Here is a 144,179-nt window from a genome sequence, read left to right as displayed (position 1 = left end):
AGGTTTTGAGTTCAGTTTAGAAGAATCAGCAGTCACAAAGGAAAACCCATTCCTTCTGCAGAAAAAAGTCAAGCTTCTAATTCACGGGAACCAGTCACACTAGCCAAATTATTTAGTTTGTCGACTGTCTAAGCTGGGAGAACTTTAATAGGAATCCAATAGCCAGTTCTCGATTTCATGCTGATATACTATCGCTGACATCATGGGCTCTTATTAAGTGGCCTTATGTATTTGATGCGCAGGTAGCTGGCACACTCTGTAAATATTAGGTTGATGCAGTGTGCTGTACAAAAGGTGTTCACCCCTCCATATTCCCAAACAGATCCATACTGACAAGCATGACGTGTACTCTGTCTTAGTATCTGCATAATGCAGCGTGCCAATGTGGTTGTACTGAGAACCTTTACCGTCTGGGTAGTGAAGAAGCATTTGGCATGTTTGTCTTTAGTGGTTAGTGCATTGTGCATAAGAGTTGGGGTGTCATGTTGTGGCTGTACAGTACATTGGTGAGGTCACTTTTGGAATAGTGTGTTTAATTCTGGTCTCCCTCCTATAGGAAAGATGTTTTAGATTAGATTAGATTACTTACAGTGTGGAAACAGGCCTTTCGGCCCAACAAGTCCACACCCACCCTCCGAAGCACAACCCACCCAGACCCATTCCCCTACATTTACCCTTTTACTTAACACTACGGGCAATTTAGCATGGCCAATTCAGCTAACCTGCACATTTTTGGATTGTGGGAGGAAACCGGAGTACCTGGAGGAAACCCACGCAGACATGGGGCGAATGTACAAACTCCACACAGAGTCGCCTGAGGCGGGAATTGAACCCGGGTCTCTGGCGCTGTGAGGCAGCAGTGCTAACCACTGTGCCACCGTGCTGTTAAACTTTAAATGGTATAGAAAAGATTTACAAGAATCTTCCTGGGACTGGAGGGTAGGAGTTATAGGGAGCTGCTGGAGCTCTTTTCCCTGGAGCATCAGAGGCTGGGAGTTGACTGTATAGAGTTTTATAGCCATGAGGACTGTGGATAGGGTAAGTAGACAAGGTCTTTTTAACCTAGTACAGAGTAGTCCAAAACTAGAAGGCAAAGGTTTAAGGTGGGAGTGGAAAGATGTAAAAAGAACCTAAGGGGTAACCTTTTCAAGCAGAGGGTGGTATGTGTATAGAATGAGCTGCTAAAAGTGGTGTTAGAGGCTGGGACAATTACAATATCTAAAAGGCTTTGGATGGGAAGAAGAATAAAAAGGGGTTGGAGGGATGCTGGCAAATGGGACTAGATTTACTCAGGATATCTTGTTGACATGGACGAGTGGGACAGAAGGATCTGTTCCTGTGCTATACAGCTCTGACTCTCAGGCTGAAATACTAATGCGTCAACAGACAAGGCATGGCAAGGTATTGGTGCTGTAAGCATGAGGGCAGGCACTAAGCATGCAAACGCTAAGAAAGCAAGTGAGCAGCCCTGAGATCTTACCTGGTCAAATGGGCTGGGTGCTTTTACCTGTGCACGAAGTGTCCTTGCACAGCTTTTCAAAGCTATTCACTGGTTTGTCCTACAATGCAGCTCTGTACTTCCCAGTGTCCTGCAGGTAGATCAGAGAAGTGCCAGAAAAATTGTGAGTGGCCAGCCTGTGCATACGGACAAGGGGTGCTGTGTCCCTCTCAATGGTATGAAAGGAAATCCAAGCAAAATACTGCAGATGTTGGAAACCTGAAAAGCAAACAGAAAATGCTGGAAATGTTTGGCATCAAATTGTATCTTTGAGGTCAAAACATAAACTTAAGTTTTTCATACTGATGATATTTCTTCAGAACTGAGTGAAGTTAGAAATTGAATAGATTTTGAATTGGAAGATGGGATAGTAGATAAACTGAAGTGAAACTCTGTGCTGGCCTTGAGAAGTTTTTTGTTATTCAAAGCTAAAAGAGTATGAGGCGACAAACCATCTGAATGAAAATTAAAGTAATGAAGAAAGGAAAAAAGAGATAAACCAAAGAAGCAAAATATAACACAAGGAAGGAGATGAGAGTACAAGTTGTTGTTATGAACCTGAAAACCTGAAGTCAATATTTTGTCTCCATTGATGCAATGTAGACTATTTTCTGTTTATTTTTCAGGTTTCCTGCATCTGTAGCATTTAGCATAGGACTTTTATATACACCTGAGAGTTTAGTTTTCCAGAAGATCATTTCTGGCAACTTATGATACCGACCCACCTCTACTGTGTCTGTGACTGAAGTGACTGGGAGCCTCTGACAGACAGCACCTTACCAATCTTCACTGGTTTGAGGACTTGTCTCCATTTGGTTTCCAACATGGCTGTGTGGTTGAATAAATGTGCACTGTGTTTGTATGTGGTACTGGGGAGGGTTTCTTTGAGGTGCGACCAATCCTCCTATATCTTTGCTTTGTCTTGGGTAGTGATTAGTGGAAGAGGATACACCACTGTAAAGTACAAAAGACCTACTGTTCTTTGATAACAAAAAGGTTTAGCGCATGATCGCCATAAATGCAACAACATTTGCTCAGCCATAATTAGAAGGCCTGTAGTGACCTGGTACAAATATATCTACTCCCTCCAAAAGTAGAATACCTTGTCTCCACTCTCAACATTTATGTGACATGTGTAGAATAAATGGAGCCAGTATGAAGTGAACATTAACCCCTTCAGAACCATTACCTTATACCACAGTTATGATCGAAAATTGTTAAACACAATGCTGAGTTCAGATGTTGAGTTGAAAAGTGAGGTGCCTTTCTGAGAAATGGGGTTGTCTGTTCTCCAGCCAATATTTATCCCACAAATGGTACCTCCAAAAATCAATTATTTGATAATGTGTCAATGCTAGGGTCCTGCTGTGTGTAAATAACTACCACATTTCCCAACATGGTGGTGATATCAGAGCTATGAAGCTTTTTGCAAGGTGCTCAAATAAAGAAAGCTGCTAAACAAATGTATGTTATGTGCCATTTTCATCCTCCCACATACTGCTACTTCCAATCAACACTGGTCTCCCAGTGCTTCATCTCCATCCCTTTATATCTTTCATTTTTTTTCTGATCATGATCTATTCTAGATTTTTCTTTTCTCATAGCTCAACCCAAAAGTTCTTTTTATTACTCGTTAGAATTAATTTTGCTGGTTACAGTTCAGTCTGCAGCGTATGACCGGTACAAAATTTATTCAGATGAGAATCAATAATTTTACAAAATATTTCCTGCACTGTCAGGGTTCATGCGGATATAATGAAATCCAGTGAAATCTAATTATTATCAACTTCAGTTTTACAGAGATAATAAATCGACCAGATGTACAATTTGGTCCCAAGAGCTTTCTTAATATCAATAATGAAAATAAATCTAATGTGACTATTATTTTGTGATCAGACATATGCAATATATAGTACATTCAGCACAGAGCAGCAATTTCCAGTGGTATTAAATGATAGCTGATGTAAATTCTTAAATTTTACAGCATGGAAGCAGACCAAATGGCCAATTGTGTCTGTGTCAGCCAACAAGTCGCCATCCAATCTTATCCCATTTTCCATCTCTTGATCTGTACCTTTGTAGATGAAAGCATTTAAAGAGCACATCCTAGTACATTTAAATGTTAAACAGATTGCTGCCTCTACTGGTATTTCAGGCAGTAAGTTCCATATCCTCACAACCCTCTGAGCGAAAATATTCCTCTTACCTGGAATTGATGCCACTCGTCATGAGCTTCTCAGCTGAGGGTTTTTCTATCCACTTTGTCTAGATCCCCAATAATGTTATACACTTCAATTAGGTTTTCCCTCAGCCTTCTCTGTTCCAAAGAAAATAGCCCAAGCCTATCCAATCTTTCCTCATAACTACAAATTTTCAATAGGACAACATGCTTATGATTCGCTTTGTACTTGTCAAGCACAAACATATCTTTCCTAGACAGCAATGATCAGAAACAGTAATCAGAACTGCACACAGTAGTGCAACTATGGTCTAACCAGTCTTTTAAGCAGTTCCAATATAAGCTTCCTAGCATCTCAGTATCCTACTATTCATTGTGACACAAAAAAAAGCAAATGTTTGAAGACCAGTTCATGTTTCCTCAGGTATTAGCCTCAGTGTCTGCTCTAACAGCAAAATGTAAGAGGTTTAATCAAAGAGAGCTTGTCCAGCTCCTTGGGCCTGGTCTCAGGCTGCTTTCACCGTCATGTAGCTTTCCCCAAATGCATCAGTTCTCAGACTGAGCTCCTTTTGCCAATGTTCAACCCACCTGACTAATCCATTGACATCTTCCTGTAGGCTACAGCTTACTTTTTCATTAACAATCATACAGCTACATTTTGTACCTTCTGTAAACTGTTTCTGTAAATCCTACTACCTCATTCAAGTCCAAATCATTCATGTATGCAAGTAACTTGAAAAGCAAGGGCCTTAGTACTGGGCCCTGTGAATTCCCAGTGGAACCAGTCACAAAAAAACACATGTCGACCATTACCCTCCACTTCCTGCCAATGACCAATTTTGGATTCAACTTGTCACTTTACCTTGGACCTAATGGACATGTACTTTTGTGACATGTACATTTGCTGTGATCATGTGACCTCACCAAAAGCTATGCTGTGATCTCTTTAGATTGCATCAAAGTTAGTATGTTCATCAATCCTTTTTGTTACCTCCTCGAAGAAAATCAGTCATTTTCATTAATCATGGCCTTCCCTTAATAGCCCTATGCTGATCACTTTTGATTAATGTGTTTTCCTAAATGAAGATTGATCCATTCCATTGGAATGTTTTTCAAATAATTCCCACCACCAGGTTAGGTTCGTTGGCCTGTAGTTACGATATTACTATGTTAGTTGTCCTTCAGTCCTCTGCCACTACACCTAGATCCAGAGAGGATCGGAAATAATGATCAGAATCTTCATTCTTTCTTCTCTTGTATCCTAGTCTGTTAAGACAATCAATTCATTACTAGGTTACATTTCATCAGGCTGTGGGATTTCACTGATTTTCAATAACGTTAAACCCCTTAACTTCCTATTTCACCATTTTAATTTTGTAATAACATTTTAGACTCGTCCTCCCTGTTAAAATGTCTGTATTTTCCCAGTCTCATAGAAACAGGTGGAAAAGTATTAATTGAGAATCATAGCAATGTCATGCATCTCCATTTATGGATTGCCACTTAATCTCTAACATGTTCCATATTATTTCGGTAGTTACCACCAGAATTCTTAACGTGGATTTAGAAGAAATGGTGGTAACTAAACTTTCTTCTAAATCCACATTAAGAATTCTGCTCCCTCTGTGTCTTTCTTACTGATTCTATGTCAGCTGATATTCAATGATTTGAAATCATTTGTTATGAGTGCTCTGATGGTTTTGCATTTCTCTGAGATCTACCAACATATTCGTTCTTCTATCTTCCTTTGATTATTTGGTGTCTGTGGTACACTCTCAGTGGGAGACAGTCCCTTCTTTGCAATTCAGTTCAAACCTATATGCCCTTATTTGATGACCCATCTACTCTATCAACATTCCACACAGTTCAAATGGCTTCTTCAATCAACATTGCAATTGTTTCTGAACCCTAGCCCCTTTTGTTTAACTACCTCTACCTCATCTGAAAACCCTAGAGTCAGGAATGTTGCACTGCTCTTCATATATTTCTTTCAGTCATTGGGAAAATACAAGATTGTGTCCACATTGATAGGAACAACTGAAAAGGAGAATATTATTTGAATGGAGACAGTCTGCTGAATGCTGCAGTACATATGTGTCTGGATATTTTTGCACATGAATCATAAAGTGTTGGTATGCAGATACAGCATGTAATTAGAAAGCTAAATGTCGTGTTCCATATCAGCACCAATGAAATAGAGAGAAGGATGGATGAGGTCCAGAAGGCAGGATTAAATTAGGAAGGCCTTAACAGCAAGAGGTTGAAATATAGACATGGGGAAGTCCTACTACAGTTAAGCGCAACATTGGTGAGCCACACCTAGAATATTTCTTACAGTACTAATCTACTTTTTCAAAAAGGGATATAACTGTATTGGAAGCAGTTCAAAGAAAGTTAATTAGATTGATTCCCGTGATGAAGGGTTGTCTTTCAGGAAAAGCTTGAGCAGATTTGGCCTGCACTCGTTAGCCTTTCAAAGAATGAGATGATTTTGTTGAAGGATATAAGGTTCTGAGGGAGTTTGACAGGGTAGATGCTGAGATGATGTTCCCCTTTTGTGAGGAATTGAAAGTAAAGGTGTGCAGTTTCAGAATGAAGGGTCTCCCATTTATGAAGGACTGCACTAGCAGCAAGGGCACTAGTGAAATGGGCCTGAAGCAGACTCATGACTGTTGTGGAGTCAAGTTTGGGTCAGTGGCATCTGCATTGGTGAAGTCCAGAAAGGTTAGGGCATTGGTGGAGGCGAGATGGCACTGAAGAGCAGTGTGCTGAAGAGACTGATGCCTGGACACTAGGCCCAATGGCCTGTAGTGGAATGATTAACAAGAAGGACTGTAAAGTTGAACATCTTGTCTTTATTTCTTAGTTCTTCTGTCGTTATGTTCTGTGCTTTGGCTTATTTTTCTGTCTTTTAAGATGGCACTGAAGAATGGTGACACTATGCAACACTCTTCACTGTATTTTGTAACAAAATACACGTGACTATAAATAAATCAAATATTCTATGGTCCTATACTCAGCCAAGCTAATTTAAAGCTCCCTCCCATCATTTGCGAGGCATCATGATGATGGTCCCAGCCATACTCAATGAAACCAAGTAGTTTGTACAGGGCAGATTTATCTCAAAAGCAGAACCAGTGCCATAAAAATCTAAAGCCCTCCCTCCTGTGCGTTTCCCCTTGTCATATATTCATCAGCTTTAATCTTCCTATTTCTAAACTCACTGGTACAGAGATTACTATCTTTGAGATTCTGCTTCGCGTTGTCACCCAACTCCCTCAATTCTGTCCTTTGGACCTCATCCATCTTTCTCCCTATGTCACTTGTGCTGGTATGAACCACAACTTCTGTTTTTGTTTTTGTTTTCCTGCCTCAAAATGTCCTAAAGAAATTCAATGGCATCCTTATCCTAGCATCAAGTAGCAATATACTGTTGTACACTTCTTACAGGAACCATCATTCTTACCAATGCTCAGAACTGAATATCAATTGCAAAGCAAGAAGCATTTGTGGGATTCCAGCCTTGTCTAGTCCTCCACTGTACTTTATCTTTGCTCATTCAGAAATACACTGCTATAGAATTCTCAACCCCAAATAACTCCAATAACTTATTACAAGTGAGGCCTGCCCTTCTGATCTGATTAATAATGCTCTATTACAGAGAGTCAGAACAGTTTCATGTAAATTACAAAGTGAACCTTTGGAATTTGATGTTTTCCTCTTGTGTGTCTTTGCTAACACTTTACACATATTCCATGTTGTGTTTTAATCATTTATAATTGAAAAACTATTCCAAAATCTCTGTGTCCGCTAGTTAGTCATAAGCTTGCGACGAGAATGTACACTAATCTCCAATTGAGGCATTAATGTTGCTGCTTTCATCTGATTTAGCTATGAAATTCTGAAAATGTTCAATATTAATAATCTTTGTAAAGATTTAAATCAGTAATGAAAGACATGGTTACCAGGGAAATGTTAAATTAATGCAAAATGCAAAGAAGTCAATTCAGACTGAATGGCATACACTTCATCGAAGGATGTAGCAGAATAAGTAGTAATTCTGGTAGTGGACTGCAAGTCTGGTAGCCATAAACTCAAACCCAGTTATGCTCATTTGAGAATATGAATTTCAACTACTGTTGGACGATCTGGAACAAGCAGTAGAAAAATAATTTCAAACAAAGAATTGCAGATACTTGAAATCTGCAACCAAGACAAAAATTGCTGGAGAAACTCAGCAGATCTAGCAGCAATTATGAAGAGGAAACTTTTTGAGTCCAGTGACCTTTCTTCAATTATTATGTTTGTCTAGGGTGATCGTGCGGAGATAATAAACATTGTACTCATTGATGTTGCCCACTGTCTAACAATAGTTTGGTCAAAATGTGGAAACTATGAAGAATATTTAACTGAAGCATAAATATTATCCTGCTATCCAAAATCTATTATAAAAGAATCCTAATGGAACATACTGTATCTTAAGCAAAGTTGATTTATTCATTGGTTCTAACCTGTCTCATTAGTACCATATTGGCTTATAAATCCTTTACACTGCTAACTCCTTCATATGATTATCTCTTTCAATACAGAGCTGTAATGTGATAGAGTTGTGGTTTATAGTATACAAGAAAAATGTCAAGAGACTACACTATTAATCACAAGGAAGATCTCCAGAGAGGCAGGTTTTTATTATCCTTTATATTGACCTTAACTTAAAACCTTAAAGCTGCACTTACTGCTAATGTCATCTCTTTCTTTTTCCCTCCCAGATTAACCTGTCACTTTAATTGAAATACTACCGTGCTTCCCTTTGCTCAGACTTACCACTGGTGCTTATAGTGCTGACATTCCTCAATTGAGAAGGTTAACAGAAGTATAACTGATATTGCAGTTTTATCACCAACAGAATTCCAATTCCCATTGCATTTTTTAATTCTTACACTGTTGTAAAGCACTGTGAAATTGCAAATACTCAAGATTTCTGTTCAGTCACTGAACACTTCAGTAACAATGCTACTATGATTTCACCCATCAGCAAGTCTTCCCTTGTTTATTCTATAGGGATGAGCAAACGTGTAGGTTTTTTTGGTCACCCAAATGATGCGAGCTTTGCTGGCTGGGCTAGTATTTCTTGTCCATCCTTGAGAAGGTGGTGGTGATGTGCCTTCTTGAATCACTGCAGTCCACAATCTCTAACATTGCGAAACAAAATGGTAAGGTTTATACTTCTCATTTTTGTCAGGGCCTTCAGGGATAACCACTCCCTCCTTCACCATCTACTAATTCCCAATCCCAATCCACAATCTCACCAAATCCCGTACAATTAAAAGCTGGCAAGTGATTTGGGCTGGGGAATGGGGTTGGTGGTGAAGGGGAGGTGGGTGGGGAGGTGAATGTCCAGCGATTGAGTGTGGGTATTGAGGCATCAGCTGACACAGTCAGATATGTTGATGACACGTCCCCTCCAGACTACCTGGAGTTCCACTTACCCAGCATCACCTGGATTGAAATCACAGAGGAGACCAGCAGTGGTGCGCCATCCACAGGACATGAATGCAGTGCTACAAGCCTGTCAGTGACCTTATGCATTAAGCCAGAATCCCTTGGGATGATGGGTGGAGTGCGGGTTAAGAAATGGATATGTGTGAGGTTGTGGCTTCAGGAGAGTTCACAATGTCGCTGGAGGTGGGGGTGAGGCTGCACCAACACTGGTGAAAGGATTGATTCTGCTCAGACAAAGAGCATAGGTTTGGCAGTTGCAAAACTTGAAAGGTGTCTCCAGATTGCAGCCAATGCCAGAGCTGAATTAATGGCCCCAAAATGAACAGCTGAAACTGACTCCACTTAGGCAATATGCCTGTTATCATGGTGGACTGACATCATCCTCCCTTGGCCCTGCTAAAGGATTCCCTAGCTATTGATCCTGATGATCTAGCAAAGCATTACAGTTGACACTCCATTGGTGAGGTCTGAGTGAAGGCATAAGAGGCTGAGCATAAGGAAGCCTTATACGAGTACGAGGTATGATGAACCAATGTCCAACACTGTCCATGCCTCAGGCTCATGTTTGGAAGGACAATATCTTTGTGACTTTTTCTGTTCTCTCATGTAAACCATCCACAGAACAGGGAGCTACCACGTCCAGGGACAGCTGATTACCACCAAAGGGAGAACATTTTCTCAGAGGCTGCAGCATCATATTTTTTTTACCCCAAGCCTCCACCAACGAAGATGCTTTGAGGCTAGTGGGTATGCACACACACACACCAAGATTCAAGGCCACACATTGCTGACAGCACCACAGCTGAACCTGACCAGCAGTCGGAGACTGTGAGAACAGAGGCTAGAGACAGCCAGTGGAATATGGGATAAAACTGCAGGCTAGGGAAATGTCGCTGGATTGGTCCCTCAAGCAGATATTCAGCACGACGGGAGTTCAGAGGGTATACACACTCTGCCTCAGTGACGGAGTCCATCAAATCCATAAATGCTGCCATTTTCATCTCAACTGCACAGATCATCTCTTCCATTAATAACTTAGCAACACTCACAGAGACCAGGGACTGCAGACCAGTCAGTGTCTGCCCAGTGATGTACTGTACTCTGATCTACAATCAATCTCCTTGTTCCTCAGCTCAATGAGACAAGTTGAGAGGGAGAGCAGGGTATCTGATGTTATCACCAACTCCCGCTCCATCTCAGGTTAACACAAAGCTACAAGTTTAACTGGCAAGGGAGGAGGAGCAGTTGCCTTCTGCAACTGTAGGTTCCTTTAAGGCTGCTCATGCTGTGGTGCTGCTTTCCCTCTCTGTCAGTACCTCATGATGCTCCAATGACAAGTGAGGTCTTGCACCCATACAGGAGACCCCCTGTGTCGCAGACTCTCTAGACCTCATGCAGCCAGAGAATAGTTGTCAAGGTCATCCCAGGCCATGGGGAAGCAAGGTCAGCAACCTGCCACTAGTATAGCTGCCAATGAAGTGGGAGGAAACATGTCGAAGGACATGAACAAAGATTAAGAAAATACATCAATTGCACTTGGTTTTATGGATGTATGCCTGTTAAAGAGTTACTATTGAGTCTGTTTACATTTGTCATAAAGTTGTTATTCATTTTGTCAACATTTCTACCTTTTATTGGAGATTCTTTAGAATTTCAAAAGTAACTTTGAACGGTGGAGTAGATTCAAGGGCCTGCTCCATAGTGTTGGTGATCATAATGTTAATTGGATGCAGGAGCCTGGGCTTGCTACTAAGGTAAATCCCGACAGTGGAGGTTGATGGTAATCCCTTTGCTGAGTGGAACGATGTTGTTGGAAAGGTCATTACATATACATGATCACCAACTGAAGCTTTCTCATCACAGAGTCATACAGCACAGAAACAAACCCTTCAGCCCAACCAGCCCATGCCAACCATAATCCCAAACTAAACTAGTTCCATCTGCCTGCACTTGGCCTATATCCTTCCAAAGAATTCTTATTCATGTACTTATCTAAATGTTGTAACTACCCACATCCAACACTTCTCCTGGAAGTTCATTCCACATACGAACCACTCTGTGTGGAAAAAAAAAGCCCGTCATGTCTTCTCTAACTTTTTCTCCTATCACCTTAAAAATATGGCCCGTAGACATGACATACCTCAGCCTAGGGAAAGTACACTTGTCATTCACCTTATCTATACCCATCATGATTTTATAAACCTCTGTAAGGTCATCCCTCAAGCTCTTACGAAACAAGTCCCAATCTCTCCTAACTCTCCACTTTATCCTTGTTTGAGGATACCTCATGGGTCATTAGATTATGATTTCTAGGGTGTCTTCCCCTGAGTCAACAATTTATGCAAAGTGCAGCAGATCACCAAGATGTAAGAGACTCTTTGCTGGGGGAAATGCTCCAACAACCAATTGAGGCACTTGAATCTCAGTTTTAGAGGACCTACAGTCTCGTTCATGGTAGCTTGGGTCAATGCATGGCTTCAGTCATACTCCTCTCTGTCCCCATAACAACTGAAGCCTGTTGATGGTAGGCTTTTTCACCAAGAATCCAACCTTGAAGATGCTCTGTGGGTGTTAGAAGATCATCACATGAATGTGCCTGAGTACACAGACAATGCAACAGTTCCTAGGGTCACAGCAGGAGGTGTTGGCAGTGGTCACAGACCACCAGAATGGAGCCCTTTCTGTTAATGAAGCCTATTGCTTTGATGGCTCATGTATGTAGTCAATCACAGCTTCCACCTGGGGGAACTTAGCAATAGTCCCCAATCCTTTAGCTGTCTCTGACTCATTTGCTGCATCAGGTCAACGACTGAATGCAAAGCTAGTCCTTTTCAACTGGGCCTCAATCACCATCAGGATGCAGTGATATGTTGCTGATTGGAAGATGCCGTCCATATCTCCAGTGTAATCCTAGAATGATCCTTCTATTGCAATCTTCACAGGCATTGACATTGGGTGACCATCAATACAAATGGGCTCAGCTCATTTATCCTCATAGCATAAGGATCTGGAGCAGCCTCTTGGAAGAGGCAGGTTTGGCTCATTTGCTGTTGTGCACCCTGACTGCAGGGCACCCCGTTCTCACAGGGGCACCTGTTCGTGGTTCTGTTTACTGTCTTCTGCCACTTTCCCACCCTCACGCTGTCTCTGAAAGTGTCCACAAACTGCTGCTGCTGGTATCCCTGCTCTTCCTCAATGGGCACCTCTTTCTGAGTGGACAATGCCCATGGTGGGTGGGCAATTTTATTCTGAATCCACTCTCCCAAATGTTTTACCAGCCATCTCCTCCCAGTCACTTTTCAATGTCAGGTAGCACCATAAAAACTTTGTTCCAACATCACTACATGCAATGTTAGGATTCCTGCCTCTAAAGCTGTCTGTAAACAAAGTGGGAAATCCTGGCATGTTTATAGACACACTGTAACAGGGAATTAGTCCACCTGCTGAGCAGTAGCTAAGGGAGATATTGTCAGTTTCTTTTCACTATGAAAGATACTTGTGTGCATAAAATCCTCTGTTGCATATTCTAGCATGGCTTTCGAACCTGACTATAGACTTGTGTGACTTTCCAGAGTGCTGGCAAGGATAAATTGTTTGATTTTGTTGGGACTCTCCAGGCTTTCAAGGTTGCCTTTTGTCCTTAGTTGCTGTATTGTTCACATGTTGACCGAAGCAATGTGACTATTAAAGGTGATTAAAAGGGCATGGATGGAATGAGTTATTCAAATTGAGTTGAGCATTTTTGATCCATTATATTTTATATCCATTTATGAAGCTATGTTTTGTCCTCAATTCCGAGAGTGAAACACACATATATCTCCAACAAAGTTGTCAGTTATTTCATTCAAACTGAAGATTGGAAAGAATTATTAAATAGGATGTGGTTAAAAGCTATGAAGAAAGTGGTGATTGTTGTATAGAAATTCCGAAACCATTCATGTCAGCATGCAAAACTGAAAGTATCCCAGCAATTGGTTGTATGTTTTGCAGTATTTTGCTATTATCCTGTGAAACAATAGCTTACTGTTGTATACCGATATCAACAGTCTATCTGTCAACTGCTTTGCAGATTACTTCAACATTTAAACTTTAAGGCACAATGATAAGGGACCTTCCAAATGAATGTACGCTATCAATGCTGCTCATAGGCCGTGATTCAAGCTGAAATGCAAGACAACAGTGGACTATGCAATCGCTTTAAACTATAGTTACAAATTATATATTGGTAATTGTGCAATCAATCAATTAAACAATTGACCTAAATTAAAACAGAAGGTGCTTGAAAAACTCAGCAGATCTGGCAGCATTTCTGGAGAGAGAAACTGAGTTCACATTTCGAACCAAATGTGACTTCTTCAGAATTGACCTTTAGCTTCGTTTAACAGCTAACTTGCTTGTATTCGCTTCAAAGGCTGAGCTAATTCTGTATATTATCTAATCCATGTTCTTTTGGTACTAAGTCATAACCTTGATTTAGAGAGTCAGTGCAGACATAATGGGTGAATGGCCTCTTTCTGCACCTTAACTATGCTGGGATTTTTATCCATCTTAAAAACAGGTATATAAGACAGAAATGTTGATAACACAAGGGTTAAAATAGGGCCAGAGTACTTAATCCTCCCTTTTCAATGTGTCCTGCTTGCCACCATTTTAATTTAGTGTTTTTACAATAGGAGATACCTAACAGAGGTGGATGTGGGTGTGGGTTATGTTAATATATATTGGAGTGCTATGATGTAATTAGTACACTAATGCAATTTTAACTGCTGCTGGATATACCATTATAACCCATCAGAAAACACAAACTGGGCTAGAAGAAGGTAGATAAGTGCTGGGTCATTTAAAATATACTTCTTTGGATGTAAGTGCTGTGAGATAACCTGAGGTAATGAAAGGTACCATGTAAATACAAGATATTTATTTTCTTAAAATGTAGGTATTATTGTTTTCTTTATTTTGTTATATCATAAGTTGATTATTGTGCTGCAGTTCAAACAAACGAAAATTTAATTAAAAAATAAACTGGCTTATGGAAGCTTGGCACTTTAACTATTACAGTAAAGAGGTATTTCATATTTATCACTCTATATACACTTAAGTAAGTAATTTGATGCTGAGTAAAGCAGACTGAAAAGGTCAGACAAATATAGTAGCTTTGGATATCATGCCAAAAAAACCATAATGTAATTCGCAATCAGATTTTCTCCAGTCTCATAATGTCGGCTGCATGCAATGTTGTAAGTACCTCATCTGAACGACTCCATTTCATTTACCTTATTGGGCTCCAATTTCTGAACAAATTTTGTAATTCATCTCAAATGGAGTCTTAATTTGCTGAGCAAACTGTAACACCAGATGTTTAATTATAGACAAGCTGTAATGTTCAATACATGATAAATAAGAATGGCCTTCATCTGTCCATTTGTTGACATATTGGTTTAGTTTGTTTGTATTGATTTTCGTCAAGCTGTCAGATTGACCATTTTAAACACTGAAGGAGACCTTTCATCATACAAATCTAATAGTTTGTTTTGCAAACCAATTCAGTAGTTTCATTGATAACCAAGAGAAATTTCCATAGATGCTAGACACAATTGAGAACTCTCTGTTATCTCGAAGACATTTTTGTTATAAAAATACATTGCATCAGCAAAACTCACAACTAAACTGAATCCAGGAAATTTCTATGATCATTTTATTTTCTTGCAAAATCACGAGGAAGTATCAAGACACTTTTTAATGTATCATTTGCATAAGGTGATCAAAGAAGTGATACATCAGGAACTAGTTATTGCATGATGGCAAGTTTGTATTGTAAAAGGGAAGATTGAAGTGGGTAAGAAATCTCAGTTTTTCAATTTTGGGCATTTGTGTTCGTATGGGAGACTATGTAATGGGTCTTAACATAAAAATAGTGGTTTGTAAGGAAGGAAGATGTCTGTACATATACACTTTAAATTGAACTATATGTGTAAATAGAAAAAAAGTACCTAAAATAAAACAAAGAACTGCAGAATTAATATCTGATTAATTTGTTAATATAGTTATAAGTCCTATCTTTCTGCTGATTTGTTTATTTGGCAGGTTCCAGTTCTCCTGTTTGATTTTAATGAACAGTAATCTTATCCACCAACCAGCTGAAGTGATTTTGACAGTGTCTGATCCCACCTTCTGACTGAACTGATTAGTTGGTATGAGTTAGGAAGGAATGGATTTCCCTTGTGAAATATCAGCATGTGATAACATGAGAGATTTAGAAGTTAGAGTCAACAAGAGTCTATATTTGCAGCTGGCTGATGTTTTTAGAGTGGGAACATCACTAAAAGACTGTATAGCCAATGAGTAATGAAACTAAATTGCCATTTACAGTTCTGAGAAAAGTCGAATCAGAATCTGTTTTTCTCTCTCCACAAATACTGCAAAACTGGTTGAGTTTCTCCAGCATTTCCTGTTTGTCTTTCATATTTCCAGTACCTGCAGCATTTTGCTCTTATTTGATGGTCTGTAAGTTTGTTTAACATTATATGGTGTTAATTACATATTCACAGACTACTGTGCATATGTTTTTGGTGTCACTCAGTCAGCACTCCTTCAGTTCAATATGATTTTATAGTAAGTGTACAATATTTGTTAAATAATAAGATAATTATAATAATAGACCCTTGTTATATATTATGATCTGATATGTTAGTGAATGCATTCTCCTGTCATTTCATAAAATAGACTCAAATAGTGAGATGAAGACAATCTTAATCTACTAATTTGTTTGTTTCACATTGAATGCATGAATAAAATCCAATTTTCTATGAGGTTCAAACCCATTGACTCTCATATCACAAAACAATAAGCCATGAAACTCTACCACTAAAATGAACAGCCTTGAGCTTTATTCCTTACTTTTTCTGTTATAGGTCACATTTCAATCATTGGTCTAATTTTTTCCCTAGTTCAACTTGGGGCATTTTGAATTGAGTTTTGCAGCTTTACCCAAAACTCTTTCTCTCTTACATTTTTCCCTGCAGCTAAATGAATGTGTTCAATATCCTTGTCTGTCATCTTATGTTTCATCTTTTGATTGATTATTAAATATTGAATGTATCCATTAATATTTTATTTTTGAACCAAGTCACCTTGTTCTGCTGGGCAAAACTTTCAACTTTGACAGAGAAGCTAAGAGAGACAGTGACCAGGGTCGAAAGCTTTCTTTATTTGTTTATGGAATGTGAGTACTGATGGCAAAGCCACCATTCATTGCCACTCATGCTGTCTATAACACATCTACCCCATTGGACAATTATTTTTAACTCTTAGCTATAGTTATATTTCTGATAGTTAAAAAAAATCTTTAAATAAATATTACATATGTATTAAAATAATCATTTTATTCACTCATTGGGTGTGTGTGTCACTAGCTGGGCCAGCATTTATTTCCCTTTGATAGGGTGCCAATGAGCTCCTCTCTCGAACTGCTGCAGTCCATGCAATGGTGGGGAGGGGGGGATGGAATTCCAGGATTTTGTCCCAGCAACAGTGAAGGAACAGAGATATATTTCCAAGTCAGGATGGTGAGTGACTTGGAGGGGAACTTGTAGGTGGTGGTGTTCCCATGTATCTTCTGACCTTGTGATCAATCACAAGGAACATATGAGCATCTGAGAGCACAGTATCAACATTTACACAAATGTAACATATAATGCAGATGTATAACTCAAATCTAGGAAAGAAAGAGTTTTAGAACATAGAACATTACAGCACAGAACAGAACCTTTGGCATTCAATGTTGCGCCAACCTGTGAAACCAATCTGAAGCCCATCTAACCTATACTATTTCAGTTATGTTGAGAGTAATGTACAAAATGAATAAGGCAACATGAGGCAGGGTGAACTCTGTATCAAGCTCGCTCATTTGTGATACTTGATTGTAATTTTATTCTGAGGGTGCAAGAAGGATTTGTTGACTGTTAAAAGTAAACATTTATATAGATATTAAAGATCACATTTAGGAGTTGTAATAAATTACCAGTCCTTCCAATCCCAATGGTGGCAGAAGCTATTGAGTTTGACTGTACTGAGCATGACAGTGGCACCTCAACACCTGGGGTGGTCAACACTTGAGTCTGGAAGTTGCAGTGAGTCTGAAAAAGTTCTGGGCAAGTCCCCCATCAACACAAATACTTCCCCTGTCCTGATACTTACAATGAGTAGCTCTTAGCTTCCCTCTCGGTATCTCTAGCTTTGTTTCTCTCCTGATTCCTATTATTTTGCTCCTGCCATCACCTTCTTTCACCCTAGGTTCAGCCGCATCTTGCTTTCCCAGCACCACAGCCTTTTCTACCCCTGCTAGCTCCTCTAGTTCAACTTTCCCCCATGTCCAGTCAACCCAACAATCCCTCACCATACCCACTGTTCCTCCCCACCATGTCACTGCAGTCCCAGTGATGTTAGAGTAGAAACGGGAGGGAATAGAGTGAGGTGAATAGTCGGAGTGCTGAGCTGGCAGTGGTAGCATTGTGACATGGTAGAGCTACAAGGCTAGGCACAGAGCCAGGAGAATCTGGTTGGGTTCTGGCTGCAATAAACAAATCAAAGATTGAAAATGTTCAAGAATCACTCACCATATGCTTGCAGACAGGCCATTAATTCAGAGTCCATCAATGAGTTTAAGACAGGCCTCAGCTTGAGACATCATTGGGAGTTTGGCTTCACCGAAATAGCATCTCATCAGCACAACACCCCAGTCATCTCTTTGATTGGTCCATGCTGAAGCTCAAAGTACAAGCTCCCACGTTAGCCTACCACATAGTTAATGCTGCCAACTTTGCTTCATTGCTGACCGCAATATCTGGGGTCTTATATTCATTTGAGGATGCATTGTAACATTGCCATTTTCGATAAAATAAGCATAGTTTAGTGGACGACTTAGTCTTATAGCCACAAAGTGGATGAGGAGAGACGAAGTTGGCTTCATCAAGGTTGTCTTCTCCATATGTAGTGGGGTTGTTGACTGGCACCAGGAAGAAAGGTAAGAATATAAAGTTTATAATTGGAAAGGGTGAAACGTCAAGAGAGTTCAATTTCCATAACAGTAGGAAGGTCACAAATTTCTTATATCTGACGTTTTGTGAACTAGCTCCAAAAGTTATGGTCAGTGCTTCTCTTGGATGTTCTCAGCAAGGATCAAGATCCAAGAGAAAAGTTTAAAAGCAGAGGATGAGTGTTGGCTATTTTGCCACTAACACTGTGTGCTATTGAATGTTGGAGTACTATAGAATGCTGAGGCGCAGCCAGACAGATCCTGAGAAATATATGAAAAAATATTTTCTAAAATGAAATAACATCACCCACCCTAGTGAATTTCATTTTCAGATGTCAGGTTACCCTCTCTCAATATTAGTTGGTGAAAAATATCAAAATTTTCCAAAATGTACTTGACACATAATTAAAATCCTCACATTTCCAGTGTTGCCTTTTCAGACATCCAATTTAAAACATTTGAAGATAATTATCTTTTCTGATCTTAAATGTTCTATAAAGGCCTCTTGGTAATGCCTCTACTACTGGATCAGCAGGGCTGGGTTCAAGTCCCACCTATTCCCGAGGTGTGTAATAACATCACTGAACAGGTTGATTAGAAAAGTAAGTTAAATAAAACAAACAGTCTATAACTAGCTAAGCAAACATTACAAATTTTACAAGTCAAGCAAAACATTCGAGTGTTGAAAATGACAAAGAAATTAGCATTCTGTCATAAACTGTCACCCGACAAAATTCTTTGGCATTTGCCATCCAACGAGTCAGAGTCTTTTCTGAGAACAACAGTTTCACTTATTTATTTAGTTTACATTGTGGCAAGCAGGAAGAATGACCTAACTATGGAACAAAATATTCATGTCACTTTTTGTTTTCATTTCGTACTTAAAATTATGACTGCTGGAGACATTGAGACATTTCCTAATTTAATTTCTTTTTTTTACTGGCTTTTCTACATAAATTGAATTTTAGTTTATTTTTTGAACATTGCCCGCATCATTCTTCAGTAAAACTTGTCATTGTGAAGCACACAAATTGAGAAACATAAAAGACATTACCCTGACTTATTATAGTTAGTCAACAAAGCTGAATGGGAACACAAAGGTGTTTCGTATCAGCTGTAGAGTCATAGAGATGTACAGTATGGAAACAGACCCTTCAGTCCAACCCGTCCATGCCGACCAGATATCTCAACCCAATGTAGTCCCACCTGCCAGTACCCGGCCCATATCCCTCCAAACCCATCCTATTCATATACGCATCCAAATGCCTCTTGAATGCTACAATTGTACCAGCTTCCACCACTTCCTCTGGCAGCTCATTCCATACACGTACCACCCTGTGTGTGAAAACGTTGCCCCTTAGGTCTCTTTTTATATCTTTCCCCTCTCACCCTTAACTTATGCCCTCTAGTTCTGGACTCCCCCACCCCAGGGAAAAGACTTTCTCTATTTATCCTATCCATGCCCCTCATAATTTTGTAAACCTCTATAAGGTCACCCCTCAGCCTCTGACACTCCAGGGAAAACAGCCCCAGCCTGTTCAGCCTCTCCTTATAGCTCTAATCCTCCAACCCTGGCAACATCCTTTCAAGTTTCACAACATTGTTCCGATAGGAAGGAGACTAGAATTGCACACAATATTCCAACAGTGGCCTAACCAATGTCCTGTACAGCTGCATCATGACCTCCCAACTCCTGTACTCAATACTCTGACCAATAAAGGAAAGCATACCAAACGCCTTCTTCACTATCCTATCTACCTACGACTCCACTTTCAAGGAGCTATGAACCTGCACTCCAAGGTCTCTTTGTTCAGAAACACTCCCTTGGACCTTACCATTAAGTGTATAAGTCCTGCCAAGAGTTGCTTTCCCAAAATGTAGCACCTCACATTTATCTGAATTAAACTCCATCTGCCACTTCTCAGCCCATTGGCCTATCTCCTGTTGTAATCTGAGGTATCCCTCTTCACTATCCACTACACCTCCAATTTTGGTGTCATCTGCAAATTTACTAATTGTACCTCTTATGCTCGCATCAAATCATTTATGTAAATGACAAAATGTAGAGGACTCAGCACCGATCCTTGTGGCACTCCACTGGTCACAGGCCTCCAGTCTGAAAAACAACCTTCCACCACCACCCTCTGTCTTCTACCTTTGAGCCAGTTCTGTATCCAAATGGCTAGTTCTCCCTGTATTCCGTGCGATCTAACTTTGCTAACCAGTCTCCCATGGGGAACCTTGTCGAATGCCTTACTGAAGTCCATATAGATCACATCTACAGCTCTGCCGTCATCAATCCTCTTTGTTACTTCCTCAAAAAACTCAATTAACTGTAGTTAGAAACATAAACTGCTAAAGTTATAGTGACATCATTTATTAAGGGCATATGTAGTTCTACTTCTGAGTTGTTATTGATAAATAACAAATAGCAGATAGAATTGTAAATGGGAATAGGAATACCAGGAGACCAGTTTCCTTACTCAAAAGCAGTTTTTAAGTATAATAGCACTACATAATACTGTGATATCTCACAGGGTGACAGAGCACAACTTTCACAACCATGTTTTAAACAGGCAAAATGAACCCGCTACCTTATGCCATTGCATCAGTGTCATCACTGAAAGGAGTTTATTAATTCAGGGAGAGCTCCCCCATAATCAGAGCAAGTGGGGATAAGACATGAATGCAGCCTTCTTAGATTGAAAAAAAACAAAGTTAATAAAGCATTCCACACTGAGGCTCATACAACTATAATGCAAGAAAAATCCACTGGATATGGGACAGTTCCAGTTCTAATTAAAAAAAAGAATAGGCCAAATCTTCCACTATCCTGACCATCAGAAATTGGACATATAACTGAAGCTGCACACCAGCCCTAGTGCACTGACGCCCATGGGAATTATCCAGAATGTTTTGGTTACAGATGGACAATTTCCCTTGCTCTCGGAGTTAGAGTCAGAAACTCTGCATAATTTTGACATGTTATTCAAATAGTTACCCAGCAATTTTTTTTTGTTATTTTGCTAAGTTTGCCTCAAAATGCAAATCAAATGCTGGCATCATTACCAATGATTATTTTGCAATCTACAATGCTCTTCTGCACGAAGCTGTTATCAACTGGAACCTGGTGTCAGGCAGCTCTTCTCTACCTTGTAGCACCCGATGCTGCTGAGCTCTGTCATAGACAAGAGCTTCCTCAGTCCCCAGTGTTGTCCTCCTCCTCCTCCTTGGAGGTCAGCCCCTGTTCCCTCAGTTCCTCAACCTCAAGTACATCACCTGCACAGAGTGGTATGGGACATTCTTTCTGGAATAAGTTGCAGGGCTCCCCCACCAGTCCAAGCAGCGATACCACATCTTCAGCAGCCCTACTGGCTGTTACAGCATGGTCAGGGATGCTGCAATGATGCCATGAGCCATGGTTGCACAGGGTTATTCTCCTCACCCAGTAAACAGCTTTGTAAGGCACATGACCCCTCAATCGCAACAGATGCACCAGAGTTCTCCAGGATGTCAGAGTCTTGGCAGCTGCCGATCGCCTGAAAATTAATCGAATGGACCCCTTCCTGCAGTGTTGTGAAACAGCCCTCCCAGTGCCACGTGTGTGCAGTCAATGGCACCCTTCACCTGAAGGGGGATGCCAGTTACATTTCCAGATGCTACTGCCCAGGCTGCAGCATTAACCTTGCCACTGAGAAACCAAATGAACTGATGTGACAATGTAAAGATAACATCGGCCTCTTTCCTGAGGCATGTGTGGGTGCATTGAGAGATCCTACACAAGTCACCCATCGCCCCCTGGAGGGAGCCAATCACATTGAAGTTCATAGCAGCTGTCACCATCAGAGCTGCTGGGAGAGCATGACCTTCCACTCTTGTGGGACTCAAGTCTGGCTCTAGCATTCCACATAACTGCATCATTGGTTGACAATCAGTGGAGTCTGTACCAGGTTTTGTTTCTCACCTCCACCTGCAGAATGCTTTTTGAGTTACTGACAAGGGGACATGTGATCTGGAAGTCACCATTTCAAAGGGAGAAGTTGACAGCAGGCAATGGCAGTGCTCTCAAATAATGTCAGTGAGGCCTAAGGCCTAGTTTCAGGCCAGCCTAGAATTTCCAATTATGGATATGTACTACTTATATTATGTACGCTGGAGCTAGTTAAGCTCTGTTGGCATAGTAATCTTTATTAGAACTCGCTTATATACTCCACAGAACTTTTGAATGAGAAACACACAATATCATTGAGTCCACTTTATTTATACTGATTATAAATTCTAATGTTATGGACATGCAACGTTACATGTATTATAGCGACAATTCTTGTGAAAGCTAGTGGATAAAACAATCACATTTTAACCACAATGACCATATACATATACTATATACTATATACATTTCTAGTGGCAGACTGATATCCACTTATTGGATTAGTGGTGCTGGAAGAGCACAGCAGTTCAGGCAGCATCCAAGGAGCAGCGAAACCGACGTTTCGGGCAAAAGCCCTTCATCATATCCACTTATGCCAGCTTATTGCTTGTGATATCTATAGTTCATGCACGTTATCTATTCATCCATTTATGTACTGCCACTGTGTGTGTGTGTGTGTGTGTGTATGAGAGAGAGAGAGATGTTTGAGTATGAGGAAGGACTTGGGGAAGGTGTCAGATTCAGCTCCGAATGCAAGGCAATGTACCATGTCAAACATAATTTTTTTTTAAACTTAGTTTAACTGTAGGAAGAATGAAAATGCCAGTAAAGGGAGGAAGAGGCTGTTTGTGCATCATTCTTCTTGCACTTACAGCCAACACTCTGTGCACTAGAGTACTGTGTCAGCACTGTGGGATGTGATGGTCCTTAAGATGGTCCAGAGATTTACCAGAATACAGGCTACTGGTCGTCCTGGAGAGGCTTGGAGCAAATGAGATTGAGGAGGAGGAACATGATTAGAAGCGTACAAGATAACAACAGGTTTAGATAAAGTAGACAAAGAAAAGCTATTCACCTTAGTGGATGGGATAAGGACTAAGTGGCACAAGTATAAAGTCTTGGGCAAGTGATACAGCTTATTGTGAGGAAGAACCATTTTACACACCTCTGTAACTCACTGCCCATTAGATAACAGGATGGATAAATGCACAGGAATATAGCAAGGAAATGAGATTGACTGGACCCAACGGATTCCTTTTGTGTCTGTCTGACTCCAACACACACTCACAAACAATGTGAGGAAATATAAAATAAGTGATAGGTGAATACTACACTCTGGCATGGAGCATTTTAAGAATGAAATTACACATTCTGCTGAACATTATTTGTATTCAAAATGAAAAATTCTCTGAGAAGCAAAAGAAAGCCAACTATCCTTTGCTACATCTGTCACCACTCACATTTACCCAAGCATCAAATCTTTTCTGTGCAGTATATGTTACAGCCCAGCTTCAGCTGGCAACCATTTGGCTTAGTTGGTAGATTTGTAGCATTATTCGTTGTTTTGAAGGAAAGTTATGAATACTGAGGCACGAATAAGTAGAATGGATGGCTTTGAGATATGTCGAGAAGAGGTGTTGGAAATTCTGGCAAGGGTGAAAATAGATAAGTCCCCTGGGCCTGATGGCATTTATCCTAGGATTCTCTGGGAAGCAAGGGAGGAGATTGCAGAGCCATTGGCCTTGATTTTTGTGTCCTCTTTGTCGACAGGAGTAGTGCCAGAGGACTGGAGGCTAGCAAACGTGGTTCCCTTGTTCAAGAAGGGGAGTAGGGATAATCCTAGTAACTATAGGCCAGTGAGTCTCACTTCTGTTGTGGGCAAAGTCTTAGAGAGAATTGTAAGGGATAGGATTTATGCACATCTGGATAAGAATGATGTGATCAAGGATAGTCAGCATGGTTTTGTGAAGGGCAGGTCGTGCCTCACAAACCTTATTGAATTCTTTGAGAAGGTGACGAAGGAGGTAGATGAGGGGAAAGCGGTAGATGTGGTATATATGGATTTTAGTAAGGCGTTTGATAAGGTCCCCCATGGTAGGCTACTGCAGAAAATACAGAGATATGGCATTGAGGGTGAGTTGGAGGTTTGGATTAGGAATTGGCTCTCTGGAAGAAGACAGAGGGTAGTAGTTGATGGCAAAGGTTCATCTTGGAGTGCCGTCACTAGCGGTGTTCCGCAAGGATCTGTTTTGGGACCATTGCTGTTTGTCATTTTTATAAATGACCTGGAGGAAGGGTTAGAAGGTTGGGTGAGCAAGTTTGCGGATGATACGAAAGTCGGAGGAGTTGTAGACAGTGAGGAAGGATATGGCAGGTTACAGCGGGATATAGAGAAGCTGCAGAGCTGGGCAGAAAGGTGGCAAATGGAGTTCAATGTAGCTAAGTGTGAAGTGATTCACTTTGGTAAGAGTAATAAAAAGATGGATTACTGGGCTAATGGTAGACTACTTGGTAGTGTGGAAGAGCAGAGGGATCTTGGTGTCCATGTACACAGATCTCTGAAAGTTGCCACCCAGGTAAATAGTGCAGTGAAGAAGGCATATGGCGTACTGGCTTTTATTGGTAGAGGAATTGAGTTCCGGAGTCCTGAGGTCATGCTGCAGTTGTATAAGACTCTGGTGCGGCCTCATCTGGAATATTGTGTGCAGTTTTGGTCGCCATACTATAGGAAGGATGTGGAGGCACTGGAACGGGTGCAGAGGAAGTTTACCAGGATGTTGCCTGGTATGGTAGGAAAATCCTATGAGGAAAGGCTGAGGCACTTGGGGTTGTTTTCATTGGAGAAAAGAAGGTTTAGGGGTGATTTGATAGAGGTGTACAAGATGATTTGGGGGTTAGATAGGGTTGACAGTGAGAACCTTTTTCCACGTATGGAGTCAGCTATTACAAGGGGGCATAGCTTTAAATTAAGGGGGGGTAGATATAGGACTGATGTTAGGGGTAGGTTCTTCACTCAGCGAGTCGTAAGTTCATGGAATGCCCTGCCAGTAGCAGTAGTGGACTCTCCCTCTTTATGGGTATTTAAGCGGGCATTGGATAGGTATATGGAGGATAGTGGGTTAGTGTAGGTTAGGTGGGCTTTGATCGGCGCAACATCGAGGGCTGAAGGGCCTGTACTGCGCTGTATTCTTCTATGTTCTATTATCCAAATATCAGACATGAGTAGGATGGTGTGCGTGTGTGTGTGTGTGCGTGTGTGTGTGTGTGTGTGTGTGTGTGTGTCCTAAGAACATGACACCCTATAATATAATAGCTGATTGAGCCAAGAGCAATCAAGACACGGAAGAGTGATTTTTGCAGTTTGCTTCTTTGTGCATAATATCCATGCAAATACAATAAATAGTAGTTCACATTTCAGCGACTGAATTCTTGTCATTTTCCTGTTTTCACTGTATCAACACAGCACCAAGAATTCGGCCAGTCAGTTCCTTGAGTAAGTCCAGGTACAAAACTACGGTAGTCACTAACAGTGTACAGTCGAGGTATGGCAGTTTTGACTCCAGTCTCTTGCGGAACAATATCACATCTTTGATATTTCTGCCTGAGAATTGTCAAACGCAGATGAGCAGTCTTTAGACACGGCTATGTAATATATTATATATTATATATACACACATATGTGTAATATGTATGTATATGTACATATGTACACTTTAAAGGTCTCAGTGGAAATCAAATAGCATCCTTTTCGTATCTTTGTAGTTGACGTTGCTTTAATTTTAAGACAAAATGCAATGGTCCAAATTGCCATCCAGATAATCACTTGAAATGAATCCTGACTATCTAAAAGTCTTCCAGCTGCTGGTTATGGTTATATTGAACAGAGGAAGTGTATGTGCAGCCCAAACCTGTTGGTTCTGTGATAGCACCAGATGAATTTGTTTCAACGAGACATGTCCCAGCAGCCATTTTTCATAGTCTCATGTGAAATACCGACAGCTCGTGGAGTCAATGTAACAATATGATGTACATTTCAGATCCCCAAAAGATCTAAAGCAAACAAATACAACACAAAGAGGGAACAAGAGAGTTTATATCTTCTTACATAAAGGACTGCATACACAAAAAATCTGGACTAGATAATAGCAAACAGCTGTTATCCACAATCAAAATGCAAACAAAAATGGAAAGGATAAACAGAAAATCCATAAATCCAAAATAAATGGGAATTACTTAGTATTGGAAATGCACAATTAATCAATCAGTACACAGAAGGTGACGATGGCTATTCTTTGTCTGCACCCTTCATTAGATGAGTGGCTAACTGATAGGCATTTCATTCACCTGGGCAGAAGTGAGGACTACAGATGCTGGAGATGACAGTCAAAATTAGAGTGGTGCTGGAAAAGCACAGCAGGTCAGACAGTATCTGAGGAGCAGGAAAATCGATGTTTCAGGCAAAATCCCTTCATCAGGAATGAGGCTAGGAACCTCGGGAGTGGAGAGATCAATGGGAGGGGAATGAGATCATTCACCTGGACCACTCTTGTGGCCTTTCTACTTGATGTTTACAAATTGCTGTTGACAGAAGTCTTGTTGCAGCTCTCTGTGCACAAAAAGGAAGTGTAGCAAGTAATGAGGGTTCCTGCGGTGTACTGATAATGTGGCTACTTATATTGTGAATGTAGCTGTATCTATGTGGATACAGATCTTTAGTAAATAGGCAACAGGTTTAGACAGAGGATCTGAATTAGCACAGGCTTGGAGGGCCAAAGGGCCTGTTCCTGCACTGTAATTTTCTTTGTTCATTGTTATTTGTACCTATGGGACAGAAAGCCCCATTGAACCTAAACATGTGTCATAACATAGCACCACACTCTTCAAATGTCTCATAACATGCCAGAACAGGTTGGTTAAGAATATCTTGAAAGATATTTATTTAGTTTCTTTTGAAGTCTTTTCAAAACAAAAATTCTAGACAGATGTACTCCTTATCAGAGATTGCTTCAAGAAGCGACTCTATATAGGGCATCAACACACAATCTTTAAATGAACTTACCCGGGAAGATAGGTTTTACAGGTTTGGTAACCAAAATCTTTACCATCACATTCTTCAAATCCCTTCCACACATATCCATCTCCACAGTAGGCTTGCTTACAATCTGTAACAATGCAGCAAAACAACAATTGTATTTTTAGATGTCCATGACACAGATCAGCAATCCTGTTTTATAGAAATATAGAAAATGGGTGCAGGAATTGGCCATTTGACCCTTCGAAGCAAAAGTGAGTACTGCAGATGCTGGAGATTAGAGTCAAGAGTATGGTACTGGAAAAGCACAGGAGGTCAGGCAGCATCTGAGGAGCAGGGAAATCAATGTTTCAGGCAAAAGCCCTTCCTGATGAAGGGCTTTTGTCCGAAACGTTGATTTTCCTGCTCCTCAGATGCTGCCTGACCTGCTGTGCTTTTTCAGCACCACACCCTTGACATTTGACCTTTTGAGCATGCTCCATCATTCAATATGATCATGGCTGATCCCAAGCTTAATATTCTAATCTCACCCTCCTACCAGATCCCTTGATCCCTTTAGCTATGTTTACTCCCTTCTTGAAAACACAACGTTTTGGATTGAACTACTTTCTGTGGTACTGAGTCCTTCACTCTCTGGTGAAGACACCTCTTCTCACCTCAATCCGAACAGGTTTACCTATTATCCTTAAACTATGCTCCTAGCTCCATTGGAAACATCCTCCCTGCATCTAAACTGTCTTGTCCTGTTAGAATTTTATAGGTATCTATGTGATCCTCCTCTTCCATACTCTGGTGTACATAATCCGAACTGACTCGACCTCCCCTCATATATCAGTCCTACCATGTCAGGAATCAATTCAGTAAACCTTCGCTGCACATCCTATATAGACAAGCAGGAGGCTGGATGAACACAGCAAGCCAGGCAGCATCTGGAGGTGGAGAAGTCAATGTTTCTGGTGTAACTCTTCCTCAGGACCGTGGTGGGGATCCCATATAGCAAGAGCATCCATCCTCAGCTTAGGCGACCAAAACTGCACACAATATTCCAGTGCGTATTCACTAATGTCCTGTTTAATGCAGCAAGACATCCTTGTTCCTGTACTCAAATCCTCTCACTGTGAATAGGAGAAAGTGAGGACTGCAGCTGCTGGAGATTATGGGCGGCATGGTGGCACAGTGGTTAGCACTGATGCCTCACAGCGCCAGAGACCCGGGTTCATTTCCTGCCTCAGGCGACTGACTGTGTGGAGTTTGCACGTCCTCCCCGTGTCTGCGTGGGTTTCCTCCGGGTGCTCCGGTTTCCTCCCACAGTCCAAAGATGTGCAGGTCAGGTGAATTGGCTATGCTAAATTGTCCGTAGTGTTAGGTAAGGGGTAAATTTAGGGGTATGGGTGGGTTGCGCTTCGGCGGGGCGGTGTGGACTTGTTGGGCCGAAGGGCCTGTTTCCACACTGTAAGTAATCTAATCTAATCTAATTAGAGTCGAAAAGTGTGGCACTGGAAAAGCACAGCAGGTCAGGCAACATCCGAGGAGCAGGAGAATCAATGTTTTGGGCATAAGCCATTCATCAGGAATGTGGGGAGGTGGGGGTGGAGGGGGGAAGGGGGATGAGAGATAAATGTGGGGGTGGGGGTGAGGCTGGGGGAAGATATCTTGGAAGGCGATAGGGCGATGCAGTTTGGGGTGTGTTGGTGATAGTTCGGAATGGACGGTGGAGCTATCCTCTGCCATTTCCACTGCCTTAAGTCAGATCCCACCACCAGAGATATATTTCCCTCCTGACCCCTTTCAGCATTCCGCAGAGACCACTCCTTCTGTGACTTCCTCATTAGGTCCACGCTCCCCCCAACCAAACCACCCTCCTCTCCCGGCACTTTGTCTTGTTGCCACAAGGAGTGTAAAGCCTGCGCCCACACCTCCCCCTTCACCTCCATCCAAGGCCCCAAAGTATCCTTCCACATCCGGCAGACATTTTCCTGCACATCCACCAACCTCATCTACTGTGTCTGTTGCTCTCGATGTGGTCTCCTCTACATTGGAGAGACAGGATGCCAACTTGCGGAATGTTTCAGGGAACATCTCTGGGACATACGCATCAAACAACCCTACCACTCTGTGGCTGACCACTTCAACTCCCCCTCCCACTCCGTCAAGGACATGCAAGTCCTGGGCCTCCTCCACCACCAAATCCAAGCCACCCGATGCCTGGAGGAAGAACGCCTCATCTTCCGCCTTGGGACCCTGTGACCACACTGGATCAATGTGGATTTCACCAGTTTCCTCATCTCCCCTCATCCCACCTTATCCCAGAACCAACCCTCCAACTCGGCACCACCCTCTTGAACTGTCCTACCTGTCTATCTTCCTTCCCACCTATCCAGTCCACCCTCCACTCTGATCTATCACCATCACCCCCACCTGCCTTCCATGCTACCTTTCCAACCAGCCCCACCCCCACCCTCTTATTTATCTCTCAACCCCCTTCCCCCCTACTCCCCACATTCCTGATGAAGAGTTTATGCTTGAAACATTGATTCTCCTGTTCCTCAGATGCTGCCTGATTGGCTGTGCTTTTCCAGCGCCACACTTTTCGCCTCTTACTGTGAAGGGCAACATACAATTTTTCTGAGGAGGAAATTACTGCAGATGCTGGAATCTGTACTGACAACAAAAAATGATGGAGGTCACAATGGCTCAGAGAGCATCCATGGAAAGAAAGCAAGCTAACATTTCAAGTCTGGATGACTCTTCATCAGAGCTGAAGTGTGAAGGGGGAAGTATTTATGTAATGAGGGGGCAGGGTAGGAATGTTGAGGGAGAAAGGGTGTTGATAGTGCAGATTAAATGATCAAAATGAGAGAATGGCAGAACAATGCAGTGTCTAACTGCATTAGAGAACAGACTGTCCCACTGGTTTGAGGGGAGGGGAGAGAGAACATGGTGACAGAGAATGCAACAAGCAAAGCTAAAAGGAAGGGAAGGAATGGGTTCACAATTTGTCAGAGTTGTACTCAAAACTGAGCCCAGAAGGTTGTAACTGCCTAGTTTGAAGATGAGGTGCTGCTCCTCCAGTTTGCGCTGTGATTCGCTGGAGCATTGCAGCATGTCAAGGACAAATAAGTGAGAATGTGAGTAGGACACTGTGTTAACATGACCGGCTACGGGAAGGTCAGGGTCATGCTTGTGCACTGACTGGAGGCGTTCTGCAAAGCGGTCGTACAGTCTGCGTTGGGTGACCATTTTGCAGAATACCTCTTGCCCATTCCCCGATTTCTGACTGTAAGGAACCTATATTAGTTTTCATCAATCTTTTTCTCTTTACATACCTATAGAAACTTTTACAGTCAATTGTTATGTTCCACGCAAGCTCACTTTTGTATTTTTCCCATTCTTAATCAATCCCTTGGTCCTCCTTTGCTGACTTCTCAACTGTTGCCAATCCTCAGGTCTATTGCTTTTATTTTTGTCAATTTGGATGCCTCTTTTTTGTATCTAATACTATCTCTAACTTTCCTCATAACCCATGGTTTGGCCACTGTTCTCTGTGTAGTCTTGTGCCTGATGGGAATAAACAATTTTTGTCATTAACCTATTCGCCTTTGAGTTTTTGCCATCGTCACTCTTTTCAGTAACATTTCCCCATCCATCATTGCCGATTCATACATCATATCAATGTAGTTTCTCTTATTAAGTTTTAGGACCCTATACTCTGAAGTAACTAACTTAGTCTCCGTGTTGAATAAGACTTTTATCATATTATAGTTGCTCGTCCCCAAAGGATCTTTCACAGCTACATCGCTAATTATTCCTTTCTCATAATACCCAAACTAACATGGCCTGTGCTTTAGTTGGTTCTCAATGTGTTAGTCCAGAAAACCATCCCATGTACACTCGAGGAATTTCTCCTCTACGATATTTGACTAATTTGATTTGCCAGAGCTATACGTACACTAAAATCATCCATAACGACAAATGCTCCTTTAGTGCCTGCTCCCTTGATTTCCTGTTTAACGCCATTCCCGATATCAACACTACACTTTGGTAGTCTATATGCCACCCCACTAATGTTTTTACCTCTTGGTATTTGAGAAATATAGAACCCACAAAGATTCTATATTGTCTGAGCTAATATTTTTACTCAATATTGTGTTTATATCCTTTTTAACCACTGCCTTTTCCTTTTTTTCTGTCCTTCTTAAATACTGAATACCCCCAGATGTTCAGTTCCCATTCCTGATCACCCCACAACTATGTTTCCATAGTCCCAACTATATCATACCCATTTACATTTATTTGTGTGAATAATTCATCCACTTTATTTTGAATGCTCTGTGTTTTTAGGCATAAAGCCTTAAGGCATATCTTTTTAACAGGCTTTGTTCCATTTCCATTATTTTTGACTTATTTGATTTTGGCCATTGATTCCTCCGCATATCATTTCTCTTATTCCTCTTTGTCTTTTGTTCTTGTTTTTGATTCCCCCTGCCAATTTAGTTTAAACCCTCCAGAACTACTCTAGCAGATATTCCCCACTAGGGCATCAGTCCTGGCCCTACCCAGGTGTAACCCGCCTAGTTTGCCTTGGTCACAGAACCAGTCTAATTGCCCCAGGAATCTGAAACCTTCCCCCCTCACACCATCTTTTTAGCCATGTCTTCAACCAACATAGCCTACTATTTTTACTCTGACTGGCAAGTGGCATTGTTAGTAATGCTGGTAGTTTCCATTATATTGCATTTAAAAGTCTACTTTTCAATTTATAATATCAATACACATATAAACTAGAAAGTATAATCTGCACAGTTTTTTCAACATTAATTAACAGAATTGACATATTTTATTTTCCAAAGAAAAAAATATGTAATGCACTATACTTCTTGTGTGTTCACTGGTTGCAAGCAAAGATAGGAAACAATTATTGAAGTCATACGAGAGAATTAATGATTAATTATTAAATATTACTTTTCACTCCCAATTTTTCAGAAATTATATAATTGGACATCAAGATTTTGGAGCTGTCTGTATCTATGGCACTAATTACAAGATTTTCTTGGACATGACTGTTAATAGAACTCCACGTATATGTCTGTAAAATTAATTTGATATTGTTTTGCTGACTGCAGCAGCTTTCTGGCAAGAACATTACCACAGACTGGCAATAAAATGTAGTTTCTCAATCCAGTATCATTCCTCAACTGTTAATATCTCCTTGCCCATTTGGCTGGCTATTTTGAAGTCACTAAGCCAAGGACAATATTAAACTTGGTTTGATTCAGATCCTTAGTTTGCAAGAGACAGGGATTATTTTCCTCACTTTTCCTCATAAAATACACAATTCTCTGGGCGCAATGGTCAGAAAGAGGGTGTAGATCCTACCACGTTCTCCTGCACTGTTTTCTTCAGATATTTGGCGCTTTGTAGATATTAGGGTGAGCCTTGTCTGCACCAGGAAAAAATATAGCCCAGATAGAGAATTACAATGGGGCAAGGTACAGTCAAATCTTTTATGTTTAGAACATCCCACCACCACCCCTTTCTCAATTCAGTATCAAATCTGGACCTTCTGGCTACTGATGGTCCTTTCTGTTGTATAAGATGTTTGGCTCCGAAAAGGGTTGATGTTGAGGAATGCATTAAACTCCTCCAACATGATGCCATAATGACTTTGGTTGTGGTACAGCTCTGCATCTTGAAGGAGATAGACCTCCCATTTAGGTCTCTTCATAGCCTTAGTACAATGTCTATCAATGTTGCTTATAACTTGTTGATATCTTAGAGTTAACTACATCTTGTTTAAGACAAAAGTCTCTTCTACCTCAACAACTTTGTGTTTTCTCACTAGATGAAGTAGGCCTGTAGATCCCCAACTTAAAGAAGAATGGTGGCAGCAAATCGACATTGTGGTGACCAAGGGTCTGGTTCACTCATATTGCATAATAAGTGGCAGTGAGAATACTTCATGGAGCATGTTGTCAGTGGTGGGTATTGTTGCATCTTCCAACGTAGTCCCTGTGTACAACTTTCCAGCTGCAACTGGCTATCCTACCACCACCTCTAAAGTTAACCTTTGACTGAGGGAAATGGCCCTTTTCCAGGTCTTTTGCACACATTTGAAGAGAAAATCCAGGCAATCTCAGGATTTCAAGTTTGTTATCAGTGTCCAGGCAGTATGCAAGATAGTTACAAGAAAATCAGCTTTAACAGGTTTGTTTTTCCTAATACGTTGAGTTCAGCTGACCAAAAATAAAATTGATGGCACACAGATGTACATTTCCAATGAAAACCTGAAGGAAATTTTTTGAAAATATAAAGCTAACCAACTTACTTATACAGCTATCGGTGACAATCTTATTTCCATCATCACACTCTTCCCCATTTTCCTCCTGAACTACTCCATCTCCGCAGAACCCTGCTGAATGTGACGAAGAAGCTGCAAGCTGTGTAGGGGAGAACTATATGAAAATAAAGTAGATGAGGAAGAATAATTATTTCCCTCAACAGTCACACTATTGGTAATTTTCAAATGGTTTGCCTGGCTCCAAGATTTGAAGTTCAGGTCCTTCTGCTATAGCGCATCGTTCCTCAACACGAATTCACTGTAACATGATTGATGATTTGCGTATGCTATTTGTAAAGCGCAAATTTTTAAAATATGTGTTGGCTATAACGCGAATACTTCGCCAACACTTTTAAGCGCTGTTTCTGAAGCAACCATCATATTATAGAAGGACTGACTGTTGGGTCAAAGTAGCACATTTTACTTATTTTCATCTATTCATGGGATGTTGGCATCTCTGGGAAGGCCATCATATTTGTCCATCCTCATTACTAACTGCAAGTCCATAAAGATGATCATGGCATCTCCTTCTAGACACAAACCAAAACATAAACTAACAGTCAGCATATAAAAGAGACATTAGGACATGTGACCAAATGCTTGATCACAAAAAGGAATGTTAAGTAGCACTTTAGAGGATGGCAGAGATTTGGAGACGTGTACATATTTAGGGAGGGAATTCTCAAGCTTAGAATCTAGATGGTTTAGCAACAGCTTGCAATTTTGGGTGAAAGAAAGTGGGATGCACCTTGCAAAGGCTCATAGAGCTGAGGCAAAGTACCGAATTAGGGAGAGAAGGGGATAAGTGCTAAATCATGACAACTGTATAATGACCAGATCCGGCTATGTCATACATTCACCAAAACATTATATGACTGTATAGACACAATATATGTATATATATCCTTGTACATGTTATGCTAAAAGGTTTCCCATTCTTTAAAGGACGGATGATTGTTTTATGGCATAAATTGCAGACCATGCAGGAAGTGTATCTTTAAGACAGTCGCATGAGATCACAACATGTGATGTTTTGGTATAGAAGTGCCAAGCTCACATCAGTCACTGTCTCTATATAATCGATTAAATGTAGAGCCTTTGATCAATCAGCTTTACATATATGCATTAACACCTGTAGCACAAAACCTAGACTATGTATGCGGGTAATAATTTGTTCATGCAAAAATCTTGGACTTGTAGGTTTTGTCTTGGTACAAGTTGTGATAACTGTCTACATGTTTCCTGGTCATACTTTTGTACTATTTTAAAACTGAAGCATTGGTGAACCTGAGGCCTATCTAGATTAGTGAATGAATAGTACTCACAAATTAGAATATGAACAGCAAGAGTGGAAGGGTGGAAGTAAGAAGGGACCAGTGAAAGAGAAAACTTCAGGGGCATTAAAATAGAATCTTTTCAGTTAAAAAATCTCTTAATGATTTATTTATCTTGTTCAGGAAATCTTGACAAATGTCAGAGAGATTCCTTTGATCTCGCTCAGAAGGTAAAATGTCCCTTGTTGATGCAGCCTTTAGTTGAAGTAAATATTAGAAACTAACAATTAATACCATGATAGCCAGTTCTCAACATCTTGATGTCAGCTTTCATAGACTTACACTAATGCCATTCCTATTTCTCCCAAGAGTAAGATTGCTTGTTTGCAGATGGGCAGGCTCAGAGTGAACTCTTTCGTTTTACTCCTGACAACAGCTTGAGACAGAAGGTACTTTTTTTCTCCTGTATGGACACAAACTACGCTCTCTATCCAATCACTTCACTTGCATGCCTTAATAAAGGAATGACTGATTTATTTGGGGAAAGATGATTTCATCCACTTGGCTTGATGCCTGAAGTCTGGAAGGTCAGTGCATGACATGTCTCTGGGCTGTCAACAATTTCTTAGTTACTGAGAGCAAGGAAACAGCTCTAATTATTGAAGTATGACTCATGCATTTTCTTTCCCCTTTTCACTATAGAAAGATGCTCCAACCTCAATTTAGCACTTCCCCAGTGGAGGTGGATATCGTTCAGTTCAACAAATGATTTAGGAAAGGATTTGAACACCAATTCTTCGCTTAGCCAGGGCATCCCAAATACATGCTTCAAGACAAGGTTTTCAGTGCAGCATTTAAAGAAAGCACATTTAAAAGGTCATGATTTGGAGATGCCGTGTTGGACTGGGGTGTACAAAATTAAAAATCACAAAACACCTGGTTAGAGTCCAACAGGTTTAATTGGAAGCACTAGCTTTCGGAGCGTCGCTCCTTCATCAGGTGGTTGTGGAGGACACAATTGTAAGGCACAGAATTTATAGCAAAAGTTTATAGTGTGATGTAACTGAAATTATACATTGAATAATACCTTGATTGTCTGTTGAGGTTTTAATCTGTTCAAATACCATGATAGTTTCACTTCTTTCACGTGTAAATCACAAAACCTTTTTTTAAGAGTTGCATTCTCAGGTTAACTGTAACAATTGGTATTAGCTAGACAATATGTTGTTGGTGTTGGCCCCCTGTGTTCTCTGTCTATGCCATGATGTTTAGATTGATTTTAATCTAAAAAGTGAGATAACAGAGTTTTACATGAATTCATGCAGATTTTGAGCAAAGTACAATGTAACTCTGCAAGTACAAATTCACCCTACAAAATATATGCGTGCATGTGGGTCTTTGTATCTGTCTGTGTGTGTGTGTGTCTGTCTGGGTTGGGGGTTGTGAGTGTGAGAGAGAGTGTATATGCATGTGTAGTGAGTGTAGAGTGTCTTACGTCTGTGAGGGGGTGCATGTGTGAGTGTGGAAGTGTGTGTGTGTGTGTGTGTGCATGTCTGGGGTGGGGGATTGTCAGTGTCTGTGAAAGAGAGTGTATATGTGTGTGTGCATGAGTGTAGAGTGGTCTAAGTCTCTGAGAGGATGCCTATGTGAGTGTGGGAGTGTGTGTGTCTGTAAGGGTGTGTGTGAGTGTCTATGTATATGTGTGTCCATGTGTATAGGAGTGTGTGTGTGGGTGTGTGTGTATGTGTTTAGTGCAATGGTGGTCACCTGTAGTGTGACATGAACCCAAGGTCCCAGTTGAGGCCCTCCCGATGGATATGAAACTTAGCTATCAGTGTCTGCTCGGCCACTTTTCGCTGATGCCTGTCCTGAAGTCCGCCTTGGAGGATGGGCACCCGAAGGTCCAAGGTCAAATGTCCTGGACCGCTGAAGTGTTCCCCAATTGGGAGGTAACACTCCTGTCTGTTGATTGTTGTGTGGTGCCCATTCATCCGTTGCTGTAGCCTCTGCTCGGTTTCCCCAATGTACCATGTCTCAGGGCATCCTTACCTGCAACGTATGAGATAGACAACAGTGGCTGAGTCGTATGAGTACCTTCCACGTACATGGTGGGAGGTGTCCCTATGTGTAATGGTGGTGTCCATGTCCACACTCTGACACGTCTTGCAGGGCCCTACTGTGGCAGGATATACCTCCGAGGATAGGGTATTGCTGAAACTGACGTCTTGAATTCTATTAATATATCTAATATCACAGACTTGTATATATAGTTTAGGTTTTGGGATATATATGTTAATGTATGTCTGACTGGCCGAAAGCTCTATATTGAATTGACTATTTTCTCTAATGTTCCAAGATTGTTTTCTTTGGTTGAAGCTATTCTTTCAACATTTAAGTTCCTTTGATTTTAAAAATAAATTCATTAGCAACCCCAGGTGTTTAATCTTTCTAAAAGAGAGTGGGTAGAGTATTCATTGTGCTTTAGCATTTTGTTTTTAGCCTTCAGTTTAAAATGGAGCACTTTAGTCTTGATTATAATTGTAGTTGTCCTGAGAGCCGGGCAGCTTGCTACAAACAACGATCTGTTTGAGGTTTGGTGGTTGTTTAAAGGCAAAAAGTGGAGGTGTGGGGAAGGTCTTGGTGAGGTGCTCATCCTCATTGATAATGTGTTGCAGGTCACAAAGAACATGGTGTAGTTTTTCAGCTCCTGGGAAGTATGGAACAACGAAGGGTACACTGTCGATTGCAGCACGTGTCTGTCTCCTGAGGAGGTCATTACAGTTCCTCACTGTGACACGTCGGAACATGTGGTCGATGAGTTGAGCATTGTACCCCGTTCTTATGAGGGCATCCCTGAGTACTTCCAGGTGCACTCACATGACTCAGCCAACGTTGTCTATCTCATATGCTGCAGGCAAGGATGCCCGGAGGCATGGTACATTGGGGAAACCGAGCAAAGGCTACGGCAACAGATGAGTGGGCACCGCACAACAATCAACAGACAGGAGTGTTCCCTACCAGTATGTTAAATATGTTAGTCTGCATAAAATATACCTCCGAGGATAGGGTATTGCTGAAACTGACATCTTGAATTCCATTAATATATCTAATATCACAGACTTGTATATATAGTTTAGGTTTTGTGATATATATGTTAATGTATGTCTGACTGGCCGAAAGCTCTACATTGAATTGACTATTTTCTCTACTTTGTTCCAAGATTGTTTTCTTCAGTTGAAGCTATTCTTTCAACATTTAAGTTCCTTTGATTTTAAAAATAAATTCATTAGCAACCTCAGGTGTTTAATCTTTCTAAAAGAGAGTGGGTAGAGTGTTCATTGTGCTTCAGCATTTTTTTTTAGCCTTCAGTTTAAAATGGAGCACTTTAGTCTTGATTATAATTGTAGTTGTTCATCTCTGAACCTGCACAAGTTGATAGACGAATATTAGGAAAAAAAGACTTCTCAACTACCATATTCATCACCTCTTCAGCATATAGCACCCAATAGAGCTTTCAGTAGCTTTTAGTGTCTGTTCACTGCTGTCATGATGTGGTTTCTGCTTTACTATACGCTAGTCTGCATAGAATATACCAGTGAGTTGGGTTTTTTGTTAAAACAGATGTCCTGAAGCTGTTTTACATTACTAGAAATTAACGAGGACACTATCGCAATTTAGACATTTGGTGAAAATGCTCCTGTTTCCAGCTAAAGTGCTTTGTCAAATGAGATTCAAGGTGCTCAATGCACCATGGCTTAGAGCTGTGCTTTTAGGCACTTTTCCTTTAGTGGGATTTGTGCAACCAGAGAGACAGATGAACTCATCACTGCTGACATATTCTGGCTTTCACACCACTGGTGCCATCTTTAAAGCCCAGCTGCTTATTATTCCAGAAGTTTAAATCCCCTCACTGTGGTGTTTGATCCTTATCACCGAGGACATGTCACACAGCTAATGTAACGTTGCTTTGTACTTCACCTTCAGGGAACAGTAGGATGTTGGTATAATGTGATGAAGAGAAGGGTAATCCATTCTCCCTTAGATTGCCAAAGGAGGCCATGCCAATACCGTAAGCTGACCTAGAGCTAAATTGCACTCCCAGTGTAGTGCTGTGTCTTAGATGAACTTGGATGTTCAGCAATGCAGGAAGAAGGTCAATGATTTGTACCATGCAAGGATTGGTGCAGCCATCTTCTCTCTTCTACTTCACACTCACAGGCCACAACTCATTCAATCTCTGCCACTGCACATGCACCTCACCAAGTCTCACGGATAACAGCTCGCACTACCTCATGTAACATGTCCATGCCCATAGTCACCTACCTCACTCTTCTAAACCACTAACTCTTCCTGCCCTCTATACTTCCTATTCAGTCTCATGAGGCACCTCACCTCATTGATACCCCTATATCACCATTAAATGCCCTTTCATCTACTTCTATTGTGCGCAGTCCGTCCTTCCCACAGCCTGGACTAATGTGTCCACAGTACCCTGACTGACCTACCTACAATTCCTGGACTTGCTGTATTTGGCCTGTAGGACTGACCATGGCTTATCCCTGGACTGCAAGAAGCTTGGAATCTCAAGCTCTGATAGGACCAAATGCCTGACTGATCAGGAAAACTCCCTGAAGTGGAATTGGAAGAGCCACTTGACTGATTGTGACAGTATCCCCTGACTGACCAGAGTGCCCCTTGGTCCCACTATACTCCTTTTTGACTTTCACATTTGAATATTTGCTTGCTGTGTAAAATGCTGGCGATGTTGCACATGGAGAGTTGACTTTGAAGTATGGTATTACGCAACAACATGCAAATCTCATTGACTGTTCAGTGCACCCAACTGCAACAAGCTGTCCATCTCTTGCTCTGCACTAAAAAGCAATGTGTGCCACATAGAGGCTAGGAGCTGAATCAGTGAGTGCACTACTTAAATAGTAAGGGATGGACAGAGTTTGGCAACTTTGAATAACCTCAAAATAAGTGAGGGCTGAAAAGGCAAGATAAGAGCCAAAAATGTATCCGATGTCCATGCAGGCGATGGAGGTGCATCCCTATGTACAAGGTTACTGACAGAAGCATGTAAGTCATATGTGCCCCTCAGCTATAAGTAAAGAGTTAAAGGACTGACGTGGTATAAGAGTACAGGTATAATGATGTAGTGAGGCTGGTGGTTTACCGATGCCAACTTGTGTGGACCAAGTGTCAAGGTGAATTGTAGGCATGGACCACGCAGTGAGGTTGTTGTGAAGAAGCAGTTGAATGTCAGATGGGAGAAGTACTTGTTGAGTTATAGCCAATGTTACCCACTTTGATTTATATTTTGTGAATTTACCCTGTCTGGTTTCTTGTGAAAGAAGAGGAGAATTGCAAGTGGTGTACAAACAAAGCAAGTTTAGTTATTTATGAGCTACTAATGCTTCGAAGTAGGTTAACTGCTGCTGAATAGCGAGTTCTAGAAGTGCCATTTAAAGCTTAAGGGGGAAATCCCCAAACATTTTCTCGATGTCAAGACTGACTTTTGAATTCTCTTTGTATTTTCCCAACTTCCTTGCCATTGTTCAAGCCACACCAGGGAGGGGAAATAATCTACTTTTAGTTTGTGTTCTGTGCTTACTGATGTTACATTTAGCTGTCTAAAGGTACTGCACCAACTCCATTACACTGGGATGTTACATATTATGATTTTATGTAATGGTCTTAAAGGGACAGTGCCTGTGAAGTCTGCAATCTATGCCATAATATAACATTCACTAATCTCCTTATCCAAAAATTCTAATGTGCACTCCCAAGGTGTGCTGTGCCAGTGCAAATTTGTAAGATTGTCCTGACAATTTTTAGGAGGCTTCTTTCATCAGTTTTACAGCAATTAAAAAAATGTAGTTTAAATTTATATATTCAATAGTGAATATTTACTGATTAGAAAAGTCAACATGAAATTTAAAATTTTACTAGAATACTTGGGTAGTGGATGATTCAGAGATGAGGAGAAACTTCTTCACCCAGAGAGTGGTGGGTGTGTGGAATGCTCTGCCCCAGGGGGCAGTGGAGGCCCAGTCTCTGGATTTGTTTAAGAAAGAGTTGGATAGAGCTCTCAAGGATAGTGGAATCAAGAGTTGTGGAAATAAGGCAGGAACAGGACACTGATTAAGGATGATCAGCCATGAACATAATGAATGGTGGTGCAGGCTCGAAGGGCAGAATGACCTCCTCCTGCACCTATTGTCTATTGTCTATTGTCAGAAGGCTGTAACAAAAGGAATCGTTTTAATTCTCTCCTATTTCTTTTTTAATACTTGGGATTAGTTCAGCATGTTCAGCAGGGACATATTTTGATGTCCCTGTGGAAACATTAAAGAACAATCCTAACTGAATTTGAAGGAAAGTCAGCCCAGGGACACTCTGGCTGAGAGCCAAGCATTTACTTACTAATGCTGTCAGGCCTCACACTGACAGTTCAAAAAGATTAATTCTCCACAATAACTGTTAGGGCTCACAAGACATTAAGCCATGGTATTGTCAGAGTGAAATTCTCTTTGAGTCAAATGAACAAAAAAGAACTTTAAGACAATAAGATCTAGTTCCTCTCCTACCACACTCATCTTCGAATTTATTCAGTTAGAGATGAGAGAACTCTGTGGGAAGCTAGAGAAGTGATTGCTAGGCCTCTTGCTGACATATTTGTATCATCGATAGTCACAGGTGAGGTGCTGGAAGACTGGAGGTTGGCAAACATGGTGCCACTGTTTAAGAAGGGTGGTAAGGACAAGCCAGGGAACTATAGACCAGTGAGCCTGACCTCAGTGGTGGGCAAATTGTTGGAGAGAATCCTGAGAGACAGGATGTACATGTATTTGGAAAGGCAAGGACTGATTAGGGATAGTCAACATGGCTTTATGCTTGGGAAATCATGTCTCACAAACTTGATTGAGTTTTTTGAGGAAATAACAAAGAGGATTGATGAGGGCAGAGTGGTAGATTAGATCTATATGGACTTCAGTAAGGCATTCAACAAGGTTCCCCATGGGAGACTGGTTAGCAAGGTTAGATCTCATGCAATAGAGGGAGAACTAGCCATTTGGATACAGAACTGGCTCAAAGGTAGAAGACAGAGGGTGGTGGTGGAGGGTTGTTTTTCAGACTGGAGGCCTGTGACCAGTGGAGTGCCACAAGGTTCGGTGCTGAGTCCTCCACTTTTTGTCATTTACACAAATGATTTGATGCGAGCATAAGAGGTACAGTTAGTAAGTTTGCAGATGACACCAAAATTGGAGGTGTAGTGGACAGCGAAGAGGGTTACCTCAGATTACAACAGGATCTGGACCAGATGGGCCAATGGGCTGACAAGTGGCAGGTGGAGTTTAATTCAGATAAATGCGAGGTGCTGCATTTTGGGAAAGCAAATCTTAGCAGGACTTATACACTTAATGGTAAGGTCTTAGGGAGTGTTTCTGAACAAAGAGACTTTGGAGTGCAGGTTCATAGCTCCTTGAAAGTGGAGTTGCAGGTAGATAGGATAGTGAAGAAGGCGTTTGGTATGCTTTCCTTTATTGGTCAGAGTATTGAGTACAGGAGTTGGGAGGTAATATTGCAGCTGTACAGGACATTGGTTAGGCCACTGTTAGAATATTGCATGCAATTCTGGTCTCCTTCCTATCGAAATGGTGTTGCAAAACTTGAAAGGATTCAGAAAAGATTTACAAGGATGTTGCCAGGGTTGGAGGATTAGAGCTATAGGGAGAGGCAGAACAGACTGGGGCTGTTTTCCCTGGAATGTCGGAGGCTGAGGGGTGACCTTCTGGACGTTTACAAAATTATGAGGGGCATGGATAGGGTAAATAGGCAATGTCTTTTCCCTGGGGTGGGGGAGTCCAGAACTAGAGGGCATAGGTTTAGGGTGAGAGGGGAAAGATATAAAAGAGACCTAAGGGGCAACTTTTTCACACACAGGGTGGTACGGGTATGGAATGAGCTGCCAGAGAAAGTGGTGGAAGCTGGTACAATTGCAACATTTAAGAGGCATTTGGATGGGTATATGAATAGGAAGGGTTTGGAGGGATAAGGGCTGGGTGCTGGCAGGTGGGACTAGATTGGGTTGGGATATCTGGTTGGCATGGACGGGTTGGACCGAAGGATCTGTTTCCATGCTGTACATCTCTATGACTCTATGAGTGAGCAAAACTACACTCCTCTATTAAGGTTGCTCAGAAGGTTTTGATGTATAAAGAAAGATTGAATAAGCTGGAACTTACTTCACTGAAGCATTAGAGGTTGAAAGGTGACCTTATAGAAGATATAAAATCATGAGGGGTATAGATAGGCTTAATAGTAGGTGTCTTTTCCCTACGCTGGGGGATTTCAAGGTGAGGGGACACATTTTTAAGGTAAGAGGAGAGAGATATAAAAAAGACATGGGGGCAAATCTTTTACACAGAAGGTGGTTTGTGTGTGGAATGAACTTCCTAAGGAAGTGGTGGATGTGAACAGAGTTACAACATTGAAAAGACATTTAGGTAAGTACATGAATAGGAAAAGTTTGGAGGTATATGGTTCAACAGCAGGCAATAGAAACTAGTTTAGTTTAGGATTATGTTCGGCATGGACTGGTTGGACCGAAGGCTCTGTTTCCATGATGTATGACTCGATGACTCTATGACTACACCCTTCTGCTTCTCGACATGAGCTCCCTGGTAATTGGCATATGGCTAGGGTTGGTTGTATTAATAGCATACTGATGAAGAAAACCTGAGTTCTGATATATTATTTGCTATTTACATTGTGTCAAACTGAGTCTAGGGGATGTTGGGACATAAAAAGAACTGCGATTGCCATTCACCGAGTGCAGTCTTGCATACACCAAAGAAGATATGGAAAGACCTTTCTTAAGAAAAAGAAAATCTGGAGGTTACTTGCTGTCTGATACAGCTATGTCCACTTTGGAGCGATTCATTTGTCAGTAGCTCAACACCAATATTCCTGAGGCATGAATAGGGACTGTAAGTTGTGGTTTATTTGTATGGTTGCTCGAAATCACCATTTTGTTTCTTTCTGGTTGATTCAATATGAGGAATTAAGCAACATTCACAAATGCATGCAAGCTTCATAGCCCATGCCTGTAGAAACTGTCAAAAGAGATTCCAAGTTTCTTACACATAGTTGAGATTAAACATTAGGTGTTAGAATTTTAATTGCTCTGCTTTTTTGGTGTGATATTTTCAGAGTGTCAGATTAAATGCTTTGTCATTGCATTTACAATCTGATTAGTGTGTGAAGCCAAAGCCAGCCTAGCATTGATCTGGCTGAAGCATTTCTTGATCACATGACTTCTAACAGGGAATAAATAACACAATGTGTCTGCCTCCATCCTACTTATTTCATCTTGGTTGGAATTAAGAAGATACAGCTTCAAATGGGCGAACGAAGGGGCAGCTAAGAAAATCTAAATTTACCTATAATTTTAAAATGCACTTTTATTACTGACAGTTGGATTTCCACTGCAATGTTCACGTGGTACAGCAGATGGCACTCTGCTACGACAAGAAAAGCAGTTTGCATTTCCAAGAATGCTGAACTGTGGAGGCCCGTCTTTAACAGCTGTTGTTCACATTACATTGCTCCAACACAAGAATAAAAACTATAATAGGCAAGGGTGGGAGAAGAAACTCTTTCTGTTTCCTGTTACATTTAATTTGAAGGGTGAGTTTAATAAAGATTAAACTTCTGGAAAGGATGCAGCAATCAAACTCCCACTACCTGAATCGGCAGCCATCCAACAGTGTCTTTGAAGTACAATGACCTCTGATCTTTCCGGAAAGCTAGTGCATTTTCGGTGTTAAGCTTTTTCAGCTCTTCTTCATTGTCCACAACAAATATCTAAAAAGAAAAAAGAATATTAAATATTATTTAGATATCACAGGAAAGTCAGGCTGATGCAGTTAGAAAAATCTAAGCAACATAAGAATGTAAGAAATACACTGTTACTCTGGCCTTTCTGACTGCAGTGTTATTAGGAGAATATTCTAATTTTATACACTGAATACATTTTATTGTTTTTGTGCTCTAGCATTGTTTGTTCTGTCTGTACAGATAATTTAGTACAGTTTTTAATATAAATCTTTATCTCCATAATGAATAACACTAGCCACTTTTCCAACTTTGATTTCAGTAATGGAGAGAGAGAGACCAACTTCACAGCTTTGCTCACACCCAATCACAACAACATTCTAAGGAAGATGCAGGAAAACTCATGAATGACATATAATGGTCCAACATGTCTTTTATACTTCAAAATGGAGCTCTGATATGATCAGTACCATATGTGCAGGTCAGGTGAATTGGCCATGCTAAATTGTCCATACTGTTAGGTGCATTAGTCAGAGTAGGTCTGGGTGGGTTACTTTTCGGAGGGTCAGTGTGGACTTGTTGGGCCAAAGGGTCTGTTCGCTCACTGTAGGAAATCTAAAAATGTACATGCACAAATACACAAAACTATCAAAACTATGTACAGAGCTGGAACTGAATTGCAACATGGGATTTTAGGAACAAGTGAAGACCATTCAGCCCATCATGTCTGCTCCACCATTCAATAAGATCATGGCCAATCTTGTCATGGCTTCAACTTCACTTTATTGTCTATTTTGCCAATAATCTCATCTCCACTGTCTATAAAAAGAACATCTATTTAAATTGAATCCATTGAATAAATTTCAAGACTCGGCCTCCAGTGATTTTAGAGGGAAGAGAATTCTATGTACTAATGATCCTCTGAGAGAGAGAAAGTAATCTTCCTCATCTCAGCGTTAAAAGGAAAGTATCTAATTCTAAACCTGTGTCTCCAGTACATACTCCCAGTATCCATCCTCACCATCTTACATGTTTCAATAAGGTTCTAGTGAGCTCCAGTGAGTACACGCTCAACCTTTCTTTACAAAATAAGCCCATCATTCCCAGGAATTCCCCATAATTGGCCACTCATCACTGCCCAATTAAAAAAAAACTCACTGCGCCACTTGGCAAAAGAACAATAGCTATGGAGAGATGCTCCCAACATCAAGACAATTCTTGTCCAATTCTGCCACACATCTCACCATAGTCCATGTTGCTCAGACCCCTTAATGATTTTACCCTGTTTACTACAGTGTGGCAGGCACAAACTATCATTTTAATGCCTCCATTATATTTTTTATTAATTCATTCATGGAATGTGGGCACCACCAGATCGGCCAGTATTTATACTTGTACCCAATTACCCTGAACAAGATGATTGGGAGCAGCCATCTTGAATTGCTGTAGTCCTTCAGATATAGAGATACCCGCATTGCCGGTAGGAAGGGATTTCGAGGAATATTTTTCCCAGTGACCAGGAAGAAACGATGGCATAGTTCCAGGTTAGGAAGCTGTGTGATTTGGAAGGGAACTATCAAATTGTGGTGGTTCCATGCATCCAGTGCAACTCTCCTTCTGGGTTCCAGAGGCTGCAGGCTGGTGAAGTTGAAGGAGCATTCCTGAGTAACTGAAGTGCATCTTGAAAATGGCACACATTGCACATTTGTGCTAAAGGGGCAGGAGGGAACAATTGAAGGTTGTGGACGGGATACCACACTCATCCAGGCCATTTCTTGTTTTCAATTATCAAATCCCCAGTCCCACTCTTTCGAGAACCGACACTACCTTAGGTCATTTTTCTATTTGAATATTTATAAAAACTCTTACAATCAGTTTTATTTTGTGAGCTAGTTTTCTCTCAAACTTCAGTTTCTCTATTTTGTCATCAATCTTTGCTGATTTTTTAAAACCCTGACCAATCTATGATCTACCATTAATATTTGCCAAATGTAAAATATTTCTTTCATTTTGTTCCTATTTATAACTTCCTTATTCAGTCATGGAAGATGTTCCTTTCTCACTAGAATTGGAAAGAAGGTAATAAGACAAACATTTTTGGATATAAATTATGATTCCCCCACTAAAATTTGTACTTACGACTGGTACTTGTGGAGAATTGACCAAAGGTGGGAGCTCACTATATGAAGGATTGCTTACAGTCTGAGGGAGATTGCAGTAACATCTTCCTACTGGCCCTGGGAGTCCTCTTTCACCCTTTGGTCCGACAATTAAGCGACCTTTTAAATGAAAATAATGGCCAGTCAAGAACAATGTACTTATAATTTTCTTTTTGACCTGTACAGTTGATTCATTTCAGTGTACCTTTCACCTTTCTTGTTACACATTACCATAATAAGATTCTGCAATCAGACAGTAAAGTAAGCTCCTTCCAATGGAAATGTATTAATGAGGGAGTGGGAGTGGAGCTGAGCATGGTACATCAGAAAGCATTTGAAGTAGAACATTCTGACAGTTCTGTATAACATTGTGTAGCCACTAGTCACATTTCTGATCATGATTAGTGTAAACTAGTGTACAACACATTATAAATATCCTGCTGTCTAGAGGATACTGCAATTCAAGCAACTTTCTTCAACCAGACAAATGCGTACTGCAGTTTTATACACTGTGAGTGATAGACAAGGGCATCTCTTATTCCAAGATCCTCAGTATTTGATTAACAGACTAGTTATTGGGAAAGAGAAGGATTGTAGGCCTCTTCGCTTGCTCTTTCTTTTGACTCCATTCTTGCTGCCTGGACAACATCTTGGCACCCTTGGCAATCCTAGGCCTCTGTCTGATTGTTTTACCAGAAGTACCCAATACTCCCATTGGCCTCTGATTGACTAACAGCTCTCAGTGGGGAGGAATTCCATCCTTGTGTCCTGAATTCTGGGGAAGACTTCATGCTGGCCAGTCAGGTGCTTGTTAAAGTACTTCATTTTGTCAGGCCTTTCTCAATGAAGATGCCATGGGATTATAGGAAGGGTTTGGAGGGATATGGGCCGGGTGCTGGCAGGTGGGGCTAGATTGGGTTGGGATATCTGGTCGGCATGGATGGGTTGGACCGAAGGGTCTGTTTCCGTGCTGTACATCTCTATGACTCTATGGCTCCTCCTCATTAATGCTCTATCTCAGCTGCACATGATGTTCCGCACAAGGTGATTGGTATCAGCATGCTGATCACGGCATTGACCTCTCATCCTGGAGGTCGTTGCTGTGCATTAGCTTCAGAGACATGTCTAGTCAGTAAGAAAATTTGAGGGAATGCGGCTGATTATTGTTAAACTTCACTCTAAGATACAAGATATGCTTCAGTTATCCATTCTTGCTTACACCAAAGCTGAAACGCTGTGTTATATGTGTATTCCAAATTAAGACTTGGATATCACTTACCTTCCTTATTGCTTGCTGTACCTTGTTGTTAAGCTCCTATACATAACGCACAAGAATAACACTCCAACTTATAATTATCAGGTACTTTCAGCATAGTATATTTCACATAGTGTCTCACTGGAACGTTATGAAAAATGTTAGACACCTCCAAGGAGGAAAGTACGTAAAGAAGTGAAGAGTATGAGGCATGGTCATCAATAAGAACAGCTGAACTAGGGGATACCCAGCAGGACAGAACTGGATGAGCACAATTGTGAGGTTGGAAGAGATTATAAGGTTAAGGAGGAGCGAGACACCTCAAATTCCTCTGAAAACCAATACTTAATAATTTCTCAGCATTTAAAGAAAAACGTTCTTTTTCTACCAATGAGTAAAGAGACTGGGAATTACTTCAGTGTCCTAAACTCTCACTCTGCCCTTATCATACCCACCCACCCTGGGGTAGGGATATCAGTCACTCATTGGGTTTTCATGGAAGTGCCCCTTTAAATGATATGGGGACAGGTTCCTTTTCCAATGAAGGGTGCAGGCAGGCCCTTAAAGCCTAACAAAGGGCAGCTGGCTGTGATGGTTGGTAAGTGAGTGCTTAACAAAGAGACGCCCTCTTAGTAACATTTATAAATGTTTAAATTAAACATCGTTTTTTTTAGTTAAATCACTTTGGTTGGGAATGGGGAGGGGCTCACTCAAAAGGCCAGTATGTAATTGCTCTTGTACGCAGGCAAGGTGTAAGACATGTAAAATTTATGTTCTCTCAAATTACATTTCAAACCCAGCTTTGTATATTTTTTTCCATCCAGACATGTTATCGCACACAACGGAGCGAACTTCCCACCACCAAAATCACAGTGACTATTCTTTTACTTTTAAAAAAAACTAACCACCATAAGCCAAACCCCATGTAGCCAATTCATATTAAATAGCAAAGCCCATTATGCACAATGCAAACCATCAAAAGTGATGGGGATGTGGGGCAAAAGGGAAGGGGTTAAATCAAATTATGGTTGGAGGGGGAGATAAAGCACTACCCAGCTTTGCATTGTTAGCAAATCTGAATATGTAAGGCCTGGCCTCTTCATCAAAGACATTAATTTAGATTGCAAATAGCTGAGGCTACACTACAGATCCCTTTTGTACCTTACTTGTAACAGTATACCAACCTGAAAATATCCTCTTTATTCCTTTTCTGTTTCCTGTTCTTTAACCAATCCTCCGACCATGCATAGACATTATCTCCATTGCCATCTTGTGTACAAATCCTTTACACAATCACTTGCTGAATGTCTTTTGAAAATACATCTATTATGTTCGCTGACTCCACTTTCTCTGCTCATACCATCCTCAAAAATACATTTTTTTTCTCACTAAACCATGTTGGCTCTGTTTAATTATGTCAGGATTTTTTGAAGTGCCCAAACGTTAGGCTAACTGGCCTATAGTTTCATAAATTCTCTGTTCCCATTTTCTCGTATTGCAGTGTTATGTTTGCTGCCTTCCAATACACAGGGACATTTCTAAATTATAGAGACTTTTGCAAGAGCATATTTATGCATCTACTAACTTTGTAACCATCTCTTTAAGAACATTAGGCCAGGAATCCAGGAAACCTGTCAGCTTGATCTCTCTAGTAGCTTAACTTTACTAACATTAATTACTTCAAGTTCTTCACTCTAATGAAACCATTGTGTTAAAAATCAGAACAGACCCTCTCAAAATATATTAAGAAGGTAGATTAGACCCTACTTTTTTTCTTATGCTAAAGGTAAATGTGAGGTGCTGTCTTCCAGATGCAATTCCATTGGTCAAACTACTCGACATTAAACAAAACACAATTTATTGAAACACTGTAGTTAAAATATAACTGAAGAAAGAAGAACTGTGAATACCTTAACTCTATCGGAAAAACTTAATAGAATAATAGATACAGTAACTATCACTAGTTAGCTATTCCAATATAGTAACATCCCATAAACACATCCTTGGACAAAGGCAATTTCTGAAAACAGATTTGTCTCACATGCAATCCAACAGCCCAAGAGGAAAGGCCCTAGCTTTTGGCTGTAACTGAGAGGGAAAAATAGCTTCCCCTTCTTCAAGACCCCAACAGCAACTGCTGCTGAAAACTAAGAATCCCTGGTTCTGTGAGAGCTTGACCACATCCACTCAGGTTGCTTCTATTGTTCCAAACTAAAATAAACCCAGGCCTCACAAGTTGTTTATCTTCTCATAGACTACTCTTCACCTGTCCACCAACCTCTCTTTAAAAGGAACCAGGACAAAACGCATCTCTTAAGTCACAGAATTGTCACACTTGGATACCCATTAATTTTTGTATGCGAACATGCCTTTCACTATAGACAAATATTTGTTTAGCATCTCTGCCATTTCTTTTGTTCCCAATATAATTTATCTTCCATCAGCTTCAAGGGTTTTACCTTGGCTTTTGATGTTTTTATGTTTAATAGACTTGTTCTTCCCAAATACTGCAACTTTAACTTGCCATTGCTTCCTGACTTGAGTTTACTCAATGATGAAGTTTAACCATTAACCTATGTTCCTTTTGTCACAAGCCACTTACCAATCATGACTGTGCACTATTGCCTTGATATTCTCTTAAGATTCCTTCCTTTCTGCTAACCAAAACCCCTCCCAACATCACCATTTCAGTTCAAAGTCTCATCCACAGGCCTAGTATATGATTTCCTAGAATTCTGATCCTAGTATTGTTTAAGCAGAGACAGTCCACATGGAACTGTATCAGTGCACATACCACACGAATCAAAACGCTTGTCCCTCACAACAATTATTCAGACACACCTTCAACTTTCTGATCTATTCATCTCCATATTTTATTTTAACATTGCTCGGATAGACATTCATTAGTTAAAGGCTGAATGTTGCAGACCTCCTTGACTTTACAATCCTTTTTACAAACCCTCACTTTACACACCCACCACAAATTGAGGCTGTTAAATGACTAATGAAGGGCTACTTAAGAGCCTCTTGCCACTTGGTCATGGTGTGCAATAAGTGGGAGGAGGTTGGCAGTGGTTGGGAAGCCTGGTAGGTAAAGGGGAAGACTCCTTCAATAGTCCCTTTTTCCAAACAAAGTCCTCTGTCAGTATCTGCTCCCCACCCACATGTCCTCTTCTCACTCCACTTGGATTGGCTTCTCCCTTCACACTCATACCCCTGCCCACCAATGTCTTTCAATCCTGGCCCACCAAAAATCATCCCCACCCCCGTGTCCCAGATTACCTGGATTCATATGCAGTATTGCCCCCCAGTGCTCGTATTGTGGCTCAGACCAGACAGCTGCCTGCTCTTTTAGGTGGGCCTTCCTCCCAGCTGGCAGCAGGAGGTGGGGGTCTCAACCCATTTAATGCTCCTTAGAGTTCATCAACTGCATGGCAGGAAATCCTGCCACCATAATATACTGCTTTGTTACAATTGAGGCTCCACTCATTAATTTAGACACCAAATGCTCATACCCCCTCAGTAGAACTTCTTTGTACTTATGCAGCTGCTTTCCACAGGGATCTTTGTCTTTTTATACAAGTTTCATCTCCTGCCACAAGCATTTGATAGACAGCAGAACCTTCTGAACTCTTGGTTGTGCTACAGACAACATTCATCCTTCTGTTTATCCATTTCTGTTCTGCTCTCATTCCTTTTCACTGTCACCACTTGAGCAAGATCCTTATACCTGTTGGCAATGAGGAAAAGCCCTGAGTTCTCCTTACTTGCTTTATTTGTGGCCAAAGCCTCCTGCCCATGACCGCTAACATGACCTATGCCACTGAGACATTGAAGAGGCCATTGAATGATTATTTGGATCGAAATGGTGTGCAGGGAGATGGTGAAAAGGCAGGAGATTGGCAATTGGTAATAGAATCACTGCAGGCATGATGGGTCAAACAGCCTCTTTCTGCATTGTCGCAATTCTGTGATTCGACAACTTCCTGACCGAAGGAGTTGATATGCCCCTGCATCAAAGTGTCCAGGGAATATTCCCTTCCCTGATACCTTGCAATATCTGCATCTCATTCTTCAGCTCAACAACTGAGCGGACACTCTTGCAATGTATGTATGAACGACAGCCATTGTTTTGTGGGAGCCTACTTTTCTGTGCAAACTCTTACATGTTGCATTTGCAGCACAAAACTGCATTGACATCCCTAAATAATGTTACTTTATTTGTTAAATCATTTAAGATTTATACAGTTAGCCGATAATTTGTATTATCCTTAACTAATCACCTAATTTTGTTTAAACTACAGATACAAATAGCAACACCTCTGCCCCTCCCCTGCACTGCAATCTCGCTCAGTAAATTTTCTGTTTATGACCATTCTATGTAATCACTCTCTATTTTACTTTTTCTAATATGATTTTTTTAGAAGGGTCGATACTTCCATTAAAATAGTGCATGGAGGTCATCTAATCAAAACTGTTCACTGAGAGATGACAGCAGAGAGCCAGAATTTGCAGTCAGAGGTAATCTAGCCTTTCAGTCAGGAACACAAGAAATCTGCAAGCAGGAGGGAACAAGGCAAGCAAGTGTGTAATGTCATAATCCATCAGATTATGACACAAGAACTGAGAAGAAAATAAAACAAACTGGAGTAGCAGGTACAGAAAGAGAATGGAACAGATGCAAAACTTTTCTGATCGGGGAGAGATAAAATAAAGATAGAAAGGAAAGATAAAGGATGCAGTTGAAAGTTACCATTTTAAAAATTTCCAACAACAATTATTTTTTAGAGTCAGCGAGTTTGTTTGTAAGTAATTACTGCTCATACCATTATTAACTGGTACTAAGACTGAAATGAACAGGATTTTCTATGGTGGTATTTGGTAATTATCATACAGAATTCACAGTTAATTAATGTACAAGCTTACAGCATTCCATATTTTCAATATAGAGATATACAGGCCGTTGCTGTTTCCCTGAAGCTAACAGTTGTTATTTAGTAGAATCCCTACAGTATGGAAACAGGCCCTTCAGCCCAACAAGTCCACACTGACCCTCCGAAGAGTAACACACCCAGACCCATTTCCCTCTGACTAACACACCTAACCTATGGGCAACTTAGCATGGCCAATTCACCTAACCTGCACATCTTTGAACTATGGAAGGAAGCCAGAGCACCCAGAGGAAACCCACATAGACACGGGGAGAATGTGCAAACTCCACACAGTCGCCTGAGGCTGGAATCGAACCTGGAACCCTGGTGCTGTGAGACAGCAGTGCTAACCACTGAGCTACCATGCTGTTATGGACCAAACCAGAACCCCTCAAAGAAGATAGGTCAGACCTAACTTTTCTGGTTGTTTTAAGCAGGTGTAAGTGGATATTCCAGGAGCAATTCCAGTGACCCAACCACTCAGTTTTAAACAAAACTATTTATTTACACATGAACAAAAGAAAACTGAATATGACTTTTAAAAAACCGAATCGACTCTATCACAATTTAATGATGCTGGTCCAAATGCTTGGAACATCGTCATAAACACCCCCTTGGCAAAAGAGGTAAATCAAACACATGAGAGATGTCAGAGAGAGAGAGGATCAGCATAGAGTTGTTTCTTTGACCAGCAATCTTGAAAACTGACTGTTTGCTAAACCCAAATCAAACCAGAGAAAAGCTGAGCTGGGAGAACTGGCCACTCTTTCTTCATTGTACAAGTGCTTTTTAACATTCAACTCGAAAGCCTGTTTACTGAGGCAGTATCTGTTAGCTATAATCAAATTGACCCTAAAACCCATACAAACCAGACACATGGAATCTATGCATTTATGACCCCTCTGAAAAACACCAAGGACAACCTGACCTTGTTAAAGAAGCAACATCATCAGAAAGTAGAGCATCATAAGCCACACAGCAAGTTTTGGGTATTTGAGTTTAATCTTGTGTCAATTGAAATGGTTGTACTTTATAAATACTGATGAGCCTCAGTAACCTCACTATTATTTTGAAAGGAAATTCTCGGTCAATATTTTTTCATATCTTAAAACAATTATGTTTTGCCCCATACATTAATGACCAGAGCTTCTTACCTGATGTAGATATCCCAGGTGAACCAGGGCGACCAGATGGTCCTGGTGGGCCTGAAGGTCCTATCATTCCTCTTGGACCCATTTCCCCTTTTAGTCCCTTCCAGATAAAGAGAAATAAATTAACGCATCACAACTTATTTTCATTTGGAAATCAAGCACCTGATAAAATAAGTATTTTTCATTGTTATATCAAAATTCATCTTGAAATAAAAGTCAACATTACATTTCAATTAAATTAATAAGGTCATTCTTTTCTCTCCATTAATTGTTGTTAAGGGGGCAGTTGTTTATAGGTGCTTTGGCAAAATGTCATTGTTGCTGTTGAAATTCACTAGATGCGAATGTGGGGTCACAAGTGTACAGTTCCAATTCTCCAAACATGCTTGTAATAAGTAGAAAGTTCATGAAGTTCCTATGTGGGTTTTTGAGTCCAAATATGGTTATGGCTGATTTCATTCCAAACAGGAGCCAAAGGAAATATGAAAGAATGTCCAGTGTTCTCATAGATCATTAAGCAGTGGGAGGATGTCCTACTTTGACATATGTGAAATAATAAAGTCGGCCCTCTTATCATCTGTATTTCAATGCCATCTCATTGTACTATATTAGAGATGAACTATCATAGATTTACAAGTGATTTTAACAAAGGAATCTCAGTCTTATGCAAGTTTATTATGGCAGTTCCAAATATAGGGAGTCAGGCTGTGGGTCACCAATGGGCTAAAAGGTAATTTACAACTGTCACAAAGGAATTCACTGGATACAATTACACCTAATCAAGTTTTCAACACATAGGAGTTATCCAGCAGTTGAAAAAGCATGCAACATGAGGACTGAAATAAGTGAAGAGGGCTGTCAGTCGCATATATCTCTGCCACACCGTGTTAGTTCAACATTATCATAATTACACAGATTCTCTATAAGGATTTACACTGTCTGGCTGATGCTCTGCAACTACAATGTTGTAAAAAGAACTACTGTTATTAAGAGCTTCCATCTCATTGAGAATGCTTTCAGCCAAACCACATCTAATAGACTGCTCCGAAAGCTGTGCTCATATTTTGACAGTTGTGATGAATTTCACCATAAATAGAATGCAACATATCTCCATATTTTTGGAAGACATTGGGAGCACACAATTTGGATCTTTAGTACAAATGTTTAAAAAGCCAATGGTCCCCTGAGTGGGACACAATCAAGCCTGTACTAAAGTAGAATTTCCATGGGGGCCCATTCTCGGAAGAATGCTCATGATAGAGTTTGCTACATGCACCAGAAGCCTGCCATCTGATGCTGCCTTGACATCAAAAAGCCAGAGTGACTAATTTGATGCTCTATTTATAACTTAGACCATGAAAGGCCATTTAAATTTGCTCATCAAAGAACATCCATTCAACTGTTCAAGGGACCAAGCACTGATAAAGTTTTAAGACCAAACACTCAATTTGCATGTCAAATGTTGCAGAATAGCTTTTGTTATTGAAAGTACTGGCTGTTTTCATAAGTGTTGTGCTGATTTGTCCAGCATGTATTGCTGCGTTCTATCACAGGAGACAAAGGATGTCATAACCTGTCCATACAAAAGCTGCAATCGCTTGCATTGCCTCTGAGTCTGCAACACATCAGGTTAGATGGAACAGAACCTACAGAAAGGATATGCTCTGCACAAAGCCGTCTGCCAACCCGGAGCCAGGTTCCTCTATGATTCCTGGCAATGACCGCAATCTGTTTGACCAATCAGCCAACTCAATCAGCATGTCAGTGTTCTTCTATATATCACTCCATCTCGGCTCTGCCAGCAGAAAGTATCTGCTACTTCAACTGTGAACAAGTTACAGGCTCTTATTTGACACATGGCCTGACTGCAACCACTCAGGCCCAGAACTCATTGGGATGAATCTTTATTACACCAACCTTTCACGTTCCCTCAATGGGGACTGTTGATGGGGTCAGGGGCCCTGGACCCCTCTCCAAAGACTCCACTGATAGAAAACTGACCTATTCCCATTGCCTCTCCTCCAGAGGCACTGCTGAGAGTGGAGAGCTCTTGCAGAGCAGCTCCTGTCTTTAAAGTGATGGGACCCCTGAGGGCTTAGTTATTGGACAAATGCAAAATGTGGCAGGGCTCTCACAAATACCAAAGGACCTGAGTTGAGAAAGTGCATGAAGTAGGAAACTTCCATCATCCTCAATATTGTCAGCACACCCAGATATTATGGTCTCCATTGCTATGCTGTGGGAGACCATCTCTGCCACAGAGAGATGAAGCCCCATCCTCAGCCGCTTGGACTCTGCTCTTCTGTATAGCCCACATGGATGGGGGGGCAATTCCAATTATTATGTTGCAAAGTATCTGGCTAATGTTCCTGCCATAACTGAACAGCTGGAGATATGGGGAGAAATGGCTGGAATTGGGTGTGAAGTCAGCAGCATTGTATAAGGCTGAGGTGGAGGATCAGACTGTTTGACACGAGTCCTGAGTGTGGCAGGGTTATGCTGGGTGAATGCTGGTGATATGGTACATTCAGCAGCATGAGAGGTTATTGTTGCAATGGTTGGGAGATGTCATTGAAGAGACATTCACTGACCTTGATAGCCCATGTGAGGTCATTAGACCTTCATGGCAGGTGCTTAGGACCAAATACTGGGAATTGATGTCCCTGGTCACCAGCTCCCAATCCCTTTCTTGAGCTTGACTTGAAGAACTATGGCTCCCTACAGAGACATGACCTTTGTCTTGTTGACCATCTACAGCAAAGCCTACAATACAATCTTGGTGAACCCAGGAACACATTCTCCTCCCTGATGTCTCATTTGTTCAGCTCATCCATGGAATCTGTATCAGGACAGGTGGCTGGTACTAGCTGCCTTTCCTGTGTGCAGCTTAGCATACATGATTACAATATCAGGGAGCGCTGGATACTGGTGCAATCCAGGGTATCTGCAATAAATGGAAACAGGAAATTCAGCTCAGAGTTATTGAGCTGGAGGATGAGTGACAGGTAAGGTGGCACGTTAGGGAGTGGGAAGAGTTAACTGACACTCTATTCCAGGAGGAGGTCACTCCACCTCAGCTAACTGCCCAAAGTGAGAGGTCAGCACCTCAAGGTGGGACACCAGTTGACATCTTGAGTTCCCAAACTCTGAAGAATTCTGACCAAGTTATAACTGTGGTAAGGTTGCACCCCCACTCTAACAGATGTCACGGAGGGGGCACAATTGTTTTCCAGTCTCAAAGTGGTTTACAAAGTGTTTCAGAAAAACTGGGCTTGGGTCTTCTGAGCTGGTCAAGGGCTGCCAGTGAAGCAGGTCAGGGGATCCAGAGCAAGAGCATCATCTTTTCAGCCCGTCCCAAAGATCTGAGGTATTATACAAATATGTTCACCTCATAGAGGGTGTTGGTGAGACCACACCTTGTATAGGGTGAGAAGTTTTACCTTCCTTAATCAAGGAAGGATATACACACAACAGAGGTCATTCAGAAGAGGCTGAGTATGTATTGTCTGGAATGAGTGGGTTGTTTTATGAGGAAGGATTGGACAGGCTGTGCTTGCTTTCACTAGAGTTTGGAACTACAAGGCGTGATTTGATGGAAGTTTGATAAGATCCTCAATGGTCTTGAAAAGGTGGACATGAAAAGGATCTTTACTCTTGTGGGTGAATCCAGAACCAGGGGACCTTTGTTTACAAATTAGGGGCTGTCCTTTCAGGACAGAGCAAAGAAGATTTTCTTTTCTCTCAAAGGGTTGTATGACCTTGGAATTCTTTGCCTCAGAAGACAATTCGAAGTGGAATCATTGAATATTTTTAAGGCAGAGGTATATTGATTCCTCTGCTTAAAGTTATCAGTGGGAGATAGAAATGTAGAATTCAGAACGCAAGCTGATCAAATATGATGTTAATGAATGGTCTACTTGTTCTCCTATTTCAGATGTTTATATGTACTGCCTTTAAGAAGAGGAGACTGTCTCCCCTGCTATCAGCTTCCAGTTCACCTCCTGCCTTACACTCAGATAGGATACTGTGTACAGCCCACTATCTCATAAATAAACAGCCAACACTAAATTTACATAGGTGCACCAATTTTTAGCTCAATATTTGCAAATGACTAGTCAGTGACTCCAGAGAGCTTATCTTCAGGTTCACCAAAAGTCCCTGTGACATAAAGATTAATCACATGGTGACTGGTAGTGCATTGCTGAGTATCTCGATCAGTTTTCACATATCATTGTGATGTGCCCCTAATTAGTCACAACCTTCTGTTGATTAAAACTATGGACAGATTGCATTACTAAAGTGCTAAACTAGCAATTATGACAATTCTATAGCTTGGGATATTACCTGTTGCAAACTGTGTGCTCCAAATTTATCCTCTTTATTTTCTGTTCTACAGATGTGCATCTGGCACCTCTTGCCACAACACTTTCCCCAGAGAGTAAGCCTGTTTATAAAATTTTGTTTTAGCACCAATATGCAACTTTATTAAAATCATGGATATCAGATCTGACCTTAAATGAAATATTCGCTTTTCAATTTAATGCAGAATGAAGCATAATTTCTTTTTGTCAATTTTATCAATCATGGATTTTTTTACTTCAGACTTCATATGAACTTTGCTAATCTATTTCTGGATGGGATGAAAATTCTCAGCCTGTGCCAAGTAACGAGGAATAATCTTTTAATACTTTCTACTGATGTAATGCCACTTCATACTTTATTGCTAAAATTAGTTACAAAAGAAAAAAGTTTATCCATTTGTAAGGCATTTTCTGTTCAAAACATTCAAAAGTGACAAGGTCTTCAAAAAGCCTTTCTCATCCTCAAGGTTGGTCTGTTTTTGTGTCACAATTCTGTTTTAAATACATTGAAGACACATCACAATACCTCTAATATATATGGTAATTATAATGTCTTTTTCCTGAAGCCTCATTGTCTTTAGTTTATAAATTTATGTTATGCCTGGAGGAGAGAAAACACAAAATTTATATTCCAAGGAGTCGGTCAGGGTATGACGCCACAAACCTCATCAGATTTCCACTGTCCCTCTGGACAGTAAATCAAACCAACAAGGTATTTAATGTCTGCAAATCTACCAAATCTGCTTGGATTATAAGTAAGGAATTGAACTAAAAATTCAGTAACATTTTTCAAGAGGAATTACAAAGGTAAACTGAAGTATCAAAGAGGACATGTTGCTGAGGAATCCCAAGTTCAGAAGGTCTTTCTGTTGGAAGGTTATTAACTTGTGTTTTAAAATAGAAATGGGAAGTTTTTTTTTATTCCTGAATTAGCTAAAGCTTTTTGTGGAGCATCCAATCACAGTGTTCCTATATTAAGAAGTCAACAAAAATACAAAGACTCTTACAGGAAATAGAATGGCCTTTGACATCACTAACATGATATGTCCTTATTATATCAAGGATTTTTTTTTTCCATGACTTCTTTTTAGCTCGTTCGATTGAAATAAAAGTGGTGTTGACTGAAGGCCACATTTCTAAAATTGATGTTGAAACAGGCAACTCCTCTGACGAAAAAATATACTGAGTGAGAGCCAGGGACTGATATTAAAAGGTACATGAAGTTTGAATGAGTTAAAAGTTTAACCCCTGGCTTTGAATCACTTTACAATCAGCAAAGAATAACAGTCAAATATGCCATTATTCACAGACTCTGTGCTGCCTAAAAATTCAAATGTAGCCACCATATTATTTTTGAAGGCAATGAAAAGTTATATTTAAAAGTAAGGGAAAAACTGAATGTTCCCAAACATAGACAAAACAAACAGTAGGGATTAAAGGTAAACTTATCACATGATTTGTTTTCAAAAGAAAATCCACCATGGTGTCTCAAATGAAGGAACTGTGCAACAAAACACTATAAGATCTGTACAAAGCGAAGTTGTATATAGAACTGATAATTATATAGCACAATATTACTCAGATTTTTATTAAAAACAGTTCAAAACTGCCATCGCTCTGTTCCTTAAACCTAATCCTCTGTCTTCCTCTGCTTCAAATGTTTATCTAATCACTTTCTTCACTCTCTTACAGATTATTTAAGATTTGTGTTGTCTTGTCATTGTCTCCCCAGTTGGAAGAAATAACTTTTCCCTATTCACCCCTTACAAGATCATTGACAATGTATAAACACTGAAGAAATTTCATCTTAGTTGTCCATACTGCATTGTAAATAATCTCTGTCTCAAGTCTCTTCTTGTTACCATAGGTTTCCACTCATATCACTGTGGTGACCTTTTGCTGTATGTAATCCATGGCTTTAATGCCCTTTCTGTAATGACATACCTGACTGTTATCAAGCAAAATTGTTATTGTTATCCTTGTTGCCCATTAATATAAAATCCAAGGTGTCTCATTTTATGGCTTTGCTAATGAGCACCCATACTTTAAAAATGAATTTCTCAAAAGTAGTCCATCAAAGTCTAGCCACACTCTACAGCTATTTTTAACACCATATATTTTTACTGACAGTTGAACTGTTTTTCACCGATATTGGAGTGAAAAAAATTCACTGGAGTTTGACATAGAACAATGTGCACTGAGATTTGAGACATTACTCTTCACTGGAGAGTTAAAAGGGATTGAAGATTTGAGAGATGATTCATGTGAGATGTTAGAATAGATGCCTCCTTATTGAGAATTGACAGACAGTTTTTCACTGAGATATTACTCTGAGGTGACTATTATAAAAAAATGGGGATTTAGTATGCTTGAATATTAAGACAAAGTCTAAATGAGCATTAGACCATAGCAGGTTAGAATAATTCATTGCATGTGCTAAACCAGGTCACAGGGTGGGAAGGAGATTGTGGTTGTATGTTGTCTGGGAAATTCCTCTCACTCTGATCCCCAAGATCAACACTTGTTATTCATTGTGAATTTAACAGAGTGGCTATGCTATTTCCAATGACAGTTCAGAGTCAACCACTTGACAAGGCATCTAATAACTTGTAGGCCTGACTCTACAAAGACAGCAAATGAAATGAATGAATTAGATGGGTCTTATGGGAATCTAATAATTTTGTGATCATCATTATTGAGACTAATACTTTATTTCAGCCGAGGGATGGACACGCTGACCAAGACCCCACCACCATCCCACAAATTCACACCTCACTTTGGCCAATCACGTGGACTGACATCTGAGGGTGCTGGACTGTCTGAATGAACAATTCCAGCATGGACTCTAGTGAGGACTATCCATTAAGTTTTGGAGATATAGCTGTCTACTTGCTGCATGTGCATTGTGTATTTGCTGCTAAGCTGTTGGTACATACAGCTGACATAGCACACTGCATGCAGCAAGATGTCCGCCCCATTTACTGAGTTCTGCTGACCAGCAAGACAAATTGCTTCCTTCTGCGACTGCACTAATTGGCATAGCATGATGTATATGATACAGGCATGCAGGGAGGCACTAATTGAGCAAACAGTAAGTCAGAAAGTGAGCAACTGTGAGATGCACCTTGTGTCCTTGCAGCATCCTTTCAATGCCAGTTGCCAGAGCACCCTACAGTGCAAGTCTGTGCTTCCAGAGCACACTGCCAGTGCATTAGTGAGGTGCAATGAGAGGTTGCTGAATGCTGTATGCCAATTTCCTTTGAAGCAAGAGTGCGTGTAGCTGGTGTCTATGGATAATATCCTGAGCTGCAGTTTGCAAACAACACTGACATCCTTGGGAGCAAACTCCAAGGTGAACCTACTAATGGCTTCCATGTTGGGTTTTCCCGATGTCTAGTTTGTTCGGGGAAGTTTGTAAGATAGAAGCTGAATATTAATATGGGAAGTTGGTTGGCGAACAAGGTGATTAACGTTCAATCACTTCCCCCCACTTAACTGCATCACACTACTACCTAGCAAGAAATTTCCCACAATGCTCGAGAACAGCATCAAAGATAGAGCGAGATGATCTTAATGTTAAGGTGGGCCTCACTGCACTTAGTGTCTGATTCTGCCAAATATCTGGCAATGGCCCACGTCATTCAGGCCCCCATTGAAAAAAGCAGCTTGCCCATCGTTGTTGAGATTATGGGGGAAATCTCAATGTTAGGTCTGACTCTGAATCCCATGTTCTCCCACGCAAGTTCATGTGATATCGATACATTGGATGAACCATTCAGTTCCTTACACCTTCATACAACATTAACCATGCGCACAGCCACAAAACTTGAAATGTCATCCAAAATATAAACCTAAAATAGGAAACAAAGTAATAGATAGATGGGAAAAATACTCTTACAGATTTTCCTCTCTTTCCAGGTCTGCCAACAGGTCCTCTGTGTCCAGGGGCTCCAGATTCTCCCTTTGGACCCATTTCACCCTTTATGAAAGATATTATGTTAAAACGTTAGGTTCTTGATATGTCATTATTATTCCACAGTTTTGTTAACATTTGTAAAACCTGAATTCTTATGTGTTCTTTTAACTAGAACACTGAAGGAAAGTATTTGACAGTCATATTTTGAGCACCACATGAAATCTAGGATTTTGAAGTTACATCCATTTGTCTTCTTATTGGTAATTTGAAAATGCGTATTTAATAATTTCCACCATTTGTAAAATCAAATCGTCAGTTCTTGCTGGCGCAAAATTTTCCCAAATGGTAATCGATAACACTTTTTCCACAAGAATTGGGGTTCAGTTGGCTGCTGTGACACAGAATGATGCCAATAGCATGGGTTCAGTTCCAACACTGGCTGAAGGTCCATGAAGGACTCTCCTTCTCAACCTCTTCCCTCGTCTGAGGCATGGTGGCCCTCAGAATAAACCGCTACCATTGTCACTCTCTAATGAGAGAGTAGCCTATGGTCTGATAATGCTATGGCGACTTTAACTTATACACAAGAATTCCTATCACTTTTCCCTGTCCCGCCTCACCCCCCACACCCACACTCTTAAGTCACAGATAAGAAAGACTATTACAAACCTCTGGTGTCTGAATATCTCAGAGAATACTGCCAGAGGATACTTGGTACAAGACTCAAACCAATGACCCTTTAAGGAGCCTCAACATCTTCCAAAGGTTCCTGGGCAGCTGTATGTGCAGTTTTAAATAGGTTTGGGTGAATTATTTAAGTTTGGAATGTTCCTTATATCATACAACTGTATACTTTCAGTGTCGGCTGGCTAGGAGAAACATGACAGTCAAATAAATTAGACAAGTTGTTTCTCTGATTTGATTAACTTCCTTTATAGCTGGTTGAATGATCCTTACTCATGCCACGATAAACAAATTGATGTTGTTGCTGGTTCCTGATTGATTTAACCTTAACTGTCTACAGTTTGAGGATTAGAAACTTTTCCTACCTGTCTATGTTTGAACCAATATACACAGCTATAGTAGCACACTGGTAGTGATCCTTCCTCTGAGATAAGAGACCTGGGTTCAAATCCCACCTGTTCCTGAGGTCCCCAACTCGAAAGGAATTAACTCCCTAATATGCATTGGAAACTTTCCTGGCAAAACTTAATTCCCTGGGTTACATTGAAATGTTGTACATTGAGTCCCCACAGTGCGGAAGCTGGCCATTTGGCCCATTGAGTCCACACTGCCCCTCCGAAGAGCATCCCATCCAGACCCACCTCTCTACATTTCACTATGGCTAATCCACCTAGCCTGCATATCCTTGGACCTCATGGGCAATTTAACACAGCCAAGCCACCTAACCTGGACTGTGGGAGGAAACCAGAGCACCTGGAGGAAACCCACACAGACCAAGGGAGAATGTGCAAACTCCACACAGACAGTCACCCGAGGGTGGAATCAAACCCAGGTCCCTGGAGCTGTGAGGCACCAGTGCTAGCCACTGAATCATTGTGCTGCCCCTGCTTATACCTAAGCAGAATGAAAATCCCACCTGGAGAGCATTCAACCTCTGACCTCTGTTACTAGCAGGTTTGGAAGGAGTGGGGACTTTGCCAGGAAGACCCTTAGGCCTCCACCAGGATTCATCATAGATTCTTGGAGCTAAACAAACAGGGGAGTTTCTGTGGAGGGGTTTGCCGGCGAGGAACGATGGGGTGGTGAGGGTGTGGGGTGTGGTCAGAGGATGGGGCAATGAGAGGCACACAGTGGACAATCCTTTCCTGATACTGGGTTCCTCAGTCACGGAAAGTGTCTAACTGGGGGGGGGAGTCACCATCCTGCCTCCCATAGAAGTCTAGATTAGAGTGGTACTGGAAAAGCACAACAGGTCAGGCAACATCTGAGGAGAGGAAAATCCATGCTTCAGGCAAAAGCCCTTCATCAGGAATGAAGGGCTTTTGCCTGAAATGTCGATTTTCCTGCTCCTCGGATGCTACCTGACCTGCTGTGCTTTTCCAGCACCACACTAATCTAGACTCTTATCTCCAGCATCTGCAGTCCTCACTTTTGCCTTGCCTCCCATAGAAGGCCACAGACATATACAACAGAGTTATTTTGTTAGTCTCCCAGCCTGCCACTAGTTAAATATCAGGAGCAGCAGAAGGAGCTTATTAAGTAGGCACAAAGCTAAAGAGAGGAAAGATTTAAAAGGTACCTGAGAGGCAACATTTTCACGCAGAGGGTGATGTATCTATAGAATGAGCTGCCAGAGGAAGTGGTGGAGGCTGGTACAATTACAACATTTAAAAGGCATCTGGATGGGTATATGAATAGGAAGGGTTTAGAGGGATATGGGCCAAATGCTGGCAAATGGGACTAGATTGGATTAGGATATCTGGTCGGCATGGACGTGTTGGACCGAAGGGTCTGTCTCCATGCTGCACAGCTCTATGACTCTGTGAGTGACCACTTAATTGTCTCAACTTGTATCAGAACAGGAAGGCTGCCCATAAGCAACCCTGAACTTAAATGGGAATTAGAGTGGTCTCCCTGTAACCAAACAGAAGCATTAAACTCTGTATTTTATTTGCTTGCTGGTTCTTTAAAATTGTTTCACATGTGACATTTTTGAGAAATGATGTGGGCACATTTATTTTATTGTTATGCATGAGGTGCATTGTGAATTTTGGAACTTTTCTAAGTTTTATATTGAATGTCATTACATAAACAATACAATAGTGCAGTGAGCAGCTCTCATAGAGTTTTGCCACCAAGTACATAACAGTGAAAGTCAGACTGAGATAATTGACATGTGGATTTGTTACAACTGAATTTGGTGTCCTGGGTTTGGGAGTTGTACACTGCTAGACACCTTATTTTTCTACACTGGCGCCAGGTCTGCCTTTCACTCAAGGGCATCAGGCCAGTTATAAGCCGTAATTTCCCTTCTTATAACTCCCTCATATTTAACTCTGTATCTAGGTTCTAGATCCAGATGACTATGAACAGCTTATGGTTGTCAAGCACATCCTACTGTTTCAAAACATATACACGTCAGACTTTGCATTGCAATATCAAACTCCAAACAGTATAGTTCCACATTTTAGATATTTTAGAATTAGATTTAGACTTTTATTGTCATGTATACTCAAGTACGGGAGTACAGTGAAAAGTGTCTAATGTGGCCAGACATGGTGCCACCTCATGGTGATGCTCTCCTGCATGCTGAGGTATGAGGAAACATGAGGTGAATTGACATTTAGATGAAGGAAGGGTGGACATATGAAAGCATTTGAGGGGCCATGGGGATGGATAGAGGAGATTTGGTTATGAAGGCTGTTTGAGATAGGTCATGGGGCATAAGATATTAAGGGGTGGGCACTATGGGGATGTGCAGAGGGGCATAAGGTTTGGAGGAACATGAAGGATTGGTAGAGGTCACTCCATGGCATGGGAAATGAGTGGGGCTGAGGTGCAAGGGCCAAAAGAATGTCTGGTACTTTATTCTTTTGGTTTTATTTGTGGATATTGCAGTGAAGCCCAGAGGCAGCATTTCTACCCAGCCAGCTTCAGAAACCCAGACTCCTCAGGTTTTCCCAACTTCTCCCCCTCTTCCCTGGCTCACCCTGGACCAACCAAAGGGAGTGTGGGGAGACGAAGTTTGAAGACAGGATGATAGCCATACAAAAGCAAAGGAAAATGAACTAAGAAATAATTAGAAGCAAAAAGCTAAAAAGGGAAACAAAATGGAGACAGAGGTAGGGTTTTTTTTCCCAAACTGTTGAACTCACTGCCAAGCCCAGAAGGCTGTAAAGTGCTAAGGTGAAAGGTGACAAACAGGAGGCTGGAAGAACACAGCGAGCCAGGCAGCATCAGGAGGTGGAGAAGTCAACGTGTCAGATAGTACCCTTCTTCAGGACTGTCCAAACATCCCCCACCCCTTTCTCCATCAACCGTTCCATGGTTGATCTGAAAATTCTCAACTCTGCTTTCCTGCCTTTTTCCTGTATCCCTTGATTCCCTTACTGACTAAAGATCTGACTATCTCAGGCTTGAATATACTTAATGACCCAGACTCGACAGCCCTCTGCAGTACAGAATACCACCACCCTCAGAGACAAAATTCCTTCTCATCTGCTTCTTAAATGTATTAATATTTAGTCTGAGACTATGCCCTTTGGTACAAAGGAAAGGGCACAAAGGAAACGAGTTATCTGCAACTATTCTGCCAAGACCCCAAAGAATCTTTTATGTTTCAATAAAGTCACCTCTCCTTCTTCAAATTTCAAGTAAGGTCCATCCTGATCAATGTCCCCTTATAAGATCGTCTCTCTATACCTTGTATCAGGCTAGTGAACCTTCTCTGCACTGCCTCCAACACTAGTATTTTATTTCTCCAATCATGGCATGTGGGCATTTCTGGTTGGGCCAGAATTTATTATCCATCTCTAATGGCTACTGAGAAGGTGGTGGTGAGCTACCTTCTTGAACAACTGCAGTCCATGTGCTGTGGGTAGACCCACAATTTTGTTAGGGACAGAATTCCAGGATGTTAACCTAGCAACACTGATGGAATGGCAATGTGTTTCCAAGTCAGGATGGGAGTGGCTTGAGGGGAACTTGCAGGTGGTGAGGTTCTCTTATATCTGTTGCCTTGTACTTCTAAATGGAATTGGTCCTGGGTTTGGAAGGAGCCCAAACTGTTCACAGTATTGCTATTTATTCCCTCTTGGAGCTCTAGGATTCCTTGTATATGATTAGATTAGATTAGATTAGATTAGATTACTTACAGTGTGGAAACAGGCCCTTCGGCCCAACAAGTCCACACCGCCCCGCCGAAGCGTAACCCACCCATACCCCTACATCTACATCTACCCTTTCCCTAACACTATGGGCAATTTAGCATGGCCAATTCACCTGACCTGCACATCTTTGGCCCGGGTCTCCGGCGCTGTGAGGCAGCAGTGCTAACCACTGTGCCACTGTGCCACCGTGCCACCCACTTGTTTGCGATGGTTTGCTAGATTTCTTTATGATCCATCTGGTGATTTTCAAATCCATCTCAGCCTTTCCATTTGACTGAGGACAGTGCGGAGATGATATACAGCGTTGAATTTGCCAATCCTTTATGAAATGCTTGAATTTATGACTGCCATTGTCACTCATCACCATGAATATCTTAGTGACTGGTGTTAGGCATTCTACAGTTTCACTGGTAATCATTAACATTCGCTGACCTAACTCCCAGTGATCAGAACAGTGATGGACATTGAGAAGATAATCAGCTTCTGTGTGAGAGTGAAGATGTTTACTCCAAGGTCCATCTGTGGTCCAGCTGGGAAGTGATGAGTGATAATTAGATCTTTCATTTGCTTAGCTTAGTATTTATTACAAGCACTGCACGAGCTGATGTAGTCCTTAATATCATGACCCATAGTTTGCTCAGTAGAATACTTCTCATACCAGTACAACCTTCCTCATACCAAACTCAAATCCTTGATAGCTTGCAATTCAATATCTCACTGCAGGGATAATTACTCCAGTTCCTTTGCTCAAAATGCTATTGAAAGCAACAACATAATCTTCAAACCTTCTATTAGAGTAACAGTTATGACCTTGATATTTGCAACATGACATACACCACATGGAGAATTGTGAATTGTTGTATGAATTGCTTGATTTGAACAAGACACTTTCCTTTCAGATTCACTGAAGACTTCCAAAGCATATCCAGCTATTGCTTCTCATAGAATCTGAAAATGTTGGCATTCTGTTTTAGCATCTCGACTTTCTTCATCGGGAGTGCTGCTATTGATAGCATGTTGGCAAGGTTAATCTTGTTTTTATGTCATGTCCAGGTAATATCTCTTCAAAGAATGAACCATTCTTTGCAGGGACTTTGCAGGGGCTTTGGAACAGGTAGAAGTGATTTAACAAAGATTCTGTGAAGTGGCTTTTTGGTCTCCACTTTCACTTTGTCTCTTGCAAACAGGTATTCATCAAAATACTCACAAGCAAAGATAATAATCAGGCACACTTTCTCAAACATTGCTTGGTTTGCATTAACACACTGAATGTAAATGTACAGTACTTGGTTGTCTTTACTGCGTAAAGGTTGCTCCAAGACCTGTCTCATTGGCATTGCACAGCATGGCAACTTCATCATTGACATTATAGTACTTCAACCCTGGCTTTGTTGTCATTAGTTGGTTAATTCTAGTAAAAGCACTTTTTGTTCCTGGTCCCAATACCACTACGTGGTTTTATCAGTGAACTTACACAAAGGCTCATACTCCAAATTAGGCAATGACAAAATAGGCAAAAACCTGCTAGAAATTCAACAAGTCATTGCGCTGTCTTCACATCTGTTGGTTATTGCATTACTATGAGAGCTCCACCTTGCTTGGATCCAGGAGAAGTCCTTTTGCTATCAGTACATGATCTATGTACTTGATTTCAGGCATCTTCAATTGCACCATCTTTCTTTTCAGCTCCAGGCGCATTTGGTGAGTTCTCTCTAGCAGCTGCACTACATTCTGATTATGGTGTGCAATAGATCCTTCTACTATTTCTTGACATACACAGACTAACAGATCACCCACAATGGCTTCAACCTTGGGAAAATCGCTGTCTACTTTGTGTTGACTGCATCAATACTTTTTTCGAGTAGTGGAAATGTCTAACATCACCTATATCTTCCAAATGGCTTCCAGGATGTCATTTAGAAAGGACAATTCATCTTGCTTCAATTGTCAGTAGCCATTCTTTATATCAAGGGTAATAAAGACCATTGCCTTGGTTATTAATGGCAATGTTTATTCAGTGGTTGGCAGGGAGTAGTGAGCTGTCTTCAAAGCTTCATTGAGGTCCTTTGGATCCTCAATTTTTCAAGCTTTTGCACTGCTAACAATCTGTTAATCCATTCCTTAGGAGGTGTCACTTCCTTGATTATTCCCTACTTTTGCAGCTCCTCTATCTTATCTCCCAGGCCAACGTTGAGGGTAACTGGAACTCTCCTCAACAGACACTGAGTGGACCTCACATTCTGATTTACTCAAAGTTAAAATTTATGAGGAAAACATCCATAACATGGAAAAACATTTTGTGGTCTTCAAGGATCTGTTCAGTAATCAATGGCTTAGTCATCTATGAAATGCTGCAAATTTAGGATTAAGGTTTAGCATTATTAATCCAAGCTGTGGCCTTGCTTCAGCTGAGGTGAATGGATTTTACTTAATGTCTATAATCGGAACCCCAGGTCTCTGTGCTTCCCATTTGTTTTGGGTTCTCAGTTTCATTTGTTCTCTAGGCATCAGGATCATTACATCATAGTGCCTCAACCTTACTTTCAACAGATGCATTTCTGGTTACCATCGTGAGCCATTTCACGCAGGAGGTCTATGAATTTCCTGATGCACTAAGCACCAGTGTCTATGTGACACATCATATCAACTCAATGCTCTCCTTCTGCAGTCATCATTCTAACAGTCACAAGCCTTTCATCTCTTTCAGAATTGACAATGCCACCCTGTTGCATGGTGCAGAATGGTCTGTCAATCTAATCAGGTGGCATCTCTCCAGCAGCAATCTTTATAGGGTTGCCTCGCATTTTTCAAATTAAACACTTGTATGCAGTGATTCAGCTCCTTGTAATTAGAGCAGTGTCCCTCTCCTAACCAGACCCTCCCCCCACCCTGAGAATAATTTGCTCCTATCTCATTAGACATGCTCACATGACAGCATTTCTTATGCCTAACACAATCCTATCTCCAAGTAGAGATCATTTTTTCACACGTAGGATCCAGCTGGATATCCCAGTATAGCACATACTGATCAATACTCATGCTCTTCACTTCAACTCTCATGTTAGACACATAGCATTCATAATTAACACTAATATGGGGCTCAAAGTAAATCTTCAAAGCCTTTTAAAACCCTGCTGTCTGGCTTTTTTTCTTCCTTTGTGAGGTCTACAATCCAGCCTAGAGTCCTGTCTCTTCAGTATTATTAGCAGGGCTACCACTTTTACTTACTGAAGTTTTGTAATTAATTAGGTAGCTATTCCATTGTTTTGCCACGGAGTGTGGAAACATTTCTAACCCTGCCTCATATCTGCTGTCATTTCCACAGCAGCAGGGAATGTGGAATGGACTGCTAGTTTGACACATCTGTAATTTGAAGTCGCTGAGTGTTTTGCTGTTTCTGCCACATGGAAAGGCCCAAATGGGGGTGGTGGGGGGAGGGGGGAGGAGGGGAGTGTGTGGGATTGAGAAAAGAGAGCCACTGAACCAGTACCTATATACATATGGTTAGTGGGAGGTAAAGAGTTTGGGGATCTTGGGAAATTGCTAATATTTTGATCATGTAGAATCAGCCTGTATTAACAAATACTTTCCATAGCTGAAGATGAAAAATACAGGCATAATAGTGTCCTAAGATACAAGCTTAGAAATGGTTATTTTAGCATTACTGAGGAGCTAACTGCATATTGCTTAATTCTCTGAGTTACCAAGCATGACAATTAATTTCTCATTTTACTATTGTGCTGGAGCTGCAGTACATCACTCACACAGCGGGCCATTCAATAAAGCAGCAGAATCAATAATCTCAACTAGCAGTACAAATGTCAATAATGAGACATTCAAACAGCTGGAATTGAGCTGAAAGCTGAGGTAATTAAAACTCAGCCATATTCATGAAGGATGGAATATTGTGGCCCAAGGGAAACCAGATATGATGACAAAATAGGAAAAGCTCTAGAGGGAAGAGCTACAGAGAAGCACATACCTTATAGGATTGGTAGAAATCCTACTTAAGAGAAACAGAGTACCTGGTGCAGGAGGCAGGAGAGTCAGAATAAAGATTTTAGGCCTGAAGAAATCTGCTAAGGTGTTAATACATCACAAGCATCTGTCACAAGCTGATATATAAGAAGATTATCTCTGCAGGCATTTCAGTCTGTTCATCCTGGAAGACATGTTGCACTAAGGAGAGAGTGCCCACACACAGAGCTGCCATGCAGCAACACCTCGGCACTGTTTACTTTACATAAATGGAGAAATCTCAAATGGTTATAATTATGAATGATATATGGCAACCCGTGTGCACAGCAAAAATGATTACACTCTTCTCTGAGTATTATATGTCTTAAATTTATAGTAAGCAATTTTGCCTGAAGCTGTGCATAGCTATAAATCACTCTCCTCTTACTGCAGTATCTGCACACATTTTCTTTGTTTGTAAGGTGGCTCTTGATGCTGTCCGTATATGGGAAGTAAGTCCAGCCGGTGTTGGACTGGGGTAGACAAAGTTAAAAATCACAGTCCAACAGGTTTATTTGGAAGCACTAGCTTTCGGAGCGCTGCTCCTTCATCAGGGTGGTTGTGGAGGATAAGATTGTAGGACACAGAATTTATAGCATAAGATTACAGTGTCATTCAGTGATATATTCAACAATCCAGGTTTGTTCAATATATCACAGTATGACACTATAATCTTGTACTCCACAACTACCCGATGAAGGAGCAGCGCTCTGAAAGCTAGTGCTTCCAAATAAACCTGTTGGACAATAACCTGGCGCTGTGTGATTTTTAACTTTCTCTACCCTTCACATCATTTGAGGATCACAGTATGGAGCATGGTGACAATAGTACGACACAAATTCAATTTATTAACATTGCAAAATGTTCATATTCCACACAAATTATTCTGGCAACAATAACAGGTTTTAATTACCTGAATAAAAACAACCTAGACACATTTAAATGAATGAGAACCATGCACAATGCAGCTCTATTAAAATTACTGCTTTTTTAAAACCAGGCACAACAATAAGATGTTGATAACTATTCCAGACTATCAAGTAGACTACTTGTTGGTGATACTTATTCCTATTGTTTTTGATACTAAGTGGTATAAATTTAAAATTAGAAAAAAATGTAGTCTCCTTTTGCTTTATTTATTTTCTACTTCCAATTGCTATTTTCCTAACCAGCTTTTAGTTTTTGATATACTAAGGTCACTTGATTTGCTAAAAATGATGAATTCAGTTAAGTTTAGCCTAGCTTTTCCTGTGAGGAAGCAGGCCATATGGCCCATTGAATCCACATTGACTGTCCGAGGAGCATCCCGTCCAGAAACAACCCACTACCCTATCTCTGTAGTGCTGAAATTCCCATGGCTAATCCACTTAGCCTGCGCATCTTTGGACAATGGGAAGAAACCAAAACACGCAAAGGAAACCCACGCATTTAGCTGCCCAATAGTAGAATCGAACCTGGGTCACTGGCACTGTGAGGCAGCTGTGCTAACTGCTAAGGCCCCATGCCATATTTTACTAATGGTCCCAAAACTGGCACAATGTGCCAAATGGTTTCCTACTTGTGCTGGATCATCTTATCAATCATTGTACAGTGGGTACTTACTTTCTGTCCAAGCATTCCAGGAAGACCCATAACACCCTGAAATTTAAAGAGGTTCAGAAGGTCAATAACTTTCTACATTTGTCTTCCATTTTTGAAGTTAAGGCTAATCTCCTACTTTATAATCTTAGTATAACAAAATACAGCAAATAATATATGTAAGCTATGACATCATCTACCCTATAGATTAGAAGGAAATTGTTCTTACCATTTCTCCTTTGATTCCTTGTTGACCTCGTTCACCTCTTATCCCCTGTAAAAAGCATACTTTGTAAGAATACATTATTTTTCACATTTTAACCTATCCTTTTCAGAACATAATGACTGATAGAATGATAAACAATGTTCACTGTGTTTAAAATGCTATCTAGGTTTATCCTTCCCCTGTCTTGACAGTTCTAACAGGTTGCTGGGGTTCAGTTAGTCCAAGGAAGAGGCATTTGGATGGGTATATGAATAGGAAGGGTTTGGAGGGATATGGGCCGGGTGCTGGCAGGTGGGACTAGATTGGGTTGGGATATGTGGTCAGCATGGACAGGTTGGACCGAAGGGTCTGTTTCCATGCTGTACATCTCTATGACTCTATGACTGTACTGGGCATGCTCCACAGCAGCTGTCATCAGTACTTGCCTCATTCCTGGGAGGAGAGCAATAATCTTAGAAGGAAATTTAGAATGCTAGAGTACACTGGGCCTGTACTCACTGGAATGTTGAAGAATGAAAAATGATCTTATCGAAACATCTAAGATCCTGAGGAACTTGATAAGATAGATACAAGGTGTGGTGGGTGGGGGGGGGGATGGTTCCCTTTTTTGAAGGGCAGACACAGTTTAAGAAAGGTTTGAGATGGCTACCTTTTAAGACAGAGATGAAGAGAATTTCTTTATTTCAGTAGGATGTTAGCATTTGGAATTCACTTCCCAATAAAGTACTGTCACTGTATTTATTCGAGGTAGTGTTAGATTGAGTTTTGAAAGGCAAGGAATCAAGAGCTGGGGCTGTGGGGGCTGGAGGGTGAAGACAGGGAACTCAACTTGAGGCACAGCCACTTCAGGTATTACCTTACCAAATGGTGATACAGGCCCGAAGAACAGAGTATCCTACATTCCGATGTTGCTCTTACTTGGACAGCAAATTCAGTCCTCACTCGCCAGTCACTTACAGCACAGGTAGCTGCGTAGTAAGGAGAATTAATTACCCTGTCACTATTGCAGGGAAATTGAAATCAACATCAGCAGCATATTCCAACCAAGGCAGAGAGGAACTGAACCATCACTGACTAGGGATGAATTTCTTGGTCTGTAAATCTAAGCTACAATGTTTTAACTATGGAGAACCTAAATATTGAGTGTTATAGGATTAGTTCATACATGTTTAATGGTTTACTGACCTTTTCACCTTTATGTCCCATCATACCCTAGAAAATGGAATACAAATGCAATGAATTATTCATGTTCAGTCAAGAAATTTCATTGTAAATAGGGACAAAAAATCTGCATACTTTATTGTTATTTCATATGCACTGATGTACTGTTCGATCTTACGAATACAATTATTTAACACAAACCTTTCAAACCAAACAGAGAATTGCGATGCTGGAAATCTGAAACAAGAACAGAAATTGCTGGAGAAACTCAGCAGGTCTGGCAGCAATTGAGGAGAGAGAGCAGAACTATTGTCTCTGGTGCAATGTCCCTTCTTCACCCAGAATTATCTCAGCAAATCCTGTGAAATGGGAACCACTGAAGTGCTTTCTCAGTTTTTACCATTGGCCATAATGCCCATATACTTTTCCTATCTGTGTGCCCATGTAGAGGGGAAGTTTATAAGGAGGTTAGAGTTTTAACTTGTAAATTTACATGTTGAAGTTCATAATTGTTTATTTGTAGCTACATCCTATTTATTTGCAATAAATAGTCAATTTTGTTAAGTCAGAAACTTGATCCATACTTTGTTAACATGGCCCTGAAAGATATGTAAATTGGAAAATTCTGTATACTTTTAAAAGTCGTTACCTTTTGTGATGACTCAGTGAATGATGGAACTTGATTTTTAGTATGCTTTCCTAGTGAGGTGTAACACTAACAATTTAATGCCACCTGCAAACATGGATATACAACTCTATTCCTTTATTAAAGTTATTAATATAAATTGAGAAAGGCTGAGGCTCTGGTGAGCACCACAATCAGAGTTTCTTCCCTTTAAACCAACTTGCTATTGTTATATTTAAACCAATGCAAAAAGATTATCTCCTGTGCGCATTTGTTTTACTAAAAATGGCTCCTGCAGAACCCTACATAGTGTTCTGTTAAGAGATTAAAGGGCTTTGTGACTAATGCTGAAATACTTGCACAATCCCTGATTGAAGTATGCTCTTTTAAAAAAAACATTCATCTCATAATTGAAATAAAAACAGAAAATGCTGGAAAAACTCAGCAAGTCTCCAGCGTCCTGTGTTTTTATTTCAAATTTCCAGCATATACAGTTTACTACCATCATTTCATACATGGATGAGAATAGTTTCACTTCAGGCGATTTTTAGAAACCATGGAGATAGCCTGCTAATACAGTAATGCAAATCGATAGTTTTTAACTCAGCTATTATGCTGTTACAGGACAGAATTTTATTCCCAGTCAGTAAAATTCCAGCCAAATTCAAATTCTCTTATATGAGCTGCATTATGGTTCAAGGTCACTGAATACACTCGCAGTTAGAATCTGCTGTGACAGCCACTGGTAGCACAAAAAGGTACTAAAACTAATACACAAACCCTTCCCCCATGTTAAATTGAAATGTTAGGTTATTAATAGTAAGATACCAGGGAGTTATTTGAAAAGTGTAAGCTAATCTCAGGGTTCAGGTGTCAGTCATAAATGTCTTGAATTGCATTTTCACAATTCATTACATCATCTGAACTCCATAATTGGATTTCAGCATTGTGCTCTCTAACTAATTTAAAATATATATTATTTTTATCAATTACACAACTCGATTAGCATTATGATACTGAGATAAAATGTTGTCCCAGGTTTTGTGGGTTGTTACTTGTAGCAATTTATTTTTAAAAAAGGTGATATTGACAGATTACAAAGCTGCACTTCGATTTTACTAATGACACATTCTATATACTGGCTATGCTTGAGTCCGTTATATCAATAATTCCTGTGTCAGGCTTTTGTGATACCATATTTCAATTAGCTTTCCACTTGTGCGTATATTTAAAAAAAATTCATTTCCATTTGACTTTAGGAACAAGTTGTCTTTTTTCCATTAAGCGCACTATAGATAGATTTCCGCACCATGTGGATGCCACTCAGCTGCATGACAAGTTTAGAGAGAGCTGCTATACCTGTCTCAAAAGAGCAGCTGATTGTTGCTGTACATTAGCTTCTCGGGTTTTGACTAAGTGAAAGATTAGTTTCTTCCTAATTCACTTTCCTCAATAAGTTATCTCGAAATCTCAAAAGACCATAATATGTTGCTGGAAGTTCCAGCAAAGATTCAACAGAATAACAGATGACTCAGGAAATGCACTGAAGTATTTTGATGATTCAAGCATGCTCAAGCCCAATTCTAAGACATATTCCCATGCCACATCTCTTTTTCATGATAATCACTGAGAGAGGAGATTTTCCGCAGTCACTAATACTGATTTTCACAAGTCTCCTGTCTAGACTAAAAAACTGAGCAGCTAGCTTGAACTTAAATGAACCAAGTTAGAGTCAAAGTAAGGTTTGTTCTCATTCCTATTGAAATGTCAGATCGTTCTCTGATTCTGAGTACCTAAAGTACACAGTCATGAACGCAGCACTGAGAAGAGCTGTGTTTTTAAAGATGCTGTCCTTTGAATTAGACGCTAAACTTGATCCAGTGGGCTAATGTAATGGTGTTTGAAATCCCATGATACTCTTGAAAGAACAGGGAGATTCTAACGTTCCTCCCTTGAGCAACACCCAGTCACAAATTAATTGATTGTCCTATTAGTTGGATCTTACTTTTCACAAATGTGTGTTCCATTTATCTAAGGACCTGTAATTCAAAGTAGATTAGATTTTCTACAGGGTGGAAACAGATCATTTGGCCCAACCAGTCCACACCAACCTTCTGAAGAGAAACCCATCCAGACCCATTCCCCTATGTTTACCCCTGACTAACACTATGGGCAATTTAGCATGGCAAATTCACCTGACTTGCACATGTTTGGATTGTGGGAGAAAACCCATGCATACGCAGGGAGAATGTGCAAACTTCACACAGACATTCATCCAATGCTGGATTCGAACCCAAGTTCCTGGCACTGTTCAGCACCACTGAGCCACTGGGCCACCCACTAAATACTCCCTTCTATGTGAACAGCTATGACGTGGTATGGTAATATATAACTGTAGCTATTTCTTTTGTTCATTTGTGTAAAGTGTAAATTTATTTCCCATTGGAAACTATTGATTGAGTTAATTTTGCTGCTTTTGTAAGTTTTCTCGATCTGTCTCTGGAGTGTGAGTGGTCACGTTAAATTTGTGTTTGTGTAAGTACCATGTTCTGGGTGAGGAAGAATTTTCCTGCAAGTGCAGTTATAAGTTACTCAATGAGGAAACCCAAATTCACAGCTGAGGTGGCTGCATTTAGCTGTTGTGATACATTAATACACAAAGTTGCTGCCATGAGTAGCAATGCTTAATATAGACAGCGATCTGCATTGTTGCATTATTGAATTCAGCTATTGTCAGCTTAGAACCTTGACTGGAGACAATATTTTCTGGGTTAGGATTGGGACGATCATTCTTATCCTTACAAGGTCATTTAACAAACACTAGCTAATTCTGAAGATTACCTGGGACAGCCTTTCCCATATCATCAGTTCAGCTTGTACTGCCTTAGTGTTGCCTTGAGTAGAGGTGACAAGATTTTGATTTGATTTATTATCGTCACATGTACCTTGGCACAAGGAAAAGCTCTGTTTTGCATACCCAGGTATGTTACACCATACAATGTGCATAGAATAATAGAACAGAGCAAAGAATGCAACATTATAGTTGCAGAGAAGGTGCACAGAGAGCATAATCAACATCAAATTTAAAATTTGAGAAGTCCATTGACAAGTCTAAAAACAGTAGAGAAGAAGCTGTTCTTGAATCGATTCATATGCGTGCACAAACGTTTGTACCTCCTGCCTGACAGAAGAGGATGGAAGAGAGTATGAACAAGGTGGGAAGGGTGTTTGATTATGTTGGTTGCTTTCCTGAGGCATCGGGAACTATAGATGGAGTCAATGGATGGAGTCAGTGGATGGGAAGGCTGGTTTGAGAGATGGATTGGATTGTGTTCATGACTCTCTGTAGCTTCTTGTAGACTTGGGAAGAGCATTTGCCAAACCATGTGATGCATCTAGAGAGAATTCATCAGAGTCCTTGTGGGCATGGCAAATTTCCTTAGCCTCCTGACGAAGTAGACATTGCTGCGCTTTCATCAACATAGGAGAACAAGGACAGATTTAAGAGGGGACTTGGGCTAAATTTGGTTAGTGTTAGGGGCCCTGTTGATAGCCGGGTAAGTGGGAGAGTGGTGGTTGGGTGGCAACCCCACTTTGGCAGTCTGTGGGAACCAGGTGCCACATCTTTAAGTGATAAGCTAATTGGTTGTTGCAGTAATAGCAAGCACTATCACAGTGGCTGGTTGACCGCAGGAATTGCCAGTTGAAGGGCCAATGAGTCAGTTAACTCAGTGGCACCAGTGGAAGCAGTGGTCACTTCTGGAACTGCACAAGGAGGAAGTGACACTGAAGCACACCACCCTCCCAATGAAATAAGTGCCTTCAGAGATGTAAGTGAACCAGTGCTCTTGCTTTGGTGTCTCCATTGCCACTGGGGCTGACCCCCAAAAAACAAAGTGTTATTAAAAAGAAAGACCCTCCTTCAAGTTAGCTCAGAGACTATCTTGGATTAGCTTGCATTTTCCTCACAAGACGGAAAGTCCAACAATGCCAGAGGGTGGGGAGGGGGAAGAGGCTTTTCATTCTCCACCATTGACAACAGATAGTTCATAACCCATTGCCATTTTACAGGCCCCACCACAAACCGACCAATCCCCACACGACTGATAAAATTCTACCCTTTGTGATCTTTAGACAAAATGTCACATAAAACCTTCCTACTGTAGATGAAGATCCAGATTTATAATGACAATTAGCAAAACCTCATGTACTTTATTGAGTATGTATTTATGGAAATATAAATAAGGCATTCCGTAACCAAATAAAATCTGTTGTACTGACTTTAATTAAAGTTACAGCTAAACAATTACATAAAGTGAGGCAAAATTTATAGCCTAAATTACATTGACTGATAAAGCATTTATTCTTCTAGCTGAATATTAAGAAAAAGCTGGACAACACGCTGGAAGGCAAGGCTCTTTCCTTGGGCAATTTCTTGCATAGATATTGTGTGTATAAAGGCACACTCTGATCCATAGGGAATAAGAGCTTGATTATAGCAATGGTCTAAGGCAAAAATGATGAGAGTTATTGGAGGACCAATCATATCTTATACCCAACATCAAATGAAGTTAATGTCCGAATCTGCACAATCTAGTTCATTTCCAAACTGCTGCAGGCACTTGCTTTCTATCAATTCCTGAACAATATGCTAAGTATTTCTGTCATTAAATGGCACATGCAGGAAAGGCAGATACAAACCTTCGGGCCCATTGGTCCTCTTGCGCCTGGTAATCCCATTAATCCTTGATCACCCATTTCACCCTTAAATTAGAAAACAGAAATTACTCATTGTAATTAACACTAAATTGCTGGATCATAATGACACAAACAGCCTGGACTATATTTCTAAGTAGGTAAAAACAATAACTGCAGATGCTGGAAACCAAATACTGGATTAGTGGTGCTGGAAGAGCACAGCAGTTCAGGCAGCATCCAACGAGCAGCGAAATCGACGTTGCTCCTGATGAAGGGCTTTTGCCAAAAACGTCGATTTCGCTGCTCTTTGGATGCTGCCTGAACTGCTGTGCTCTTCCAGCACCACTAATCCAGTATTATATTTCTAAGTAATTTCAATGTAACAAAGTAGAATCATATCATAAAATCATAGACTTTTACAGTGCAGAACAAAGCCATTGACCCATTATGCCTTTACCAGCTCCTGAAAGAGCTACCCAGATAGTCCCACTCTTTTTTTCTAAAAAGAATCTTCAAGTCTTATGATAACAGTGGGAGTAATGGGTCTTGATTTCCAGAATGCAATCCTGGTGAGTCCTAACATAAGAAAGATGATCCTCTGCCCATGGACCCTGCATTGGTGGGTGGGATGCATCTTCTTCCATCTAGATCCATGTATCCATTTCATCTGTCCTTTGGGGTGACCTGATGCTGCAGGATTTGCTCATTCTGTTGCTGGTGCAGTAAGGGGTGGTGCTCCTTCTCCTCTCCATCTCATCAGAGTTAGAAAATGGAGCTTTAGCGAAGATTAGCAACAAGGAGGGGGATCTGAATGTGTCTGAGGCACAAGAAAGTGAAGTGCCTTTAAAGAAGATGGCAATCACTTGACAAACGGTGAAAGCACTTTCCAATAGAAGAAATGATTTTAACATCAGCCTCTCGAGATCCTAAGTGCAACTGATCAAAGCCGTCTCAAATTGCCAGTTTCAGTTAAAAAGCACTTCCTGCTGTACTTCCCCCAGTGACTCTGGCAAGGTACAGATATCATCTGGGCTGTTGGGAAAGAAGGAACTAACAGTTTGCAAGGATCTAAATTGTCTTTTTAATTTCCTACATTGCTTTCTTGTCAGATTCATTGAAGTTACCCACTGGGCTTGGAACTATTTTCAGGGGGACTTCCTTCTCCTACAAACAATAAAATCTGTCTCTGTCTGGTTAGGGAGTTCCTGTATGGTATGATTACAAATTATTTTGTAAATATAGTGATCTTTTAAGAAAGAACCTGCCCAAAATGGATTCCTGTAATAGAAACAGCAATGCATTATTTCAAATGAATTTGGTTCTGTAATTGTTAATATGTTGTTTCTTATTTATCATGCTACTTCTTCCTACCCTCTCAAATCTAAATTACTGTGCCACTGGTTTGATGATTAGCAGTGCTTCTCTGTCAAGTAAGTGACAGAGTCCAAGTATAACAATTGTTATCATTCTCTGTACTCAGTATAGTGAGAAAAGTAGTTTGTTCATGACTTCAGTGTATATTATCTGTAATAACGGAAACTTGACAATGATCCAATTCCTGCCTTAACTCTCATGATTTCATTGAATCACAGACATTTACAGTACAAAAACAAGCCATTCAGTCCATTGCCTCTGTGCCGACCAACAAGCAGTTATCCATTATCCATAATAATCCTGTGATTGAAACCAATCCCACATTCCATTCTTGGTCAGCAAGATCAGGCACTTCCAAGCACAAATCCAAAATAGTCTCGGTCTTTACCATTGTGGCAGGAAGTGAAATCCAAACCCTAATATTTTTGGTTGAAATAACGTCTCGCAAATTACTCTGTAATCCTTCTATTAAATACTTTAAATCTTTGGCTGAGCTTATTGGCCTCCCACCTAACAGAATGAGGTTCTTTTAATCCACTGCAATTAGGTACCTCTTAAATTTGCATACGATTAAATCTCTCCTCAACCTCTAATTTTCCAAAGAAAACATCCCCAACATATCTGAGCTTTGCTCATAGCTAAAAATTCTTCTTTCTGAGTAGAATCCTTGTAAATCTGCTCTTTACCTTCTCTGGTGAGGACAACCTTCCTCTAACATGGTGATCAGAACTGTATGTGGCGCAATATTCTAGTTGTTGTCTGCCAGTGTTTTATATATTTCTGGCACAGCTTTTCTGCTTTTATATGCTATGTCTCAGCTAATAGTCATAAAGATGTACAGCATGGAAACAGACCCTTCGGTCCAACCCGTCCATGCCGACCAGATATTCCATCCCAATCAAGTCCCACCTGCCAGCATCCGGCCCATATCCTTCCAAACCCTTCCTATTCGTATACCTATTCAAATGCCTCTTAAATGTTGCAGTTGTACCAGCCTCCACCACATCCTCTGGCAGCTCATTCCATACACGTACCACCCTCTCTGTGAAAAGGTTGCCCCTTAGGTTTCTTTTATATCTTTCCCCTCTCACCCTAAACCTATGCCCTCTAGTTCTGGACTCCCTGATCCAAGGGAAAAGACTTTGTCTATTTATTCTATCCATGCCTCTCATAATTTTATAAACCTCTATAAGGTCACCCCTCAGCATCTGACACTTCAGGGAAAACAGCCCCAGCCTATTCAACCTCTCCCTATAGCTCAAATCCTCCAACCCTAGCAATATCCTTGTAAATCTTTTCTGAACCCTTTCAAGTTTTGCAACATCGTTCCGATAAGAAGAAGACCAGAATTGTATATAATATTTCAAAAGTGGCCTAACCAATGTCCTGTGCAGCCGCAATATGACCTCCCAACTGCTGTACTCAATACTCTGCCCAATAAAGGAAAGCATACCAAATGCCTTCTTCACTATCCTATCTACCTGCGACTCCACTTTCAAGGAGCTATGAACCTGCACTCCAAGGTCTCTTTATTCAGCAACATTCCCGAGGACCTTACCATTAAGTGTATAAGTCCTGCTAAGATTTGCTTTCCCAAATGCAGCACCTCACATTTATCTGAATTAAACTCCATCTGCCACTTCTCAGCCCATTGGCCCATCTGGTCCAGATCCTGTTGTAATCTGAGGTAATCCTCTTCGCTGTCCACTACATTTCATGTGTACCATTTTATCTGCTTGTTTGGCTACCATCATGAATCTATGGAGTAGTACTCTAAGGTCTCTGCTCATTTCTCAGCATTCTCGTATTTACTATATGCGTTTCTTAGCTTCATGGCCCTCCTAAATGGCCCTCCTTTCACTTCTCCCATTTCAGACATCTCTACTGACCTGACAAGTCCATTGATATTTCCTTGGAAGTCTACAGATGACATGACTAATTTTTAAACCATCTGAAAACTCTTAATCACATCCTTATACTTAAGATTGAATCATTAATATATAATATTGAAAATCTAGATATCTCATTCTGTGGCCTGGGAATCCCACTGGAAAGGAGCCTTCCCGTCAAAAAAAACATCCAGTAATCATTATCTTTTATTTCCTTTCCTGAGGCAATTTTGGATCCAAATCATCACTTTTCCTTGGATTCTGTAGGTTTTCACTTTTCTAATTAATCCTCATGAAAAGCCTTGTTCAAATTCATACAGACTACATCACGGGCTATTCTCAACAATCCTCCTTGTTACCTCCTCAAAATATTTCAGTCAATTTAACTAGACAAAACCATTCCTGTTCTCGATTAATCATGTCTTCCTAAAGGATGATTGATTCTATCCCTCAGAAGTTAACCAATAGTTTGTCCATTGATAAGACTGGGCTGACTGACCTCCAATTATCCTTCGCCCCTTCTTTTACATAACACTCCAAATGTTCTGGCACCTTGCCCATTGCAGAGAGGATTGAAAAATGATGGTCAGGGTTTCTATCATTTCCACCCTAGGTTTAAGCAGCAGAAAGCATTTGAAAAGTGTCAATGTAATTGTGTTGCACTGCCTTTGACCACTAATGGATCAGAGCACTGAAACACTTCACTAATTAAACATTAAACTTAAAACAAGTTCCCACACAGTCCAAAATTTATTTTGAAGTCAGCAGTTTGCTGAAAAGACATTGAAGTTCTATATATTAGCTAAGCAATATTTTTTGTTATTGGCCATTACTTAATTCATTTATGGGATTTACTATTGAAGTAGTAAATAGATTACTAGACACTAAAGCCACAAAAGGGTATAGGGACAAAGAGGGAGTATGGTGTTAAAACACAGGATCAGCCATGATCGCATTGAATGTTGCAGCAGGGTCAATGGACCAAATGGCCTAATTCTGCTCCCATTTTCCAAGTTTCTATGATAAAGGTAATCTCAACATTCTGTCTGGCATTCATAAACTGGAAGCAGTTGGATATGTTTTAAAAGAAGACACTCTATATCTGTGATAAATGAAACTGAGAGTGTGGAAAATGAATGCCTCTTACCTTGGGCCCAATTGGTCCTGGGGAGCCTGCTGGCCCTGGCAGTCCATAGGGGCCTGGTAACCCTGTTCTCCCCTTCAAAAGAAATGTTAAATAATTAGTCAGATTTCTGTATTTGAATCAGAGTCAAGGAAAAAAAATGTCATGCAAAAAGCTGTGAGTGCGCATCATCCACTTTGAATGAACTTTGAATTATCAATAGTTAAGAATTGATTGTGTGAGCATTTTGTGTTACTAAGCAGAGAATGCATCAAACTAAGTGAAAATATTTGTAACCAACCTATTCAGACATATTATGACACACCTCTGGGGCAGGTGGGATTTGACCTGGGCCATCTTGTCCAGATGTAGCAACATTACCATTGAACCATAAAAGCCCCATTATGCCAAGTGTAATATTGTTGTAAAAAGTCAGCAATTCATGCCCATTAGCTGTGAGGTAAACAGAACACAGAACCATACTGCTAATTCAAACAAACATATGTTCGGAAATCTCATGGTACAACCATATCATGTTCCATCAAATTATATTTTGAATATTGTGTCCAGTTTTGATCATTAAAACACATGGAAGTTATTCAACACTGAAGAGGGTACAGACAAAGCCACAAGGCTGGTTCCTAGAAACTCTTTTTTTCAAAAGAAATGCTTTTCTTTTAGTAAAGTGGCAGTTGTACTGAGTTCTGTGAAGTGATTTTTGTCCCGGGGCTGAGCGAGTTTTATTGCTGTATCTTGCCAAGCTCGCCACATTAGTTACCATTTCAGCCCTCCCGGTGAGAATCATGTTTGATTTCTGCCCCATCTTGCCACGCGCCATTCCCGGAGCAACTCATCGCTCAGTGGAGATCTTTCCTAAGGCAAAAGTGAGGACTGCAGATGCTGGAAATCAGAGTCTAGATTAGAGTGGTGCTGAGAAAGCACAGCAGGTCAGGCAGCATCCGAGGAGCAGCAAAAGCCCTTCATCAGGAATCGGGGATCTTCCCTAAGGCCATCATGCAGCTACGCCATCTTCCAGAGCCGAAGTGGCACCTGTAGGAGGGTTGGCATCTGAAAGTTGTGCTGACTGGCTGTAGAAGGAGTCAAGAGAGATGGCAGAGAATGGTGCCACATTTCTCCGAGATGGACCTGGACGTCCCTTGTAGAACGGATGGTTGAGATGAGATGAATCATCTTTAGAAAGGACCGGCAGGTGTGGCCATGCCTGCGAGTCCATGCCAGCCTGGGTGGAGATTGCCGCCCAAGTCAGTGCCATTTCCGGACTGAGAAGCACTGAGCAGCAGTGCAGGTAGGTCAATATCCTTCTCAGCTTTACCAGGTAAAACTCTACTCTCTGTACTCACCTTCCACCAACATTCATGCTCTGACACTCCCTCTGTTACATGTAACATCTTCCCTCACTCACTCTGTTAACCCCCTCCTCATCCTCCCATACCACTAACTTGCGTCTTACTCATTCAATCCCTTTATGCCATTAAGGAGAAGACATCCTACAATAGGGCAGAGTGACATTAGGACAGGGTGGTGGGGTGCTGGGTATCTGTGTCCTGACCCCCTCTGAGGAAAAGATACTCGCTCTAGCAGAAGTGGACAGGGACTGCTCTTGAGGGGATGTGGAAACATCAATATCCTCATGCCAGAGTAAGTAACATTTGTCAGCCCCTGCAATGGACACATTAACCAGGTGTCACCCACCATACTAACCAGTGGCCATTGCGCCTTCTGTCTTTTGTGTCTTAGAGGCGGATTCATGCTCCCAAGAAACAGCCTGTCTCCCACAGAGGAAATGTCCTCGACTTCCTGAGAGACAAACACATTGGAAGGTCCGTCTTGTAGACTGCTGCTAGTTGGAGCACTGTCAGAGAGCAGGTAACTGCTCAGCCCCAAGCAGGACTAGGCCCTGTGTGTCCAATAGCACAGGGAAGAGCAGCAATAGGCAGACACCCAGGAGACATGGGTCCTCAGCGCTGAGGAGCTGGAGCAATGCAGCCAGTCCTGCCACCGTCTGGCTCATGGATAGGTTGGCAACTGCCACCCTCAGGGAACCCTGGAGAGTCAATAGTACCTGCATGCTACCAGCCCATTCGCTCATTCTCAGGAACAATATTGGGGCAAAAGGGGGAGGTCGAAGCCTTGACACTAATCCAGTTGCACCCCTCCCCGGTAACTTGGCAATGTCACGAGGCATCCTCACAAGGAGGGCCCCCCAATAGTCTCCAATCTCTGTGGAGGTGACCAGGCCCTCCACCTCCACGCTGCTAAGCCCTCCCACCCCTGCCCCAACCATTGGTCATTCCAGACGAGGAGATTAACTTTGCTTGGGCAAGAAGATCTTTGGCATGTCTGACCTGTCCAAACTCCAGCACCCCCCACACACAACTTCCCCAGCCTCATTGGGGTCTTCCTGACCAAACATTCACAGCAGGATCCCTCCAACTCATCTGCAGAGCAGGTGGGATCGAGGGAAGGCAAAGCAAGACCAATGGCATGTGGGTACAATTGCTGGAAATGTTATATAAACAGTTTGCCTCTACACATCCCTTCACTCACAATGCTATGTAAATGTTTTGTTTTAATTTTATTTGTGTTTTATGTTCATGTGGTCATGTCTCTGTGTTGGCTCTAGATGCTCCTTTGTACCCTGGCAGTATCACACTTTGGGTATTAACGAGGCACACTGGTTGGGGCTACATGATGAGCACTAAATATATCAATGTGGGAGCTGGGTAATAATATGTGTGCATGGCATTGGCTCAGTCTGGCATCTTATTCACCCACCTCCTCATCATTGCCCACAGTTTAGTTGGCAGTGTACACAGGAGTCTAGAATGAAGGACAGTAATAATAGTAACCAGTAGTAACAGGGAGGTATAACACACTGATGATCAATGCAGTAGCATGGCCAGGGAGTGTGTGGACCCTACATGCCTCTGTCGCTAAGGTATCACGTGTTCAGGCCAATGTTGTTTCCATGTGAGTGTCCAATGGCTGGTTGTAGATACAGGCCCCTCCCTTACAAATTGATTCACTTACCCTAGCCATTGCAAGACCCTCTGCGGCCTCTCTCCACAACATTGTGTTCTGTCCATGTTCATCATGATTGCAGCAACGAGTGGATTTTTTTTGCCAGTGACTTTCAGCCTTGGTGTTCACACTTTGCTGAGGTGTCCACCATCAGCCCCTCCTTTCTAGATGCCATTCTGTCAACACCACAGACTTCACACATCTCCAGGTCATCACCTTGTACATATGCCTGCAACTGCCTATCTATCACCCCCATTTCCCCCAACCCCTCTTCCTTTCTGCAAATGGAAGTGACAGCATGACTGTGGCCCACCCTTTCTACCAGACCTGTCAGTATCTGCCCTCATATGCCCAAACCCCTGGCTGGGGGATATATATTTATCGAGACTGTGGTGCTGGAAAAGCACAGGAGGTCAGGCATCCGAGGAGCAGGAAAATTGACAGTTCGGGCAAAAGCCCTTCATCAGGAATGAGGGGGTGGACAGATAAATGGGAGGGGGGGTGGGGCTGGGGGAAAGGTAACTGAGAGTGTGATTGGTGGATGGAGGTGGGGGTAAAGGTGATAGGTCGGAGGGTGAAGCAGATATGTGGGAAGGAAAATGGGCAGGTGGGACAGGTCCTGAGGACGGTGCTGAGCTGGAAGGTTGGAACTGGAATAAGGTGAGGGAAAGGGAAATGAGGAAACTGGTAGAATCAACATTGATACTATGGACTTGGAGGGTCCTGAGGCAGAAGATAAGGCATTTGTCCTCCAGGCGTCAGGTGTTAAGGAAGTGGCGATGGAGGAGGCCCAGGACCTGCATGTCCTCGGCGGAGTGGAAGGGGGAGTTGAAGTGTTTGGCCATGGGGCTGAGGTGCTGGTTGATGGTCTCTGAAGTGCTCTGCGAGTAGGTGTCCTGTCTCCCCAATGTAGAGGAGACTGCATCGGGAGCAACGGATACAGTAAATGACTTGTGTGGAAGTGCAGGTGGAACTTTGAAGGATGTGGAAGGCTCCTATAGGGCTTTGGACGGAGGTGTGGGCACAGGTTTTGCAATTCCTGAGGTGACAGGGGAAGGTGCCGGAAGGGGAGGGTGGATTGTTGGGGGGGGGGGGGGGGGGCGTGGACCTGACGAGGTAGTCATGGAGGGAATGGTCTTTCTGGAAAGCAGATAGAGGTGTGGAGGAAAATATATCTCTGGTCTTGGGGTCCATTTCTAGGTGGTGGAAATGGCAGAGGATGATGAATTGTATGCAGAGGTTGATGGGGTGGAAGGTGAGAACCGGGGGCGTCCTGTCCTTGTTGCGGTTGGAGGAGTGTGGTTCAAGCGCAGTGGTGCGGGAAGTGGATGAGATGTGCTGGAGGGCCTTGAGCCTCCTCTATCGCCATTCCCTTCCCACCCGCGCCTGGAGGGAGAATGCTTCATCTTCTGCCTCGGGACCTTCCAACCCCTTGGCATCAATGTGGATTTCACCAGTTTCCTCATTTCCCCTCCCCCCACCTTATCCCAGTTCCAACTTTCCAGTCAGCACCACCCTCATGACCTGTCCTACCTCTCCATCTTGCTTCCCACTCCACCCTCCCCTCCAACCTATCACCATTATCCCCACCTCCATCCACTTATTGCACTGTCAGCTACCTTCCTTCCAGCCCCAACCCCCCTCCCATTTATCTCTCCATCCCTGAGGCATCCAGCCTCATTCCTGATGATGGGCTCCTGCCTGAAACGTCGATTTTCCTGCTCCACGGATGCTGCCTGACCTGTTGTGCTTTTCCAGCACCACACGCTCAACTCTAATCTCCAGCATCTGCAGTACTCATTTTTGCCTGGTGGATATATGTGTCCAATGGCACCAAGGTGTACCCCTGGACTAGTCCTGATGGAGGCAAAGGGCTGACTGTGATTGGCTCCCTGGAGCACTGAGGCACAGGCCCCCTCTGCAACACCATTCTGACTGGATGCCTAACCACAGCCAAAGCCCAGGACCGATAGGAGATACTGCTGTTGACTAGCTGTGCTGGACTGCCCTGACCGACTGATGTCCCCACGGACTTTGCGGTAGACTTCTCCCTTTAGACTTTTGGGCATCTTGATCTGCTTGCGGTGGATGCACCATGCTTGGTGTGAAAACTGAGGCCGCTCGATACGGATGCTTGGGTGACATGGCACACTGATGTATGCTCCCCTGACTGTGGGCTACTGCACAATATGGCCTCCTGCTTTATTGTATGACTGTACCAACTGCCAATGCAAGACAAGGCAGCGCAAGGCAAGGCGTGCTTGCTAGTAGAATGCCAGTCAGCACTAGGTGAATGTGTGCTGAGAGAGACTGTTCACCGTGTAATGGGTTCCTGTCCCTGTGTGATGCCTACAACCAACACATTGTTGATGTCCACTGCTAGACCAGCCTGTCCTTTGATGTCATGCTACCCAGTGCATTGGAAAATGCCAGGATGTTGACAATGGCTCCCTGCAAGTGGAGCACTGATACCCATGATAGATGGATACATGTTGCAGGTAGCTTTGCAGTTTGGCTGTGGGGATTGTTCGAAGGAGATGGCGTGTTGAACCCACTATGAGCTCACTCCTATTTCCACGTCGGGTTTTCCTAACAGCTAGGAGAAAGTGAGGACTGCAGCTGCTGGATTCTCCTGCTCCTCAGATGCTGCCTGGCAGCTCATTCCTAAAGAAGGGCTTGTGCCCGAAATGTCGATTCTCCTGCTCCTCGGATGCTGCCTGGCCTGCTGTGTTTTTCCAGCACCACACTTTTCAACTCTGGTCAATTTCATTCCTGAAGAAGGGCTTATGCCCGAAACGTTGATTCTCCTGCTCCTCGGACGCTGCTTGGCCTGCTGTCTAATTCCAGCACCACACTTTCCTAACAGCTAGTTTGTCTGGTGAGCTTAATAAGATCCCATCCCTTGGCAAGACATTTCACAATGACGTGCCAATTCGTAGCTCAATGGTGTCTAGCGAGAATATCACCTCACACTTGAGAAAACAGTGTACAAGGTACATTGTGATGATCTGGATATCACGATGGGCCTTACCAACCATCTCACCATAGCTCACATCACTCAGAGGATGTGACGTTTCTGCCACTTAAGGTTGATCAATTGTTCTTTCATTCAATAAATCCTACAAAATGATGCCTTGCCAATTTTCAAAATGAATATTCAAGCAAAAATGAAATGTGGAGCAGCATTAATAATTGAAAGTTCTGTGTTCCACACTGCTTTATAATTTAAGAGGAGGATGGGGATAATAATTTCAGCAGCGTTGGTAATTGCATCAATGCAGCATCAGGTATAATTTATCTCAGATAATTTTTAATTTCCAGTAATCGATGGACCACAAAGATGCTGAAAAGTTCACTGTTGACCTTGGCCATACTCACTTTTCTTCCCGGCCTTCCAATTTCTCCCTAAAAGAGGCAGAAACACACTTGGTTCATACACGCTTGTTGCTTTGAATTTGCAAAGTGATGTCTGTCACAATGTACATTCCAGAAGGCTGAGCATAGCAAGCTCAGTCATAACATATGTCGCGATACTTACATGCTCGCCTTTTGGTCCCCTAATCCCTGGAATTCCTGGTGGACCCTATCAAATAAAAAAAAGGGCATCAGGTTGTGCTGATCAATTTCCAGATATGCAGGAAATGTGAAATACAACCACCTGCATGTTTAACCTGTCCAGCTCAATTAGCTTAATCTATTTAAAACATTATAATCACACTGGGGCTAATTTTTAGTAGAAGGAAATGTGAAGTCGAAGGAAAGTGAAGACCTATACTTTCTGACAGCTGAAAAGAGCAATGGTTGTTCAGAAAGGTAAAGTTAATTGTGTTAACAAGAGAATCAAATTTTCAGGAATTCACCAAGAGCAAAGGAGCAGAATATACACAGAGTCATAGTCATAGAGATGTACACCATGGAAACAGACCCTTTGGTCCAACCCATCCATGCAATCAGATATCCTAACCCAATCTAGTCCCACCTGCCAGCACCTGGCCAATATCACTTTGAATCCTTCCTCTTCATATACCCATCCAGATGCCTTTTAAATGTTGCAATTGTGCTAGTTTCCACCACTTCCTCTGGCAGCTCATTCCATACACATACCACCCTCTGTGTGAAAATAATTGCCCCTTAGGTCTCTTTTATATCTTTCCCCTCTCACCTAAACCTATGCCCTCTAGTTCTGGACTCCCCCACCCAGGGAAAATCATGCCCCTCATGATTTTACAAATCTCTATAAGGTCACCCCTCAGCATCTGACACTCCAGGGAAAACAGCCCCAGCCTATTCAACCTCTCCCTATAGTTCAAATCCTCCAACCCTGGCAACATCCTTGTAAATCTTTTCTGAACCTTTTCAAGTTTTGCAACATTGTTCCAATAGGAAGAAGACCAGAATTGTACATAATATTCCAAAAGTGGCCTAACCAATGTCCTGGACAGCTGCAACATGACCTCCCAACATCTACACTCATTACTCTGACCAATAAAGGAAAGCGTACCAAACACCTTCTTCACTATCCTATCTACCTGCGACTCCACTTTCAAGGATCTTGCCTATGGAGACTCTACAGTCCTCATTTGCAGGACTGTAGATAATTTTCAAAATTCCTGTGAACATTCATGCATGTTAGAGATGTTTGCCTGGACAAAATGAATGAAAATTAGAGCGGTGTCTCATCATGTCCAGATCCTCATCGATTTTGTGCACTGGGTTAAACACAGGAACAAGAGTGGCTCTTTACCACTTTGAGACTATTCCACCGCACAATATTTCCAGAGCAGTTTTCCTGGCATTTCTTCAGGTTTTAAGGCAGAAACCATTCTGGTTAATTAATCAAACCATCCTGTCAGTCTCCATGATAACTTAAGAATTGTAGTTGGATATTTGTTCTTGGTCAAGTTTCTTATCTGTCACTATATCTCCTTGTTACACTTTACAGAAATGTTATCATCAGTCCCATTAATTTACTCCAGATTTTCCTGAAGAAGGGCTGATGCCCAAAACATCGATTCTCCTGCTCCTTGGATGCTGCCTGACCTGCTGCGCTTTTCCAACAACACATGTTCAGCTCTGATCTCCAGCATCTGCAGTCCTCACTTTCTCCTCCAGATTTTCAACACCAACAACAATGAGCCAAGTCTAACATTTTGCATTATCCTTCAATTTTCACCTCTTTGAGACATGGACTGAAGCAGCAATTAATTGAGTGGGCTTAATTACAAGCTGAAATAATTATATCTCTGACATCTTTATTAATACATGTTGCTTTCCAATGATCATCCTCTGTCCACTATTTAACTTCAACCAGTTTTTAGGTAATCCACTAAATTAACATGATGAAGACCATGCACATATGTGGTCCAGATTTTTGTTACTGAGGTGCGACAGAAATCTTCCAAACTCAGCAGACCACATATGGAAATGACCTCTGACTGCATGATTTCCCATCAGGGAGTGGGATTTGGAAACAGATACAGAGGAGGAAGAGTGGAAGAATGCTGTGGTGAACTGTGGCAGGCCTGCCATGGTTCTCCGAATCATAGAGTCAGAGAGTCATAGAGATGTACAGCGCAGAAACAGACCCTTCAGTCCAACCCGTCCATGCCGACCAGATATCCCAACCCAATCTAGTCCCACCTGCCAGCACTTGGCCCATATCCCTCCAAACCCTTCCTATTCACATACCCATCCATTGCCTTTTAAATGTTGCAATTGTACCAGTTTCCACCACTTCCTCTGGCAGCTGATTCCATGCACGTACCACCCTCTGCATGAAAAAGTTGGCCTTTAGGCCTCTTTTATATCTTTCCCCTCTCACCCTAAGCCTATGCCCTCTAGTTCTAGACTCCACCCACCCCAGGGAAAAGACTTTGTCAATTTATCCAGTCTTCAGCTTTTTTGTAAAAAGCGGATAGGCCCTCACATTCCATATGCAACCCCTGTGTCACCCCCATAGTTACTCCCCAGTATCCACGTCAGGCAAATCTCAGGAGCAAGAGGAGGATGAAATCAAATTAAACTTCAACTTCCAACTCTACAAAATTCCATGAATTTTAATTTGTCTGATTCAAATTATTTTAAAATTGTGTCTTTGATAATATAAAATTTGGAAGTTTGTAAGAATTTATTCCGGGACTAGATTCATTATAAAAAGGCCAGCATTTATTAACCCTGAGTAACTGCCCTAGAGGTGGTGGCAGTAGACATTGCTTTGACCTGTTGATATTTCGAGAGTGAGGTATACCCACAGTGCAATTAGGTAGGGAGCTTTGGAATTTTAACCCAGCAACAATGAAGGAATAGTAATATATTTCCAAGTCTGGATTGTGACATGATCAACTTGGGAAAATATGCTGATACCTGTTCACCACTGCTCCCAATGTCAACACAAAAGTTAAAGGTTCAATCAAATTATTCAAATTCCCTAATTTTCCTGCATGATGACCTCATGTTAACCAAAAACACTGAGCAGGCTTTTAGACTTAATAAGAAACAACCACTTATTATGAATAAATCAGTTCTAATCTCCGGAAAAGAAAATATGGTTAATTATCATATAACTCTCTCCACATCTTCTTAGATCCTACACACATACAGAGACACACACATCAAACTGAAAATATTGATGTTATGGATGGAGAATAAAATATTAGGCAAACACAGTGCAATAGCACCAGTCCACAGGATTCAATGAGGTGTCCTTCTGCTTCTTATAAGTCCTTCGGTTTGCCAATCTTCTTTGTTCCAAGTCCTCTTGGTTCAATACTGAATACAAGCTATTTGGCACGCTAACTGTTCAATCTCTCACTGGTTAGAAGCAGCAGCATATAATCAAACAGCAAGTGAAAATACCTAACTATCTTTCATTTTTTGGTTACTTCTTGCAAAGAGAGAAAGGATGTTGTAGTTATGGAGGCTTTCTGACATTGTAATATTCACACACAAGCTGTGCATTTTGAAGGTTGTTGTCATGCTTTCTCAGCCTTCTATATAATAAATAACCCAATCACAACAGCTCTCTGCGATAAAGAATTCCACAGATACATGACCATCAGAGAGGAAATTCATCAAATATCTTAAGTGAGCAACCCCTTCCTCTGAGATTATACCCACTGGTCCTAGACCATTCCCCAAGTGTAAACAAACCTCTCTGCATCTGCATGTGTGTAGCCCCTGAAGGATGTTGTATATTTTAATAAGATTTCCTGTCATTCTTCTAACCCTAATGAATGCAAGCCCAATCTCGCCAACATCTCCTCATAAGAAAATCTTTCAAAATCCAGGATGAACCTAGTAAACTTTCTCTGGACTGCCTACAATGCCAATGTAACTTTCCCTAGATAAGGGGAACCAAACTGTTGATGCAATTCCATTTAATTGCAGTTAAATACTAAAATCCACAGTTACTTGAAAAGCAAAGACACATTTAAAATGATACAGGCTGAGGAACCTGGATTCATAAAGTAATGACAATCTAGCACCACCAGTGGCAGGATAGTGTAATTAAAATGCATTGCAAAAAGAGAGGTGCACTCTATTATAAAAATGGGCATAGGAAATAAAACCATCGGATAGTGCACAGATGTATTTCTAATATATCACAGAGATCTTTTGCTCATTACACTCTATATTTAACACCTCGGGAAATTATAGCTGGATTTTTAAAAATTCATACAAACATAAAGGTTGCACTTATGTTAAGAAATTCACCCTTTGACTCCTGAACCAATGATTATTAAATGAAACTCTCATCCTATGGACCTCAACACCTCACAATACTGTGTAATTAGTGCATAGTGTCACACAACACATTGCGCTCTTTGGGCTCTGTCCTCCAAATATCAAGGCACAAAATCTTATTTTATATAAATTGCTCACTTTTAATGTGGTTACAGCATTCCTGCATTGAATATTTATGGTCAGACATCTTTCCTTGCATTTGTCTAATTTATTGCAGCAATATATAGTTCATATTCTGCTCTTCTGTTCTTTCAGGTTCCTTTGAATTCGTCATACATAGATTTATATCACAAAGTCACTATTTACTCTTAGGATTTATTCATGTTGGTATTTTCACTGTGCCCTGTGAACATCATTTTTATTTTACTGTTTATATAAAATATTCTCAAGGTCTTCAAGTAGTATTTGCAGCTACTGCAAAATGTGACAAACTTTTAATGATTAAGTTGTTCATCTGAAGTCCTTTCTGAAAGAGAACTGTAATATAGTTTCCTGACTTATGATCAGAAATCATATTGAATTAGTTTTGGTACCTTTGACGTTGAGGTAACCCTAAACGCAAAAACCAGTTTCATTTTTTCAATCATGGTGCACAAGTAAAAGAAAGACCAGAACCTAAGTCTGTGTTGTAGGTTAGTAAAGCAAAGTTTAGTCATCAAACCCCCGTCAGTTTGCAAATACTTTAATTACCACCATTTGTCCATTTAACCTCTTTATAGCAAACATCTCCAAATAGAACTGATACCTTTAAAGCATCTACTACAGTTGTCTGACAATGTGGAGTTTCATATGATTTAATAATATTGAATAACATTGTTTTGAAATAAAGAAAAAGATTAACATCTTCACTTGCTAATAAAAAAAAACTGCCTGCAACGAGAATAACGAGGAGGGCTGAGTGAAGCTGAAATTGAACACCTGTAAATTGCACTATTTTTAAATACAGTAGTACAAATTCTCGCTTAGACCAGCAAAGATTGAGATCTTACAAGTTCATCCCAAAGTATCTATTAAGTTTACCTGGGGGCCTGGTGGTCCAGGAGGTCCAACTGTCACTTTACATGAAGATTCAGTTGTCTTTATTTCCAAAGGTAAATTCTTCAAATTTAATTCTTCCTGCGAAGAAATAAAAAAATTATACAGAAGATATCATAAATAAATTAATTTATTCAAGAGATGATCAGTTTAGTTACTCAAGGGTCATCCATTTCAATAACTGCTTCTTGAAATGAGGATTGAAGTGCATGGTGCAGCGCAGAGTAAATTTAAGGGGGAAGGGTGAGATCAGGAGCAGAGTTCTTTCCAAACACTTTCCAACTCTTTTACGTAATGAGTCCAAGTGTAAATAGGCTCAATGTGCATCCAATTTTTCCTATGTGTGACTCAAACAATTCAACACTCCTGAGTGCACTCATAGGAAACAACAACAGAATGCTGGAGAAGCTCAGCAGGTCCAGCAGTATCTGTGGACAGAGAAACAGAGTTAAAGTTTTGAGCCCAGTTTGACTTTCCTCTGTTCTGAAGAACAGCCATACCATAAGAGGCAGACCTGCTGAATTTCTCCAGTGTTTTTTGCGTTTATTTCCAATTTATATCATTTGCAGTAATTTGCCTTTATTCAAGACAATAACAGAAAACTTTGACTTGCTGCTACTTAAATTAAGACACCGATCTGAAGGCATTGTAGCACTAGAGACTAGTAGGTTTTGAAAGGGGAGAAGAACAGACAAAGGAAAATAAAGAGAAAGTGGTAAGATTGACAGTCATTGATTTGTGGCTATGGGTGTAACTAAATAATCTACACAAAATAAATGCTTACAAGTGCCTGTTGTCATAAAAATGACCAGCTAAGGTAAATTTTGTTCAACATGGCCTACTCTCCACAGACTGATACATAGTATTGCCTTATCAAGGAATAAGTATAATGGAATCCTAAATAGGGAATTTAACTACAAGAAAATATGGATTTCAAAATACAATCCACACTTTTCAGATGACCCAGCTTATAAATACTCTAGCTCGAGTGGATGTCGATCATACAGGGTCAAAGGTTAAATATTAATCCATGCTGAGTTCTCTCTTTGCTGCTTTAAATAAAAGTTGGGATTTTCAGCTTAAACATTAAGACAGTACATTTAAGAGAGATTGGAAGAAAGTTAAGAAAATTTTAAGTGAAGGACTGGCTGGTGAAGTGGAAGAGAATTAAGAGAGCTTTTCCTGAATCAGGAATACCTTTTTTCTCTGAAGAAAGAACTATGGATCACAAAAGTTGTACAGAGGTTTACATCTCTGACAACAATTTTCATAAACAAAACATTCAATCAAACATGTCAGAAATGATTAAGTTCTGATTTCTTAGTTTATAAAAAAAATCTGCAAATATTTTACGATTCCAATAATGCACTAAACACTATAGTAGCTATCATACTAGCTCAGTTGATGGATGGCTAGTTTGCATTACAGAGTGATGCCAACAACATAGGTTCAATTCCCACAATGGCTGAGGTTACCATGCAGCATCCTCCTTCCCAACCTCTTCCCTTGCCTGAGGCATGATGACACTCAGGTTGAACCTCCATCTGTAGAGATCTCTCTCTATTGGAAAAGCAGCCCTACAGTCTGGTAAGACTATGTGACTTTACCTTTTGTATTGATGCTTAAGAGAACTTCGAAAATATGCTCTTCGTAGAGCCGTAATGATTTATTAAATCCAGACTTTAGTTACAGCTTTGAATTCTATTTAGATCATGTCAAGCCAAATAGAGTCAGGTTAATCTATGTGTCTAACAGAGCAGTGTGCTGCTAAAATTCTTCAGGCAGATCCGGTGATCGTTCATTTTAAAATTTTGTTCTCTTAACATTTATTTTCCTGTTTGAAAAGGTCACAGTTACAATGTAGAACCTCTGCTGGAGGGGGTACTGTAGTAGTTTTATTCCTATAAATGATATGTAAATAGCATCTAATAGCAAACTTACGCTTGAATATGAACATTTCAGTGTGGTTTTAGAAATTTATATCACAAACTCAATCTTTTTAGCAGTCATTGAAAAGGTCAGCAGGCTTTGCAATATATCCCATACATTGAAGACTTGCATTAACACAGTGTTTCCACAATCACAGATACTCCAAAGTATTTTACAGCCAATGGTGCACTGTTTGAAGAGAAGTAACTGAGTAGATTTAGATTTAGATTACTTACAGTGTGGAAACAGGCCCTTCGGCCCAACAAGTCCACACCGACCCTGCGAAGAGCAACCCACCCAGACCCATTCCCCTACATTTACCCCTTCACCTAACATTACAGGCAATTTACCATGGCCAATTCACCTAACCTGCACATTTTCGGACTGTGGGAGCAAACCCACACAGACACGGGGAGAATGTGCAAACTCCACACAGACAGTTGCCTGAGGCAGGAATTGAACGTGACTATTGTAGGAAATCCAGAAGCCAAACTGGGCAGAGCAAATTCCTATAAACTCCAATATAATAACTGTTGTAATACATTGTAAGGGTGTAAAAGGATTAATACTGTGGCACCTCTGCCACAATAATATCAGGTGGGTAGAACAGCTTAGAATTGCAAAGGAGTGAGATCAAAATTCAGGTCCTTCTCATAGCCACTGTAATAATGGCTAATCCTACTTGCCTTTATGTGATCTGGATAGACTCTCAGAACTGCAGGCTGTAATTAATGGCATACAAAAACCTATTCTAGTTCAATTCAAGTGCGCCCTCTAGTTAGATCATTAAGTGACTTTCCTCTACCACAATTGAGCAAACAGGCTTCATCAATCTCTACACTTGGAGGATGGTGATGTGTGGACTTGGTTTAACTACACATATATCAACAACTGAATAAATATTTACAAGGTCATTAAAGATAACTTCCTGCTGTTCTTTAAAATCAGTAGGACAGCATCTTTTATTAAGCAGATAGATGGGGCCACTATAGCATCCAAAAAGGTAGCACTTCCAACAGTACAGTTTGCGACAGTAGAATTGAAAAGTGTAGTGTTGGAAAAGCACAGCAGGTCAGGCAGCATGTGGGAAGCAGGATGCTCTAGAGTGCACTGCCCCTGCACTACACTGTCAGCCAACATTTCTGTGCTCAATTGCTGGAGTGTGATTTGAACCTGGAAGCCTGGGGAGAGATATTCCCTCCTTGATGTGGCATGGGCAACGATGAGAAAGTTGGGGAATTACAATGAGAATAAAAAAACAAATCTTGACAGAAAGTTTTCCAGTCTCCAGAAATGCGAATGATCTTCCCATTAATGATCATTATTAGGGAGGGAGGACAGTTCAGGTCAGCTGGCTGGTCAGCTGGTTTGTGATGTAAATTGACACCAACAGTGTGGGTTCAAATCCCACACTGGCTGAGGTTACCATGAAGAACTCTCCTTCTCAACATCTCCCCTTACCTAAGAGGTGGTGACCCTCAGGTTAAATCACCACCAATCTCTCTCTCTCTTTAATGAAAGTAGCCCAATGGCCTGTAAGACAATGGTGACTTTACATTACCATTATCTGAATACCCAACATAACAATCTACTCTATGTTTTAATCATATGAAAATTAAATGTAATTTTCTTCCTAGCAGTGGAGCTAATTGAACAATGCATATGATTTAACAAAGACACTTTAGCGTACTAGAGGGAACAGAATTCAGCTTTGAGAATTGTTGACTCTCAGATGAGGACAAATAACTGTTAGTGTGGAATCATTCAGTGCTACATTAGTACCTCTCTATCTTTCTAGATATAAATTCAGAGAATATTATGGTTATAACATGGTCCCCAGTAGGATCTCAGTTGGGCTTGAGTATTTCAGTCAGTTCAAGCATGCTGTCACTTAAAAGCTAATTGCAACTTTGTTGGCTTAAAATGAAATATTATTGTTTAAATTTGACACAGGGAATTATTCTCATAGCCAGTGAATTTGAATATTTATAATCTGTTAATATAAAATGGACAGTCTATGATTTCACGTATTTCCCAGATATAGCTTGACATGAGGTGCTAACTTGATGAACCCATGACACATTTTACTTGTGAGTTTAGTTTGTTTCTTTCCTGAAGATCCTGACTCAAGGTATGACACCAGCAAACCATTGTCATTTTACACAAGACTTTTCTTTATGCTTAAACCTAAACTATAACTGTTGAGAGGCTATTTGGTTACAGCAACATTACAGCTGTGTTGTGTTTTATTCCTCTTGCCAGAAATACAGAGTATCTGCTGCTTGCTGGGATCAGATACTTCCGCTTAAATCACGCAGCAAATCTGGGACTTTTGGAACATATTTAGCTCAGTTACATAGCAGGATATTCAGTACATTAATGTCATGAGAAATTTGCCCTTAACTTTACAATATATATCAATATTGTTATGTACAATTGTAATTAGCTGAACATCAGCAAAAAACTGCATACTACAATTTATGCTGAATGTACAAAACAAACAGCACTTCACAACCAATTGGAGCAATGCTTTTCTTCATAATGTGTATCATCTATCATCAGAATGCGTAGCAATATCTCCACAGCTGTCATTTGATAGATCCCATATAACTGATAAAAATTGCAAATATCATTCCAAAGCTTAAATAAACAGCAACACAGCACGCAGTTGAGGGCAGACACCAAATTTGCAGTTAGCAACAAAGATAGTAGGATGGATATGACACAAAGGAATATGGTGGTACTCACAAGACTTTTGCTTTCCCTGAAGATGGGTGGTGGAAACATTGGGGGTGGTGGAGGGGTCAGCAGACAACATTTGTTCGTGCTTCTCTTTTTATGTTCCACAGGTGCCAATACTGCATCACAAAAGAAATACAATCGGACAATCAGACGTCACTCTTTTATTGCTATAGTTACAGCTTGATATATGCATTTTAAGGAATGAGCATCTCAAAAATTGGAGCAAAATGGTTGATCCTAAAAAAAAGAGTTTCTACTCAGTATTTCTATTTTAGACAAAAGGATCTTTATACCACATAGCTGTTCAAGCTGATCTTGTATTGATTGACTCATTAAGAATTTAAATATGGTATAGTTGGAATGGTATAGTATCCAGAAACACAATTCCACCAAGTAGTATTGATTCATAGTCATAGAGGCATGGAGTTAAACAGCACAGAAACAAACCCTTTGGTCCAACTCATCCGTGCTGATCAGATATCCTAAACTAATCGAGTCCCTTTTGCCAACATTTGGCTTGTATCCCTCCAAACCCTTCATATTCATGTACCTATCCAAGTGCCTTTTAAATGGTATAATTATACCAGCCTCCACTACTTCCTCCGGCAGCTTGTTCCATATACACACCACCCTCTGCAAGAAAAGGTTGCTCCTCAGGTCCCTTTTAAATCATTCCCCTCTCACTGTAAACCTATGCCAAATAGTTTCGGTCTCCCCTACCCTGGGAAGAAGACCTTGGTATTCACTCTATCCATGCCGCTCATGATTTTATAAACCTCTATAAGGTGACCCGTCAGCCTCCAACACTGCAGGGAAAACAGCCCCAGCCTCTCCCTATATCTCAAACCCTCCAATCCCAGCATGAATCCTTTCATGTTTCACAACATCTTTCCTATAGCAGGGAGTTCAGAACTGATTACAGTGTTCTAAAAGTGGCCTCATCAATGTCTTGCACAGCCACAACAAGTCATCCCAACTCCTATATTCAATGCACTGATCAATGAAAGCAAGCATGTGAATCATTTAAAATGAAGGATGCATCAGTTCATTCAAATGTTCAATTTCATTGCCATGTCTTAATTTAATTGATAATATTTTTCATTATGAATATCACACAACAATATTAGTTCTGTTCAAGTGTTCTATTACACTTGTTGGCCTTTTAAATGTTTGAAGCTAAGGTAAGCTGTAAGCTTGTCATGGGGATGTGGTGATTGCGGAGAGATCATTGCTAGTCAAAAGTCTAACTTCTTTACTTTCACTTTGTAAGTTTCAATGCCCCTGTTAGACAGCACTGATGCATTCAATTTTCACAGGAATTACATAAACAAATTAACTTAAACATAGCTGCAGAGTAGGCAAATCAACCCAGTAAATGTACTCCACCATTCAATAAGATGATGGCTGATCTACTTGTGGCCTTAACTTCATTTGCCTGCCTGCTGCTCTTAACCCAAAATCTATCGATCAAAAATTCTTCATCGATTTAATGAGCAGAATCCACTGCTTGCTGGAAGAGGAGATTCCAAACACTGATGACTCAGAAGAAATTCCTTCTTACCTCTGTCTGAAACAGGATATTTCCTTATTTTGAAACTATGCCCCCTTGTTCTAGATTCCACCACAAGATGAAATATCCATTCAATACCAACAACAACAAGCCGCATTAAGAACTTACATATTTCAATAAGGCCACTTTTCATTCTTCTCAACTCCAATGAGTTTAGGCACAATCTTATCAACCTTTCCTCATAAAAGCATTTATCCCAGGAATCAGCCTTGTTTGAACTGCTTCCAAAGCAAGCATCCTTAAGAAAGATGACCAAAAACCTTAAAGAACCCCTTCAGGATAGAGCAGCCATTTGGCCCATTGAGTCCACAATGACCCTCCAAAGTGCATCCCAATCCCATCCCTGTAACCCTGCATTTTCCATGGCTAATGCAACCAGCCTGCATAACCATGGACACTCCAGGGCAATTCCGCATGGCCAAACCATATAACCTGCACACCTTTGGACAATGGGAGGAAACTTTCACAGACACAGGGAGAATTTGCAAACTCTATGCAGACAGTTGCCCAAGGCTGGAATTGAACCAGGTCCTTGGCACTATGCCGCAGCTATGCTGACCACTGAGTCACAGAGCTACCCATGTACATGGCACTCTAGGTGCACTCTCACAATGTTCATAAAAAGAAGCACAAGAGCAGTAGCCTTTAAACTTTTGTGGCATGTTCATGGGACAAGTGACAGGGACTCCCAATGGCCCTCCAAACTGCTACCATTAGGATGCCACTTCCAAGTTGCTGATGGCCTTCCGACTCAGCAAAGAGCCTCTGCAACACCAGGAAGTTCTCTGCACCATCAGAAACCTGCCCCAGTTGATCAGCTCACAAAGCTGTGCTATGATCAGGAGGCTTTTCCCACATTGCCCAGGTGTCCACCAGAATCATTGAGTTTGGAGCATATCAAGGAGCGAGACAGATGCACAACTGTCACAGTTTGCTCCCAGGCCTGCCTGCAAGCCTTCCTCCGTGTAGTTGGCAAGATTCTCTCCAGCTTTCCAGGTTGGTGACCTACCATAAACACCCACTCTGTCTATCACTGCTGTTACTGCCTGATCTGCTGAGCGTTTTGTTTTACACTGTACTTTCACTGCTGTCCAAACCACAATAAAAGAATGTGCAAATTAAACAATTGTGCTGTAATTTAAAAATGAATTTGATATGGAATAAAAGTGGAAGTTTTAATTGCAATTGAAATGAGCAGATAAAATGATAATGACTCCAGCCAGACCTTTTGCACATGTAATCACGTTCCACTTCCCATTGTCAGTTGAACGCAGAGTGTGATGGGGATATGGGACATTGAGCAGCATTTGACACTTTTATCATGCAGCGACTTCTAGGGAGTTTACAGCATGTAGCTATCGGGATGCCATCAAGCTGTCTAAACACCTAATCACTTTCAATAATTCACTAAACTTTCAATAAACAACCTAAATGAGAAATTAATAGCTCTAAAATAAAATCATTTTTCAAAACAAAATCATGGGGGAAACATTCAGCATACATGGGGGATGGGAGTAGAAGACAATATGTCATTTAAAAATATCTTAAATTGTAAGTTTAAGGAATCTAATAAGCAAGCAATCTAAATGGTGACATTTAACACCTCTCTGTAAATAATTTTTTTTTCAGAGCCAGATGTGTTGTTCAGCAATAGTTGTCACCCTGATGACCAATAAAAAAAAACCTCATATACACCTGACTGAAATGTGTACCTTTTTTGTGGTGATGAGCAGTGATCTAAGACTGGAAAAGGGGAACTTCACACCACATTAACTATTTTCGCTGAATGCTGATTCTCGGGGCAGAAAGACAGTGATTGTGCCTATATTACAACATGTGGCAGAGCTGTGAGTGACGAACACAGGCGGGCATTAAATACTGGAGTTGCACCCAGTTTCTGAGTGTAATACTGGCATTTGCTGTCGAAGAACACTGTGCAGATGAGGACTTGGGAAGGAAGGAGCTTAAAAATAAAAAGTGAAAAAAAACTCCAAGCATCGTCATTAAGATGGGAATATCAGAATTGGTGCAGGAGTAGGCAATTCAGCCTCTCGCGCTTGCTCTGCCATTCAATTCAAACTATTATGCTCCATTGTCCAGTATCTCTGAAAATAGGATACCTCGATGTTGGTGAAATATTTATTTAAAGTAATAATTGAGATTTAGAATGTTTCATAGTCATCTCATCCCTCAATGATTTGACACAAATCACTTTAAGTAGGGCCAACCTTTCCGATCTAGAAGTTATTCCCTTCTCTTGTTCACTTTTCACAGAAATGCATGCCTGGGGGATTTTCAATTGCATCACCTGCACCAATCTATTTAAAGTTAAAGCAGTGCTGTGATGTGTCACAAATTCACCTTCAACTGGCTTGCTGACAGACTTACAAACTAAAGCAATATTGATTTTTCTTCACAACAAAATAATAATTTGCAACACAATATTTGACAATTACAGCAACTGGACAAGGAAACAGAAGTGAGTGTCACACATACTGTCATTCAATAAGATTACGGTGAATCTATACCCAAGGTCCATTTAACAGTCCTTGTTTCATATTTTTTGATCACCTTTGAACAAAAATCTCAGTCTTGGAATTTTCAATTGACCCATCCACACAGTACTTTGAGGAATTAAGAATATCTTATGACCTTAGAGAGAACAGACCTGAGGTTTCCCAATGTCCTTTACAACATTGTCCAAATTATGGTGTAACTTGTACCTGATTATTGCAATGACGCATTTGAGCTGCTTTGGCCCTCTAGACCCAGGTATGGTAACAGCTAACTATCAAATCACGTGCTGACAGTGGTTGACGTGTTCATATGACAGTGTGATTCCTCTACACCAGCAGAATTTCAAATCAAGACTTGTATTTGTACATCAATTCAACAAGAACATCTGACAAGTGGTAATTATTCTTCCTGGGAATGTCTTCAAATAGAATATAAAAATCTCTCATGAAGGTGGATTTTGAATAGTGACTTCAACTTATCTGATCTCCTTACAAAAGTCTTTATGTAACTGCATACTCTAACACGCCAGTGAATTGATTCTTTTATTAAACCAGATCACAGAATCAAATGTTTTTCAAGAAGCAGTATTCAACTTCTTCAATGTCAAATCCCATGCTTCTTAGTCCCTTGGAAGTATTGTTTTCAGCCGACCCTAACTATGCAAAGTAAATACATTTTTCAGTTATGAAGCTCAGCAGAATTCAGAACAGTGTATGTGGCCTCAACGCGTTATGATTTTTAATGCCTAATCATTAATGTTACACCTTTGAAATAAGTAAAGCCAGCAACTCACTTTGTAATTGTGATCCTCATATATGAAATAGATTGACGATCTTAACAAAAAGATTCTACACCACTGAAAAACGCCATTCTGCCCATTATGTCCACACTGGTCATCAAGCATCTACTGTAATCTAATTTACCAGTACTTGCCATGCAGCCTTAGAACAGTACAGCACAGTATAGGCTCAATTAACCATTTCAGACATGGTACAACATACCTCTCGAGCAGATAGGACTTGAACATAGGCCTTCTGGCTGAGAGGTAGGGACATTACCACTGCAACATAGGAGCCCTCCTGTTGCATTATATGCTATGGCTTTACAAGTGTACATCTAAATATTTGACAAATGCCTTGAGAATATCCATCCCTATCATGCTTTTAGGCAGTGAGTTCCAGATATTCACCAGGTTCTGGGTAAAAACATTTTCCTTAAAGTCCATCTAAACCTCCTGCTCCTTACCTTAAAACTGTGCCCCCTAGTTGTTGAACCTTCTACTAATGGGAAAAGCTTCTCCCTATCTACCCTATCTACGCATCTCATAACTTTGTACATCTCAATCAGTTTCCCTCTCAGCTTTCTCTGTTCTGAGAAAATCAACCTCAATCTATCTACTCTCTCACTGTACCTGAATTGCTCTATCCCAGGCAACATCCTGGTGAATCTCCTCTATGTCATCACAAGTGCATTCCCATCCATCTTATAGTGTGGTGACCAGAACTGTACACAGTTCTCCAGCTAATTAATGTTACATAAAGCTCTATCATAACCACCTTACCCTTGTATTCAATGCCTTGATTAATAAAGGCAAGTAGCCCATATGCCTTCTTAAACATGTTAGGTATTGGTCCTGTTGCCTTCAAGGATCTATAGGCAAACATACTAAAGTCCTCAGATTGCTATACTTCTTAGGGTCCTATCATTTAAAATAAAATCATAAAATTTTGTGGTACAGAAAGAGACCATTCTACCTATCACTAGCTCCCAAAAGAATTGCCCACATTGGGCTAGAGAATAGGCTTATCGCCATAGCCTTGTATTTCATTCATTTCAAATATATGTCCAGCTCTCTTTTGAAACTTCCTAAGGGATCTGCCTCCAACACTTTCCTAGGCAGTGCATTTCAAATCCGAACAATTCTCTGAATAAAGAAGTTTCTCCTCATATCACTTCTAGCTCTCTTGCTGACAATCATGAAATTGTAACCCCTAGTTACTGACATACCAACTAGCAGAAACAGAATGTCCTTCTTTACCCTGTTAAAATTGTCCATAATTTTGAACACCTCAATAATGTCACCTCTTAATCTTCTCTCCACCAAGGAGAATAACCCCAATTTCTCTCATCTTTCCTTATATCTAAAATCTTTCATTCCTCATATTATTCCAGTAAATCTCCTTTGTACCATCACCAGGGCTTTAACATCCTTCCTTAAAAAGGTTCCCAGAACTGCCCAAATGTGGTCTGATCAATGACTTGAAGAGGTGCAGCGTCACTTCCTTGCCTTTATACACTATGCCTCTATTTATAAACCTAAAGATGCTGCAATCCTTTTTTTACCACTTTTTCAACTTTCCTGGTCACCTTCAGAGAATTGCGTACATGAACCCTGAGGTCCCCTTTGCTTCTGTACTCACCTCAAAGTTACACCATTGGGCCTGCATTGTCTCTCCATGTTTCTCCTTACCTCATATTTCTCTGCACTGAAATTCATCTGCCAGGTGTCTGTCAATTTGGCTAACTTTTCAATGTCCTGCTGAAGTTGTCCAACATTGATCTCACAATTCACTGTTCTCCCAGCTTATAATCTTCTGCAAATTTTGAGATTTTGCCCTAAACACCCATCTTCAATTTTTTTATAAAACTCAAAAAAAACTAAGGTCTCAACACCAGTTCCTGAGGAACATTACTTTCAACTCATCTGCAGTCTGGGAAATGCCAGTCTACACCTACCCTCTGTTTTCTATCTTTCAGCCAACTTCTAATCCATGCTGCCCCTGGGACTCATCAATCCCAGACATTTCTAAATGCTAACCAAACTGCCATGTGGCACCATATCAAATGCTTTCTGAAAGTCTAAATATACTCTGCCACAGCACTACCCTCATCCACTGACTGTGTCACTTCATTGAATAACTCAATTAAATTTGTCAGACAGGATCTGATTTTGACAAGGCCATATTTATTTCTGACTATATCCAGCAAGGCAGTCTTTTTGTTTTTTCACTTTGGCATTAGTTTTTCTTTTCTGGATTGCAGTCAGACCTTTTCTGCTTTGCACTGTTGCTTGCCTATTGATTGGTTGATCTGGGCTTAACCCTTCTCCTAGCGGGAAAAGCTTCTATCTACCTCTCTATGCACTCAGAACTTTGTACATCTCAATCAGGTTCCCTCTCAGCTTACTCTGCTCTAATATGTCTAGTCTCGCCCAGATAACATCCTGGTGAATCTCCTCTATGCCTTCTCTAGTGCAATCTCAGCCTTCCTATAGTGTAGCAAACAGAACTGTACACAGCACTGTCTCCTGGATTATTAGGCTGAGTTCTGTCTTTCTTCTGAGATGGGTGGCTTTATCTTCATGTCTGATATCTAGAATTATGGGTCTTCATTCATGCCGTTTTATTAGACACTAAATTTGTCCATGTAGGATGAGCATCATTCAGTCACCACTTTGTGTAACTTTTCACAGATCTGGGGCTCAAAGTTGCAGGAAACACCATGTTACTGAGTACTTCATATTGACTTGATGCTGTTGCTGTGCAATCTTAAATCACAATAATTACAAACCAACATTCCTTTTTTAGACCTGACATTGTCAATTTGCCCTAAGGTGTCGATTGAGTCCCTTGCAATCTTCATCTGACATCTCTCTGGTATTCACATTGGATCGATCACAATTGCCATCCAACATCTCCGGAGCAAGAGTCTCTTGGCTTTGTGAACCAACTTGACTTCTTCCTAGTTAAGCTTTTGAACACAACCTGATTTAACTTCTTGCGGGTTAACTACTTTCCATTTGCTAAACTTGATCTCTTTTGTTTTATATGATGACCCTCGCAATACTTGCAACTTGTCCTTGGATTTTGTTAGCTATTCTGTGGATACTTGCTGGTTTTTACTACTTTTTAGCTTCTACTCAGAGGAGTTGGGCATCATGAACTGGGCCAGCATTTATTGCTCATTCCTAAAAAGAGAAGAGAAGCTGAGGCTTGCTGCTAAAGAAAAGCATTCCCGCTGAAAAAAACAACTCCAAGACAACACCGGAGTACAGCGCCATCAAATGCAGTCGCTGCAGCCGAGACTGCCACTCCCACATGGGCCTCTACAGCCATGACAGATGCTGCTCTACCCACAAAGATTGAAGCAAGACTTCCCAGGTGCAGATTCATGGTCTCCTGAGACTAACGGATTCCACCAATTGCACAGGAGAAGGTGGTAATGAGCAGATTTGTGAGCACTGCTGTAGACCATTCAGAGCATCTACACCCACAGCCGTTTGTAAGGTAGCTCCAGGATGTTGATCCAGTGACAGTGAAGGAACAATGATATATTTCCAAGACAGTGGGAAGGTGAGTGGTTTGAAAGTGATGGTGTTCCCATTATTCACTGCCCTTATCCTTACAGGTGGCAACATGTGTTCGGAAGATACTGTCCAAGGAGCATTGATGATTTCTGCAATGCATCTTATAGATGATGTGTACTGCTGTTACAGTTGTGAAGTCAGCCAATATCTGTAGATATAGAGCCAATCAAGAAGCTGCTTTGCCATGTCTAGTATAAAGCTTTGAGGGTTGTTGAAACATTGTTGCATTGTCTGAGCCTCTTATCAAAATACAGCACAGGTCTTGACTACTTCTTCATATCGTGGATTCACTAAAGTCCCTTCCCTTTGCAGTTGCACTATTGCAGTAGGATCTGTTATTTCTGTAATAATTCTATCTCTGATTAAATCATCACTCAGGTTTCTGAATTGTAGAATTCTGTGAGCTGTGTCAATTTAGTCACATATCTATTTTTTCTAATCAATCAGAAATGTTATTAGACACATCTGGAGCAAGTGGGACTTGAACCTGGCCCTCTTGTCCTAGGGTAGGGACACTACCACTGAGCCACAAAAGGTTTGAAAACAATCAGCTCTTTTTCACCTTCAGCCTTAATGTTGAACATTGAACATGCCAGTCATATGTCAAGTTCAATTTATGGTCCAAATGTGTCCTGAAAGCATTAAAATTTCAGCAGTCGTTTTTGTTCTTCAGAGTTTAAGACTAGAATACAACTTGTAACAGTTTCTTCCATTCAATGTTAAGAATGTTGCTACTTTCATTTGTGCCATCACGTTAATTAACTCCATTTCAATTTGACAGGTTCATCACCATAAATGGAAAGAACAAACAGTTCTACTTTGTATTACATTTCATTTCAACCAGCGCTGGGGCAGGAATGTTTGCAGCTATTGTGTCTTACCATGGGGCTTTCAGTGAGGCCTGCCTCTTTTTTGTGGCTTTTAGAAACCTTCAGTAACTCTGAACATTCTGCTGTTCCTTTTTTTTAAACAACTGTTCTTCTCTACAGCTCCACAACACAATCTCAGTTCCACTCTGACACCATGTTATCAGCTCAGAGGAAAACTGCCTTGCTTTCATTGTCTCTTTTTTGAACTGTTTGTAATAAATTCATGAGCGGTGTGTGCTTCATGACAGTGGTCACATGACTACAACAAGCAATTTCATCCAAACAATAAGAAATACATTGCTGAATCTAGTATATGCAGGTAAGGTAGAGCTGTTGGATTTGAGTATTAATTTATTATGAATACTGTAGAGTAATTGGAAATGCATCAACTGTGTTTGTAGGTAAATTGACTGTGTTCAGTATTGTTCTGACAGTCTCAATGAAACCTGCATCATTGTTAGAGAACAATAGAATTAAAGAAGTTCATGGGTAAGGAATATCATCATGCTGGTTTGCATGGACTTCTTTCCATAAAGTCTTTCTGTCACAGAGTGCTCATGAATGGCTAATTAGCATACTCCATAAAGACCACAAACAGTTTGAAGTTGTACATGGTGGCCTGCTTCCAGAAGGTATTTCAGACCATGACAGTACAGGCTGAGCAGGATCAAATTAGAAAAATTCAAGATATGCAAGATTCTGTTGCATTGTCTATGTGCCCTGTTTTTATAGGAGTTCTGTTTTGCACTTCCTGTTGATTTTATTAAATGTAGCAACTTCTGCAAAACTATTTAGAAATTCCACAGAAAAAAGAACATGGTATTTGGGCAAGTTTGCAGGAGTGTTTCAATCTCACTCACCATGCACATTTTGACACTTCTGCTGGTTTAAGAGGCTGTGCCCTTGAGCAGGCTTGCTAGGAGTAGTCTTAAATGTTTCAATATAAATGCCAATGTGGGGTAAATCAATCAGCCCACGTTCGACTGTTCCCCGGGACGTACAACCAGATAAACATCAACTGCACCTGGAGGACCAACAACTCAGTGAAAGTTGCTCTTTGGTCTGCTTGAAGCATGTTGGTCTTCCAGAACAAGAAGTTGACTTTGACCGAGTGTTGCAGGCTGGCATATTCCAAGGTCCAGGACTATGCACTGAGGGATGCAGAAAAGCTTGGAGCAGCTGCCGCCAAGGCACAGTGAGGAAAAACTATTGTCTGAGGTCTTCATGCTGAAGTTAATTGGGGGGGGGGGGGAGGGGGGGGTCTGTTCAGTTACTGGACACTCCTAGTGCCTCAAATACATGCAAATATAGTCTTGAATGTGTAAGAGATGTCTTTGGTTTGTTTGAACAAAGTCAAACTGCAAGGTTTGTTGTTTCCTTGATATGCTACTGTATAGAACTATGACTATGCATACATGAAGATAATTTTAATCAATAAAGTATAGCTTAGAAAGTTACAAAAAAAATCAGATGGTATCCCCAACTGACAGATCTCAGTATAACTATCAGCATGTATTTCCCATTCCCCCCACCCTCCCTGATTTTAAGCCCTTGCTGGTGGAGCATAACATCTGGACTCGAGCATTAGTTAGACCATAAAACTTACAATTCTCATCTGGCTTTCAACAGTGGCAAATATTTTATCAAGATCCACACAATGCTTTCTCTAAGTCGGGACCCCTTTGACATCACAAACCATAATGTTTATCTTGGTCACTTATGGAACCTTTCCTTGAGTGTGTACATAAATGCAAGTACTTGCTAAATGCCTCTTGTTATCAATGTAATGTATTCCACCCTCATTACAACATGATCCATGGAAGTCATACACTTTGCACAGTCTTTGAAACTCCCTCTGCAGTGAATGCCCTAAAGGGTAGAATGCAACTTAACATGGAACAATAAGTATTGCAAAGGTTCAAGAGCATTATAAGAGAGGTACAACTGAGATACTCCATTTAATAATGCTAACACTTTTTTTAGAATGAAATTTGATTGTTTACATTAGTTTTAAATTACTGTCTTCTTCCCAGCTCTACCAAAATAACTAGCAACAAGTGTTATTTATATTGAATCCAAATAACTATTGACACAGGAAGGAGCAGTTTGTATTGGCAAAACATTTAAATGAATCTGCTGTGACATAGCATGTCAACATGGCCCATAAATTGCACTTTAATGCAAAATATTGTTGTGTTACAGGTGTGGGTAGAGACCTTTACATTGCAGTTAGAACATGTACTGCATTTGCTCTATAAGTAGTGTGAGCAGACAATACAAAGTTTTACGAGCTCATTGGCAACACTCACCATCCAAGCTAACTGGATCTTTGTTTATGTACAGTTATGTACTTGTGTAGAGTATTGAGTGTTTGTTTCTGATTACCAGCATAGTATCTAAATTTCTACCTCTGCTTTTCTACCCTTATTTACATACCTGTATTTTCTTCCTGAGTCCCTTTCCTTCTGACTAACGTTTGGTCTCACAGCGTCAGCCAAATATAGGAGCATTGGACATTGCACTCCCATACAATGAGATCAAGGCTGACCTGTGACTGAACTCTACCTGCATACCTGTACCCCAAATACCTTGATAGCATTGGTTAACAAAAATCTATCAATCCAATTTAAAATTAACCATGAATCAACTGCTGTAGAAGGGTATTCCAGACTCCTGTATTAAAGTACTGGATTAGTGGTGCTGGAAGAGCACAGCAGTTCAGGCATCATCCAACGAGCAGTGAAATCGATGTTTCGGGCAAAAGCCCTTCCGAAACTCGATTTCGCTGCTCGTTGGATGCTGCCTGAACTGCTGTGCTCTTCCAGCACCACTAATCCAGTATTTGGTTTCCAGCATCTGCAGTTATTGTTTTTACCTCCTGTATTAAAATGTTTCTTAATTTCACCCAAGCTTTAAATTTTAGACTATGCTGATGTTCAAGACCTAGACACCCAAGCCAGTGGAAATAGAATCTGTAGACTCAAAACGTTTCCCTTAACATCTAGAAAATTTCACTCCAATAACCCCTTGACTTTTGAAATACTCAGTAACATAACCTGAGTTTGTGAAATCACTCCTTACAATCTAACTCTTGATGTTCATGAATCATTCCAGTAAATCTACAGTGTACTCCCTCCTAAATGTTTCAGTATAAATACCAATATAAGATAAGGCCATCAGCCCATGACAGATCTCTGTGAGACGATCACATTTGTGCTGGCCAAACCACTTATTCTTGGCCTCAATGGAGTGTGCTAATTAAACAATCATGAGTAGTCCATAACAGAAGGCTTTTATAGAAAAGAAATTTTGGTATGTAAATGAGGTAGTACAGACAGCTTTTACACCTCTTGAAGCTATAAAGGGCAGAACTCCATGAGTTTCTTGATTACTTTCTGAATCAGTTCATGACATTTTAGCAATGATCTCTGCACTTGAACCTGATTATCTTTGAACTTTTACTGATTCTAACTTTCCATCATTTTGAATGCACTCTGTTCTATCCTTTTATTGTCCAAAGTGAAAGACCTCACAATCACCACAACTGAATTCCATTTGCTATAGTTTATGTGTTCACTTAGAGTCATAGAGTCATAGAGACATACAGCACAGAAACAGACTATTTGGTCCAACTCGTCCATGCTAACCAGATATCCAAACCTAATCTAGTCCCATTTGCCAGCACTTGGCCCATATCCCTCCAAACCCTTCCTTTCAATAACCCATCCAGATACCTTTTAAATGTTGCAATTGTACTAACCTCCACCATTTCCTCTGGCAGCTCAATCCGTACCCATACCACCCCCTGAGTGAAAAAGTTGCCCCTTAGGTCCCTTTTATATCTTTCCCCTCTCATCCTAAACCTATGTCTTCTGGTTCTGGATTCCCCCATCCCAGGGAAAAGACTTTGTCTATTTATCCTGACCATGCCACTCATGATTTTATAAACCTCTATAAGGTCACCCCTCAGTCTTCAGCATTCCAGGGAAAACAGCCCCAGCCTATTCAACCTCTCCCCATAGCTCAAATCCTCCAACCCTGGCAACATCTTTGTAAATCCTTTCTGTAACCTTTCAAGTTTCACAACATCTTTCTGATAGGAAGGAGACCAGAATTGCACACAATATTCCTATCAATACTTCTAACAGCTGCTGTGGACTATTGACCAGCAGTTATCTTGATCTAGTCCAATTTGGTATTGCACTCACAGAGTCAAGAGATTGTGCCCAGCAATAGGAAACTCATTGAATATTCCTCCTAACAATGAGGCCAGTTGTTGCACCACTGTTTTGGCTGAGATAAATCAACTCTGTGAAAGATCAAAACTTGAAACTTACCACTCTGTATGTGCTGCTATTTGATAAGTTAATCAGGAAGTATCCTCATCACTCAATAACCATTAAAAGTTCAAACTTAATTATATTTTTTCAACTTGGTTCCTGGAGAGTTTCAAAAGGTCTGTTTGACATTGGTTATTGTCAAACTACAGCCAATGCAAGGGGTGTTTTTGAGCAGTGCCATCTCCTCTAATTGGTCTCTTGAAAATATTACACTGCTAATCTTTTATCACTCAACATGAACATTCCCTGGCACTAACACTAATGCACAGTCCCATTGTATACCAACAGTCAAATCATCTGGAATTATGGCCAAAAAGAACTTACTTTAATATATGTTATGGCTTCCCTGTGGAATTGAATTCAAAATGGCAATTTATTAAACTGCATTCGTATATTCTCACTGCAGGTTTTTAAAAATTGTTTGTTGTAGACAATAGTCTAGAGGTATTATCCAGAGGTATTGTCCAGAAACCCAGTTAATGTTCTGGAGGCTGGGTTTGAATCCCACCAGGGCAGATAGTAAAATTTGAAATCAATAATAATCTGGAAATGAGAGTCCAATGATGACAATGAAACCATGCTGGTTGCCAGGGGAAGAAGAAGCCTAGCTGGTTCACTAATGTCTTTTAGGAAAGGAAATCCACCATCCTTACGTGGTTTGGTCCACATGTGACTCCAAACCTACAGCAATGTGGTCGACTCTTAACTGTCTTCTGGCCAATTAGGGAAAGGCAATAAATGCTAGACCTAGCTGGTGACACCCACATCACATGAATGAATAAAAACGTGTGTAATCGATGAGCTCAACATTTAAATATCTTAAATATAAAATAATCATTAAATCATGGACTAGCACAGAAAGAGGACATTCAGACTATTAAGCATCCATTAGCTCCATGTAGTCCACACCTTGGCTCTTTTCCCACATCTGTGCAATATTTTGCCTTCCACATCTTTATCCAATTTCATTTACCAGTAGCTATTCAATCTGTTATAAATTTCTAGAACCGGGAAGTGCATTTCAAGTTCCAGCCCCTCATTCCTGTTGAAATTTGCTTTTTCCCCTTCATATCTGACTCTTCTAACTGTTCCCTCCGTGACTACTTGGTCAGGTCCATGCCCCCCTACAACCTGGCACCTTCCCCTGCCACTGCAGGAATTGCAAAACCTGTGCCCACACCTCCATACAAAGCCCTAAACGAGCATTCCACATCCATCAAGGCTTTACCTGCACATCCTCTAATATCGTTTATTGTATCCGTTGCTCCCAATGGGGTCTCCTCTACACTGGGGAGACTGGACGCCTCCTAGCAGGGTGCTTTAGGGAACATCTCTGGGACACCCGCACCAATCAACCACACCGCTCTGTGGCCCGACATTTCAACTCCCCCTCCCACTCATCCGAAGATATGGAGGTCCTGGGCCTCCTTCTCTACCGCTCCCTCACCACCAGATGCCTGGAGGAAGAACGCCTCATCCTCCGCCTTGGAACACTTCAGCCCCAGGGCATCAATGTGGACTTCAACAGTTTCCTCATTTCCCCTTCCCCCACCTCACCCCAGTTCCAAACGTTCAGCTCAGCACTGTCCCCATGACTTGTCCCACCTGCCTATCTTCTTTTCCACCTATCCACTCCACCCTCTCCTCCCTGACCTATCACCTTCATCCCCTCCCCCACTCACCTATTGTACTCTATGCTACTTTCTCCCCACTCCCACCCTCCTCTCACTTATCTCTCCACCCTTTAGGCTCTCTGCCTGTATTCCTGATGAAGGGCTTTTGCCCAAAACGTCGATTTTACTGCTCCTTGGATGCTGCCTGAACTGCTGTGCTTTTCCAGCACCACTCTAATCTAGGCTCTTCTAAAAAAGACCTGTGGCAACTGCTTATCAATCTGTAGCTACTGGAAATGCTTGTATTACTTTATTTACTCTAATAAAATCCTGCAGGATGTTAAACACTGATATTAAATCCTCTATTAGTCTTCTCTTTTCTGAAGAGAACAACGTCAAGTTTCTCTCTTATATTTTCTACCCAAAAGTATATTCAAACATAACTGAGCAACCTTCCCACCACCACTGGCATTTTGTTTGCTTTCCTTTTGAACTACTATCCACTTTCAGTAAAAATGTATGCATCCAATTCAATATTTACATGCAAAACCCATTATGGGCAATGCAAATCATAAAGGTGATGGGAGTTGGGGGCGGGGGGTTATATGGAGAGCAGGAAAGGACGAAAGCAAAATGGAGTTGGAGGGGAAAATGTATCTCCACTAGACCCACATAATTCTAATCTCTCTCAGCTGGAACTATTTTAGTTAATCTCTTCTGAACTCTTTCGAAAGATTTTGCATCTTTCCTGAATTGGATAGTATCCTAACTGGGGTGCAAGTAGTGTCTTATACTGGTTAACCACAGCATTCTGGCTTCAGTACAGTTATGCCTCTGTACATTATGTCCAAAAGCTTTATTGATTGCCTTGTTAACCTGTCTCACCATCTTCAAAGGTGCATAAACATCACCACCATTCCCCATCTCTGTTCTTGCCCCTCTTTAAAAGTATACAATTTAACTTGTCTCTCCATATTCCCCGTGCCAAATAGTAATGATACTGCATTCAAAATAAATGATACACTGGAGATGACGCATTCAGTAGAACTGATGAAAATGCTACAATAATATAAACAGTGATAGGCATTGCTGTTGTACAGACATTATAAAGTTATTTGTTTTGTATTCTTCGATATAAGTCTATTCTCCCCACATACCTTCACATGTTTTTCTTAAGTAGGCTGCCAGTTACATCGCTTGGAAATTTTACATGAAGCAATATCTTCAGTTTAACAAAATGCCACAAAATGCATCATGGAGGAGAGTGCTGCATCGTTCAATTAAAATTGACTTTACATTTAATGGAGAAATGTATTATTGGGAATTTAAAGTTGCCATAGTCTGCTCTCTCATTAGAGTTGAAAATGTGTTGCTGAAGAAGGGCTCATGCCCGAAACGTCGATTCTCCTCCTTGGATGCTGCCTGACCTGCTGCGCTTTTCCAGCAACACATTTTCAGCTCTGATCTCCAGCATCTGCAGTCCTCACTTTCTCCTCCCTCATTAGAGAGGTGACTGAAGGTGATTTAACCTGAGGGTCACCATGCCTCAGGCGAGGGGCAAGTTTGAGAAGGAGTGTCCTTCATAGCCACATCAGCTGCTCATTCTGTATCACAAACCAGCTGTCCAGCCAACTTAACTAACTGAACCCCAAATTACAGTGCAGAAGATCCTTCTCCAAATGTTCCTCATTAATGGGCTGCACAGATAACTGCAAAGATATTGGGTTCAACAGACTCTAGTCGAACATACGGATTACTATTTGACTTTGGCGTTCCCAGGGCAACATCCGCAAACAATTGGAAATAGTTTCCCATAAATTCTTGCCGCCTGAACAAGTTATTTCAGGAGCGCTGACTGAATATGTGATACGGACGGGCCAGCTGATGCTGTTTACCATCTCACATCCGATTGGTGTCCCATAGCAATGAGGAAGAGACCCGAAGTATTTTTAGAAATACAATTTACGTTTGGTCTCTGCCCTCTCTCCTGGAAGACCGACCGAAATAGACTTGAACGCGGGCCGTTTACGACATTAGAAACCAAGTGCTGGACCGAGAACAGCTTTGAACATCCTGATCCGGGTCAGGCCGTTCATCCGGTGGGCTAGCATCACTCCCCATTCGGAAGAACACAGACTGTCAAATTCCCTCATTCCCTGACATTGTACATGCATTTTACAGCGGGTTGAACAGAACAGGCGAGGGAGGGGTGGGGGTGCAGAGGAAGTCCCAATCACTTCATCTACTCTACCTGCTTGTAATGGGAACGCGTTGTCCAAGGAGGTGGATTCAGCCAACACATAGCACAGAAAGAGCTGGAGGCCAACACCGAAGGCGATTGGGAACATCCCGGCTCGGCTACAATTCATACTTGACGCTGGAGTCGCTGTTGCCTTTTGGGGAAGAATGGTAAACATGTCCCATTAAGTCTGCTTACCGCACAGAGGCTATATTTAAACCGAAAGTCTACCAGCTGCTTTTACAACACAAGCCCCAGCGCGGACATTAGACCCTGGCATCGCTCATTGCTGCTACAAGATGATGACTGGAGCGAATGATCAGACAGTGTAGATATTTAAACACACACACACACATACTTTCACCGGGCCATTCTCAGTTTGGACGCTCCACGTCTCAAACTCCAAAGACGCCTTTGCAAGTATCAAGAGTTTTATTTCTCACTTTTGTGCATTTCCAATTATCCAATCACCACACAGACGCACTCCCCCTTTCCAAACTATACATAGGGTATGCATTATGTTTGCATGAAGTACAGGTCCATATGAGCGGACACACCTACAAATACAGTATATGAGTGCTCACAGCTTTAAAATGGAATGTGCAAATTTGAAACCAGAAACGCCGTTTGTTAAACAACAGAGAAACTATCTCCAACAAAACAGTTACAATTCAACAATAGATTATCCCTTTATTAATCCCAATCCCAATGAAGGGAGCAGACCAATAAAGGTACCTCTCACGTTAATCCCAGTCCACAGAGTTCCTGAGACTCCTCACGTTTAAACCCCCACCCAAGGAATCGCAACAAACATCATTGCAATAAATCTAGTCCTCAGGTGAATCTTGGGTGAGCCGCATTTAAACCTTATCAGAGACGTTCCGACGTTAATTTAATAAAAAGTATCAAAGTACCCTACATTTTTAAATCTCCTGATATTTATTGTATTTCATTATATAATATTTTACCAAATGACTATTATTCCTGGGACAAAATAAAGAATACACATGGAATAACGTTTATTGTTATATAATTCCAAAATTATTTTAAAATTACATTCTTATGCTTGTGGCTGCACGTATATCTACAACACCACATCACCCAGAACCACAGCCAGTGTGCAGTTAGTATACAGCCGGTGTACAGTGTACAGTCTGTGTACATTCAGTGTACAGTGAGTATTAAGTCATTGTACAAGCCCAATATTGTATCAATCTGCTACATACAGTGGAGATGTGTTCAGTTTCCACCTTGGAAGTGTCACTTTAAAAAGTGTATGTTCGTTTAATGACGACCTAAAAATACAATTCACGCTTTAGAAAGACGGATTTCAGTAGGTTCGCACACTCCGTTTATTTGTCAAATCGGCATCAGTGATATTCATGCATCTTCAGCCAGAATACACACCCCGATCAGACGGAACGAAGTAAATTCTGTAATTCTGTGGTTCGGGTATTTCTCTCAAGCAAAGCACAGAAGCTGCTCGAGTGAGGAATTGTTTGCTTACCATACAGTGGGCATGGACACACCTTCAGCTCTCGCGGTTGTCTCTCTCAGTTGATTTTTTAAAAAATAGTTTCCCAACCCTTTTTTTTAACTGCGTGCATTAAATCCGAGGCTGCTCCATGATCGACCGGAGCACAGCAGTGTGATGTCCAGGAGTGCTGATTTGTCATTTTCCATGTGGATGCATCGAACAGTAAGGATTAAAAGCTACTGTATTCCCTATTCTTCTATGATTTTCCTTCATTGAACTTGATTCCAATCTGAATATCTGTATAGGATAAATTCTAATGGATTTCGACTGAACCTGTCTGAATCTATATAACTCTACAAGGTGTCCTGTATCCCACACAGGAAAATATGGCCATCCGTCAATAATCCCAGGAAGATACCATGTTAATAAAACTGAGAAACTAAGAAAGGTACTGCTCCCATTAATATGACAGTACAGTTAATCCTCTATTAATTGAGAAATATATACCATCCCAAAAGGAAATACTGTCCCAGTCTAACCTAACACTTACCTCCATGTATATGACTCCATTGATTCCAAACCTAATAAAGATACCACCCTATTTAGAGTCATAGAGTCATAGAGATGTACAGCATGGCAACAGACCCTTCAGTCCAACCCGTCCATGCCAACCAGATATCCCAACCCAATCTAGTCCCACCTGCCAGCACCCGGCTCATATCCCTCCAAACCCTTCCTATTCATATACACATCCAGATGCCTTTTAAATGTTGCAATTGTACCAGCCTCCATCACTTCCTCTGGCAGCTCATTCCATACTCGTATCACCCTCTGTGTGAAAAAGTAACCCTCATGTCCATTTTAAATATTTGCCCTCTCACCCTAAACCTATGGACTCTAATTCTCTAGTTCTCCACCACCCCAGTGAAAATACCTTGTTTATTTAACCTATCCATGCCCCTCATGATTTTATAAACGTCAACAACATCACCCCTCAGCTCCAGCACTCCAGGGAAAACAGCCTCAGCCTATTCAGCCTCTCCCTATACCTCAACCCTCCAACCCTGGCAACATCCTTGTAACTCTTTTCTGAACCCTTTCAAGTTTCACAACATCCTTCCTATAAGAGGGAGAACAGAATTGCACACAATATTCCAAAAGTGGCCTAACCAATGTCCTGTACAGCTACAACATGACCTCCCAACTCCTATACTCAATGCTCTGACCAATAAAGGAAAGCATACCAAACACCTTCTTCACTGTCCTATGTATCTATGGCTCCACTTTCAAGGAGTTATGAACCTGCACTCCTACATCTCTTTGTTCAGCAACACTCCCCAGGACCTTAATTAAGTCTATAAATCCTGCCCTGATTTGCCTTTCCAAAATGCAACACCTCACATTTATCTAAATTAAACTCCTTGGCTCATTGAACCATCTGATCAAGATCCCATCACACTCTGAGCCATTGCTGGATCTGTACAAGTTTTGTTCCTAGTTGGTTCCATGAAGTATTTTTCTTGGAAGCTGTTGTAAAATTGTTCAACAACTTAATCTTCCAGGTTATATTTCCCAATTTCATTTGTCCAGTACAGAGGAACCTCGATTATCCGAATGAGATGGGTTGGCACTATTGGGACCTTGAGATCCCCTTCGGATAATCCGATATTCGGTAATTGCTATTCAGATAATCAAGGTTCTTCTGTATATGTGAACATCAAAGTCGCCATAGTTTTTACATTGTGTTCGTTACATTATCCAGTTATGTTTGTTTAACATTCTGTCTCTCAGGCACTGTTTCCATCAGCAGTCTATCCATACTGACTTAGATGATTGATCCTCTGAGCTAACAACACTTCTAGCTACTTTATATTATGTCATATTTAATTATTAGCACTATCCATTTTCTTACTCCTGGTATGGTGCATCTGGTTTTCATTCTGGTCGTCCTTTCAAAAGGTGGGCTGACCACTGGGTCCATAGTAGCAGGTTTGGCAGCAGGGCCAACATAGAAATTGAAAGTTACAGGTCAGACTATCTCTCCGACTTTTTGCTCAAATGGTTTTGTCAGAGATGGAGCAAACACTGCCAGGTCTATCCACTCAATAGTGATGGGAAGGTAATGTGGGTTCATAATTATTAATGAAATAACACTCAGAGATCTTGTCAGCAGCCCACAGGGCCTTCACTGTAAGAGCTCACTGGTAGGTAAGCTATTGTGTTTGAAGCTGTTGAATGACCCACTGCCAGCAAAAGACAGGGTCACATGCCTCTCTGTATCACAGCCTTGCCTTTGAGTAAGGAAATTGTGTAGACAGGTGTCTCTGAACGCTACCTGCCACAAATCTTTTCCCCCTTCCACAGTCGCTAATCCTTTGTGGCACTCATATTGGCCTCACAGTGAGGGCTGTCTGCCTCCACTGAAGTGGTCAGTGTTTTTGCATCCTTTACAGTGGCAGTGATATTGGCCCACTGTGTTGAATGGGAGAATGAACATGGACATAACCACTGAATTGGTCACTTCCCAGAAATGATCTCCCCACTGGCATATCTTTGACCTGGACAGTCCTAACAGCTAGATGTATTATAAGGGCAGAATATGCTGCCATTCATGAACCATGGAATATTTATTTCCCAAATATTATCATCGTGTTTTATTAATACATGGGAATCCGACATCACGTGCTGGGCCAATATTTATTGCCCATCCTTAATTGCCCTTTAGGAAGTGGTGGTGAGCTGCCTTCTTGAACTGCTGCAGTCCATTCAGTACCCAAAATGCTATGAGTGAAGGAGTTCCATGGTTTTGCCCCAGCTACACTTAGAAACATTTTTATTTTTCCAAGTCAGGATGATCATTGTCTTGGAGGGGAACTTGCAGGTAGTAGTTTTCCCATATAGTTCCTTCTACATGGAAGTGGTCATGAGTTGGATAGTACTTTTTAAGGACCTTCTGCAGTGCATCCTGTGCACCAAGAATCTTTATATTTGTCATGGTGATCATATTAATTCCATACATCTTTATTTGTGCCACAACTTCATATATGCTGTTATACGCATTCAGATAAAGTCTTTAATTTCCTCCTTTCCTCACCATTATTTGCATGGCTCTTTTTGTTGTTGGGCCATTATTGTTGAACTGTCTGTTTCTACCTATCTTTATGAAAATTACTACAATGCTTGATTGCCTCAATTTTTCTTCTACCATTTTTAAATGACACCTCCGTTCCCCCACCCGCCTTTCTCACCCAACCTTCTTTTATTCATGTTATCTGTACCCTTGTTGTGTAACTTGCCAGGACACTGATTCCAACCCTAGTTCCTCGTTCCCCAGTATTAGGGTCTGTTTTTCATGAATTGAAACGCATTCTTCCCACATCACACTTCAATTCTCTCTGCTGCTTGACATTATGGCATTCGGCATGTGGCTCAGGTAAACATCCAAACTTCTTGCCTTTGCGCTCCTGCATTCCAGTTTGAATCCCTTAAACTTATTCAGCTGAATATCATTCCTAACTCTACATGGATTCCAGAAACTGGATTCTCCTTCGTTTAATCCGAGTTCATCCACTGTCTTGAGGAGAGGTCTTAAATCCAAACATAGGCAGACAACACAACCATTGGAACTCACAGTCACAGCAGTAGAGAACAGCATCTATATTGTCCCTTATACTTTATCACTTCCTGTGCATTTGAATGGCTTCCCCTATTATGGTGCTATGCACAGTTTTTCTTAATCCTAACAGAGGTACTGCTCTTATTAACCTTATGTCTGACCTTGATAAGTAATCACAACTTCAATAAAGATACCATGGCTGACATCCTTGACACTGAAAATAGACAGCATATCATTAACCCTAGCTCCAGTAAAAGTACCTTCCCACTGATCTTAACTGCCCCCGTTGTTATTAACCCAGATAAGTATATCATCCCTATTAATTTAAACCCTGCCAAAAAATGTCCCATTAATGCCCACATATGTAAAGAGATTGCCCTCTTAATCCTAAACTCATTAAAGACGCTGCTGCTGTTAATTCCTAACCAGGACTGATTTAATACTCATGATGATTAGGAGAAGGTATGGATGATCATTAAAACACATTTGGTTCACTAATATCATTGCAGGAGGGAATTTGATGCCCTTATCTGGTCTGGCCAATAATCACACTGAGCCCCTTAGCAATGCGGGTGCCTCTGAATTGCCTTTGGAAATTGTCTAGAGAGGTATTTGATTTTATTAAATACTGCAGAGAAATTGCAAAAGACTACAACTGGATGGACCACCTAGCATCAAGCCCCATCAACCCTATAAAGTCCTCTGGGGGTTTTGTGCCAAAATTGGAGACATGTCCCACTCAGTCATCCACAACAAGATACCACTACAGCCACTGTTCAGAATCCTTGGTATCCCCCTTGCTGCATATGTCCTGCAATGCTCTCAGTAAATAGGGGTGGTAAGCAACTGTGCCCCCGAATACCAGTAGCAGCCCTGCAAAATATAAGGGCAGGGTGACCTTTCTGGAACTTATTTCTGTCATTCTGAAATTGAGTGGTTATTTCACTCCTCTTGACCTCTGCTTTGAATAAAATAAAGCACAGCAAGTGCAGAAAAGCAACGTGCATTTTAAATGAAACAATAATAGATTGTATGTGCCTGCAACATGGCCCTTCACAGAGCACAACTCCATAATGCAAAGTGTATGCGCAGGCTCACATTCATCACATCAAGTGCAGCAAGGTAAGGGGGAAGAATCGACGGGTTCCAGTATTTCTCCTGTTTGTGAGTCCTTTACTTTGCTCACCACAACCCTCATTCACCCCTAATATTTAATCCTGCCCCTCCCATCTTTTGGAATTGGAAACTGAGGTCAATATATTCTTTTCTCCCCCGAAGGCCTCCTCTTGAGATATTCTCGAGGGCTACTTTTTGATTTTCAGGGGCTACGTTTGATTCTCACTAACGTATGAAGTGATGCAGTGACAGAGTAACAGCAACTTCCATATTTGTGTTGACATACGAGACAAATGAACTCATAACAAACTAGGATTGGAAGAATGCATCAATATCCTCAATGAATATAAACTCTCCATTAAAATTAAAGCCAAAACACAGAAGGATAGTGTAAATGTTTTAAGCAAATTGGTACTTCAATTGGTACAAGACATGTTCACAATAAACATTTTCTTCAAAATAACTGATACATGTCTCCACACAAAAAGCCATCTCCCTAAACACAGCTTTCACTTAGTATTGAAGGCTCAGCCTTCCATTACATCTATACAAAGTTGCAAGTTTTTTTTGTGTAGTATCCCTACAATGTGGAAACAGGCCATTTGGTCCAACAAGTCCACATCAACCCTCTGAGGATCATTCTATCCAGACCCAACCTTCTACCCTATCTGTGTAACCCTGCATTTCCCATGGCTAACACACCTAATGCGCGCATCCCTGTACACAATGGGCAATTTAGCATGGCCAATCCACCCTAACCTGCACATCTTTGAACTGTGGAAGGGAGCCAGAGCACCTGAAGAAACCCTCACAGACATGGATAGAATGTGCAAACTCCAAATTTGCTAGGAAGTTACTTACTTTACACTGCACTTAGATTTAAATTAACAATTTACACTAAGTGGTTTACAATAGCATCATTCCTCTGAATAGTAGTTCCTAAATATTTACAGTTTTGGGCTGAGGTTTCCACATTCTTTTGCAAGTTGTGTTACCTCTGTGATTTCCAATTTTCCTGGTTCTCAGTTGGTCTTTTGCAGACAGATCACTCCTTTTGCAGCCTCTGTCTCCTTGCACCTCCCTATTTCTTGCTGCCTGTTTCCCTCTCCTCTCTCCTATTCCTGTCTCCCTCCCTCTTACTCTTTACCTGGCAGGCTTTCTGCAGTCTCCAGCTTAACTCTCCCCCAACCAATAGACTCCCTTTTTCTCTCTACAACCCTTGCAAACTCCCCACCTTTCCCCATGGCAGTCTCTCTTTCTCTCTACATCACAGCCATTCTCTCTACGTCTCCTCCTTTCAGTTTCTCTCTCTCTCCATCTCCCTTTCTATAGTCTACCTCTCTCTTTCTCCTTTTTTTCAGCCTGCATCTCTCTCTCCCATTTGCAGCATCCCTCTCTTCCTCCACCCCTTGCAGTTTCCCTGATCTCCTCACTGTTTGTAGCCTGCCTCTCTCTATCTTGTTTCCCTCTCTTTCCTACACAGCCATTCACCTCACCCCTAGAAGGCTCGGTCTCTTTCTTCTATCCTAACATGTGCAGCCTTCCTCTCTCTATCTCTCTTGCTCTCCTCCAACCACTGCCTCTCTCCCCAGCCGGTCCATCAATTCTCCTGCCCTCGTTCCAATTCTCTCGTCTCAGCCCTGGCCATACTCTTGTGCTCCTAACCATTGTGTTGATCCTGGCCCTGACCCTGACCTACCAAAATATATACAGGTGGATACAACCCAGTTTACAAAACTGACATTTGAAATTTCAATGTAACACTTTCAAAATTTTACCACAGTTTCTGATCTAGTGACCTTTAAACCCATCTAGAGAGTCTGCTTCACTTGTTTAACCAGTTGGTTTTCCTTACTACTGATTGCTATCTCTTAACATCACTGCACAATCAGAGAGTTCTTCCTGTCTCCATTTGCGCATGACTCGTGTGCAGACTTCTATTCCTTTGCAATGTGATCATGGTCTGTGCTGGTTGTACTTTCGAGAAAACTTTGCTGCCATCCAAGAGTTTGTATTTCTAACTCTCACTCTCTTGCCCAATGTGCAGCTTTGATTGTTGCTTGCTTGTTGTGTATCTCTTTCTATCTCACAGAGTCACAGAGATCCACAGCAGACAAAATGGACACTTCAGCCCATCTCATCTGCGCCAGTTAAAAACAAGTACCCAGCTATTCTAATCCTGTTTTCCAGCACATGGCCCATTGCCTTGTATGCCTTGGCATCATAAGTGCACATCTGAAGACTTCTTAAATGTTATGATGGTTTCTGTTTCTGCCACCTTTAAGGCAATGAGATCCAGATTCCAACCACCCTCTGGGTGAAAAAGTTTCTCCGCTCATCTCCTCTAAACCTCCTGCCCCTTGCCTTAAATCTATGCCCCTGGTCATTGAAGACTCCATCAAACCTTTTCTCATCCACCCTATTCATGTTCCTCATACCTTTACACATCTGATGGAATCCGTACAGTTTGACAAGAGGCCATTCAGCCCATCATGTCTGCACTGACCTTCTGAATAACATTCGTCCTAGATCAAGCCCCCTACCCAATCCCTGTAACACCACATTTACCATGGCTTACTCACCTAAACTGCTCATTCCTGGATACTATGGAACAAGTTAGCATAGCCAATCCACTAGATCTGCAAATCTTTGGAAACCAGAGTGCCCAACGAAACCAACACAGACTTGGGAAAAATGTGCAAACTTCACATAGACAGTCCTCCAATGCAGGAATCAAACCTAGGTTCCTTGCATTGTTAGCAGTGTAACCAATGAGCCACCCTAAATCATTACAATCATGTCCCCACTCAAATCTCCTCTGCTATAAGGCAAATACTCCAATCTGTCCAATCTCTCTTCCTGACTGAAATCTCTAGCCCAGGCAGTAGCCTGGTAAATGTCCTCTACACCCTCTCCAGTGCAGTCATAGGCCTCTAAGAATGTGGATACCAGAACTGCACACAATATTCTAGCTGTGGCCTAATCAATGTTTTATAGAGTTTCAACATGACTTTCCAGCCCTTGAATTCTATGCCTCATCTAATAAAGGTAGGTTTACTCCTTGTCTTCATAACCACTTTATCCATCTGTTTTGATACCTCAAGGGGCAAGCGGACATGAACACCAAGGTCCTTTTGATCCTCAGTGCTTCCCAGCTACCTTTTCTTTTAATAATGCAGCATCACAGACATGCTCCCTGATTACTAAGCCCATATCTCCTTTGTCTTTGAAGAAAAATGTCCTGTGAGTCAAAATAGATGGACAATTTTTCAAATTCATTTATGAGCTGCGAGTATCTCTGACTAGGCCAGCATTTATTGCTTATTCCTAATTGCTCAAAGGCCAGTTAAGAGTCAATCACATTGCCATGGTTCTGGGATCATATGTAGGCCAGACTGGGGAAGGATAGCAGATTCCTTTCCCTATATGACATTGTTGAACCAGATTTTTTTTTTAATGACCATTGACAGCAGTTACACTATTGCAATTAGACGATTTATATTCCAGATTTTTACTGCAGGAAGTGTCTTTGGTTGCGAATCCTATCAGATCGCATGGAGCGGTTGGAGCAGCAGTTAGAAGCAATAAGGAATTTACAAGAGCTAGGAGGTGTTATGGATGGCAGTTATAGGAAGGGAGAAGAGCCGCAGATACAGTCAGGTGGATGGATTAACTCCAGGAAAGGTAGGAGGGGTATGCAGGTCATGCAGGAGTATCCTGTGGCTATTCCCATCTCAAACAAGTATGCTGTTTTGGAAAATGAAGGGGGTGATGGACTCTCAGAGGAATGTAGCACAAACAGCCAAGTTTCTAGTATCGTGACTTGTTCTAATGTAATGAGGGGTGCGTCAGGTTCCAAGCAATCAACTGTGTTCGGGGACACTCTAGTCAGAGGCACAGACAGATATTACTGCAGCCGGCAGTGAGAAATTGGAATGGTTTGTTGCCTCTCTGGTGCCAGGATCAAGAATGTCTCAGAGAGGGTGTAGAATGTTCTCAAAGGGGAGAGGGCGCAGGAGGAGGTCACTGTACAGATTGGCACTAATGACAAAGGAAGGAAAAAGGTTAAGGTTCTGAAGGGAGAATATAGAAAGTTAAGCAGGAATTTAAAAAGGAGGTCCTCAAGAGTAGTAATATTTGGATTACTCCTGGTGCCAGGAGATGGCGAGGGTAGGAATAGGAGGATAGAGCAGATGAGTGAATGGCTGAGGAGCTGGTGCAGAAGAGAAGGGTTTACATTTTTGGATCATTGGAATCTCTTCTTGGGTAGAAGTGACCTGTACAAGAAGGACGGATTGCACCTGAAGTGGAAGGGGATGAATATACTGGCAGGGAGATTTGCTAGAGTTGCTCAGGAGGATTTAAACTCGTAAAGGGGCAAGGTAGCTGAGAGTGTGATAGGTAGATGAAGGTGGGGGTAATGGTGATAGGTCAGAGAGGAGGGTGAAGTGGATAGGTGGGAAGGAAGACAGACAGGTAGGACAGGTCATAAGGGCAGTGCCGAGTTGGAAGGTTGGGACTGGGATAAAGTAGGGGGAGGGGAAATGAGGAAACTGGTTAAATTCACACTGATGCCGTGTGGTTAGAGGAACCCAAGGCAGAAGATGAAACGTTCTTCTTCCAGGCATCGGGTGGTTAGGGAGTGGCCATTGGAGGATGCCCAGGACCTGCATGTCCTTGGCAGAGTGGGAGGGGGAGTTGAAGCCTTTGGCCATGGGGTGGTGGGATTGGTTGGTGCGGGTGTCCCGGAGATGTTCTCTGAAGTGTTCTGCAAGTAGACATCCTCCTTCCCACCTTTCTGCTCCACCCACCTCTCTGATCCATCACCATTACCCCCAACTTCATCCACCTATCACATTCTCAACTCCCTTCCCCCCAGCCCCAACCCCCTTCCATTTATCTCTCCACCCCCTCGGCTCACAAGCCTCAGTCCTGTTTTAGGCAAGAGCCCTTCATCATTGATTCTCCTGCTCCTTGGATGCTGCTTGACTTGCTGAGCTTTTCCAGCACCGCATGCTCGCTCCTTAAAAGATCAGCAAGGTGGCCTATGTGTGGAACCGCAGAAGATTGGGGAGATACTAAACGAGTGTTTTGCATCAGTGTTTACTGTGGAGAAGGACATTGAAGATATAGAATGTGGGGAAATAGATTGTGACCTCTTGAAAAATGTCTATATTACAGAAGAGGAAGTGCTGGATGTTTTAAAACACATAAAGTTGGATAAATTCCCAGGACCTGATCAGGTGTACCCTAGAACTCTGTGGGAAGTTAGGGAAGTGATTGCTGGACCCCTTTGCTGAGCTATTTATATCATCGATAGTCACAGGTGAGGTGCCTGAAGACTAGAGAATGGCTAACGTGGTACGACTGTTTAAGAAAGGTGGTAAAGACAAGCCAGGGAACTATAGACCAGTGAGCTTGACATCGGAGGTGGGCATGTTGTTGGAGAGAATTCTGAGGAAAGGGATTTACATGTATTTGGAAAAGCAAGGACTGATTAGGGATAGTTGACATGGATTTGAGCATGGGAAATCATGTCTCACTAATTTGATTGAGTTTTTTGAAAAAATAACAAAGAGGATTGATGAAAGCAGAGGGGTGGACATGATCTATATGAACTTCAGTAAGGCATTCGACAAGGTTCCTCATGGGAGACTGGTTAGCAAGATTGTATCTCAATGAATACGGGGGAACTAGCCATTTGGATACAGAACTGGCCGAAAGGTAGAAGACAGAGAGTGGTGGTGGAGGGTTGTTTTTCAGACTGGAGGCCTGTGACCAGTGGAGTGTCACAAAGATCAGTGCTGGGTCCTCTACTTTTCATCATTTATATAAATGATTTGGATGTGAGCATAGGAGGTATAGTTAGTAAATTTGCAGATGACACCAAAATAGAGGTGTAGTGGACAGGGAAGGAGGTTACCTCAAAGTCCGATGGGATCATGATCAAATGGCCGGTGGTCCAAGGAGTGGCAGATGGAGTTAAATTTAGATAAATGCGAGGTGCTGAATTTTGGAAAGGCAAATCAAGGCAGGACTTAGACACTTACTGGTAAGATCCTGGGGAGTGTTGCTGAACAAAGAGACCTTGGAGTGCAGGTTCATAGCTCCTTGAAAGTGGAGTTGCAGGTAGATAGGATAGTGAAGAAGGCGTTTGGTATGCTTTCCTTTATTGGTCAGAGTATTGAGTACAGGAGTTGGGAGGTCATGTTGCGGCTGTACAGGACATTGGTTAGGCCAGTTTTGGAATATTGCATTCAATTCTGGTCTCCTTCCTATAAGGAGGATGTTGTGAAACTTGAAAGAGTTCAGAAAAGACTTTCAAGGATGTTGCCAGGTTTGGAGGATTTGAACTGTAGGGAGAGATTGATTAGGCTGGGGCTATTTTCCTGGAGTGTCAGAGGCTGAGGGGTTACCTCATAGGGGTTTATAAAATTCTGCGGGGGATGGATAGAGTAAATAGACAAGGTCTTTTCCCTGGGGTGGGCAAGTCCAGAACTAGAGGGCATAGGTTTAGGGTGTGTGGGGAAAAATTGAAAAGTGACCTAAAGGGCAACTTTTCCATGCAGAGGGTTGTGCGTGTATGGAATGAGCTGCGAGGGGAAGTGGTGGAGGCTGGTACAATTACAACTTTTAAAAGGCATCTAGATGTATTAATAGGTAGGGCTTAGAGGGATATGGGCCATGTGCTGGCAATTGGGGCTAGATTAGTTTAGGAAATCTGGTCAGCATGGACGAGTTGGGCCGAAAGGTCTGTTTCCATGCTGTATGTTTCTATGACTCTATGACTAATTCAAATACCACAATCGCCACAGTGGGATTCAACGCATGTCCCAAGTACATTAGCCTGGTCTTCTAGATTATTTGGCTAGTGACCTTATCTTTCTGCCTCAGCCTTCCCAGTTGGTTGCTGGCTGAAGTTGTTTGCACTTGTCTTTTGAGCACAAGTTCTGCTGGAGTTGGTAATCCCTTCTACGTTGTTGTTGCATGAAATTACAACAATGCAATGGAAAAGTCCTGCTTTGTCGCTCAACGCATAATGGTAATGGCTTTGGAAGTGAATTATATGCATTCTGTTCAACTGTTTGAGTTGGATAATGTGGTGATAATGTGATATAGATCTTGGCTAACCCACTTACCCAAATGGTAATCATCAGAAATAGTATTGTCCAACTGGCAGTCTTAATGTGGGCTAAATGGACAGACCATTATCCGTGTATTGCATTGTGCTCGAAAAATAATCTCTGAAAAATTTAAGAGTTACTTCATCCAGTGTCAGTATTTTGTATGGCCATCTCTCAGTGAAAGGTTGAGGTGCCTTCAATCCATGAATACTCTTATGGTACCATCTTTTATTCTTCAAAATACACTTGAAGAAGCTACACCAGTCTGTATGGTAGTCGACTTTCTCAACTTTACAGGTTTGCTCCATCTCGTACGGTTCTATTTAAAGCTTCTCCTGAACGAGCTGCTTTACTTCCTTGGACCATCAATAGATGAGTTTGCATCATCCTTAAAATTGCCAATCTTGTCAAACTCATTTGGGTAGACGTGATTTGATTACATCACACATGGTCAACTTGCCACTGTGGGTGAGGTTTGAACGTCACGAATTGAGCCTATCAAAATCTATACATATTGAAATTCTTTCAACTGCTGAACTTAGTATCTACCAGGTGGAGGATCCAGAGAAACTAACGTGAGTTGATGGCACTGCAGTGTGATTTTATCAATGCATAGAATTGGCAAGCCATTATATGATGTGAGACAATTTATACAGTTGTCGTCACAGAGCGCGGAAACAGACCCCCTTTGATCAAACCAGTCCATGCTGAACGTATTGCCAAACTAGACTAGTCCCACCTGCCCGCTCCTGGCCCATATCCCTCCAAACCTTTCCTATTCATGCACTTATCCAAATGTCATTTAAACATTTTAACAATGCCCACATCACCATTTGCTCAGGAAGTTCATTCCACATACAAACCAGCCTCTGTGTAAAATATTTGCACCTAATGTCATTTTAAAATCTCTCTCATCTTAAAAATACGCCCCCTTGTCTTGAAATCCCCCATCTGAGGGAAATGACACCTACCACGAACCCTATCTATATGCTTCATTATTTAGTTAACCTCAATAAGGTCACCTCTCAACCTCCTACACCCTGTGAGAAAAGCCCCAGCCTATCCAGCCTTTCTTTATAACTCAAATCATACCTGGCAACATCCTGGTAAATCTCTTCTAAACCCTCTCTAGCTTAATAATATCTTGCTTATAAGGTTGTACACTGCAATCCTACTTGTTGAGCTATGCATTGTTCAAGATGTGTAATAATAATTTGTTGGCATTAGCTCCTGTTTTAGCTTTCTGTGTTTGTCATTCTGCCTTTTCAGGACATATTATATCAACATTTGTAAACATTAAGTGACCTTATATAGTTGACATGGTGAGGTTAACAATATTGAAAACTTGCTATCTTCTGAAATTTGCCTTTTGCTTGGTTGATTCTGAACCTTATTGATATATTTGCATTTGTGCATCTTCTTAATGCTTTCTTCAGTCCCAGTGTTGTGGCATTGCAAGACCATAAGGCCATAATACATAGGAACAGGAGTGGGCTGTCCAGCCCCTCCAGCCTTCTCCACCATTCAATAGAATTATAGCTGATATGACATTCCTCATGTTCACTTTCCTGCCCTTCCCTTCTACACCTCGAGTCCTCTATTGATTAAGAATCTATCTATCTCAGCCTTAAAGACACTAAAGCACCCTGCCCCCACAGCTGTCTGCGGCAAGAAATTCCAAAGACTCACAATCCTCTGAGAGAGGAAATTCTTCCTCAGTTCAGATTTAAATTGGTGTCCCTTTACTTTGAAGCTATGTCCTCTGATCTTAGACTCTCCAAGGAGAGGAAACATCTTCTCAGGATCTACCCTGTCATGCCCCTTTAAGAATCCCATATGTTTCAGTGAGATCACCTCTCATGCTTCTAAACTCCAGTGAATAAAGTCCCAGCCTTTGTTCATAATACAACCCCTCTATACCAGGGATCATCCGAGTGAACTTTCTCTGAACTGATATCGTTCCATGAATAAGGTGACCAAAACTCCTCATAGCTTCCAGATGTGTACAGTTGCAGTAAAACCTCCCCGCTCTTAGACACCAACCCCCTTGAAATAAGGGCCAACATTCTCCCTATCAGAAGGGTGGTAGGAAACCTGAAAGGGTTCAGCAAAGATTTAAAAGGATGTTGCCAGGCTTTGAGGATTTAAGCTATAGGGAGAGGTTGAATAGGCTGTGGCTATTTTCCCTAGAGTGTCGGAGGCTGAGGTTTATAAAAAAATGAGGGGCATGGATAGAATAAATAGTCAAGGTCTCTTCTCTGGGATGGGAGAGTCCAGAGCTAGAGGGCATAGGTTTAAGGTGAGAGGGGAAAACTTTAACAGGAAACTAAGAGGCAACCTTTTCACGCAGAGGGTGGTGCATGTATGAAATGAGCTGTCAGAGAAAGTGGCGGAGACTGGTACAATTACAGTATTTAAAAGGTGTCTGGATGGGTATATGAATAGAAAGGGTTTAGAGTGATGTGGGCCAACTGCTGACAAATGAGACTAGATTAGTTTAGGATATCTGGTCTGCATGGACAAGTTGGATGGAAGGTTCTGTTTCTGTGCTGTATATCTCTATGACTCTATAGCCTTCCTGATTACCTACTGCACCTGTATACTAACTTTGTGTTTCACGTACAAGTACCACCAAGTGTATTTGCATTGCAGCTTACTGCAGGTTTTCCCTATTTAAAATGATACTGTTCTTTTGTTCTCCCTTCCAAATTGAACAACTCCACATTTTCCCACAGATTCCACTTGCCAAAGTTTTTCACACTTACTTAACCTATCAATATCTCTAAACTTTTTGCATCCCTCACACAATCTGCCTTTTTGCCTTTTTGGTGTCATTTGCAAATTTGGTTTACAGTATATTCACTTCCTTTCTCCAAGTCATTAATATACTTGCACTATCTTGGTCTCCTGTGTTTGGGGTGGGACTTGGCTTTGAGAACCAGAATTCCTGCACATATGTGCCTGATTTCCCTTGGTACCACATTCTTTACTGCTCTCAAGAAAATCTAGGCAGCTTTTGGATAGGTGGGAAGACTGCATCGGTTGCTGATTTTCTTAATTTGATGTTCTCTGCTGGCCATAGCAATTGTGTTGGCAGACTTAAAGCAAGTGATTGCTGTTGTCCTCCTGTTATGCTTTTGTACTTATGCCCATTCTTGAGTAATGCATCGATACCCTTTTTCACTTGATCTCTTTTATTCTGGATCTTTCTCATCATCCATGGAAAACTGTGTTAACTCTGCACAGCCCTTCCGTGTCAAATTAATGCAAACATTTTTAATAGACCTTTTCTCAAGATCATCTATTGTTTGGTCTGTAAAATAGAACTGCATACTTTGTTTGAACATTTGTGATGCCTCCAATACAAGTGTCAAGCAGAAACCATCTATGACAACAATCTAACCATTTCCCCCATGTTCAGCCCTTGCCAAATCATCCACTGTCATCATCTTGCAGGGCTACCACCGACTAGAAACTAATCAGCTGTATAAATACTATCACTCCAAAATGCACAATGTTTGGGAATTCTACAGTGAGTAACACATCACCTGATTCCCTACAACCTATCCACTACAAAAGACACATGTCTAAACACTCAAAGCTAAACACGATCCAAAACAAGGCATCCTATCCACCACCTTAAACACTCACACCCTCTATCACAGGCATATACTACCACCAGTTTGTATAAACTACTCAACATACAGCAGCAACTTGCCAAGCCTCTTTTGACAATACTGTCCAATCCTACAATCTCTCTCACTTAGAAAGGCAAGGGCCACAGAAGAATGAGAACATCATCATTTGCAAGTCCCTCCCCCCACACCAAACTACTATCATCCTGACTTAAAATCACATCCCTCTTTCTTTAGTTTGAACTGTCAGCAAATATAGATACCATTATTTTGGGCCAATTATCCAAGTAGTTAATTAATGGTTTGTATCATTACCATTCCCAGAATTTTGTAATGTTTGTTCTTTCAGACTTTTTATTGTATAACTAACTTGTGACGTAATGTTTTCAAAAACACTTTATCAGAAAAGGTTGGGATTCTTTATGAGGTTCATGATTCAGTCAGTGCTTCCCCCAGTGGGTGAATCAAATCTGGGGAGAGCAGGAATCAGCACAGATCAGAATTGGTCACCCCTCCCCGTGCGGCAGAAAACCAACCAAAGCTAAGAGGGTGTTTCGCCCTGTGACCTTGCAAAATGTGCAAAAACAACCAGTGAAGTTACAATCTGAAGGGAAAAACAAGGTGGCAGATTTGTAAAGCCAAACCCTTCAGTCCTGTGTGAGGTGTCCACAGCTAGAACATGAGCAATGAGGTCTGAGAAAGGATTCCTCCTGGACAGCAGACACATCTGTGAGTGCCCGCTTCAACCATTGCTTGAAGCAGAGAAGGACTGACCATGACCGGAGCAGTAAAGGTCGAACTGGAAGACTGTTTTCAGTGAGGAGTCATATTGAAAGTGTCCGATTGGTAGGGCACCAAAAACTGTTCAGATGGTGTTTAGCATATTCGGACGTTGGAAGTGCCCATCTGAAATTCAAATACTGTGAGCCATGTCGCTTACCACTTTTTTCTCCTCTCTCTGTTAACTAACATCTAGCCCCCACTACTAACCTTTTGGTTTGTCTGCCAGGTTGGGGAGAAAAGGGGAGTTTTGCGCTAATATTCCAGGTAGTTAGTTAGTGGTTTTAAAAATTTTAATCATTGCCATTCATAGAATTTTGGAGTTAAAAATCACACAACACCAGGTTATAGTCCAATAGGTTTATTTGGAAGCATTAGCTTTTGGAGCACAGCTCCATTATCAGGAGGCTGATGAAGGAGCAGCAATCCGAAAGCTAGGTTTCCAAATAAATCTGTTTGACTGTAACCTAGTGTTGTGTGATTTTCAACTTTGTCCAGTGGTTCCTCTGGATCATAGCATTTTGTAAAGCATTTTTCACTAATAATAAATAGTTGTTTGTGTTTTACGTAAAGCAAACTGTGTCGGAATTATATACATCATTAGTATAGCTCGGAGGGCAGGAAATCAAGGGACAGGTCAATTGGAAAGAATTACTGTGATAACTTCACAAAACTTTCATCACATTTCCCACAGTTGGGCACTTTGTATTTGCCGATGTGGTTAATTCATTGTCTGTGACAATACATTGTATTCTGTCCCTTCTGCCATGTCATTAATATGGAAAGTAAACAATTGAGATGCCAAGACTGATCCTTGTTACACTTTACCAACTTGGAAAAATAATTAATCTGACTCTGCCTTCCGGGTGTTACCCATTTCTCAATTCATGAAAATACATTCCACAAAAATTGTGAGTTTGTATCTCATGCAATGACCTTTTATGTGGCATCTTATTGATTGCCTTCTGGAAATCCAAATACATGACACCTACTGGTTCTTGTTTATCAAATCTGTCATATCAAAGATCTCTAGCAAATTTATCAAACATGATTTTCCTGTCATAAAACCAAATTGATTTTGTTTCAAATGTATTAAGGAAGAAAAAATAGGACATTTGGAGAAGCTTAACAGTAGACTTAACAATGATAGATATTTGGCCTATAGTTTCTTGTTTCTGTCTTCCTCCCTTCTTGAACAGGAGTGACAAATTAGCAGTTTTCCATTCTGCTGGAATCCTCCCAAATGCAATGAGTTCCAGATGATTTTGACCAGTGCCTCCAGTATCACCACAGCTATTTCCTTTAAAACCCTTTAATGCAGGTCATCAGGTCCTGATGACTTGTCTGCCTTTTCTCTCATTAGTTTATTAAATACTTTGCCATGTGTGATAGGGACTGTTACAAGATTAGATTAGATTAGATTACTTACAGTGTGGAAACAGGCCCTTCGGCCCAACAAGTCCACACCGCCCCGCCGAAGCGTAACCCACCCATACCCCTACATCTACATCTACCCCTTACCTAACACTACGGGCAATTTAGCATGGCCAATTCACCTGACCTGCACATCTTTTGGAGTGTGGGAGGAAACCGGAGCACCCGGAGGAAACCCACGCAGACACGGGGAGAACGTGCAAACTCCACACAGTCAGTCGCCTGAGGCGGGAATTGAACCCGGGTCTCTGGCGCTGTGAGGCAGCAGTGCTAACCACTGTGCCACCGTGATCTTTCATTTCATTAGTGCACTTGGTTGCCTGTTAGTTTTGGAAGGAAGTGTGAGATAAAATAGTACTTTAAATTAACTGTCATTTTCCTATTCACTATCATTGACTCATTCTGGGGAATGTAAGGGTCCAATACTTAGCTGTTCTCATTTTATAAATCTGTAGAAGCTCTTGCTAATACTTTTTGTATTTTTTGCCAATTTACTTTCATGATCAATTTTTTTCCTCTTTCTTTGCTAGCTTTTTAGGCACTGCTGGTTCCTTAAAAAATCCCAATTTTTTAGGTTATCACGATTTTTTGTGGTTTTATAGGCCTTCATTTTTGACAGTCCTTCCTCTTGAGTGGAATAAATGCTTGCTCAGCAGTTTGTTAAATGCCAGGCATTGCTTATCCACTGAGTTCCTCCTTTGTTTATTTTCCCAGCCCAGTTCTTCATTCAATTATGCACCTATTAATTCCCCAGTGGAGTTACCATAATTGGTAGCAAAACCCAAAACAAGTTTTCACCCTTATTAACTCGAACTCCATTGAAAATAATGTCATCCATTGGATCTTAAGGCAATTATCCTACTAATCATACAAAATAGAGTCATAGAGTCATACAGCACGGAAATAGACCTTTCGATCCAACCAGTCCATGCTGATCATAATCTCAAAGTACACTAGTCCCACCTGCTTGCCCCTGGCCTATACCCCTCCAAACCTTTCTTATTCATATATTTATCCAAATGTCTTTTAAATGTTGTAACTGCACCTGCATTCACCACTTCCTCTGGAAGTTCATTCCACACACAAACCATTTTCTGTGTAAAAAAGTTTCCCTTCATGTCTTCTTAAAATCTTTCTCCTCACCTTAAACATATGCCCCCAGGCTTGAAATCCCCCACCATAAGGAAAAGACATCTGCCAATCACCTTATCCATTTCCCTCATGATTTTATAAATCTCTACAAAGTCACCCCTCAACCTCCTATGCTCCAGTGAAAACAGTCTCAGTCTACCCAGCCTCTCCTTACAACTCAGACTCTCCATTCCCAGCAACACCTCGATAAGTCTTTTCTGAATCCGCTCCAGTTTAGAAATATTCTTCCTATAGCAAGATGTATGCCACTTCTGTTAATTCTTAATGCGAGTTGCTAATGAAAATATCAGCCCTGTAAATCCTAAACTCCAACGAAGGAACTATAAATTTTAAGGCAGATAGAGGTCCCGCCCCCTATTATTCCAATCTCCAATACAGATACCGCCCTTACTAACTGCAATCCATGAAGATAACCTCTTATTATTAGTATATTATGACAGAATAATTCTTTTGTCGAATCTGAAGAGATGTTGCGGTGATTCACATTTGTTTCTCATTCATCGTGCTCCCCAAGGAAACGGTTTCGCCCTTGGGTTGGCGCTCGAAGTGCCTGCTCCCCCTCAGAATGGACTCAGCACTTGTGCAGAATAAGGCCACTTCCTCAGGCCTCCGGGAAATGCTGGAAATGTCATCTCTGTACAAAAAAAAGATGCCGCCCCCAAGCCACAGGGATCCAGAGGGGGAGTCAGGACAGTCGCGTGTATAAAATGGGACTGAAATGGGAATTACTGGGAGTTGAACCTTCTCAGCTCGCCTCGCTGTGTCCCATTGGAGGCAGCAGCCCCTGTCATGGTGATGCTTACTGCTCTGACTGGAGATTCAAACTCACCCCACCCCCACCCCTCCATCCCTCTATCCGAAAGGCTGCAGCAGAGATATTATCCCTTCACGTCTTCACCCTGGGCGAGTCATTTTCTTTGTAATTCCTCTGCGAGCCGGAGACTGCAGAGCGGAAGTTGCAGTGCCCGAGTCAGCTGCAGGGAGCCGGAGACTCTCTGAGAGCAACTCGGGGCGAGCGAGGGGCACCCTCCCTCCCTCACTCTCTTACTCCCTCATGCCCTCAAGGCATCCGTCACTCCCTCACTCTATCCCTCGCTCCCTCCCTTACTCCCTCACTCTATCCCTTATTCCCTCCCTCCATCCTTCACTCCCTCACTCCATCCTTGACTCCCTCCCCCCCTCACTCTCTCCCTCCCTCACTCTCTCCCTTCCTCACTCCCTCCCTCATGCCCTTACTTCCTCCCTCCCTCGCTCCCTCATGCCCTCACTGTATCCCTCACTCTATCCCTCACTCCCTCCCCTACTCCCTCACTCCATCCCTCATTCCCTCACTCCATCCTTCACTCCCTCCCTCCATCCTTCAGTCCACCCTTCACTCAGTCCATCCCTCACTCCCATCACACTGCATCGCCCTCACTGCCAATCCACTTACCCCCCGCACACCCGCCTGCCTTTAGATAGCGCCTTTCGAGGGCCTTTGTTCATTTTAAATGGATACCAGCCCCTGCAGCAACAAGTAGACAATCTTTCCTGCAACCTCCTGCTCTGAGGTTGGGCGGCTAACCAGTCAGTACTCTAACCAGTCAGGTAGGGCCGGCTGACAACTTAAAAGACACGACGCTGCCTTGACGGGCTCTTCAAATGAAAATATTCACACAGGCGCTTTCTAAATGACACCTATTCAAAATGTCAGAGGGCCCCCGCGCTGCTGCCTTACTACAGAGCGTCTGGGTGACAGATATTTATCTACCAGCTTGTAACATTGCTCTGACTGACTTCAAAATGAATGGCCCGATCTTAGTCATTGGTTCTTCAATCTATATTTTCTGCCATCTCTGTATCATATGAAATTACAGAAAGAGGCTGCGTCTGTTTAAATCATTTTCTATACAGTACATCCAATTTTCAATGGTCTACACTGCCCAGTTACATTCAACAATATGACTTACCTCATTAAGTAGAAGTTACTACATTTGTTTATAGAGGTCTTCACTGACTGGTTTATGTTCGATCACATCGCTACAGATTTACCTCCAATGGTGTATTCCGCAGTTGCATGGCAGCATTTAACAAATGGGCCCGAGTTGTATTTCAGGAATTGTATGTCTAACCCAGTTGTGGAAAGTTAAATCCTCGTCCGAAACAGTGAAATAACGACAAGAATAAATAAGTAAATAGCGACACATTCTGGTATCCACCCTTTTGTTTTTGACTGCGGGTTTATAAAGCCTCTATTAATTAATCTTACTTGCCCTTCAATCTTCACATTGGGATTTTCATCAGAAACGGTACAACTAAGAGATATTCAGACTTCTTACCACTCAGCGACCCTCGATCAGTCTCCCAGGGAGGAATCAGCAGTCTAACACAGCATAAGGTAATTGATCTGTTCCACCACATAAATCTGATTTATTAAACCTCCTCATTTAATTCTAGAATTAATGGCAGTGTAATTAAGGAGAGAGCTATGCCACAGCATTACTTTCACTAATACTTAGTTAGACAAACGGAAGTTAAATCAATTTCTTCTCTCTTTCATTAAAAGCTGAAATCAATAAAGTGAAAGGCTCCGGACAAAACTCTGGACGAATTCGGAAAAGCTTCAGTGGCTAATGCAACATAAATAGCGATTGTACAGGACCAACCAAATACTTGAGTTGCACAGTAATGACACAGCGCCGTCTCATCCTGCAAACTTACATCTTCCAACGAGTCAGCAAGTAAAGAGTTTGATGTTCGGAATCTCAGTTTTAGGACAGCGATTGTGGACTCAATTTCTTGCGCGATAAGCTGCTTCCAAGAGCGGCTTTTGCTGGTTTTAAAAATAAATGAAAATAACTGGTGTATTTTCCAGAAAGCATTTGCTGTTACAAATCGAACCTAAATAGAGACTGAAACATCGAGAAAAGATGGAGTTAGAATTATTTTTTAAAAAAAAAGTTTTACCAGTTAACTGCAATTTATTGGAGTTACCGATATAAATTATAACTTGAAAATGCATTTCCAAAATTCTGAACTGCTGCAGAGATAAACGATTAGCTACTCTGAATATAAGTTACAAACATTGCAATGAGTGCAATAGGTTGTCAGAATTGTTGGAAAACACGCATTAGCTAATTAACTGAAAGGGTACGGGACCATTGATTTAATTACTTTGCAGTTCATATGAGAGCTTGTCACCATTATGAACAGATCAAAGCTGATGATAAAGAATACTTGATAAAGCAAGCAACGGTATTGGTAATTTTTTGTCCTCAAGCCAATAAAGGAGAATATAATGGAGACGTTGGTGGGGGGGGGGGGGGGGAGGTCGTGGAAACATGATTCTCATTTCAGTTATAGGGAAAATGGTGAGCCAAGGTACATAATGCTTACCTTGTATTCAAATTTGGGTGTTACCGGGATACATGCAGCATCAACCAGAAACACTGAAGTTGGATTTCCAAATCCTTCCCCATGTAAATACAAGGGAGATTTGTAGGTCAGTGTTCTGCATTTTGGGATATTTTTCATATGGAATATAAATGCAGCAAATGGCAATTAACTTGCTGATCACGGTCAACTGATGGGGGACAAAATGGCAGCAATTTTATAAATAATGTCCTGCATGGACATTTAGGATAATTTAAATTTAGTTATATTTTATTAAATGGTGCTCCTGTTACAGCAGCTTGCCTATATTTCCCACCCATCATATTCCTAATAGGATTGCTTGTCTCATTCATCTGTCTGCCTTATGTGTTTTTAGATTTAAGTTCACATTGATAATTCATAATCTGTTGGCGATAGGATTAAATTTCATATGCATACAGTAATAAAGACTATCTAAAGTTCTGCATCTGATTCACAGCAAACTGGATTTTGTAACCAGTACTTCTGGGGAGCAAGAACATGCAGTAGCAATAATACAATACACGGATAATTATGGAATTAGGTCTTATTCTACATTTCAAGGCCCAACCTCTGTCTTCAAAATTTATCTCAGCAGTATAAGACAGTTGTATTAATGATCCATGAGCTTAATCTCTTTAGCTGTCCCCTTAAAATTAGTTTACACTCTGTGTAATTGAACATGAGAATTGCTCTTTTCTTAAATTAGCATCTCAGTACTGTTGGATAAGTTTTTTTAAAAATGCATCCTTTCTACCATTTTCACAAAACGTATTGTTTCAGAATCAGGGAATATTCAGGGTTTCTTTTTATTGATATTGCTTTGAAACTTGCTGCTAATAAAGTTCAGAGAAGGGAATGGTTGACTTTTCTCACTGTGGTGTGTTATTTGGAAAGAACATGACATTTGAAGGCACCTACAAAGATAAGCACAAATCTGTCAATACTTTTCGACCTGAACTTTCTTTACTTATCCTGGGCAAGTCTGAGAGAGCCTCGTTTGACTGTTCTTGTCTCACTAGATGAACTGTGACTGTAGCTATGCTACCAGCTCTATACTAATCATTAGGTAAGTGCAGGAACTGGGAAGGCTGGTCTGTGACTGTGATGGTCATCACTACCATAAATGTCAAGTTATAGTCCAACAGGTTTATTTGGAAGCACTAGCTTTCAGACTGCTGTTCCTTCATCAGATGGGTGTGGAATATAAGATTGTAAAACACAGAATTTATAGCCAAAATTCTGCGTCATTTGATTGGGATTATAACCCGGTGTTGTGCAATTTTAAACTTTGTACACCCCAAACCAACAACGGCATCTCCAAATTATAAATGTTGTTACATACTTACAAAAGCCATGCTTGTAAGGAGGACGTCTTGTTTTATTTTCTCTGCAGTCAGGAAGCCACAGTTGGAGAAGGCATAAAAGCTTTACCCAAGAGTAAAAGAGAAAAGAAGAGAAAAGAGAAAAGAAGAGAAAAGAAAAAGAGAAAAGAAGAGAGAAAAGAAGAGAAAAGAGAAAAGAGAAAAGAGAAAAGATAAGAAGAGAAAAGAAGGGAAAAGAGAAAAGAGAAAAGAGAAAAGAAGAGAAAAGAGAAAAGAGAAAAGAAGAGAAAAGAGAAAAGAAGAGAAAAGAAGGGAAAAGAGAAAAGAGAAAAGGGAAAAGAAGAGAAACGATAAAAGAGAAAAGAAGAGAAAAGAAAAAAGAGAAAAGTGAAAAGAAGAGAAAAGAGAAAAGAGAAACGAAGAGAAAAGAAAAAAGAGAAAAGTAGAGACAAGAGAAAACAGGAGAAAATAGAAAAGAAGAGAAAAGAAAAAAGAGAAATGAGAAATGAGAAAGGAAGAGAAAAGAGAAAATAAGAGAAAAGAGAAAAGAGAAAGGAAGAGAAAAGAAAAGAGAAAACTGAAAAGAAGAGAAAAGAATAAAGAAGAGTAAAGAGAAAGGAAGAGAAAAGGGAAAAGAGAAAAGAGAAAAGAAGAGAAAAGTGAAAAGAGAAAAGAAGAGAAAAGAGATAAGAAGAGCAAAGAAGACAATAGAGAAAAGAGAAAAGAGAAAAGAAGAGAAAAGAAAAGAGAAAAGTGAAAAGAAGAGAGAAGGGAGAGGACAAAAGAGGAACGAAGCGAAAAGAGAAAAGAGAAAAGAAGAGAAAAGAGAAAAGATGAGAAAAGAAGAGAAAAGAAAACAAAAAAGAGAAAAGAGAAAAGAAGAGAAAAGAAAAGAGAAAAGTGAAAAGAAGAGAGAAGAGAGAGGAGAAAAGAGAAACGAAGCGAAAAGAGAAAAGAGAAAAGACAAGAAAAGTGAAAAGAAGAGAAAAGAAGAGAAAAGAGAAAAGAAAAGAAGAGAAAAGAAGGGAAAAGAGAAAAGAGAAAAGGGAAAAGAAGAGAAAAGATGAGAATAGAAGAGCAAAGAAAACAAAAAAGAGAAAAGATAAAAGAAGAGAATAGAAGGGAAAAGAGAAAAGTAGAGAAAAGAAGTGAAAAGAGAAAATAGAAAATGAGAGAAA

The 144,179-nt window shown here is 41.1% G+C and overlaps 1 protein-coding gene across 7 annotated transcripts; it reads right to left on the bottom strand.

The window, feature by feature from the left end:
* Positions 1-24,750: 24,750 nt before the first annotated feature.
* Positions 24,751-140,846, bottom strand: colq (collagen-like tail subunit (single strand of homotrimer) of asymmetric acetylcholinesterase). 7 transcript variants are annotated; one of them, XR_011961254.1, is made up of 18 exons: positions 117,965-118,238; positions 100,445-100,554; positions 95,753-95,848; positions 90,528-90,572; positions 90,368-90,394; positions 83,972-84,043; positions 79,565-79,627; positions 74,263-74,289; positions 73,081-73,125; positions 72,876-72,911; positions 62,386-62,466; positions 54,130-54,226; positions 46,770-46,909; positions 44,541-44,660; positions 33,502-33,628; positions 27,204-27,306; positions 26,053-26,194; positions 24,751-25,745 (listed from the first exon to the last, which is right to left on the bottom strand). XR_011961254.1 is itself a non-coding variant. In XM_072575017.1 (18 exons), exons 2-18 carry the CDS (start codon positions 118,080-118,082, stop codon positions 26,125-26,127), a joined length of 1,377 nt encoding a protein of 458 aa, XP_072431118.1. In that variant the 5' UTR covers positions 118,083-118,106; positions 140,605-140,846; the 3' UTR covers positions 24,751-26,124. The 7 variants fall into 7 exon arrangements, 6 of the variants coding, with proteins under 6 accessions (XP_072431118.1, XP_072431115.1, XP_072431114.1 ...); XM_072575017.1 differs by adding an exon at positions 140,605-140,846 and having other exon boundaries at positions 24,751-26,194; positions 117,965-118,106; XM_072575014.1 differs by adding an exon at positions 140,236-140,566 and having other exon boundaries at positions 24,751-26,194; positions 117,965-118,106.
* Between the last annotated feature and the right edge of the window lie 3,333 nt (positions 140,847-144,179).

Source organism: Chiloscyllium punctatum, chromosome 8 (genome assembly GCF_047496795.1).
Source record: "Chiloscyllium punctatum isolate Juve2018m chromosome 8, sChiPun1.3, whole genome shotgun sequence".
Classification (NCBI taxonomy): domain Eukaryota; kingdom Metazoa; phylum Chordata; class Chondrichthyes; order Orectolobiformes; family Hemiscylliidae; genus Chiloscyllium; species Chiloscyllium punctatum.
This window is presented reverse-complemented; position numbering and strand designations above follow the sequence as displayed.

What these genes read in the sequence shown, in the direction of transcription:
- colq (XM_072575011.1), bottom strand. Translation starts at nt 118,130, where the DNA reads ATGTTTACCATTCTTCCCCAAAAGGCAACAGCGACTCCAGCGTCAAGT. An exon ending in TCAGGGAAAGCAAAAGTCTT is followed by an intron (nt 95,849 to 100,444) that starts GTGAGTACCACC and finishes ATTTCTTCGCAG; the next exon opens with GAAGAATTAAATTTGAAGAA. An exon ending in ACCTGGGATATCTACATCAG is followed by an intron (nt 46,910 to 54,129) that starts GTAAGAAGCTCT and finishes TTCATTTAAAAG; the next exon opens with GTCGCTTAATTGTCGGACCA.